Source organism: Protomyctophum bolini, assembly GCF_963924005.1.
Source record: "Protomyctophum bolini genome assembly, chromosome: 13".
Taxonomy (NCBI): domain Eukaryota; kingdom Metazoa; phylum Chordata; class Actinopteri; order Myctophiformes; family Myctophidae; genus Protomyctophum; species Protomyctophum bolini.
In genome coordinates, this window is record NC_137874.1 from 36,626,470 (window position 1) to 36,770,648 (window position 144,179).

Below are 144,179 nucleotides of genomic sequence, written 5' to 3' on the forward strand. Positions count from 1 at the left end.
GAGTCCTCTACCCATTATGCTAGGTCTGCTCCTCATTAACCCATTCTGACCTGAGATCAGATTCATACGAGGTTTCCACCGGACACACACTGGTCTGATGAACCCATTCTGACCTGAGATCAGATTCTAAAAATGTCAGTCGTTCTTCGATTTTTCAAAAATAGCAGACCTACAAGCTCGTAGCGCGCCACTCGGTGGCGCGCTATGAGCTTGTAGATCTGCTATTTTTCAATAGCTAAAGCATAACATGATGCTAACACCAAAATGGGTTCCCGTTCAGAATGGGTTAAATATCCGAAAACAGCCCATCAAATTTATAGAATCACAACACAATGCATTTTGAGCTCGTAGATGGGCTATTTTTGCTGAATGTTCAACGCAGAATAGGGGTTAAGGGTTCATGCTGTGGCTATATAACTGTAGTTATCAACTGTGATGCACTTTGTGCTTTATCACATTTAATGCCGATTACATTCTCAGTGCATCAAAATGGTGACTAGGATAGTTCTTATATTGGGTCATGATCAACAAGCATACTTAATTTGTTTGAGTCGATCATGCAGTATATAATCACTGCACACTAAACGTGATGGTTTTGGTTTTAGGGTATTATTTTGCTTTAGAGCACACAGCATGCTTTAAAGAGCAAATCACTTATTACATTACATAGAAGCTACAGCAAATTAGTATTCACGGCCGTATAACAGGTCCATTTTTTACCCCATGACTTAAAGTAACACCCCGGATTTTTGCAATGGATTTCACACACAATCCATATACCACAATTCAGGCTCATAGAAGCACAACACATGGTTTATTATAGAGAGAGCAGATGTAGCTTGAAGAGACATTGCGATTTGACAGTATTTAATTGGAGACTGCATTTCAAGGCAGCCAGCCCTGCCGCTGGTTTTATTCTAATTGCCAGCAGCAAAAGCACTTAATGAAGCAGAGCGCTGGAGAGTGTGGGTAAAAAGAGTGAGAGTGACCAGGTTTCCACGGCAACAGCCAGCAGTAGCCGAGTAGTATTTTCATCTTGGAGGAAAGGGCTACAGGAGAGCAGTGTTTCCCTGCAGAGCCTCCTGCAGCCTCGTGATGAATATCTATAATGTAATAGATATACTCCAAGAAATACAGCGCAACTAATCAAATATAGTTTTTTTTAAGTATCCACCTAGCACTAGATGAACATAATTATCTGCAAAGCCCTGGTTGAGAGTTGTATTGGTCTAGTACACGCCGTAATTAATGTTGCAGCAGCAGTTTAAGAATACACACAAAAGGAGATTTTTTTTTACACGTTCAAATCCTGAGGGTTAAGTTAACTCTGAGAGTGTACAAGTGAGTGCTTTATCTTTATCTGTGTACTTCTTTACTATGGGTTTGATTGATGTAAAATAATATTCCATATTACTTTTCTATATTTCTTTATTTTCTAGTTTCCCTGTCATTTGTCTCACTTTAGAGAACATCAATGCAATTTCCTTGGCATCCAGAAGAAGGTGTCAGTTCGCACTGTTCAACCATATTAGATTTATAGTGGGTTGTTTATATACTGCAGGTCATCGCTAGTTACTGACCTGACTGTTGAATATATGCAATGAATAATCATAGACCACATGTTCCACCAGTGTAGGAAGCAAACCATTTTGTAAAAGAAATATCACACTTCACAAATTGAATTATGGGTCTGACTGTACATGAGCTATGTATTGAGTTATTGATTCAATTTAACGTCTTCTCCAATTCATCATTTTCCTGGTCTCATCTTTATTGTGTTGTCAATTACTGCATGGTCATAGGTCGAGAGACAGCGAGATTAATTCGTGGCGGTGACGACTCGCCACGACGTATTTTTTTACGCCATGACGTATTCTTCATTATCCGCCATGGCAGAACAAAATCCGCCGTGGCGAGTACAGAATCCGCCATGGCGACGACTCGCCACGACCTATTTTTTTACGCCATGACGTATTCTTCATTATCCGCCATGGCGAGTACAGAATCCGCCATTGTTTATTTTTTTTTTGCGTGCCGTGGTGCAGGTTTTATTGTCCTAGTAATACTATTCTCGGAATTATTTCATCCTCTTGTAGCGTAACGGTTAGCGCTCTCGCCCCTATAGTCAAGGCACTGTGCCGGGCCAGGTTCGATTCAGGCAAAAAACAAACTTTTTTTTTTTAAAGTTATTTTTTTACCCGTACATACAGTGTGTGTGCGTGCGTGCGTATACAGTGTGCGTGCGTGTATGCGTGCGTGCGTATACAGTGTGTGTGTGTGTGTGTGTGTGCGTGCGTGCTTCATCGTATTTATTATTATTATTATTATTATTATTAATATGCAGGTAATAATAATAAATACGATGAAGCACGCACGCACGCATATACAGTGTGTGTGCGTGCGTGCGTATACAGTGTGCGTGCGTGTATGCGTGCGTATACAGTGTGTGTGTGTGTGCGTGCGTGCGTGCGTGCTTCATCGTATTTATTATTATTACCTGCATATTAATAATAATAATAATAATAATAAATACGATGAAGCACGCACGCACGCATATACAGTGTGTGTGCGTGCGTGCGTATACAGTGTGCGTGCGTGTATGCGTGCGTATACAGTGTGTGCGTGCGTGCGTGCGTGCGTGCTTCATCGTATTTATTATTATTACCTGCATATTAATAATAATAATAATAATAATAAATACGATGAAGCACGCACGCACGCATATACAGTGTGTGTGCGTGCGTGCGTATACAGTGTGCGTGCGTGTATGCGTGCGTATACAGTGTGTGCGTGCGTGCGTGCGTGCGTGCTTCATCGTATTTATTATTATTACCTGCATATTAATAATAATAATAATAATAATAATAAATACGATGAAGCACGCACGCACACACACTGTATACGCACGCACGCATACACGCACGCACACTGTATACGCACGCACGCACACACACTGTATGTACGGGTAAAAAAATAACTTTAAAAAAAAAAAGTTTGTTTTTTGCCTGAATCGAACCTGGCCCGGCACAGTGCCTTGACTATAGGGGCGAGAGCGCTAACCGTTACGCTACAAGAGGATGAAATAATTCCGAGAATAGTATTACTAGGACAATAAAACCTGCACCACGGCACGCAAAAAAAAAATAAACAATGGCGGATTCTGTACTCGCCATGGCGGATAATGAAGAATACGTCATGGCGTAAAAAAATAGGTCGTGGCGAGTCGTCGCCATGGCGGATTCTGTACTCGCCAAGGCGGATTTTGTTCTGCCATGGCGGATAATGAAGAATACGTCATGGCGTAAAAAAATACGTCGTGGCGAGCCGTCACCGCCACGAATTGATCTCGCTCCACCTGCATAGGTCTCTCTCTCCCCACTAAGTGACTCCCACGGAAAGCCATGTGAACACTTTCATAGGTCAAAAATCTGATAATAACCATAATACTGAGACAGCACATCCTTCAAGTGACTCGCCCGCTGAAAGTAGACACATTAATAATTGATAGATAGACAGTCAGCAGTACTAGTGCACTTCAGACAAAAATAATGCGCCTTCTGAAAAGCAATGGGCCCACGATAGCACAGGAGTCATTTCCAGCTGCAGATGAGTCTCACAGGTGTCAGTTAATGTCATCTCTCACTGCAATACTAAAGTGAAATGCTTAATAAGTCACACCGACTCAAATTATTAAATACAAGTACCCTGAGGTAAGGTTAATAGGAAAATACAAATGACAACTTAGAAATAATGAATGTACCTGTATATGGATATACACACACCTCCTGCCACAGTAGCAATAATTAATACCGGGCCATTTCTCTCCATTGTTCGGCTATATCAGTGATTTTCAGCAAGGACCCCTAATGCACACCAAACCCAGTTAGATATGCATATAGGTACCCAAAGACTACCCTACATTGTGTTATTTGAACTCCGATAGTGTACAAATGGAACTATTGGAGTTACAGACCCCATAAGGGTCCATTTGGTTCTTACGAAAACCTCAGCATCCGTATTCCGTATTCTGGGGAAATGAGCCCATCAACAAGCTCATCGCAAAGCAAGGCTATTTTTTGTGAACATGTGAGTATTTGTGTTTAGTTCATACAGTTAACATAACCATAACTAAAGGCATTTGAAAGGCATTTGAAATTAAATACAATTTTTTTCAGGATTCCAATAAAAAAATAGCATCAAAAGACAACCCTAGTTTTCAAGTCGTCCGGGGACCACCAGCGGACCTTGAATGGTTCCAGGTGGTCCCCAGCTAAATGGAAAGTTGGTAACTAGTACTACATTGGGTCCAGAAAGTAAGCGAGCCCAGTGTCCATGACATCAGAGGCTCACTGCTAAAATCTACAATATCCAAAACCACATATTACACACAAAGACCTCCAGGAAAGTGTTCTAAATCTTCTAAACGTCAGTAACGTATATGTTTTTGCAAAAAGGGTGAAGTTTCCCTTTAATTTACAAGAAATCTACACAATTAGAGAATGTAGAATTGTTATTTTGATCAACATTTGCCTATTATCTCTCCTATATTGGTATCACATCTATAAAGCACGTAATTGTGGACACAATAACAAAATAGTGTACGTTTTGGGTCTGAGAGTTTAAATCTCAACAAATGGTGGTGCGTGGCTCAAATGCCGAATAAATAATGGTATAGACTACTCGATGTGAAGGGTTGAAAACCTATCAATCATTTAAGTGGTAAGCCCGCGGGGTCGCTGTTCCCTATGTTGAGAAGCAGTGGTGACTATGGTGATAAAGACTACAAAGCAGCTATAGTTTGGGTTTGTAGAAAGTTAAGCTCAATTGCATCACATTTCATATTGTCTCTTTGCTAGGAAACCTCCCAGGTAGGAAATAAAGCTGCTTAGTTCTGTCTCATTACAGTAGGAAGCATAAAGGATTAAAGTTAGGTACAGTAGGCCTACCTTGATTTGGCAAACGTTCCATGAAGTGTGGTGGTCCTCAGCTGTGTAGGATGGCTTCCCCACCATGAGGCCTTGGTACTGTAGGTTTGTTGTAATGCTTTTAAATGTTAATTAGTCAATTCCCCAGAATGTCATCCATAAAAGTTTAAATTGTAACCAATGGCATGAATTGGTGAGTTAATTTGTCATGCAAGAGGCTTGTTGGGTGCCAGGGGGCACAAAAGCTTATGTTTACCAAGGAAACCAGAGAGGAACAAGCTGAAGCTGTGTCATGTGACATTAGTCACATGACATTATATTAGTCACATGATGCTACCAATCAGGTTGTCTGTCTCTGTTCATCAGTGGTGGAACATAACAAAGTGCTCAAAGTAGCCTACATATGTACTGTACACATACTTAAGTACAACTTTGAGTTTTTCTTTTTTCTACCTTAGTATTTTGTACTCCACTACATCTCAAAAGCTAATGTTGTACCTTTACCAGTTCCCATAAAACACTCATTTACCCAGAGTGCAACATGTGAGATACAGTGTTGCCACGTCTGCTTATTATAAGCGACTTTGGGCTTGTTTTTCTGTAAGTCGCTTGAAAATACTGGTAGTTGCAGGTTGTTGTGGTGGTGGTGGTGGTGTGTGTGTGTGTGTGTGTGTGTGTGTGTGTGTGTGTGTGTGTGTTTGTTTTGGTTGGTTTTGAAAATAACAGATCCACAAGCTTGCAGCGTTGTGAGGTTGTAGATTGGCTATTTTCAAATAGGCAATGAATTTAAAACTCCCACACAGCCACAGTTAAATTTGTTAAACCCACCCTCCAGCCAAACGTCACACTACAGCAACTTAGACAGACTTGGAAGTCTCCAAATCAATTCCGTATTGTTATATTATTTGTTTATTTTAGTTTTTCACAAATTAGTCATTGTGACAATTGCCCTTGGACAATGAATCAGTGGTTCTTAACCTTTTTAGGCCGCGGCCCCCCAAAATAATTGTGAGGCATTGTGAGCTTGTAGGTCAGCTCATGTATTTTCACAATGTTTGTCTCTTTCTTATATTATTTGGTCATTTTGCCAACGTTTGACCAGTTTTTGGTTAGTTTGTTGATTACTTTTGAAGCAGTAATGGACTTTTTTCATTTAATTTCTTATTTTTGTAGGTATTCAAATGGTCTTAATTCATTTAAATTGACACTTCACTGTAGTCAGGGGACCCCCTGGGGGTCCCGACCCACAGGTTGAGGACTACATGGTCCCTGCCGCTATCGGTGAAAACCCTCACAGTTGGCCTGGGGAGGGTGTGCCACATGTCTCCACCACATGCCTCCTCCAGTACACAATGGAGTCACCACTCACCAGCCACTTCTTTTCACCAGAAGACTCGGAAGAGGATAATGCATGTGGCCGGCTTCCACCCACGAACACCGCCAACTGTTAGTTAAAGCATCCAGCCAAGCCGGGGGCTCTGTGGAGGAACTTAGCTTCAGTCTCCAGTCTCCACGGTGGTAGGCAAGTGATTTTAATAAGCTGTGCCACCCGAACACAAGTATATTTTGACCACTGTTGCCAGATTTTCAGAGAGAAATAAGAAATAAGACTAATAGCTATTCATTTTGCTAAGCTCGAGATGCAAAGCTTGTAGACAAAAAGTGAAACATTTGGAATATTTTTTGGAAACATTTCAACAACACAAAGCAGATTCTGAACATTAAGGCTATCAGTTGAGTTGTGCAGTGTGGAATATAGTAGGCTAAATGTAGCAGTATATATGGCACTCCCTCAGCAGTTACTGTATTTCGCTTCAAAGCATCTTTTTGTTAAAGGTCAACAGATGCAGCTTCTGAACACCACAGTTTGCAGTGATCGTGTTGGGCAGAATTCTAATTAAGAAACTTGCTTTAAAATGAATCACTATTGTTTACTAGCCGGTAGCCACATGATAAATTGGCTACTGTGCAAAACATACCCTAATAAAATGTGTAATCTGCAACCTTTCAGTGGATGAAGACCAAACACACTAGCTTGGCAAATGGAACTTTGGACTGAATCCAATGGATAGTATACTGTAGGTCCTTGTACCAAGGAGTCAGCTTTATGTTAGACCACACACACACACACACACACACACACACACACACACACACACACACACACACACTCTTTGCATTGCCACTCTACTCCCTTGAAAGCTAATTATAGCTTAATGGTTTGGTTTGGTCAAATATTAGGCTACTCAACTGCAAGGGAATGTTACTGGAATACTTGCTTTGAAATGCTTACCTTAAAGGACCACTTCATCCATTTTATACCTTATGTTCATATAATAACGCGGTGCTCACTAATGCTCTTTGTACGGTAAAAGATACTTCACTTACAGTCCTCAATGTACTTATAGTTACTGTCCGCCACTGTTTAGGATTAACTTACATTATGTTACCTGCTGCATGATTGTTGCCAGTTGCGAGTTGTCACACCACTGAGAGCAGCGATGCTGATGCCAGCTCAAATGCTGCATTGCTGCTATATGCTTGTGACTGTATAAAAGACAGGAATCTAATTTAGGGGCCGGCTTTGCTACCTTAATTCTCCTCCTTTTCTTTCATGTATGAAAGACATGATAACTGCTCGGATGTGCTCAACCTTGAAGCCTTGACATTCGGAGTTGTGCACCTAAACTCATTATATCTACAGTTGTATATTACCCAGCAATTGGGATTGGTCATTGCGTAATTGAATAGTTTTTTTTAATTACGTTCATTTAAGTTAATGTATAATAAGCATTGTGCGCGCGCACACACACACACACACACACACACACACACACGCGCACACACACACACACACACACACACACACACACACACACACACACATATAATATGGGATATAGATGGGTTTTCCTTTTTAATGGCAATATAGTGCATGTTCTTTGAACATGCACTTTCCAAGGTGGTGATCATAAGTGTCCATTCTCCACCCAGAGGAGGGCCGTTTATGGACCCCCCCCCACCCACAGTCCAACTGCACTGTCTATTTACACCCCTGCCTGTAGCGTCAACTCAAATGCAAAACGACCAATTAGCCAGTAATAGCAAAACTATTCTCTGGATGATGGCAATGAATAATCATAAATCATACACTTTTATCCAAATACCATTTCTAGACGGGCTTCTTTTTGTTTATTCACACTCAAAATGCATTTGACAGAAACCGGGTCACATTGGTGGCTCGGGAATAAATGTAGGGTATGTCATTATACTGTAGGTTGTCAGTGGAAAACAAAAAATGCTAAATCTGCTGGAGGGAGGCATGGCTTTGTTTGTTTGTTTGTCTTTTCTGTTGCCCTTCAGTTGTATTGTCTGCCCCCTAGTTTAAATATCATATACCCTATATAAAACAACAAAATACTGGCTACACCACTGGTGTGTGAAATAATTATATTATTTCTGCATTTCTGGGGCTATTGGCTAAATCAATGAATAGGCATAACAGGATGCAATGTTTTACTATAATTTACTACCATTTTAACTACACCCTCAGTCACTTCATCCTGGCACCAGCCCTGGCTGGTTCAACCTAGATAGTTGCACTACAGTAGGTTTGCATGGTTCATAATCATATGCACTGTTTCATCCAGTGCTTTTATAATACCTGGGGGGCTGTGTCTCAAACAGAAGGCAACCTCATCATAGCTTCCATCCTTTGAATGCAACGTTTATGTGAACGTGTGTGAAGCCTGAAATGAATGAAATTGAGATGGGCAGTTCACATTTGTATAATCAAGCAACCTTCTTAACTCATTTACTGCCGAGTAAAGAAATAATTCAACCCCTGCTAGTGATCTTTCGGGGTTTTTTCCGCAATTCCGCAATTTCCGCTTCCGCAATTTCACAATTTCCGCAATTCCCTCAATTTCCTCAATTTCCAAAATTTCTGCAATTTCCATTTCCGCAATATCCGCAATTACCATTTCCGCAATTTCCGCGATTTCCACAATTTTCAATTTCCAAAATTTCCATTTACGCAATATCCGCAATTACCATTTCCGCAATTTCCATTTCCGCAATTTCAAAATAGTTTTCACTCTCTTTGTCCTGTAAAGTAGTGACTTTGAGTACCTTGAAAAGCGCCATGTCTTAATGTAGATCTCAGACATAAAGTAACCAGCTTGTAACACCAGCCACCATGACGTCTAGGAGGATGTATATATAATGTATGTCTCGCTACTGTATGTGGGCATGGTTTCAGCCTGATCAAAGCCCATCATTATCAAATGCAAGTTAAATATTTAAAAAAGTATAAAACATACAGTATGTGGGGGGAAAAAAATAAATAGTGGAGGTATACTTCTGTAGCCTACTGTTCACGAGAAATGTGGTGCGGTCCAGCAGGTTGTGAATTTGGCTCTAGACAGTCAGACAGACAGAAAGACCCTCTTCTAGATGGTTCACCTCTGAGGAGTCACGCCATAATAACATCACTTTGATATGCAAATTGAATTGCGGAATATGTTAGCCCGAGAAGGATACACCAATGCTACATTTGAAATCGGCCAAATGAAGGGACCTTAAGGCTGCAGCATACTACAAACGACATTGAACTTATTTCGGCTTGGGCAGGGCTTCCCGAACCGAAGAAAGTTTGGCGAAGATCAAAGTATTTTATACTCCCTGCAGCTCAGCTCTGAGTTCTGAATGTTAGACCCGCCCACTATACAGTACTGTGCAGTATACTATACTGTACTGTACAGTGAGCAGGAACGGAGATGTTTATAGGATCTCGCCGTTTGTTTTCATCAACCTCCGATGTGCTTTGACATTTTCTGGAGACAGACACGGTGGACCAAGTGTGTACTCTCTCTCCATTAAATAACTCCATCTGGTTGTGTTTGTAGTCCCTCAGAGAGGCCGAGGTTTGTAGCCAACCTTTTTCTTTAATTCTTGTGCATTAGTCTGACCCATTGGAAAGGAGATGTTCTCATCGCGTAATTGATCTGCCGAAGCAAGAAAAAATTTGTCTGAAGACTCCACCTCAAACCCTAACCTCGCGTCATGGTTTAGTACCTTGTAGGCCTATAGGCTATCGTTCTTTTAGCACTACACTATTCTCTGTGCATTCTGTATGTGATTATTTACCTTGCTAGTAAGGTGCTAAAGGTCAACAAAAACAGGTATTTATGACTAAAATGTTCCATGACATGGGAAGCATTCGTATTCACAAAAAGCTGTTTTAACTCACTCAAACTATTGAAACTATTGAAATACTATGAAATCCAAACTAGAACCAAAACTCTATGCTTTTCAGAAGTATTTGGTACGAAGGTAAAGCCTGTATGATGGAGATGTACTACTCTATGTCCCCCAAAATGCACACAATTGCATCTCAATTCGCTAGTACTCCCCGTTGTACAAATTAATCACTCTAACACATAACAAGAGGCTTAGTATAGGCTACATTTTAAGCACCTGGGCCCCATGGTGAGGCAGACTTTTGGTACAATGTTGTAAAAATGTAAACCTCCATAAAATATAACTACTCCACATAATTTAAGAATCCCTTTGCAACACTTACACACTATAGGCACTACTATTTTTTTTTCTTTTTTCCCTGAAGTGATTTTATTACAAACTTCTTGAGGACTTACAGTATTACAAGAGAATTTGTCAACATGCGGAAACGGAACGAAGCAGAACACAGGAATTGAACAAACTGTTAAGATAGGACAATCCACTGTTCACAACAAACATAAAATCTGATAAAGTCCTCGGGATTCGGGAGTCTGTGTGAATGACTACAGTGCAGGCATAGAACGGCCACATTCACACCGACTCAGCAAAGGTCAATAGGTCAATCCAACCAAGGCAAGATGTGCACATCTCAAGAAAACATGTTACAATTTTTATATGCCATCGGCTTTTATCAGAACTTTTAGAAAGCTTCACTTGTATGTACATAAAACTGTACAAAAACATGGCATCACAAGCATTTTGTCCTATATAAATATAACCAACAATTAGGATAACAACTGGGTTCTCTCCTGCAGACATATTTTCAAGGCAATCATCACTTTATTCTACATGAGCTGTGAAAAATATGAAATGTTCAGTTAATTTCAGTTCGTTAGGGAGAGGGCTCTCGAACAGGAACCAGCACTAACATTTCGGAAAAAACAGTAAACATTTTCTACCAATTATCTTTGGAATTCATGCTAAACTCATAGTCTGCTTGACAACAGGCATGGGGTTGTGGAGATCTATGTACACCATCAAGAGATATTCTTTTCACGACCAGTTAGCTAACAGTGTTAAATCTGTAATAAAAATTCCTTGACCATACTGTACCATTATGTCCATCTGTCCACAGCAATGATCACCATACAACACGCACTACAGAGAGGCAAAAGATACTCAAGTGAATTCAACATTAAATCAATGCTAAAATACAAATCTTTTTTTTATTCCATTTTTCTTCTTTTTGTTTTTTTTACATACTCTCGAGTGTACTTAAGTGCTTCATGATGTCCTCACCTTGATCAAGGAGAACCATGTTGTGTTGGAGAGAGAAGTAAACACAGTCAATTCAGCATGAGTTCAAAAGAGAGGTCGAACCATGTGGTACAGTGTTCCAGGCATAAGACCAAGTCCTATTGGCTGTAGTAAGAATCCAGTACATTGAGACAGGGGGATAATGGTCTGGAGGAAGGACTTGCGTCATAAGGGACTCAAGCCCAGCTGTTTTAGTCCCAGTCAGATCCGGTGATTGAGTCTAAGCTTCAAGGTCCCCCTGTGATTCATATCTACAGGGTATCAAAGACAGCGATCTGGAGGCGTCGTCCAGATTCGGTAAAGAAGAGAGAAAAAGTAGGCTGGAACCAGGTTAAGATTTAATCTCCATATAAAAAGGAGCCAAAATGAGTGAATCTGAATTGAGTCAGAGCAGAGGGACAAAAAGATTAAGTTGTTATTGAGGCTAATGTGACATTGACTTTATCACTCATTGCTATGTTTCACACTTATCATTAATTCCAGGTCAGTGATCTTCCCCGCTGCTTTCAGTTAGTGAAGCTGCTATCCTCAGCTCTGAGAATGGAGCTGGGGGCAATGGGGGCTTAATCACAGTGTAGTATGACTCTTACTTGGATTTTATTTCAGTTGCTAAATGGCTTTGAAAACAGCATAATGTGCTTTCTTTCCTCAAGGCAGGATAATCGCCCACCTTATTTAATCATGGCCATGTCCAGTAATTTCCATGTGTTTTCAGCTTAATTATTCTAAATGTGGTGTGCAATGGCAGCACGTATAAGTGCTGATAAAAAATAAATACATTTAAGAAGAAACGACCCATTTTAAATTATTGTGGTTGGGCGGGTGGATTCACATTATCTGGTGGGTCTGTTGTCCTGGGGGTGTGCTCACATATGCCCTGGCTCCGGACTCATTACTCACCCTAATTAGGAAATGTCCATTCTAGGCCCTTCCACACTTACTCCGGGCCCTATCTCTCTCTATGGGAATACTGTGCAGAGGTCAAAAGGAGAATGAAAGGTAGCCACAAATCTAATCAAATCAATGTTTAAATCAAAGATACTCTGCAATTCTATGGTGGTCTGAGACAGGGTAGTGGAGTCATCATTATCATCCAATTACGAACTAATACTCCATGTCCTTCAGATGTATCCTTTCCAATCACTGGGAAAATAAGTCTTAGTAAAGATAGATAAAGCCCACTGGCATGTCCATTCTTTCCAAACAGCAGAAACAGGAACAAAATGCTTAACAAGGTAATGTTTGTTCAGTGTAAAGACGTGTAAGAACTTAAGTGACAGGAGGAGAGGGGCCTAATTTAACTCACCTCCCTTATTTTACTGGGCCCATCTCAGCATTTGTCTGCTGATATAATTCACACTTATTTTTGAAATCCTTCATACCCTGGAAAACCATTTTCTAGATTGCTTTGCTTTTCTTTCTTTTTGTTGATAACTATTTGAGGTCGATGTGTGTTTTTTTTTTAATATAGGAAATATATTTATAGTATAATTAGTATCATTAGTTTCAGTGTGGTGTGAGCACACTGCACAGTAAAATCCTAACCGTTAAATTTACTCTAAGAGTGTACAAATTAAACCAAATTGTACAATTAACACTGGATTGTAGGCAGTGTACCCAATTCACCTCACAGGGAGTAAAAAATATGTCGATGCAGGTGGCACAACCACCCTGATGAACACGATACGGAGCTTCCACACACTACAATTTGTTTTAGAGACAGAAGCGTACGTTTTGATCTAAATGCCTGTGTAAATACAACACCTCCAGTGCATTCATCAGACCAAGCGAGATTTATTAAGGAGGAAACCCTCTAAGCCTAGCAAGGAATTGTTACTTCAGTGCTGCATACAAAGCGATTGGCTCAGAGGTACAGGCTGAGTAGGTCTGATTGTCGGAACAGAAAGGAGATGTTTCAAACTGCAACAAGTGTGATTTCATCAATCGCGCGGATCCACTGGCGTTTACTCTTGAGAAGCCAATCAGAATGCATCGTGGGGGATTAGGGGTGGTTCAATGTGACTCCGAGGGACTGTAGCTTTAGTGTGGGATGAACGATAGGTCACAGTGCTGAGAGTCAGTGAGTCACAACGTCAAATTAAACGTTGCCATTCGGTTACGCCCACCAATGCCAACAGAGCAAAGTTAAAGGCCATTCTATTGTGATTGCGGGGGTCAGAGCCTGGTGTATATTTGTGGGGAGATGCTGAGATTCCATCCGAATGCCTTCCACAATATCTAGCTCTACTTCTGGAGGTGGTTTCGATCAAGTCTAAACAGCAGCAGCAAAGGAAATCTCAAATATGCTAAAATTCTGAGGCAAGGGCTATTTTCTTCTTATCAGTTTTAGCCAGACAAAAATATAATGTAGAACACACCATTCAAATGTATTTACAGCACTATACATTAAGAAATACCATTTCATTTGATTGTTAATCAAACATGTTATGCCTACCCTTAGGGCCTCACTGGCACCCTATTGAAGTATATCTAATAATGGCACAGAAGCACTGATCACAACTTTAAAATTCAAGAGCTTGACCACAAAGTGGGACTTGGCTAACTAAATCAGTAGTAATCACATTAATTAGTCTGTAATATGTTTGACAAGTAACCTTCAATAATTTGTATAAATAAATTAATGTATCACCTAATTAGCAGAGTTCCACAATAAATAAGTTAAATAATAAATAAAAATGAATAAATTAATGAATAAAAAGAAAGTGTACATGCTAGTGATTAAATGAATCACAGCCTATTTTTTTTTTTACCTACAAAAAGGGCACTGATTTCAACATATGGACAACCTATGTTTCTTTATGAAGAATGTGTCTCTCGCGGGGGCGCTCCTTAAGCCGTGCACCAATCGGATGAGAGCATTCCTCACAGGTAGATTTCTCGTTTTGGAGTGTGGGCGGTGGGGGAGGTGGGCGGGAACTCTGAGGCTACACTCAGGGGCATCTCCTCGAGGGGGCTGTCCGCACTGGGGGCATGACCACTGTTGGAGTAGGCACTGCGGGAGGGTGGGAGCCGGGGGGCCCGGTGCTCCTCGCCACCCAGCCTGGCACTCCCGTTTGCCAGACGCCCCAGGCTCCCTCTTTCCTGGTAAGGCACGAAGGTGGAGAGTTTGGGGGGGATCCTGGCCTTGTGCACAGGGGACGGATGCCCGGGCATCCAGCAGGCATCTGAATGGCCCAATTCACTGCACTCCATGGTGCAGTTCCCAGTCATGGCCACATCGGGGAGGGAACGGATATCTGAGGGGCAAGAGGAGCAGAGAGAAAGAATGCCATGAGTGAAGTTCATACAACAAACAAACATCAGAGTGAATTTCATATCACTATTACATGTCGAAGGTTTGGAAGAAACAGAAAAAGGCTGCTTGTGAACAGCGATGGCTTCATGTGCAACACCCCATGAAAATCTTCCCCGTCTTCTGTGAGGTCTTTGCAGCTGTTGCTAAGCAATCATCAGCTGTTGCTATGTAGCAGTTGCTATGCACCGTGTAATGAGACCTACTGTGTGTGTTCGCCGCCCAATAGTTGATATGATGCAGTCAATGCCTTGGTTTGTTTGTGTACATGCTGTTTAGAGCTTCTACAGCCACTGCTAAGTACTCGGTAAGGATTATAATGGTATGTCTGGCATGTGTACATCGCCCTGTTCACTGCAGTCTAGTGACATATTTCCATTATATCGTCGCTGCCGAGTAGAAACCTTGTATCTCTACAATCTTTTTCTAATGTTTTTGTTAAATTACTGCCCTATTTTATACTTTATATTATATATATTATTATTCTACTTGATATAACTGCATGTAATGGAAAAGCAGAGTGAAAGTAGACAATCTACAAGCTCACAACACATATGATGATATATCTGCTATTCTTGTTCTTCTTTATATATAATTTGAATAACTTTGAAGACTCACATTCATAAGCTAATAAGTTGTTGACCAGCAGTGGTTCCCTGTGGAGACACAAAGAGTCTCTTTGTGAAAATATTCATGAATTAAAGTCACCATGGGGCGCGTAATCGATAGAAAAAACATTTTCATTTCATTTTTAACCAATCAAAGTATCAACAAGCGATTTGTGACTAAATAATAACTACATTGGATCCATTGAATTCACCTCCGGAAAAGTAACGGCTTTGCACATACAAGGTTTCCACCCAACAGAGGCATAATACAGTATACGCGCCCCGTCTCCGTGTTCGGTGGCTGTAATTGGTGATCTAAATGTGTGTCAGAGCCTGTCAACATGCAACATAAAAGAAAAACAAGCTTGAGCTCAGACACCCACATAACGAAAATACCATGTTTGGCAAAAGACAGAACCATGGATCCCCAGGGCAAAGCCAGTGTTGCACAGGTTATTGATTGACAGCGCTGAAATGAGCTCCATTCCCCTGATTATTATCCATTTTTCATTCAAGTGTTCCTAATTTAATAAATAGGTCTACTCTATGATCCAGTGACCTCATTTTCATGTGCAAGGCTGATAGCTCTCGAATGAGTGTAGTTAATATGCAGCTATAACAAAAGAAAAACTAAAGAAAACTTAGAATTGGTGGTTAATTCTGTGAATGCTTCTCTTCTGAAACCTCAACACAGATATTGTGGCACAAAAGAAAAAACAACCAGCAATGTGAATTCCGAATCCTCGGAATGTTTTGGTTCGGAAAACAATTCAGTACTGAGGAACCCTTCCATGTGCCACAAATGCACAGATGGCACGCCTATACCTGCTGAGACACACCTGTTGAGAATCTATAAACAGAGTCACTGAAGACGACCGCTCAATTTACTGTAATATATCTTCGCTGTGCAGAAACCTTGTATCTCCCATATGTCATCTTCAAGGTTCAAGGTTCATTTAATTGACATTTGCGTGTTCAAAAATTTTACTCAGTCAGGACCGACAGTGCACAATAATCTAAAATAAACCAAGACTAAATAAGTACGGTATCTACATAATATATGTACTGTACTGTATATGTATGTATGGGCAAAATATGGATGCTAGGTTGAAAGTGGTTAAGTCTGTCTGTGGCTTTTATAAACACAGTATTTAACCAATGAAGTATTAAGTATTAAGCGTTTGTAACTAAATAATAATACATTGCATCCTTTGGAACACATCACTTTATTTCATTTCCAGAAAAGTCATGGTTTTGAACAGCGACAATTTGTATGCCATTGCTGTTTAAAAAAACCTTCAGCCCACTCTCCTCCAAGGCCAGAAATCAGTGAACAAAGACAGACGTCAAAATTGTATGCGCTGTCTAACTGCAAAATTGCAACTTCACACACATTTAAAAGCAGCCCACATCACAACATCACTTTCTTAAGAGCGGTATCCGTATCACGGACTGCTTTTTTGCTGTGACAAATGCCGTCGTGATTTTGTTTGCACAGAAGACGGTGTACTCAATCAGAGCTACAGACATGACAGACAATGGTTGAACGAGGCAACCAGCAGACATGACGTACTGTACTGTGAGTGTTCACATCCAAGCCAGAAGGAAAAGACGCCTCTGAGATACACCATCAGCACTGTCCTCATGATCAATGGCCAGATAGTTATCACTAAATGTCAGACCCCTGACGCTGAATAAAAGACATCTGGCTATAGAGAGTTCATGTATTGGCTCAGATGTAATGGGAAGGGAATCTAAATACCCACCTTGTTATTTCAATGATTACCGTTATCCATGAGCAAGTCATACAGAATAATTTATTAGCACTTAATACTAAACAAAAGACAATGCCTAGCCTAATCTATTGTTGCAGTTAATCTCTCTTTTCAGTAATCCTGGATAGCAATATGTCGGGGCTATTGAATACATTAAATTCACAATATACAGTAGCTTGTCTTATTCATGCTTAATCGTGTCATTATGCCTAAGTGGCAAATTCTTCTCTCTGTTTACTAGACCTAATTAAAATCTCTTATTAGAAGTATGTCAATGAACTAAGACTCCTCTCAAATAAACTACACTTGTTATGGCTAATTGGGAAAGAATTGAATGTGGACAATGAAGAGAAGATAGGTAGATAGGTGACAGGGACAACTGTGAACTGGCTCCTGAATGAGTGTAGTTTCATTTACTCAACTGCACTCTAAGACTAGTTCCCCAACATCAGTGGTCAAAGGTGTTCATGGGAGGAGTGGTGGGCCATGTTGAGAAGCAAGCTTCCGAGCCATCAAATCCAAAAGGATTTCACACTTGATTAAAAACATCTAAAGAGCAGCCAAGAGGTTTACGACATACCAGGGGCCTCATAAACCTTTGTATAGATTCACCACTAAAAAGCAGTGCATGAAAAAGTGGAAACACGCACATTCCATGCATGTGCAGTATCATAATTATGAATGTTTTTTGTTGTTGTTTTTTTGTAACAATTACAAGTCTATAAGTACACAACACGTTAGGATGTTGTGAGCTTCATACTGTAGATTGGCTATTTTCGCCGTGCGACGCCATTGTACAAGGAAGTATAACATTGAGCTGTGTTTAATATCCACACTTCCACAATTAGCCATAGATAATGAAACTTCCCACATTGGTCTTATTTAATGTTCTAATTAACAGACAAACAGCTTCATCTTCAGGTGATTGCTGTGGACCATTGTTGCAATGCCTATGCGTCTGTAAAATGTATTTACTTGGCATTTGTTGCCGTGTTCCACATAAACCAAAAATCAGTAAAATAACTAGCAAAGAACAATGGCTTTATTGATGAAATAAATTGAGCGGAATTTCATCATTGGCATGGTGGCTAAACAACCCCTTTCTCTTGACAATCTCTGTTTTCCAATATGAACAAAGCACATAATTATTGACAATTTCAATAAGACTATCAGTACAACCATTAGAGCTTAATACACTAACCCTTATCTAACTTTGGTGTATATATGGTATATTAATTTAAGTTTAAGACACAATAGTCTACAATAGACCCTATTAGCAGCATTCCGCTTGTATCCAACATTTTCTGCAGAACTAGAGTAACACACACATAGCCACAGAGTTCTGCAAAGCCTATAATGATCATAAAACTACCATCTCCTGGCTGGAATGAACGTTGTCCAAATATACTGTGGACAACAGAGATGAATCAGATGAGTCAACGATAGGTTAGAAGACCAGTGAGAGAAAAAATGAGGTATTTTTTCACCCACCCAAACCTGCTTCCTCTTGGATGTATGCCTGGAATAAATCTGCTCAAGGTCTGGAAGAAACCCTTTAGAGTTCATAGTCTTGTGTATCATGGATGGAGAACGGAGGTGGCCCTTACAGAACAGATGGGTAAATCACTGCACTGTCAAAGCCAGTAGCTGTAACAGGGAGGTGACTGGATTTAGAGAGCAGGTGATTTGGTTTTGAAGAGCGGTGACTCAATGCCATTTTGCTACTTCTCACAGCAGCACACTGTGGCACAGCCTCTTGAGGTAGACAGATTGCGCTGGCCTGTGGTTTTCTCCGGCTATATACGTTCAAGTCTTTCCTGTTTAGGAAACCATACCATGAAACACAGAAATGTCTGCATATATAGAGAAGAGATCCATGCCACCACCTCCATCAATAACACATCTGAGGTTCACCACGGTGAACTTTGGCTGTTGGTTCTAAAGGCACCTCTTCTGCACCCAGCACAACACGCACTCTCGCAGAGCAGTAACAGAGTGGCGGTTCATGCAGAGCTTAACCCCCCGGCTGACAGATACATGTGAGGGGTGGGTTTGCATGCTGCTTGCATCAGGGCGCCAGTGGGAGGTGTTAAGTGTCTGAGGCAGGCTTCCTCATCGTCTGATCCCCTGCCCACGGGCATGATGAGGGAAGCTGCCTCTTCCTGAGATTTCACACTGCTCCTCTCTGTTTGATTGCAAATGCTGCCTCTCCCCACCGGCTGCCTTTTAGTGCGCGTGCCACACCGCTATGATCGATGGCGAGCAAATATGGAGACCCACGGCACAGAGAGAGACGTGGGAAATAAAGAAATACTAGGGTTTGGGATTATCTAGAGTGATTTCAACAATATGTTACATATATATGATCACCGCAAATGCTCTCATGAATTACGGTGCGAGGCACCGGGTAAATGGAGCACACGGCAAAAAAAATACAAGACAATTCACATCTGAGCACACTTCACATGCTCTCTTGACTCTCTACTGTTAGTGCTGCTTATCCGAACAGGGTGTGAATGTACACTGTGGCTGTCATGCAGGGTGAGAAAAAGAACAAGGAGTCAGGGTTCTGTGTTTGTTTAACTTTGACAGCCTGATTATTCAACAGCTTCCTTCTGTGTAAGTATAGACAACCAAAAGCACCCCTTTCTCTCGCCAGAGGAGAACGTGCATGTTCTATGAAACACAGCAACACGCAACACGAGAGATATTCTAACAGAACCATTGGTTTGCATTTACATGACATATGCATATGATCACTATAGTATATTACTGTATATCACATATGCAAAATTTGAATGCTTTAGGTTTGAGTTCTTGAGAACCACATTTATACAAACAGAATGAAGCGTATCATTTAAAAGAGCTTTAGATGTTCTTTAAGTTAGGATATTCCCTGACAGTGGATATACTGTATAGTTTGTTCTCAAAAGCTCTGTACATTACAACACAGCTACTGTAGGTTGCTTTGTTTGCTACTGTTCAGGTAGGCGCACTGTACCATCTCCTTGTGTGCTACTATTCAGGTATAGGGTCCCTTTGTTGTCTCCACCAGGCCGAACTGCCGAAGACTATGTTTTCGCTCCTGTGTAAGCTGCTAATCTCCAGCACCGTAGGAACAGGGAAGTTCATGTTTTGGTCTATAACTCTTGAGCTGTATAGGCTTCCACCTGACAAGATTTGATACTACTCCTACAGATTTTGTCGAATACTCACGCAAATCGGTACATATTATCGCTGTTGACCACGTGATCAAGAAAAATATGTGAGGGTGCCGCAATTTCTTGCTGGTGGAAGAGGAGTATCTACGGTAGGCCTACGTAATAGCCCATATAAATAGTAGTGTAGGTGGCAAATCACATGCTATGAAATGGCTATGCAAAAGGTTCTCACAATATCATCAAAAAAGGTGCATATTGTAAACTGAAATGTAAAGCACGTTTTTCATGACTGTATGGCACTCTGAATAAAAAGATTATAAAAAAAATATAAACATTGCTGACAAGCACACAATCTCTCTACCTGGAAGTCAGGGAGACCAGCAATGGTGCATAACAGTGGGAGGTCATGACTACGGTCGGTCAATAATGTCTATTTTAAATGTGCATGAATCTGCATCTCTATTAACTTTTGCCTGCTGTGTTTATCTTTCTTTCAATTCACTATTTTTCTTGAACACAAAATAATAACCCTGGGAGAGAGGGTGCTCTACCATCTTGCTGATATCTATGCTGATTATTCTGTGTTAAATGGATTGGCTAGGTCTCTAGCTAGGACACTCTGTAACACGATATGAGCTTTCAGATCAAATTCTATCTAGAGTATATTTGGCATCGGTGTGCAAGGTGTTAGTGGTGGGGTAAGCTGTTTCGGAGCAGACAAAGCCCTCGCTGTCAAGGCTTGAAGTGTGTGGACCATGTCCACCAGCAGTACTGTACGTCAGGATAATCCACTAGAAGGCTCTACTGTATCTCCTGTCAGTTCTCGCACGCACTGACCGTTTTGTTTTGGGCCTAATTTGTTTGTAGAACATCTTTCAAACTTCTTATGTTCAGCAAAGCTTTAGCGTCGTTGACATTATCACCTCACGCATCAGCAGTTGCTGCCATTGAGAAGTGATTCACGACATGGTATGTCAACCGACACTTAAGGCTTTGTCAAACATATACAATGGTGATGATAAAAACAGCTTCAGAGAAAATAGTCCAACATATACAGCAAGACTGCGAGAGAACAGCACTAAAATGGCAAAAGGTACCAACCAGTGGTTCTGATTGTATAGTTGTTTTGCTTGGTGCTAAATGTTTGAATATGGTACAATGTACAATGTGGCTTCATTCATCAGGTTTCCTATTCCCCATGTCAAGTTCTAACTTGAAGCTGCATCTTTATTCTTAACCAAAGAATACTAGCCAATGAGTAGAGTGGAAAAAAATAGTGGAACATTAAATCGATGCTATTACATAATTGCAATAGAAATGTTATTATATGCAATTAAAAAATGGATTCGTTTTCTTAACTATTAACAATTAAGCTCTGTTCGATCTTTAAAGGCTATTCTGCTTAGGACTGAACCCTGAGGAATCTAGAATGTATATTGGTTTATAATAACTCATTTATATGATTTTATGGCAACACAAGGCAGATAATTGTGTCTGTGTGGGATATAAGCCTAGAGCTATCACCTTTCTTGATATAAATGTACAGCTGTTTTTATATTAGGTCAATATTTCATCTGTGCAATCAATGCTGTGAAGACCTATGTGTTGGTTGTGTTCACAGTTTGAAAAACATTAGACATAAGACATTCTCGAGTCACGATTGGTATTCTATCAGAGCTGTCTTAAAAAAATAAAATAAAATACATAAGTCACATTTAATGTGACTATGTTATGATATCTGTGCTATACACTCCCCACATAATGGCATTTTTGTCTCTACCCCATCTTTAACCTGCTTTCCCATACACTTAAATGAAACGGGAAAGCATAACATTTACAACTCTCCATAATTTTATGATAGCTAGATCAGTCAATCTAAATGGCTGTAGCAACTGACAGGCGGGAAACTCCCCCCTGTCAGGTGAAAAGAAGCAGCTTGGACTCCTCATGCATAGAAGGATAGAAGGAAGCATGAGGTTTGTCCGCCCCCCCCCCCCCCCCCCCCCCCAGGTTGGCAGAGGAAGTGTAGCGCCCAGGATTACATTAGATAATGGACACTGGGTGAAAAAATGGGGTGCAAAAATCGTGGGATAAAAACATTTAAAGAAATAATAAAAAATAAAATGGCTGTAGCCTTTTGTGACTGGACACACAAATTGTTTTGTTTTGTTTTATCTGTATCTTTATTATTTTCAGCTGCTGTCATTTTTGAATTATTTTGTTTCAACATGCATGTTACCGTATGCGGTATGTATGTATGTTGGTATTCAGTTCTAATATACAATGGTTCGTTACATTACAGTAGCCTGGTAATCCACCCTGGTTGCGTGAATTCACATTAGCATGCGTCTTCTGCAGACCGTTCTGGCCCCAAGCGGGTGGGCATTTTGCAGAAAGAGTATGTCAATCACAGCCTAGGGCCCTCAGCGTGAATGCTGATTGGCTCTTCTACTTCTTGGTTTCTGCAAAACGCCCACCCAGCTGCAGAACAAGACACATGATCATGTGAATTCACGCGACCGGGATGGTTTACCAGTCTAACTTAGGAGCACACTTTTCACCCTTTATCCACACAATATCATTTTTATTTTACATGTCCCATGGATAGTAAATGGACTGCATTTACATAGGGCCTAGTCTTTGAACATTTTAAATTGAATACAACCAAAAGCTTGTTGCTGGACTTGATATCTGGAATTATGGATTCACAACACATATTGCAATGGGATACTATAGCATATCCCATGTGCTATACGTATAAAGAAGCCAAAGCATTCTGACCTCTCCTACTCTACATTCTTTATACACGCTTTTGTTTTCCTCCCAGGCAAGTGCCTCTTTCAAGCTCAATACTAATCATCGATTGATCCTACTGACCTGTTGTTAGAAAAATAGATGTCTTCCCTAAACCATTTGCTGTTTTCCCCCTTTTTTCAGCTACGTTGTTGTTATCACTTTGCTAACTCTTTGAACTCCAAGGCTTATGTATGCCAACTGTGCCCAGACAATACGTTTGTAGCCTATAGGCATCTGGCAGAGCACAACCTTTTCTACCCAGTAGCTACGGTACATGCCTTCTGAAAGGTTTTCATCGTCTTGTTTATATAGCATTTCTATAATCACCCTGAAGCGACAAAAGCTTCATTTGACCACAGTGAAAAATAAACGTTTCTGCATGTCTGACAATCGCGTGGTAAAGTAGCATTGTTCCCAGGTTCCCACAATGCCCTGAACCATACAGCTACGTTGCTTTGAGTCAGGCAATTCAAGTTTCTAACAGAGAGGGAATGTAAAACTTGTTCTTTGTGCATCAGAGTGACATCAGAAAGGCTCTGCCGGTCTCCTCCCGTATCTCTACTTATCTGCCAGTCTTTAACTTTTCCGACAAGACATTTATTAAGCATGGAAGGAAAGAAGTCACTGCTTTTCTTCTCCTTATCCCTTTTTTTTCTCAAGGTGGCAAGAACTCAACAGAAGATGTTAGAAATAAGAATATGATTAACCATGTCTGTGTCTGTCTATTTTCTTTCATTAACCACAGAAACCGACCAACACGCACGCGGCACTGTATACTGTCACCTTAGAATTGTTATTTTAAGGTTAGCAAAGTAGCTCTCTGTGATCCATTCTGATTAAATATTCCTTGTATATCTGACTGATGTTTTTGAAACACTTGAATAGAAATATTGTTTCACCAAGAAGAAATACCATCACAAAGGGTGCTTTGAATATCATCTTCATGACAAGGTGGTGACGGGTTGCGTGCGTGCGTGCGTGCGTGCGTGCGTGCGTGCGTGCGTGCGTCTAATCCAGATTGTGTCATTAGCACAACCTGGATGTCACGCGAGCATGCGCATGCACGGGACGCGTGCATGTGTGTGTGTGTGTGTTGGAACTGTTGCAGGTACAAAGTTACTTTCAATCCCTGATCCCACTCTGGGACATGTGGTAATTGTCACTGCGTTAGCGACTCCTACACACTGGGGGCAGCACCTATAGTCAGCAGGGGGGTGTTGAACGGGAGGTGCTACAGTACTACTGTACATCCTCCCAGTGGGGGCTCCTCACTGGCAGGTGAGCTAGTATGGTATAACAGTGATTCTCAATGGCCTCCCCAAAATAATCATTATTTGACTTGGACTTGTAGGAGTTGAGTTGATTACAATTAGTTTGACTCGGTTCCAGATAAATATCATGAAAATAGGCAGATCCATAAGCTCACAACACCTTGCAACGTGAGGCATTGTGAGATTGTACTAGTAGTTTGCCTCTTTCTTAGATTATTTGCAATTTGGCCCATGTTTGACCAGTTTTTATTGTTTCATTTACTATGAAATCCTGCGTCTCGTGTCCGTCACACCACCTTATATGGTTGCCAATCCATCATGCCTTGTAACGTCATGTGGCATTATGGAGATCCTTAGATCTCCATATATGGATCTGACCACGTGACATCATGGAGACTCTTAACGCCTCCATATATGGTCACGTCTCATGACATCATGCCTCGTGACACGTCACGCCACCATATATGGCCATCTCCATATATGAAGATCACGACATTGACCTCATCTAACCCTGGATAACCATAGATGGAGAAGACTGGACCATCACCTAGATCTACATATATGGAGCCGGCCAGCAACTCTTGTTGATCTGACCTCATCAAACCCTGTACACTCAAGACACGTATATGGCCAGTACATAATTCATTCCTATGTTGATCTGACCCCCCATGTCAAAGCGCCAGGGATCGCCCAGCAGTCTGCCGTCTGCCGTCACCCAGGTGGATGTGTGCTTCTCGTCTTACTGATTAGAAGACAAAGGTCTTCTCATTATCCCCGCCACTAAGCTGCGAACCAAAGGAGATCGAGCTTACGCATTTGTTGCACCTACGCTGTGGAATGACTTACCACTCTACTTGAGAAATGCTGTGTCTGTTGACATCTTTAAGAAGCTACTAAAAACTAAGTTGTACCGCAAACATTTTGGTTTGCTCCAGTGATTGCTTCAATCTTTTGTTGATTTCTATGTACTGTTCTATTTTTATCTATTTCTAGGTACTGTCTTTGCTGCTCTGTTCTTATTTCATTGTTGGTTTATTTTTTATTTTGTTCTTGTTTTATTCCTATAATTTTATTGTACAGCACCTTGTAACAACTGTTTGTTTTCTTTTTAGGTATTAAAAAATCCTTAAATTGTCATCTGGGGACCCCCCAAAAATTATGTGGGGATCCCCCTGGGGGTCCCGACCCACAGGTTGAGAACCAACGTGCTATAACGTCAATGACAAACACAGAAATACTGTATGTGTGGAGGGTTAATTGGCGAGGGCGTCAGGGCGCGCGTGTAGCGTGTACAGTATGAAGCGGAAAGTGTCGGGTAAAAATGTTCCCATACAATATGGGAAGGGAAACAGCGGAGGAACTTTTCAGTTTCACCGCACCGCTGCTGTTCTCTTCATTGAGTTGCTAGGGGTCCTTGAACCATATGAATTCCAAGATATCCTCAACTGGCTGTGCAAAAGCCTTAAAGCCTGAGCAACTCAATTCCTCCGTGGCTCGCTGGGAAATAAGGAAGTACATGTCAGAGACCCACACAATTCCAGTCCCTCAAGTGCTATCCATCATCGAAGGGCAGCTGCACTAGTTAGAAAGACGTTCAGCGCCTGGCCGTCCCCATCGCACTATGATGGAGAGGCGACCCCCTGGGCCTTTCTCTGATGGCAACTTGAACAGTCAGACCGACGGAGGTTGAAGTGGTTCTGGCCCACAGCCAGCAGCCCCTCCCAAAAGCACAGAGCTATATACCATGCCTACCCTGCGAACCCCATCTGAGGTGATATTGGGTAAGGCCCGACGAGGCCACCTTAGAACCACTGTACCTCTTTCTATTTCTGATGCCATAATTATCCTGCTACAGTAGTTCCCCACCCAGGCTTCCATGGAGCTGCGGCTGAACACCCAGCTGTAGAGAGCCTGTTCTGTAGCAAAGAGCCCATGGCTAATGAAGAAATTATTCTTCATTTACTTATTTTTTTCTCTCTCTATAACCTCATCCACTGTAGGTTATGCTTGCACATATCCTGCCAACTTCAATTTTGCAGCATCCACTTGCCTTTTGCTCAGTCCTACATGGTATGGTAAAGCAGGGCCATGCCCTCCTATTGAAGATTTCTGTGTTTCTATTAGCATAGTTATCTACATTTATTAGAGAAATAATATGTACAGTGCATCCATATTACTCAAGGATACTGGCTCAGAGATGCTAGATATTATGCAGGCTTATAATGTTAAGCCTGACATAATGACATTTCCAGTGATAGCGTGGAATTAGAAGCACTATTTATGGAATAATGTAGATGTGCTGTGATCTACTGTACTCTTATCTACTTCTACCGATAATACAGAATGATCCGTTGTGGTTTATAGTTAAAAAAAAAGTAAAAAACTATAATAACTATAATAATAATTATTAACTTTAAACAGTGATCTTTGCCTCCCTCCTTCCTCTTATGAAGTCTGAAACATGATGCTTTCATAATAAATGATGAAAAATGAGCGCCCGCGCGTTCCATTTTCCTCACTTTCCCGGACGGTTATAAATAAAATAATAATAATAAAATAAATTATAATGACATGGATTCCAACAGCTTCAAGTCACGCCAACCAAAATACATTAAAAATGTACAAAAGAAACCAGACAAAGAGGAAGAATAATCAGTTATAAAAATATTCCAGCCAGTTGGACAGACATCACTGACTGTAGATGATGAAACTAAAGAGAAATCACTTTCTTGTGGGAACAGAAGGTAATGTGAAATCAGATGCAAGGGGTACACTTTGGACACGGGCATAATGGGGCTCACATTCAAGTTCAAACTGCATTTAACCCATTCTGACCTGAGATCAGATTCATACGAGGTTTCCACTGGACACACACTGGTCTGATTAACCCATTCTGACCTGAGATCAGATTCTAAAATTGTCAGTCGTTCTTCGATTTTTCAAAAATAGCAGACCTACAAGCTCGTAGCGCGCCACTCGGTGGCGCGCTATGAGCTTGTAGATCTGCTATTTTTCAATAGCTAAAGCATAACATGATGCTAACACCAAAATGGGTTCCCGGTCAGAATGGGTTAACAATAGGCTGTAATCTGTGACACAAATGCCGTCGCCAATTCATTATAAATGGCAATAAGGTACAATGCTATATTAGTCAGAGAGTTGGCTTGTGACACAGTCATAAAGGCAGCCAAATTCACAATCACGGACCATCTAATGGCCCGTCTTGTGTCTTGTGTGTCATTGGACGGCCAGTAGAGTCCATGTGGTCTGGGATGAACAAAGTCACTGCTAATAGGAGATGCAAACTCAGATCTTCACATTTCTATATGAGAAGAGGACACCATCGGAACATTCATCATTGCAACACATCACGTGGCACAATTCTCCATCGGACTGCATTGTCTCATGACCCCGCACTGACTGACTGCTCACATAGTGCAATAGTAAATCATTGTCCATGGTGTCAAAGCCTGATCCAGGTTAGAGAGTTTAATTCTGCCCCAGTTAAGCTGTTCAACGACCTACTTGCTCTGAAATGAAATTAAAGTTACAAAACAAATGGTGTGGGGCGAGGGTAATAAACATTAGCACATGATTTGACAAGAACACAATGCTTGTGCTAGAGGCCTCAAGGGACCCCAACCGCCCCCAGCACGCACAGGCACAGGCGCGCGCACACACACACACACACACACACACACACACACACACACACACACACACACACACACACACACACACACACACACACACACACACACACACACACACACACACACACACACACACACACACACACACACACACACACACACACACACACACACACACACACACACACACACACACACACACACACACACACACACACACACACACACACACACACACACACACACACACACGTGACACACCAAGAAAAAAGGCCACATGGTGACCTGTACCCTCACAAGGGGTTTGCAGTCCCACTGCAGTTAGGGCCTTTGCACTGGGCGAAGTTGGCACCTGCTGCTGAACTCAATTGTACTAACAGGCAGGGACTCTGACAAGGAACAGCGACATCTGTCTGAGGAAATCCATACCCCTGCATCACCACCCCACACACTGGCATCGGGAAGCAGCCCAGGCTGGCATCCACAAGATAAACAAGCCCCATTAGGCTCAGGCTCTGTCTCTCAGTCTGTCGTTTCCTCTCTCTCTCTCTCTCTCTCTCTGCTCTCTGTTTCTGTTGCTATCACATTCTGAGTCTGTTATAGAAGGGTTCCATGCAGCTCATTGTTTAGGTCACGCAGATGAACATGTCCATGTGCATTATTAGTAAGGCAAAGGGGGGGAAATGCATTAAAGCCTATTTTGAGGGGGGGGGGGGGGGGGGGGAATCTATTAAAGGAGTTCAAAAGGGAAAATGTACGAGAATACATGCATCATCTGACACATCTAAGGGAGGGAAATCAGACGGCATTACTAAAGAACCTCATTATGATGCAAATGATATTTATTCCATTTTATCTCCCCCCTCTGAATGGCCCATATGGCACAGAGTCCACACAGAGCAAGACACTGCGAGACCCCGTGCTGGGCATCCAGCCACATGGAAAGACCTCCATCTGTGTTTAACCCATTCTGACCTGAGATCAGATTCATACGAGGTTTCCACTGGACACACACTGGTCTGATTAACCCATTCTGACCTGAGATCAGATTCTAAAAATGTCAGTCGTTCTTCGAATTTTTCAAAAATAGCAGACCTACAAGCTCGTATCGCGCCACTCGGTGGCGCGATATGAGCTTGTAGATCTGCTATTTTTCAATAGGTAAAGCATAACATGATGCTAACACCAAAATGGGTGCCCGGTCAGAATGGGTTAAACTGTGTTTATGTGTACACACCCTGATACCTGTCTCCAGCCCACTGGGGTCCCATCGGTGATAACCCCCCCCCCCCCGCCCAAACATAGCGACAACGCCTGTCTGCTGATCCCACTAAGAGTCATTAGTGGCACAGAGTCAGAGGCCATGACTGCAGTGACAAAACCGCTGTTCCGGGGAGACGAGTGTCGCGTCCCGTCGAGGATCCACAATGACTCTGGACAAAATGTATGGTCAAAGCGACTGAGGTCAAGAGTAAAGCTGTGTCCAAGTACACACTGTCAAATTGGTAACTCGGAGAGTTACCAATTGATACATTATAGGGCCACTTCACCCCTTTTTGGACACAAGAAGCACTTTATGTGTGTCATTTTGTATTTGCTTCTAGATAATTTAGTCATGGCTGCATATTCATGACCAAAATTCGTCATGAAAATGTGGTCTCACTTCCTTCCTGGACTACATGTTGTCTCAGTAAGACAGCCCACATGGGGTGTCTCCCCAACCACAAGTGCACCAAAGCACTATGGTCATTGTAGGAATTCAACAATACAGTCAAACACACAGACTTCATTATTTTTCTGAGAGTGCAAATCATAGAGTGCAAATTTCAAATTGTGCTACTTTCTATCTACTACAAATACTATTAACATTGAGTGATTGCAGTTTCTTCCAGTGGTGAAATGGCCCTTTAACACAGAGGATTTTTACTGTGTATGTGCTAAAAAATTATTAACCGCCGTGATTATGGCATAGTTGACCCGTGCCAGTGACAAATACAGTAGGTATTACAGAACAAAAGCATAATGATTACTTCTGCTCGTCATAAATCGTGACAAGTGCAAGCAAATTACGACAAAGGATAAAACAGAGAAAAACTAATTAGGGAAAATAAAAGTCGGGCAAATGCTATTTAAAGAGTGAGATGACACGGTGCTTAAGCTCTGATCATGTATTGTTAAAGAAGATGTGTCTGCTGCACTGATTAACAAAGCATTACAGTAAAACATAGTATTATACTTTCTGTAGCTTTGGAATGTTATTTCAACTACCGTACTCTATCGGCAAAATGCTGCTTTGACACAACATTTGAATATAATAATTTTATAATTTATAATTTTAAATACCTACTGTACAACCTCACACAGGCTGAAACATTGGTTGCCAAGTAATTTATTTGTATTCATCTTCTAACACACACACACACACACACACACACACACACACACACACACACCACTAGAAATTGATACGTGTTCTGAAAATATTTTTTTATGAGCCAGTTTATCCTACAGTATTTGCCCTATAGTCAAGTAATTAGTTAATACCTTTACTAGGGTTCTCATAGTGTGATGGCTAAAGTACAATAAGCCTACAAAATGATGGAAAGAAATATATATATTGACATCAAAAGTTAAAGTACTCATTGTAAGTAGCCTTGCCGAGCCATGAGGCCCATAGGGCAGGAGCCTATCTCCTGTTTCTGTAGCGTGAGGCAGCTTGATGTACAAGACAAGTACACCTCCTGGACATGACGCTAATATGTCGCAGGGACTGACCCCCAATCCAACCCTTGATGCTGTGTGCCAAGCAGGGAGGCACTGGGTCCCATTTCTTAGAGTCTTTGGTATGACCCGGCTGGGGATCGAACCCCAGCCTCCAGCCCAGACCCAGGGCGGACACTCAACCACAAGGCCACTGATCTGGTACTCATTGTGCGGAAGTGTACATTTGTACGTCTCTAAATGTTCTGATGAATTGAAAATGGTGGACCCTGTTGTAAACAAGTGTAATGCCTTATCGTGGTTTTGTCCACAGTAACAGTTTTTGTATTGACCTGTGCAATGGCCCAAATGTATATGGGGCTGAAGTGGTTAATGTATGTTTTGTAATAATAATCAAAATCTAAAAATAAAGTAACTAGTAACTAAAGTTTTCAAATAATGGTAATAATATTTAGAGTAGAAGTAAAAGTATTGGAAATTGGAAATACTCGAGTAAAGTACTACAAATACCTCAAAATTCTACTTAAGTACAGTACTTAAGTAAATGTACTTAGTTACTTAGTTACACCACTGTATTAATTGGCTATATTAATATAACATAAAAGTGTAATTAAAATGATTTAGTAACATACAATACCATATAATACACTCCATTACACAACAATGCACACGTCATTGCAGTGCACATGTGCACACACACACGCATGGCCGCACGCAGATGTGTGCGCAACTGCGCTGGCACACACAACTAAGTGGTAAATAACTAAATATTGTGAATGAGATCGAAGCAACATCATCAAAAAGGGCCGGTAGGCAAAAATTAGTATAAAGGGTATGAGCATGCATAATTGGTTAGACCAGTCATTAGTCCTACAACTACAACCTATCTCAAACCCTCACCCTAAACCTAACCTCCCACAGGCCCAGGCAGCACACCTATAAACCTAACCTTAACCCATGTCTAACCTTAATGACTAGTCTAAACTAGCCTGGATCCAGGCCAAAGACCCCACCCACTCTCTTAGTGGAGCTACAGTCTGATAATCAGGCTAAGTCTAAACTAAGTATGCACCCCAAATTGAGTGGCAAAGTGAGTGGAAAAGTGAGTTACATGTTGTTTAACCCATTCTGACCGGGCACCCATTTTGGTGTTAGCATCATGTTATGCTTTAGCTATTGAAAAATAGCAGGTCTGCTATTTTTGAAAAATCGAAGAACGACTGACATTTTTTTAGAATCTGATCTCAGGTCAGATATGGGTTCATCAGACCAGTGTGTTGTCCAGTGGAAACCTCGTATGAATCTGATCTCAGGTCAGAATGGGTTAACGCCCTCATGGCCAGAAAGTCGTTTTTCTGACACTCAGTAGGCGTTCCCGTATAACTTGATGATGATGATGTGACGTGCATACCCTCTATAAGGAGGAGGGGGTGGGGGGGTAAAAGTATAATTACTGTAATGTAAATGTGCTCTGTTACAAGTAGAAGTCCTATATTCAAAAGTATCTGCATCAAAATCTACTTTAAGTACTCATATTGCAGAATGTCCCATTGCACAAGTTCAAGATGTGTGCAAAATCTTTTGAAAATAGCGGATCTACAAGCTCACAATGCGTCGCGTCTCGACCCATTGTGAGCTTGTAGATCGGCTATTTTCAAATGGCCAAAATGTACATAGGGGTTGAAGTGGTTAATGTATGTTTTGTAATCAAAATTAAAATCTCCAAAGTAACGAAAGTTTTCCAAAAAAAAATTGTAGAGTAAAAGTACTACATTTGCCTCTGAGATGTAGTGGAGTACAAGTAAAAGTATTGGAAATGTGGGGCGCCCGCTGGCCTAGTCTAGTGGTCCAGGCACATGCCACATATGGGCTCTGGCCTGACAGCACGTCACGTCCTGTCTGTCTTCACTAATAACATATATCAACTAATATCAATAAAGGCAAAAAGCCAAAAACAAATCTTAAAAAGCCAAAAACGTAAAAAAAGTATTGGAAATTTGAAATACTTGAGTAAAGTACAAATAACTCAAAATTGTACTTAAGTAAATGTACTTAGTTACTTTCCACCACTGGCAGCATGTAAGTCAACTACCACAAATCGTACGTTGACACTTAACCGTGTCTCTCTAAAGACAAGAGCCTAGCACCATGAGATAATATGTTCAGGTCTGTTGCATTGAACTCAATATGCAGTCAAAGACCATACAATCATTCACCTTGCCAGACAGGCCTAAAACACTGCACAGCCACATGCATGGCTGCTACAGCTCAAAAAACTAAAAGTTAAAAAAGGAACAGATTAAACAAAGATTTCACAAGCCAATGCTCATTAGGCAACACTCACTTAAAAAGTAATTTACAACTTATTAACAATACATATAAATTCTAATTTCACTAACAAGTGCAGAGAGTCTCATCCTAAGTACTAGAAAAAGGCATAGTTGCAATTTGCCTCTCCAGTACTACTAATATTTAACATTAGCACATTGCATTGTTCTCCAAGAGGGCAATTGTGTAGATGGGAATACAATTACACACTCACTTCCATGGAAAGGCTGAATTTAATTACCTTATTTTCAGTTTCATTTAAGATAAATATTATTCATTCTAAAATGCTCTACTTGTCCTTGGTAAATCACAGCCTGGGATCAGATCAGACCAAAAACATAGTACAGCTCTAACTGGAATATGTAAAATAATTTACATACAACACAGCAAAGTCTTGAGTGTTAACCCATTCTGAACGGGAACCCATTTTGGTGTTAGCACTATGTTATGCTTTAGGTATTGAAAAATAGCAGATCTACAAGCTCATAGCGCGCCACCGAGTGGCGCGCTACGAGCTTGTAGGTCTGCTATTTTAGAAAAATCGAACAACAACTGACATTTTTAGAATCTGATCTCAGGTCAGAATGGGTTCATCAGACCATTGTGTGTCCAGTGGAAACCTTGTATGAATCTGATCTCAGGTCAGAATGGGTTAAAGCTACAATAAGATGTATGTCCTAACCAGGATTCAAACCTGTGGCTCCCACGTCGTAGGGCAACTTTCTACTGGTCTTCCAAGAGTGAATCCCCAAGATATTGTGCTTATGAGGTGTCCTATACGGAGTCCTATACGGTCTACACTGTAAACGTGTCATTGGAAGAGTAGGTAGACCACACCACCTACACTGCAGATGTGCTAATTATATCCTATATTAATAATTGGCTAATGGGAGGACCAGCAGTCACCTGATGTCGCTGACTCAGCCATAACCATATATGGAGTTCCCAAAGCAGCTACCCAAATAATTATATGTGTGCTGTCTAACCTCAAAGTAGACTGGAACTCACCTATGCTTTCCATGGCATAGGCAGCTCCCGGCAGGATCCGCCGGGAGAAACTAGACAGCTGCAGGACATGAGACAAATTAATTAGAGCGACAGAGAGAGAGAGGAGTATGTGTGTACGTTAATTTAACAAACGTGCAGACGAACAGAAATCAGCAGAGAGAGACCGACGTTTGCGCTACTGTATGCCGAATTGAAGTGGACTTGGCCCCTCTCCCTGGAAATAAAAACGTCTGGGTTTCCGAGGCTAATGGCATGGAACTTGCAAGGGGGGCTTTGATAACATTAAACAGAGGTACATTTGTCAACACTGCGTCACCCACGCTGTTTATTGCCGTATCGATACAGCAGCCTCTCGATCAATTCACCTATCATCCGGATGTTCTATCGATATATTGCCAATTTTCCATATCGATTAATTGAATGCACCACTAGCAGGAACGGCTACGGAGTGGCAAAAAACTACTTTCTGGCCTTGACGGCCCATACATCCAAACAGAAAAGTCCTATCTGATTGCGTTAAACAACGTTAAACTCACTTTTCCACTGGATTTGCCACTCACTTTATGCATATGCATACCCTCTATATGGAGCTGACTGATTTGTTTGCAGCATATACTAATGACATATCAGCGATCTACCATTATATGGGCATAAAAGGAACAAGGACTGACGGATACAGAGACCCGGTTGTCCAGAGCTACAGACCATTACGTACACTCTCAGAGTTACAGACCAGCTTCAAGGAACGCCCATAGTGACCACTGTATACAGTACACCAGGGATAGCTCTTTATGTGTTCCTGGTCATAATTATATTATTGTCCGCTCATTTGTATGTCCGTGGCAAAAATATAATTTTTACAGAATCGTTCACCAGCATGACCCCTGATAATGGTCATGTGCATATATGGGACCGACCCACTTCAAACTCGGCAAGTAGCGCCACGTAGTGGCCCAAACCTCTAGTTGTATGAACATACTCAGCCATACATATTGGTTAAAATAACATTTTATTCATTCAAATACGTTCCGGAGTGCAACTTTCATCCAACTCTGTGAATTAAACACGGTGTAAAAATGTGTGTAAAATAAAAATGGTAGCATCCACACTGTGTACACTACTGTCATAATATTCAAAAACAAGGAGACATCACAGCTAATGTAGATCCCCCACATCGAAAAATCATCCTGTAAAAAAAAGAAACGTGGCCACATCCATGTCAGCAATGCATGTCAACATGCCAGGAAATCTGGAGTTCACATAATGCTTTTTATCCAGCTTAAATAGAGTGACACACCTCGGCACTTTTTAACCTGCCAATCATTTCCCTCCACAACGAATAAAGCACTGTGCCCTAGCCTATACAGCCTGTCACCCCGTCACTCAAAATTCTAAGGGAAAAAAAAAAGAAGAAAAAAAAAAAAAGAAAAGAAAAAAAGCTGTCACCGTCACGGTGTCGTGCAGGTGGAGTCAGGGGAGGAAGTTCTCCATCTTTCACAAGTTCTATCCAATCCATCATTTTATTTGGGCTTACTGTTATCTCCCTGAAGTGAGAATCACATTTTAATTAGGTCTCTCCTTGGTTAGTGGTTCACATTCCCGTCTCCCAGCACTAGGTAGTAGGTACTCATCCTATGGGGGGGGGGGGGCTTTGCTTCCCTGTCATGGCACTCGGTCCCCACATCCTGTCACAATGTAACATCTCTCTCATCCTTTGTCATCTTTCCACTTTCTTTAACTGCACCTTCTCCACTCACAATTTCCCGTTCTGCTGCCAACAAAGAGAAGCCTGCCTGTCAAATGCCTGTGTTCTTGGGATGGGATAAAACTTAAAAAAAAAAGGGGGGGGGGGGGGGGGGGGGAAGAAAGAACATAATAAACAGCAACAACAATGTCACTAGAAAAGCCATATATTACATATTGCAAGTTTGTGAGAGTGCATGAGATAGCATAAACAAGAGCACGACCCATTACTTGTAGCACATCACTCATTTTCTCCTTCTGTATTTCTATTTTGAGCGGTTTTAGTCACTATACACCATCCAGGTTTTGACTCTCTCCTTCTTTCTGGTGTTAACAGCTTCTTACAGCTCCCAGACCAGCGACACTGCCAAATGCCTGGATTCATAGGAGCCCACAGGCTACTCAAACAAAAGAAGCAGAACAGTGCTGAAATGAGATGTAAAATTCTAACAAATTGAGAACGGTAATCATGGTAATCACGCTAGAAAGCAGGGAGCTAGGCAACAATGTGAGCGATAAAGTATCACAGTATGAAAGAACCTGGGTGGATGCAATGCCTATTGCTGAGAGGAAATGCACCACGTGATTCTCTTATTTAAAGACTAGTTATGTACAGCAGCTAAGGGTCACATAATTGTTCAGTCACGGTGCATGGGTGATAATAATGGAGGTTAGAGCTCTTACCATGTGTAAAATCATTATGTTATCTTTTTGTGGATTGATCGCAGCAGTCAGGAAATGTGGATGCTACTGCACACCTATGCTGCAGTTTAAGTTGGCTCCAGAGGGGTGATGGTGGGGATGTTTATAGGAAACACTGTGTTGTGTGCACAGATGTCAGGGTCTAGATTTATTTAGAGGGCAAATGCTCCATTAGTTGGGCTTTTTAATTAGCACACTCGTGAGAGAGGGTCATTAAGTGTGTCTGACGGAGGACCTGCTGATGGAGAGACACTGCTAACCCTAGCTCTGGCACCACACGCACGCACACACACACACACACACCCTCTTACAATTACACACCGATAACATGTCTAGAAACCATCTGCAGACTCAGCATGTCATGGACGCCATGCACAACATTTAAACTTTTAAAGCGGCAAAGCAACGGCACGGAAACAAGAAAAGAAAAGAGAATGTCAAAACCGGCACTACAAAACACAAAGCTATTGGAGGCATTTTACATTTGCATGCATATTCATGTCGGAGAACACAGAGAGAGAAAACAAAAAGGAGAATTGCCATGGTACCATTTTCAGGGTGCTCGGTCTCTCCGATGCTGCCATCTGGAGTGGTCCTCTCGTAGTGATCCTCGGGCAGGGTCAGGGGGCCCATGCGGGGACCAGACGATGACTTACTGCTGGGCGTCTCAGACTCCTCCAAGCCGCTGTCATAGTAATTGTGTTGAGAGGCATCCTGCAGGTCCTGCACTGGGTTGGTTGTGGAGAAGGTTACGCGCCGATGGGGATGCTGGAAAGGAGAAAGAAAAAAAAGACATTTGTGTCATCTCCTCTGTTTTTAAAAACGTGCATTTCACTGAATACTTGCTATTACTGTTTTTCTTTTAATGCCGTGGTCACTGGTGGTCATGTTTTCTGTACTGGCTTTGTGTGGTATTCTAAATCCCTTTTACAAAATTCCTTTTAAATCTGCTATTTTCAGCATTCAACACCTCCGTGAGGTACAATGGAGAATCAATGAGGAATAATATATTAGTTTTAACCACTTGAACCCTAGCAACCCTATTCTAGCATTATCCCAAACATCTACAGGCTCACAACGCATGGCAGAATGGCGTGTTGGGAGATTGTAGACCTTCCAGAGAAGTATAGAGATATTTAGTACAGAGCTAATACATTCACAAAAATAACATGGCCTAGTTGCGGATTTGAACCACGTACACTACAGTATATACAGTATAATGCAGGTCTTACAGGGTTAAGTGGTTAATCTGTGGGTAATTATTGGAGTATTTAATGTACTTTCATGGATTGTATCTATGTAGTATCTAAGTTGTGTTGTTATTTGAATACTTATATATATATACACTATGATCCTTTGCCTCAGTTGACCCCACTTTGAAACTGTGTCAGGTGCTGGCTGTACAGATATTTCTTCTTCCAATACACTTGTATTTGTTGTATTACATTGTTTACCACTCTTTTGATATGGACCTTCTGAGCATACCAGGAACGATTTACACAATATAACTGCTGCACCGCTTCCGTGGCTTTTGATACGGAACTTCCAGGAATGATTCACACAATTTAACTAAATTGTAAAAAAAAGAAAAAAAAACCTTCATGCAAGTAAATTAAATGAAATATTCATTTGACTGAGAATAATGGTTGTGGCAAGCAATACTCAAATGTCTTAGCAAGCAACAGAGTGCTCCACCGCAGCTGATTTCATTGCGATATACTGTACTGATAAGAACGCTCTATATATAGCAGCCAGGAAAGAGGAGCCCATAATAAATCATTCAAGATCACACTCTATATGAAACTGAATGGATAGTAAACAAAGTTAGACGAAGAAGATGGGACTCCTCCTTGCTCAGATCAGTTTACTAATGGCTACTTACCACCAATGACCAACCGAAAGATGACTCCGTACGGACGGTGCACACACACACACACAATCACACTCTCTCCCCCCCCCCCCCCACCCCCACCTCTCGTAAAAGTCAAGAAACCACTGATACAGCAGAACGCGGCTGATTCTGCTGCAGGAGTCAGCCCAGATCAATAATATGGCCCCTGCACTTTCCCCCCCCCCCCCAGCCCCCTCAACCCCCCACGCCCCCCATCATCCACTCTTCTGGCAAACAGATCCATTCTGGCAATGATTGGAACGGTCGGTCGTCATTTCAGTGCGTCTACACTAGCTATAGAGAGATGCTTTTAGCGTGTACATAGGTGCTATCAAAACGGTGTCATTAATCTGATTCATTGGGCTTCCAACGTTTTCATGACGCCTCCTCATCTCTTCTCATAACTGTTCATATTCCTTTACAGCTCTGAATTTCTACAATTCACTCATCCACCATACTATCAATAAATATTAGCCATCTGCATGTCCTTTTTACCTAGCGAACGCAATTTGCCACAGTTATATGAATATAATGTACTAAAAACATTAATATAGTGGGAAATGTATTTAGTCATACTGTACCAATTACCTAAAATATTAAAAGCAGATAACAGCCACCAATAAAAACATTTCAAAGATCTTTTTTCACCCTCCCTTTTTTGGATATGTCAAGATACACAAAACTTTCTCCCCCAATATAAACAATTTCTAAAGTTTTCTAAAATTTCCCAAAATAGCCGATCTACTTGTAGATTGGCTATTTATTGTATGACAAAGTAAGGCTTCAGCAGACCTGGATAATGCCTGTAATAGGATGGATTTATTTGGACAATGGTTAACAGACACATGGCCATTTTTCAATTAAACATAAAATTGCTTCACATGGCTGAAGAAGAATGATATTCACAAGGCGAGTTCTCAGAATATGATTAGAGGTCTCAGAGGCTCCGAGACTATTTAAATGGAGGAAGGCCATTTAGTTGTTTAAATATGGATCCTTGCTTAAACTGCTCCTCCAGGCATCGCTCCAGAGAGTCAGCATGTTCTCTGGGTATGAGAACCAGCTAAGGCTGCTGAGATGGGAAACAGATTCTCCTTCTAGTCGGAGCACAAATCCCTTCGCCAGGCCTGGGGGGGCTACAGGAATGCAGCAAGACGGAGACGAGGAAGTGGTCAGGCAGGCAGGGACAAAGCCTTGGACTGGAGGGGGGAGCAGTAGGATTAGATTCTAGGAGCCTGGAGGAGGGTGGACAGTTTGTTTGGCCATTGAGGTACAGTATATAGAGATTGAGGATGAGTAAGAGTCTGGAGGGCTGAGGATGGAGAGCGGATGAGAGAGAGTGTGCACTGATCACAGGCCAGAGTTCTGAAATCCGCCCACAACATTACTACTTGTAGTAGTCACGCTTACTAAAAAGTGTAAATGCGAATTCTCTCTGCTAGACAAAAAAAATGCTTAATGATTTGTGAAAATAAGACAGAAAATGTACTGTAAACCTACAGTAGTAATATGTTAAGTGTATTACATATTGCTATGTAAAAACAACAAGTCTAAAAGCGCGCGCACACACACACACACACACACACACACACACACACACACACACACACACACACACACACACACACACACACACTATATTGGATCATTGCATCATCACTGAAGGATGCTTTAGTCTAGAGGAAAGGCCATGGGCAATGACAATCTTCCCATTAAATTATGACATACTGTGTCTTGTGTAAAAGTGGACATTTTGAACTAAAAGTGGCACTAGAGGAAAGGCCATTGGGTCATCAAAATCAGTAGGGCTCATCATCTGCAGAGCATGAAGGTGCACAGCAAACTCCATGGACACTTCTTGCTTGGGAGAAAAGTGTTGGATGCAAAATCAGACTGGAAGTGGGGCTAAAAAAGGCTATATCAAATCAACAATTATGGTAGTTTAACATTTGACATTTATATGGTACAAAATGTAAGTTTGTCATATGTGTTTGTGCCACATTATGGAGCTCTGTTATGCAATAAAAGTTAAGTGCATGCATAGGTTTTATTCATATGCAAAGATAGCATGATGAGTCAACCTGATCTTGTGAAAAATTTCATAAAGGAGGGCCATATTCCCAAAAGCTGTAATGTGGGTGAATCAGCTCTCTTTCAGCTGTATCCCCACAGTGCTCATTCAGCAAGCTATAGCTGTAGCGCATGGCATGCTCTTTTGTTCTCCAGGTACGTAAGTGCTTTTCCATATATAAAGTTTAATGACCAACAAAAAATGTAAAGTTGCCTCTCCCTAATTCCCTTATCTAAGCTATTCAGTACTAGTCTATACTCCCATATACATGTCCATACCGCCCTGAACTTCACATTGTGTTTCTATAATCTCTACCGCATTGGTTTTCAACCTTTTTCATATCAAGGTCCATTATTTAGAGCCACGGACCACCATTTGATGACATTTAGCCTCTCAGACCCAGAATGAAAGAATATTGTTGTACCCACAAATCCATGCTGTGTTGATGTTGGTACCATTAGGAGAGATACAGGCAAACATTGATCAAAATTACAATTATTTTACATTCTGTAATTGTGTTGACTTCTTGTAAATTAAGTAATGTTAACAATAATTTAACTCTTGAGAGCATAGAATGAAACCAATAAAATGGGTCATTTTACACTCTCAAGAATTAAAGATTTACAAGGGTCCATTGATTCCATTTGGTTACCCACTCTCCATTTAGCTGGGACCGCCTGGAACACCCTCAAGGACCACTGGTGGTCCCCAGACCACTGGTTGAAAACCACTGCTCTACCGCCTTGAACATAATTTATTCGAAACGCAACAAAAAACGCATATACCTTTTTTGAAAGATGGACTGGGCTTTTATCTACATTCTGCAACCTGATAGTTAGTGCCTTAAATCTTGGGTCTGCATGTCCCTGAACCTGTCACCCTTGAGTGAGCACTATCTTTTATTTTACCATCAGCTGCTTGTTATGAATTTCATTTCCATAAATGCTTTGCACAGACAGTCACCTTTTGCATACTTGATACTGCGCAACTATCCTCTCACCACTCATAATAGTACTTAACCAAAGGAGGGGAGAGAGAAATTAATCTTCATATGTGAGACTGAGATACATGTATTACCTGACCTAGAGCGAAAGCTTAAAGGAAATTTGATTAATTTGTTCACCTATGCGAAACCTTCTGCAATTACATTCAATTTTGAAAGAATTAAATTATTTAATTTTGCATGTCCTCGAGTTTGGGGTTTCCGTGAACCGTCAGAAAAGATAGTGGTAGAAGAAGATGGAGCCCATTTTCAAATAATTGTAGCACTTTACAACAATATGGAAATCACATGAATGCAGTGAGAAGCAGGCTATTATAAGCAACCGCAATAATAAGAACAGGAGTTGAACCTCACCATGTCTGAGCACAGTGCAGCTACCGATTAAACAGGATATATTTTTTTCCTAGACCAAGGTTTTCTTGTGGACTGGTAATCAGAAGGGAGGGCCTACGCTCACAGAACAAGGGTTCACTTGTGTCAGACATGATAATGATTATGTTGTTTTCACCCCATATCCCAAATCCTAAATGTCATCTTGTCAAAAGCTGTCAGTCATCCGACATTTCTATTTTTCCTTGTTCCTTTGTTGTCACAGTTGCACTTCAATCCTAACAGATTTGAATAAAATTTAAATACTCAGTCAAAAAGATGCATACAGGATTACTGTAGCAGCCCATCTTGAATGAACATTTTAATTAAGTCTATTTGGGCCCTTAGTGCAGATGCAATCTGCATTCATGCTGAGGACAACAATCACTGAACACTCATTTAATGTATTTGTACTCATATACAAGTTGAACTGGCTCTGCTGCTGGGGTGTATGGAGCTGCATTCGTTCCTCTATCTCATTTTATATATAGCCTACTGTTTTTATTAGGCATTTTGTATTTTGAAAATAACTTCAAAATATAATCGACCGATAAGCAGTATAAAACGGAGAATAAAAAAATAACAGTGACAGATAAATTATGTAAATGTTCCAGATGAATACAAATAAAAAAGGTATATAAATCTGATAAACAAGAAAGAAAAACAGTTAAACAAACAGTGACAACAGGACAGACACTCTTGCTCTCAAACTCTCCCAGCTCAAATTGTGCCCTCTTCTCTTAATTCCTGTTTCAACAACCACATTTATCTCTTTTGACTGAGATCAGATAAATCGGATAAATCAATTAATGTGGATCCAGATAGGAACGGAGGGGATCCTATAGGTGGCTCTCGGACTTCAAGTGATGCCTGTGATGTTGTCTTTGACCTTTGACTCCAAATCTGGGCAAGATTTCAGCCTGAACAGAGTCTGGTTTACTTTCATTAAACTAAAACTAGAATAGTGGAGGCGTGCACACGGCTAGCCTCCTGCACAGCCACACTATAAAAAGATGGGAAGTCAAGTGATTTCGACAGGCTTAGCTGGGTTTCACTATAGAGCCAAGCAAACAAGATAAGAGAGACTGTACGGTTGTGCCGTTTGTAAATGAGCTTAGAGAGACCCTACAAGTGTGCTTTGTGTGTGGAACGAGCTTCTACATTTTCATTATTACCTTGATCTCTTAACCCTCCCTCTCTCTCTCTCACACGATGGGAACTATGCACAAAAACAAATTACACCCACTTTTTTACTTGTGACAATAAAGATGATTCTGAGCTAAATGGCAATTAAAAAACACAAAAAAACACAGGGAATTTCCTACTGAATATAGCCAGACAGAAGTGAAAAGCATATTATTTCAGAGTCAGTCTAGACCGTCGAATGTCTCTTGGCATATAGCTGATTTGCACCACTGATCCCTGATGAGAAGGCAGACACCGCCGCCGTGATGTTTCCCCATCACACACTGTACAGCCCATCCCAAATGCCCTGGAGCCATCCAGCACCACCTTGCTGTCAGGAACCCTGTCGTCTTACTAAAGTCTCAGTGATTGCCAGCATGCGAAGGCTACCAGTACTTGTGCAGGGAGTTGAGAGATTTGCCGTCAGCAGCTACACTTTCTCAGAGAACGAACAGGCATTTAACAAAACGGCAGGTTTAGGGAAGTTCACATTTTAGTCTTTTAAGTCAGTCTCTTGTGCCCTCTGGCCTTCTTGAATCCTGGGATACATGTGCAGGTTGACTAATCAGGATGTACTGTATAAGGTCTGGGAACAAGTTGCCACCTTCATTTTCTGTCAGTGTCACTCAAAAGTAGCGAAAGCAGCCAATTTATAAGCTCACAAAGCACTGTCTGCATCACGTGTTGTGAGCTTGTAGAATGTTTTCACCTATAATCACAATGACACCAGTTTGAATGATATGCTCTTGACATGCATTATGGAAGAAACACCCCAGTGGTATTGTGCCAATCAGCCAGAAGCTACATATCTATATGCTTGGATTACACTCAGTATAATTCATACATTGCAGTTGCTCACAAGGTAGTAGAGCGTGGCTTCACGTCAAAGTGTCCTTGAGCAAGACACGGAACCGCGAACTGCTCGCAATGACTAGGTTGCTGCCTTGCATGGTCTTGTGTGTGAATGGGTGAATTTAAATGCACATTGTAAAGTGCTTTGAATAAAAGGCACTATAGAAATATACAGACTACTTATCATTTACGAAATATCGACTGAGACAAGGTCATGTGGCAGTGGCAATGCCAGTGACTGTAGCATTTGATATGCAGTTTCATATCCCAGAAGTAAATACAGATGTCCATTATGATGTCCTGTATACAGTATGCAGTGCTAGTCGCCAACCACAGTGGCATTAATGTTTAAAGTACCTCATAAATGTAATGGCTCATTATGTAAAAAAATACTTACTCCACCGCAAAATATAGTGTGCTAGAGTATTCTTTGTAATTACACAGCAACATCGTTTAGGCTGGTTCTTAATATCCAGAGCAGCATGCTGATTATTCAGAATTTCTCTTGGGGGAGTAATGCACAACCATGCAAGTTTCATTTCAACTTTTGGGAGGCAAATAGCTAGAATAGCCGACCTGAACTCAGATAATGGCTATATTGCCAACAATTTGGAAGTGGAACAAGAAGCTTCCATGAGGCAGCAGAGGTATTCTTGCCTTAGGAAAGGTAAACGGATAAAATGTGATGCTACAATTAACAGCTGCGGCTCCCAGGTCATTTCACAGTGGAGGCAATTACGGCAGAGCTGGGAAGAATGAAATGAAAAATCCTTGCTAAAGGCACAATACGCACAAAACACACACATGTATACACACATCCCATGTACACACACAAAAACACAAAGCCAGCATTCCACCAATTCAGTCCAGGCTCACAATCTATTTAGGTTACAAGCATGTGGTCTCAGATCTTTAAGCCTGATTCATACTGCGTTGTGTGTCGGTGTGTGTGATAGCTGATTTACAAGCTCACAACATGTTGCGTCGTGATGCATTGTGAGCTTGTAGATCTGCTACTTCTATGATCTATGTTAGACCATAATTATGCTAGCACTACAGCATGGTACCAGTGCCACTGTAAAATACTTCATGAATGTCCATGGGAAATTCTACACTTCATGAGCAATAAAATAAGCAGCTTGCAAAACTTTTCATGACTGAAATCTAGCAAAACGAATGGGTTCTTGGAGTAACAGACCGTTTCTGATTGCATGACAAAAGCATGACAGGGCTACAGTATAGCTGTGATGGCTCAAGCTATTTTCTGTCAAAGTCCAGTCAAAATGACAGTCACTCCCAGCTGTTTGATTCTATTACCAAAAGGGAACTTCACTAAGCCGTTTGTAAACTCCAAATTGCCAGCAAAAGCTGAAGCTAAACAGTGTTTCTAAATGGTAATCTGTAAAAAAATTATACTGCAATATTGGTTGCTGGTATATACAGTACCAACTAGGATAACCCCCTTGAGATGCGTCATCTCATTTTAGAGGGGGTTCTGGTTAGTATGATCTTTTTTTTTATTTTTATCAGGGTCCCTGAATAACGTCTATAACTTAGCTAGTCAGTACTGCTTATGCACTACATGACACCTGCTCCATTTTATTCCTGAAGACGGGGAGCAGTAGGGCATTGTGTCAGTGACAAAACAAACCAATTAGCCCCAATATTTGTCACTTTCCAAAGATGCTTAACACATTCTGACCTGAGATCAGATTCATACGAGGTTTCCACTGGACACACACTGGTCTGATTAACCCATTCTGACCTGAGATCAGATTCTAAAAATGTCAGTCGCTCTAAAAAAGTAGCAGACCTACAAGCTCGTAGCGCGCCACTCGGTGGCGCGCTATGAGCTTGTAGATCTGCTATTTTTCAATAGCTAAAGCATAGCATGATGCCAGCACCAAAATGGGTTCCCGTTCAGAATGGGTTAAAAAAAAGAAAAAGAAAAACGTGTAAACTACTGTACATGTTCGCAGGCAGAAATAATCATACATAATTCGTTCATCTCCGTCACCCTTGTCTGGCCTCAAGGCAATGCCTATGATGCACAATACAAACTAGCCCTTTGTGAGTGCAACACAAAGGCACAAAAGAAATGACATGCCCCAGGGAGAAGAAAGACAGAGCAGGAGATGAGTGGGGGTCAGTAGAAAGACGTTCAATTTCATTTAGGTTACAGTGAAGTGCTTTAAATTGGTTGCGAAACCAAACAAATACAGCACATTTTATTGGAATACTTTCAACTTTTCATGCTGCAGGAAACCCATGTGGCACCATTTATCATTCCATGTTGAGGTACGTATACAGTACACTGCAGCTGTACTGTAAGTCAAGACTTTTCCCATTGAATCACAGTTATGTGCCTTTCCAATGTTATGAAATGGGTTTTCTGCACATGTTATAGGAAGCGGCTGGTGTCTCCGTGCCCCTGTGATATGAAAAATTCAATTTAAAAGGATGAGAGAAAGAATGGTGCACGGCCTATTTTCATTCCCCCCACACTGAGAGATATGAGAATGATGTTCTATTGTGTGGGGGAAATGATGCCAATCGTGCTGCGGAGAAATTCCTTCATAATTCAATTCAATTTCCTCTAAATCCCAGTGGCAAGCCCCTCTGCCAACTAGAGGCAGAGTGACAGAGACAGAACGGGAGGAAGAGAGAGCAACATGGAAGAATGCAGAGCAAAGATTGAGCCTGAAACAATGAAGACACGGAAAGGCATGGGGAGAGAGATTTGTGGGAAGGTGAAAAGAAATAACGGCAGAATTACAGCGAGTAGGAGAGGGAAATTAATGCAAAAATGCTCATAGTTTTTTTGCAATTATAATTTTTCATTAGTGAGACAATTTAGGTTTCGCTAATTATTTTGCGTCTCTCTCTGCAACTCCTGCACAAAGACAGTAGCTCAGAAAATCTAAGAACTAAAGAATAGAATATGCAAACAATATACAAAAGAAAACCAAAACTGTTATCTCAGGAAAGAAAAGGGGAAGTTACGCTCTGCTGCACTGTCATAATGGATCCAAAGCTTACTGTACTTGGTGTTATGCTAGTTTTGTTAAAGCTGTAGGACTTGGTTCAAAACTGCATAGAAACGCTTTCAATTGACACCTTGTCTGACTTCTCCAAATGTAAGACCTGGCTCTCTCCGTTAGTTTCAGCATTTCTGAATATGTTCTTGCTGTGGCTGGCACACTGGGTGTGTATGGGTGGGTGTGAATCAATGAACTGCTGCCTCTGAAGGCATAGGAGAAATGAGCTGCACCAACAAATATGACAATGAAGGAGTGCACCTCTCAGATATGCAGCTAGCATAAAATCATTGAGGGCAAAGCGGAAGCAAAGGAACTGCACATGGAACTGTTTTTATTTTCCATTCCACTATTATGTCCGTTATTCTCGTCCCATCTACTGCTCTCTTCTCTCCCTCTCTCTCTCTCTCCCCCTCTCTCTCTCTCACTCAAACTCCCTCTTTCGCTCTAATGTGTGCACGCGCACACACACGCACAGTTGTTTTTGTAGGTGCAATTGCTTGAAGGCAAGCAGCGTGGAATTGGAGTCTTCAAAGAGTCTTGGATTATCAAAGAGACACAGCTACCACAAAACCAGGGAACACGATGGGGAGGGGGATGGAGGGACATTGTCGGGTGGGGGTGGGGCTGCCGAGGAGTCAGCACTGGTTTGAGTGGACGATAAAGCGATCAGACAGCGGAGGGATCGGATGAGGAACAGGGGTCTCTTTATTCACGTGCAATTTGTGAGTGGAAATTGAGAAAGACAACATTTCAGATGAACACATTGGAAACCAATTTACATCGCCCCCTAATGGTACTGACCAGTGACTTCACCGAAACCTCACGGTCGTTGTTGCCGCATATTTACGTCTATCCCCCAAACATAATGGGAAATGGATGCACTTGACAGTGGGTAGCTACAGTACATTGGCCCTGAATACCACAATGTTTTCACAGTAGAAACCAAGTATTACTGCAGCAGGACCCACCGAGTGTGAATGTAAGTGCCACATCTAATGACAAATCTGACTGTTCACGCCAGTCCGTATGACAGGATGTGGAGGAGCTGGTGTGAATGTATCACCCTCGGACAAAAAGCTCTCTGTCAGCCCTCTGTCCAACACTGAGCTATGGATCTCTCTCTCTCTCTCTCTCTCTCTCTCTCTCTCTCCCCCCCACCCCCCCTTCTCTCTCTCGCTGCCCCTCTGCCCTTCTCTCTCTTCCATGAAAGCACTTCTCACCATAGAACACACCTCAAGTGGGAGGCAGGAGGAACAGGCTCTGGTCAGCTCACTGCTTCGGGGCATTATTCAGAATGAACCGAGCCTCGCCAGACATCCATCCATTCAACCCACTGCCTTTTATTTGACCCGCAGTTTAAACTCAAACGAACTTAAAGAATCTCTGGCAAGAGTTGGAACATTAACGCCCACTGCAATTCTAGGCTACTGCTAATGTGTATATAGACTAAAGTATATACGAATGTTGGTCTCTCTCTCTCTCTCTTGGAAAAAGAAAAGGATTTTTGTAATATATGTGTCTAATATAAGTGTCTAGAGGGTATATCAATTCTCAAAAAAGAGAAAAGTTGATAATTGGAACGGAGGATTCTATTCAATATTATTCTTTATCATTTTATAATGTTATAATGCAGTCCATACTGCAAAATGGTGATTGGATAAAAACCTTTCCATCTGAACAAATCCCACAGCACTTTGCTTTGTGCAGGGTGAAAGCTACCAAGTGACACTGATAGGATTTGATTGTTACCAGCTGATAGCTCGCTGGCTAGCCTTCTGCCACACCTCACATTTAACTATGCTGCCATTTGATTGGCCATAATCAAATAGTTGTTTGTAGCTTATTACACCTGCTTCATTTTAGATCAGAAGCACATTTTATGGGCATTGTGGCAGGAGATACTTTGGTGTTGCACACTGATCAATCTACAAGTTGCGATGCAAAGTTGTAGTTGTGTTGTTGTACAACTTAATATATAAGTGTACACTGTATAACTTACTATATAAGTCTACTGTATAACTTACTATATAAGTGTAGTAGTGTACTGTACGCCTACTAGACAAGATAATTCTTCTCAGGGTGATTCTGGCTCAGAGAACCTTTTTGCATTTTGTTGCTTCCACTAATTAGTGACCCTGCAAAATAAGCAGATGGTCATCCTGCTGCAGTCCACTTGACAAAATATACCGTCTAATCAGATTTTGGCCAAAAATGGGTTAAATACAGATTTTTAATCATCAAATGCTTACTGAACCTAAAAGTCAGAACGGAATGGTTCAAAGTTTCTTTATTATTACATCTTGTGTATGGCATATAGAAACACTTTGTTCTGGTTTCCTCAGACATTGTAACAGTACTATTGATGGGCTTGTAAATGTGAAAATAATGCATAAATATTAACTATAAACAGGTTAAGTCCTCCATTATTTCACAGGGGAGACTCACCACTGTTAAATCACATCAGCTGAATGTGTAAAGGCCATCATTCACATGATCGCACAGTAATGTTACTCTATTCTACTCTACTCGTATTGTCATGTTTATTATTACAGTCTGTGCAAAACTATGCAAGTTGTTGTGTTTGGTTATTCACAAACTATTTGTTCAAAATGACTAGTTCTTAAATGGACTAAATCACTTTCTAAGCAGACAGTTGAGCTCTCAGTCAAGCTGCAAACATTTTAGCAATTCAGATTTCTGAGACTAACCTTTGATTGATTGATTGATTAATCCAATTAATTGTCGCCAATGCCATGAGTGGTACTTACACTTTCATAATGAAAAAACACAAAAACAACAAAAACAAACAAAAATGGTCAATCTACTGTAGTTAATGATGCGTAGCTTGCGGGCTAGTTCAGGCAGATACACTTGAGAGGTTTCCACAATGTGGCCGATGTATGCGACATGTCAAGCAGCTGAACAAATTGCCGGTCTTGTAAATGAAATTCCCTATCTAACCACCCGGGACATTACAATATGATTAAGTTTAGGTATCGGTGGTTTAGGTAAGGGTAAGAACTTGCTATAGGACTCAGCTGGAAATGGGTGCGATGCACATTATTCAAGGAAATCAGTGTCACAACTGCAGAAGTTGGTTAGTATGCTTCCATCCCATGTCAAAATAATGCTTACACGTCATTTCCTTACAAGGGGTGAAATCGCCATGGCTGACTTACTGTCAGAGACAGTCAGTCACTTTCACTCAGCAGTAATCAAACAACATCCAAACGATGTTAGAAAGGACCATTTATTGAATTTGTGTTCAAATTTTCAAGTAAACATTTTCTCAAGTCGATGGTCGGTGCCAACATAATGTTTGGGAGAGGGCCTCACGCCGAAATGAGAATGGCTTGGCTTGCAGTATGACAGTCAGTCTGTACAAGAAGGAGCCATTTGAAGATCTTTTCAATTCAAGTTCAGCGGAATCAATCAATATTTACAATGTTCTGGAGCCCAGAGTAGAAGTTGAGCAGCCACTAAACAGTGCCAGTTGTCTATGAGACAGTACAGCCTTTGTCAACATACTCATGTCAGCCAGGAAGGATAAATTAATTAGAGCAAGGTTAACCCATTCTGACCGGGCACCCATTTTGGTGTTAGCATCATGTTATGCTTTAGCTATTGAAAAATAGCAGATCTACAAGCTCATATCGCGCCACCGAGTGGCGCGATACGAGCTTGTAGGTCTGCTATTTTTGAAAAATTCGAAGAACGACTGACATTTTTAGAATCTGATCTCAGGTCAGAATGGGTTCATCAGACCAGTGTGTGTCCAGTGGAAAACCTCGTATGAATCTGATCTCAGGTCAGAATGGGTTAACGTTGAGCATCAAATTGTAACTGTTTTGATACAGATTGTCTTTCTGAAAGTCATAGCGGGAGTTTTAGTAATACAGACAACGAAGGGGGGAGAAGGAGAAAGGGGTGGGCTGACGGGCGGGGAGAAGAAGGGTTAAGAGCCAGACGCCAGAGAAATTAATCCTCAATATCCACTCCCTGCTGGGCACCTTACTCCCGCTCAAACTTCCCATCTTCAGAGTTAATACCTCTATCCCCACAGCATCTGGCTGGGAAGCATGCGTTAGACTTCCAGCTGTATGAACTGGAACGTAATTGGATTGGGGAGAAGGATGACAAAGCCTTCAACCATACTTAAAACTTTATTTCTGGGCATCCACTGCTCTTGCGTCTTTGTGTGTGTGTGTGTGTGTGTGTGTGTGTGTGTGTGCGCGTGTGTGTGTGTGTGTGTGTGTGTGTGTGTGTGTGTGTGTGTGTGTGTGTGTGTGTGTGTGTGTGTGTGTGTGTGTGTGTGTGTGTGTGTGTGTGTGTTTTGCTCCTCGTGTGCACATGTGTGCGCACGTGCGTGCGTACAGTATGTGATCATGCGCACATATGATGCTATTAATAACATCTCCCATGGTCTCGCCTGTCTTCATTTGTTAGCGCATCCAAGATGCCCTGATTGGCAATACATTCAGAGAGCTGGAGGCTTTTGGAAATGTGTGTGCATCTCATTCCTTTACTCGAAGTAATCCTTTTGATGTAACTGTATGTGCAGCCCCATGCGTCCTTTCATCTTATCAGGCAACCAAAAGATCATCCTTAATTAGATTCACAGCGACCTTTTTCCTTTTCTTTTTTTCCCTCTCCTGTCGCTGGCTACAAGTGCCCAGCCACAACCACCGGAGCATGCTTTCACCATTGATCCATCTGCAGAGAGACGAGACCCAACGAGGCAGACAAAAACAGCTCACCAAAAATCATCGGATCAAGAGATCACATTGATTTGAGGGAAATGCTCCATGTGTCGAGGACTCCAGGAGTTAGCCATGTGTCGAAGACTCCAGGAGTTAGCGCATGCACGGCAGAGAGGAGAGTGCTGTTTAATTCATTGGCCAACTGCACGCCAATTGTAGCCGTCCCACCCAGTCTCATCACCCATTTGGCTGACAAGACAAACCTCATCCATCTCCATTTCTCTCTCTCTCCACTCATATTGCCTCAATTACCCATCTAATATAATATGCGGGTGGGCAGGGGGTATCATGTACGATGCTGGTCAGCAACCGAGGGCTGACATCTGTGTGAGTGCGCGGGCCAAAGATGTCATCGTTTGCATCCACAGCACTAACATTCCCTTTCACTTTCTCTCCTCCTGTCTGCACACTCAATTGAGGTAGAAGGAGCTTGAAATGGTGATCAATCACACGGCAGGGCAGCCTAGAATCTTGACGTGAAAATATCAAATCAATATTATCAGAGCCAACAATTGAAACGGGTTCTCCCTGTGTTCTTCAAACCCAAATAGCAGCTGATCTGAAATGGACCCGCTGCTTAGATGTCCACAGTTCCAAGTTCCAACTTAATCCAACATCAAAGTAGATTCTTTTTTACTATGCATAGAAGCAGAGATGGCAGTGTAATAATTTACATAACTACAAAGAAAACTATGAATTGAATTGTCCCAACTCAAGTGAACGGCGCCATGGAGGAATCCACTCCACAACTATAACGACGACAACGATAGGAACAATATCACCTTCAGAGCTATTTCATGAACAACATTGTCTTTCAACAGTGTGAATGCTGATGGCATCAAAGGTGAAGACCTACCATGCGGTCAATGGACCCCGCTACCTGACCTGCCAAGGTACTGGAAACGGCCGCTTCAAATCATCTGTGAAGAAGTGAGGCTTTGGCAAACAGAGTCTCAGCAGACTGCTGAATATATAATTACCACCTGCTAGTCCCTATACAGACTACCTTCAGAACCCTGCCTCTTTGGCGCAGGACCTGAGACGAGGACATGGCCACACAGCGTTGAGCTGGCCATCTGACGATACACCAAAGTGTGGGTACTCACATCATTATCTTTATAGTTATAGTCTTGGTATTGTCGTTATCTCTAAAGTCCTAAAAGCCCTGCTAGATGCAAAGCACAAACTATATCTTTCAACGCCGTAAAGTATTGATTTGCCATTTCCAGTTACAGTATATGGGCATGCATGTCAAGGTGAAGTAGTGTAAACAAACCCTTTATGTACAGGTGCAACTCAGTTCAATCATCTGAGATGTTAGAGCACACTACCACACTAGATTAATTTAAGATGGGGGCTGTGTGGTTGTTAGAGCACACTACCACACTAGATTCATTTAAGATGGGGGCTGTGTGGTTGTTAGAGCACACCGCCACACTAGATTAATTTAAGATGGGGGCTGTGTGGTTGTTAGAGCCCACCGCCACACTAGATTAATTTAAGATGGGGGCTGTGTGGTTGTTAGAGCCCACCGCCACACTAGATTCATGTAGCATTTGGCATGATTGACATTCTGTAAGTGTATCACAAGAAATCATCTTGACATCAAAAAAACAAATATGGCCATAAGGACCTAATAGAGAATTACTCATTATGACATGTTGGAGAATATGCGTGGATTTGTGTTAGTCATAATCTCCCTGAAGCTTTGCTAATGCTGTGAGCTATACAGTAAACACTGTTGATACAGATATAGCATGATATTGACGACAGATCTGATTAAACAGCTGATTAAATTTAGTTGAATAGCGACACAATGGGCTTTTGACAGCAGCGAACCCCAAAGCAGAATATCAAGCATGAATATTCTATTGCCATATCCTTTCAGAGCTCATTTGAATCATATCTGGCATATTTATGGCTCATCATGTCATATCGTAGCTATCAGAGGACAAGCGCCATGAACCTTTAAATACTGTGGGCCATGCTGTCACCTCGTGTTAGCAGCATACAGCTGATAGATGCGTCAACTTGACTCTATGATACTCTAAGCATAGATGCTTGAGTCTTGGGTTGGTGTGTTTAAGAGCTGTATCTAAAAGAATGCTGGATCTTATTTCTGAGTATACAAAATAATGGTTCCATGGCAAGATTGGACAAACACAAACGTATCTGTACGTACATACGAACAATGTCTTCTTAAAGGAGTGCCAAATTAGCACTATGCAGCTGAGGAATCTATACAGATTCACTGTGTTGCTTGGCAACAATAGAGACGGAGCTTTGCAGTAAATAAATGTGTCAAACTAAATAAATTTGTAATCCACAGGGACATGAATTAAACTGTAGATACCAAGAGTTCTTTCTACTTTAAACTTTGTACCTGAAGTGGGGGAGTACAATATTGTAAAGGTAAATTATTTTATTCTGTGTGTTAATAGCACCTTTATTAACACAAGCCGTTTGGCTGAATGCAGTGGACAGACATCCTGCATTATGACAAACTAGTCACGGCATTTTGAATGACGTACACCTGTAGATGGATGTTCAGCTCCCTTCAAATGAGATCCACGATATACTGTAAGAGCTGGTGAAACATGACCGTACAGTATATGGATCACACGTACGTGTCATACATTCCATGCTGTTGAATTATTGATTAACTAATACACAAAGCTCCGCTTTCATCTGTGTCCACTTACAGTGTAATTACTTCATAGATATCGCGTCAATTCCAGGCAACATAGAATTCAGAGCCTATAATAAATATAATAACAAGGACAATAAAATGAAGAGACACCGGACTCTCATACCCAGCACCCACCCACACGCATGCACGCACATGCACGCACGATATACACGCATGTGCGTGCACACACTCACGCATTCACAAATGCACCCGTTTTAAAAAGCTCCACTTATTTTTTTAACTGAACACTGTTCGGCACTCTCACAAAGGGACCTAAATGAGACCCTGATTGAAGATGGTTTCAGTGCTCACCCAACCCATCAGAGCATGCAGCCCTCAATCACATATATGCATGATTAATACATCAAACACCCCCAATTCCCCACACTCTTTCCCTTGTCTGAGTGTGCGCACGCACACACACACACACACACACACACACACACACACACACACACACACACACACACACACACACACACACACACACACACACACACACACACACACACACACACACACACACACACACACACACACACACACACACACACACACACACACACACACACACACACGACTATGGAATAAAGATGGAGAGAGAGAGAGAGAGAGAGAGAGAGAGAGAGACTGCCCCCTCCTTCATGGTTAATACATCAGACAGCATTAGCTTCCTGTATTCCTGAAGCTTAGACAGACATGGTTGTGACAGTCTATGATTCCACCCTGCATCCCCCTACAGTCCACACCCCCCCCCCCACCCCCCACTCCCTTTATTCCCTATGAAGTCTGTTTGTGTCGTTACAGAACAGACTGCCAAAATAGATTCCGTTACATATTACATTCGCTTTCTGTGCGCTTGTATAATGTCATGTTAGAAAGCAATCCTTACAATGAGGTGACAGTGGTGAGGAGCTTTATGTAGGCTCAGGAGCCATAAGAATAATGAGCACAAGCAATGATCAACAAGCTTCCCTGAGATCTCAATGTTCTCTCGGCATCAGCATGGTATTTTTAGCAATGAATACATGCACAACTTGCTTCGAACTGTCAGTTCATCGAGATGAAATGAAAATCCCAGATCAGTATCAAAGCCGACCAGGCCGTCAAACTTATTCAAATCTGCCCTTTACAATCCACAACACAGTATTGTTTGTCAATGGCACTGTAGCATCGATTCATATGCACTCACATGGCCAAATGGAGGGAGCAGGTGGCGCTTCGGATCCTGCTCTCATAAAATGGACAGTCATTAGTTTATCTATAGGGATGAAACGTTCCATAATTACTAAGAACACTCGGAGGGCTGATTCCCTACAATGGAGCCAACAATGCTCTCCTCTCAATATCACAATGCTTTGAGTGGGCTATTGATTTGAACAAGAACTAGATTGTGGACTGTGCATTTCATGCTTATCGTGGCAAGCATGAATTAGTAAACAAATGCATAACATCGATGCATAGCAACCACAGGATGTGCTTTAGACCCCCTAATCTGTTAACAAAATATCAATGTCCATGAGACACTTTTCCACATGAAGGCGCATCTCTTCCACGTCTCCATCTGTCTCTATTTCCATGTGCATGTGTGCACGGCACGGCACGGGAACGGGACGTGTGTGTGTGTGCGTACGCGTGCGCTAATAAGTCCTAAATGTGCCTATAGATTCTGGGGCCCAATAATTATGCAATCTTAATATGAGCAGTGACATGTTATTATCTGGAAATTGAATTGGTGTTATCTTCAACTACCTGATCATTTTTCAGAGTGAACAGGTAACCTGTGAATTAAGTTGTTGGGCGCCAAAGACAGATGCTGCACTATAGCGACATAAGGAACGGTGGGTGGTGGGTAAGTTTATTGTACGCCCACCTTCCCACATGAGAGAAAATAAAAAAGGAAACCGGGAGGGTCATGGGTATTACAGACAGCCCACTGGGCTGTTGAGACTCTGGCTTAAGCGTGGAGAGATGCATGTGATCTCCTACCTTGTAAAGCTGGAAAAAAAGAGGATAAAGAGGCTTTAAATTCACATTTACAGCACCAGAGCAGCAGCCCACAGATAAATACAGATCATGTTGTGTGACCCCGTCCATCTACACGTTGCAAGGGTCTGACCTCTAGTCTGCTATACGTCGTGGCCATGTGGACATGCAGCAGACGTACCTCACTGCAAACTAACTGAGCCATATGCATACAAGGCTACACCGAAAGAGAGAGAGAATCAGCGAGAGGAATGCTCCAATTCCAATGATACAATACTTTGTATTTTCAATTTAGTGTTGTCCCGTATTGTGATTCCTGTCGTTCCCCTCTATTGGTCTTTTTCATTCAATTGGCCTTTTTCATTTTTTTCCTTTAATTGTTTTAACTCTTGGCTGCGCACGTTGACATTGTGTTGTTAAAAGTAATCAAAATATATCCACTTAAGGTCAGCTTAACAAAGAATGAGAGGCTACATGCTGATTTAAAAGGTACACTGTTCTATCACATGTACACACAACATTTAAAATATGATTTAAGCTGACTGCTTACGGTATGGGTGACAACTTTGAGAAGCAGGAAATGATCAGATTTATCTGGATGGGATTTACTGCCATTGAAATTCAAACAGTGTAGATTATCAGATATATGCTTGGGTTGCGAGCATTGCTATTTGATGGAGATTATGAGCAACCACTCAAGGAATTCAGTCATGTTTTTCTCTTCAAACATTGGCAGAGTATGAAAGAATGCCTCCCCCCCCCCCCCCCCCCCCCCCCCTGCTGGCGTTTTACGGACATTTTGATGTGAACTATGCAGTATGTTGTAGGCTGAGCAGAAAGACAGTATACTTGTAATAAATTCAGGTGCCCATCGTGAATCAATAGCAGGAAATTAAACGTGTGATTTAATATTCCCTATATCTGCATCTCATTTCTGATATAAGCAAAGTGTTTCTTCTCATCCCTGCACGGTGTTAGCCGCTAGCCGGAGAATACCGCTGGGTAATATAGGAACGAGGCTTACTTTAGACTGAACACAGTAGTGGCAGGTTCTCTCTAGTCTCTGTGGTAGGTTTGTCAGGCTTTTTTCCCCCATTCCCCAAACTGAATCAGAACAGAGCTGGGTGAGTCAGTGGCAGACGCTAGTAGGTTCCTGCTTTATTTATGAGAGCTGGTGGTTTTCTCCTGCTCGTCTCCCAGCTCTGGTGATTCATGAATGGACCAGACAGCTTGAGCCTGCAATAGTGAAGGTGCAGTCAGTGGGCGCAGTGGAGATTGAGGATTAATTTCTTTCGTGTCAAGCTTTTATTCTCAACCCCCACCAGGCCATCTCTCCATCTCTATCTTTTCTCCAATTAATTCCCCATTTGTAAGTTTTACAGTATACCATTTATTTGTCCATTGATTTACAAATTACCAAAGGGCTCTAACACTGAAATTATATGGCACTGTTATTCTTTTTGCTTTGTGTGTAAGGCAGAGCGTAACTTGAAAGTGATTTGCACCCATCTGGTGTTTCATTTCGAGGCACACAGTATTACCCTGCAGGGAGATGAAATCGGAAGATGGAAGGAAGAATAAAACAGTGCTATTGTTGCTAGTGAAGCATGCAGTATAGCTCATTTGGGTCTTGGTCATAGGAATGTCTGGGTGGTGCCACAAAACAAGACAAAGGAAAGACATGAGCACATACTGTACCTAGTGGAAACCCCACTCATACTATCATACTACTGTACAAATGGCTCCCATAATGTATATTGCATAATATGCAATATATACGCATACATGCATGTATGCAATGTGTAGTGATAGACTTGAGTTTCAGCATTAGTCAATTAACTATAATCCATCTAATTCTTCTCTGTACATTCGGACACCACTATTGTATTTTACTTCACTTTCAACTGCAAAATTGAGAGCGTGCACAAACAAGAATTTCACCCACTTTTACCTGTAACTATGTTGTGAATATTGATTGATTGAAGTAGATAAATATGGCCCTGTTCCAGCAGTAAGTCCTTATGAATACTCAATTATTGATGAAGATGGATGAATGAATGAATGAATGAATGAATAAAAAAAACAAAAAAAATAAAATAAAAAAAGAAAGAATGTTGAGAACTCATTCAGCTGTAGACGAGTAGTCAAACAACAATAATAATAGCATGATGTGTTGTCATGACAGTTACGCTGGAAAACAACTGCTGCCTCAGTGAAACGAGAGCTATTGTTTTGGACTCACTGTTTGCTAGCCATAAACAAGGTGATAGTATTACAAACAATGAGAACTAGAGACAGTGGAATACTTGCTTATGATCATAGAGGACAATGAGTGAAACTGTATCCACTAAAGACAACAAGCAGTTGTTGGGCAATCGGGCCAGACCTTAGAGTACTGCATATACAGTATTAATAGAGACGCCACCGGATTTCTCCTCTCATCCACTTGCATTAAGTTGCTCAAAAGCGCATGAGGCGATTTCACTCCTCCTTCCGGGTATAGGAACAGAGTGCATTCTGGGAAGAATTGGGCCAAATCGTGAACGCGCTGTGCCGTTGACTATCATTGCACGCGTTCACGTATGAAACAGCGTTCATACGTGTCAACATGAACGTGCACAATGACAGTCAATGGACCAGAATTGGCCCAGCGCTGCAATACCAAATTCGGCCACTATTTCGCCTCAGGGTTTCCTCCGGGTGCCGTCTCTAATCTCTATACATATATACTCTAAGGGCCAGACTCACTCCCAATATTCCACCATAGTCTGAAAACTCACCTCTTCAAAGTATGGTATTAAGAAACTAGTTGACTATTCAACTAGTCGACTAGTAAATCCACTAGTCGACCTTGTTGGTACTAGTTGATAAGAAAAAAGAAAAAAAAAAGGGGGGGGTTCCCGATTTTGTAGGCCTCAAGATCAGGTAGATTATAGTTATAGTCACCAATGTACACAGTTTTTCTTTTCTTACTTAACCCATTCTGACCGGGAACCCGTTTTGGTGTTTAGCATCATGTTATGCTTTAGCTATTGAAAAACAGCAGATCTACAAGCTCATAGCGCGCCACCGAGTGGCGCGCTACGAGCTTGTAGGTCTGCTATTTTTGAAAAATCGAAGAGCGACTGACATTTTTAGAATCTGATCTCAGGTCAGAATGGGTTCATCAGACCAGTGTGTGTCCAGTGGAAACCTCGTATGAATCTGATCTCAGGTCAGAATGGGTTAATACGTAGTTAAACAACTAGTAAACTAGGCAACTAGTAAAAATGACTAGAAGTGAATGCCCTAAAGTCAGACTCCATCCTACATAGCACTTGCCGTAGAACTTGCCTCAACGACCTTACAGGCGTATGCAAAGGCTAAACTTGTGTAATTTAGATAGCATTTGTTATGTAGACATAGCACTCCACAGTGTATACTCATAGTTTGATTGTACAGATATTCTGCTGTTAGACAGATTCTGTTAGCTGGCTCATGATCCTTGATGACTATTTCCATGTATTTGATGTATTACCATGTGTTGTTCTTGCTTACTGTAAGTCGTTCTGGATTAAGAGCGTACAATTGTAAATTGTATTGCTATCGCACTGTGGTGGTGGTGGTAGCCAGGCATTAGCGGGACCAGACCACATGATTAAGCATGTTGAATCTGTGGTGGGACGTGCTGGGAAGGGACAGCATTTCACAAGGATTTCCCCCCCACTGCAAACTGGGGGGGAAAATAATTTGGACAGAACAAGCCGTGAGAGGTGATGAGGCAGAGAGCGAGTGTGTGAAAATGAAAGAGAGAGTGAGAGAGAGACTAGCTGTGACTAAGTGACTGAGTGGGAAAGAGGTATAGAAAGTGAGAGAGCGAGAGAGAGAGAGAGAGAGAGAGAGAGAGAGAGAGATAACTCGCCGATCAATGGCACTTCACGGATGCAAATTGTATGGAACACATTCATTTCTGGCAAAAGAGTGTTGATAAGATGACAGATATGGTTGAATTTGTAACGGTGAATAATATACTGTAGCTCCTGTAGCGAATTTTGAAGTTCACAGACCAGACCACCATCGTTGTTTCTGCAGTTTATATCAAAGGCTGTGTGCGAATTAAATCACTTACTCATTCACTATTCCCCATACTGCCTGTATAGTGTAGGGGACTATATAAGTGAACTAATTTTCTTTCAGTGCATGTTCTAGTCATCATCGGCGACGGGGCCTTCTGCTCAGCGGTGGAGCTCTTTCCCTGACCACCTGAGAGCTCTACTACAGACCGTAGATGTTTTCAGCAAACGCATTCCTTTAGCTATTCTGGTTTTGCCTCATAGGTCTTATGCCCCCCATGCAATTTTAAAAATGTCTTGTTTTATGCGATTGTTTTAATTCTGTTCTGTAGCACTTTGAGATTTTATTTCAAGTGTAAAGGGCATTTGAAATAAATTGTATCATTATTCAAATGTATTAGTTGTCTACTTATATAGGCCATATAGGGGCAATGTTAGAGGAACAACCTCACTTTAAAAGCCCAAACACTGCAGGAGTGTGCTCAATAAGGAAAAGAGACACATTCATTACAGAGTCACTGGACATTTTCCAAGGGGAAGGCTATTAGCGTTATTCATTCATGTACCTTCCTCTCACACAGGTGCACAACAGGGCCATCAGCTGTCAGCTGTAATAACTTTTAACATTGAGATATCATCATATCACCCAACGTCACCCAAATTGTTCTCCTGACGTATGGTAGTCACAGTTAGTCAGGACAAAAGACAGCTTTGTCTGTAGAGGCCTCAATACCTCAAGTACTCTATGAACAGAGGTGGTAAAAAGTAGATTTAAAAAGTCAGTGTTCGCATGGTTCTCATTTTTGACCACAAGACTGGAGGAGAAGTCTTCTAAAAAACATAGACAAAGGTTAGAAGTAAGTAGGTGAAAATATTTAGTGTACTGTATGTTGTTTACTGTACTGTATCCTATCATATAAGTGAGAAGTAGCGAGGAAGTGGCGCCATTATCATGCAGCCGTTATCGTGCAACGATTATTATCACTGCCGCCCCTTTGCATTGCTATGTTTGCGCCCATTACATCTCTAATTATCACATGCCACTAGCCACCAGCTGCACAATGCAAGTCAGTCAATAAAGCTATGGGCACTGGGGGCGTGTTCTCTCCTCCGCGTCATCAGTGCCCATACCCGGTTGGCGGGGTTGGCGAAAGGGCCTTTCTGTGTGGAGTTTGCATGTTCTCCCCATGTCCCCTAGGGTAGGTACCCTCACAAAAAACATGCAGTAGTCCTGGTCCTGGCCAGCCGAGGCGCCTGATGGAGGGGAAAGGAATAATGTGTTCCTTCCACACACTACGGTCGGCCGGGGAAACTCCCCCCTGTCAGGTGAAAAGAAGCAGCTCGGGGTGCTTTAATTTAATATCCAAAAACAACAAACTGGGATTTATTTTGTTTTGTATTGGAAGTATTCTATTTTGTCTCTTAAGGCCTGTTTTTATTCTTTACAGTGGATCATGTCACATGTAATCACCTTGAAACATTTAATCTAGATTTTGCACATTGAAATAATTCCTATAGAGTTTGGCCTTGTATAAAATCAGGTTTAGGCACAGTGGAAGAAAATATGATGCAAGATGAAGCTGGCTGTGACTATAGCGCTGTACTGCATGTCTAGGCCAGGGTCAGTCAACACTTCTGTAAACTTTGTAAACCAAAACACCGCATCACATACGGTTTGAAACTTACTATCACAAAACGAATACCAAATTGGGCAAACATTCATATATCTTTAAATGGAGAATTGCCTCTCTATGGAAGCAGGCTCCCACAGGGAGAACGCGAAGCTCTCCTCACACTGCATTCAATCCTAACTCAATAGCCAGGAGGGGTGGGTGATGAAAAGACAATAGTAGACCGGCCTGGAGCTAACAGTGGGTTTATCATAAGATAAATATTAGAGGAAAGAGATGGAATAATTCCAAGCAGCTCAATGGCAGCAGAACAACATGACCCAGCCACTCTTTCACTTCATGACATCTTCTTCTCCACAGCCAAGCAAATAATAAGACAGCATTTCCTTTCTTTTTGCTCCACGTATTCCATTCTCTCTGCCTGGTCTTGCTGTCACTCACTGTCTGCGGTCTGCTGGGTGGAAGAACATGTCCGACACATTTCCATTAGTGGAGAGACTGTTCAATTACCTCAGCTCAAGATATTTAAACCTTGCCAATTACGGAACATCTTCCCTTTAAATTATGCATACATAGAGCTGATAAGGTTGTGTGTAATGATTTCTCCTTTTGACACGTTGCCGTAAGTTCTGCTGTGTCAGGTTCAATTCTTCTAAGAGGGAAAGCTTGTGGATATCTGTTTCGACTTCGGTCGCTGCCCTAGTGCTACACCCCTCTGTGCCCCTGGACTTTACAGCTACGTTTGACATCCCTTCTCCACTTTACAGCCCTAGTAAAACTGTGATCAGGCATGAACGGCTTCCTGCAGAAGCGGTATGGTCAAATTGGTCAAAATTGCAAGCCCGCAATATCTGTAGGAGGAATGCTGATTCGGCAAAAAAAGTGTTATGATCACAAAATTGCAAATTCCTGGTTGCTTTCTCATAAGAATCGACAATCAGTGGCTCTCGTTTGCTTGACATGAAATTCAGTTGGCACATTCTCTGTGCATGCTCTCCAGAAGCATACCGTCTCCTGCTCCCTGGTATCCTAGCAACTCCCTCCATTACAGACTACACAGAAACATCATCCCTCCTGCATCCCTCCTACTCAACAATCCTGAGCACCTCTCACTGCCCTCTGCCTCTGCGCCCAGCGCCTGACCTCAATCCCCAGGTGACGAGCCAGAGCTCCAATTCTCCTACAAGACTTTTTGTGCACCTTCACCTCCAACCCACTCATTGTTGCTTCTTTTCTGCTGAGGCACATTTATAAAATAATAAACATGAACCTTTATGCTCCTCAGATTTACACGCACCGGTCTCTGAAGCCGGGGGAAAAGCCACGGCGGATACTCTGTGTACTTCGTCAATAAATAAACTTTGAGATGTGTTATGCCATAACACCTAAAAATAAACAGACCACAAGTGCAAATATGCCATTCTTATTGGCCATTAATCCTCTAACACTATACTAATGATAACAGATGGAAGTGTAGAATGCTCCTGAGATGGAGGCGTAGAATTTGTTCATAGCAAAAAAGGAAATGTCAATACCCACACACTATAGTAGTACAATGTGCTTTTAAATCTTAAAAGTACTCTACTTTGTAAATTAGCAACAGCTGGCTTCAAAAAATACGCTTATAGGCTTATAGCTACACTTCATTCATTAAAACCGGGAAAGCACTGTATCATTTTAACTAAAAAGCATTGTTTTATACTTTGGCTATTCAAAAATAGCAGATATACAAGGTCATAACGTGTCACTTTGTGCCTTGCTATGAGCTTGTAGATCCGTTATTCTTTTCAAAATCTAGATTTTTTTTGCAAATATTTGATTAGAAATCTTTGCTCCTGGGGGTCCTTGGAACAAAATATTTTGACATGAGAGTCCGCGGCCAAATGCATAATGTTGGGGGACCTTGACACTAAAGGGTTTTTCAGAAAACTGTCAGGATTTAGAAGTTTGTAGAGTCGGCCTCAGGTCTTAATGAGTATACTTTTCGAACGTAACGTTTAATGTTTTTTTCTATAGCACCCCCTGATCGTGTGGTGCGGTGGTCATTTTCTCAAAATTGACTGGGTCCCATTATCCTTTACCCAATACCTACATATTCCTCTGGGAAAACCATCATCTCTTTCAACAATGGAATAAAGCAAGTAAAAGGAAGATGGTAGAAGGGAGGTGTATAAATGATATGAAAGATTTAGCAGATACCGGCAGAAATGACAGCTTCACCTCCCTGAATAATGTGATGACTTTCAACACATTTTTATAAATTAAACTGGCTCCACCCACTGTTGTCTGTTGAAATCCCACATCTTCTCCTGAGGGTATAGACCTGAACCTTGGCCCGATCTGTGTGTGTGAAACCATCAGGGAAGCCATTAAATCTCAGAGAAATACTCAGAGACTGGGAAATAATAGGGTCAGCCCTGAAAGGTTCCATTCGCAAGAACAATTAACACTAAGAATTCTCTACAGGATCCTTTGAGATGTCTGGGATAGAGAGGAAATACCACCTGAAACCTGAAAACCATCAGCATTATCAAATTACTGTAAAAGGGATAGTTTTACAACTGTAATAACGGCAGGAACATCATATTGAAACCTCCCAACCACTCAAATCTTTACTGGGAGATTGTCCTTCAGGGAATAACATCAGTCATGGATCATTTCTTCAGGATAACAGGATCATTTCAGGGAAGGAGCACATAAACATACCAAAGCAATGCCATATATCCCAGTTCATGATCTAAAAAACAACAGTTTACAGTACATGCACTAAGATTATAGATATAGTGCTGCACTTTAGTGAATCCATAAAATAGTAATGAGAGTGGAAACGTTGTATGTCCGAAAAAAAGACTTTTCAGGAAATGTTAGTAATATATATAGATTAGTCAATTTAAAATCCACACACACAAAATGTATCAGCTATATATCGAAAACAGCAGATTTACAAGATTTGCAACACGTTGTGAGGTTATAGATCGGCTATTTTCATTACTTTTGAGCGTCGTGTTTGTACGATGATGTTTCTGCCCGACAATGACAATATAATAAAGTTAATTGTGAAATTCATGTCAAATTTAAATTAGTTGAGTTTGTAGGCTCTAAGACGACACTTACAGTATAAGCCTTTTTGGAATAGAACATTGTAAAATGAGATGCAATCCCTCTCATACCCTACTCAAGCACAGTATATAGTGACTGGCCAAAAAGAAAATCCTTAAAATGAGATACTGTAGAAGCCGATACTACGGATTGTGCTCAAGTCTTCACCAAGCCAAAGTCAAATGTCAAATCAAATTAACTGAATAACAGATGATGGAATCTTGGTAGAAAACACAGCCAACTCTCAATATTGACATCACAAAACTATTACGCCTTGTACAGCCTTATAATGTAGGAAAGTAACATCTGAGCCAAAGTATAAACATTTCATAACAGGCTGTTAAAGATAACGGTAGTGGGTCGCACACACCAAGACTTCAGTTCAAAATATTTATTGCATTTTTGAACAGGGACAAACGTTTGCCTTCATCAGTGAAAGCCGAAAACGTTTGTCCCTGTTCAAAAATGCAATAAATATTTTGAACTGAAGTCTTGGTGTGTGCGACCCACTACCGTTATTTTTTTATATGTTTTGAACGGGTAGCGCACCTACAGTCAGAGCGCGGTGGTCACATGAAGAATAACAGGCTGTTGTCCAAGACATTCTTGTCAAATAAAATCTCAAACATTGTGGTTAAAAAAATAATAAAAATAGAAGTGAACTGACTTTAACAAGAATCTTAATAAGACTATGAATTGATGACAGGAATGGAAAGCGGATTTTTAATACCAAATCCGGTCAACAAAACATATTAAAGATGGACAGAACATGGGGGGGGGGGGGGGGGGGGGGGGTGTGTTCCACCAAAGGAAGAACAAAGTGTATCAATTTAGAAGATGAATGACAATGAATTTGCCATGGAACGGTATCTCCAAGAAAGCAGATACCAACAGAGCAGCCCGTTCTCACTGAAGTCCTAAATTCCACATAGGAATACAGAGGACTACATAAGTCTGGCAAGCGTTATAACCACCAAAATACCCGAAAATTAATTTAATTATGTTCCAAGTCTTAAGCTTCCCCCCACACCCGCCAACCTCCCCTTAAGTAATTGTTTCTGAGTCAGTGACTGTTTCCGACAGCCAGGCGTACATGCTGAAAGACACAAACAAGCCTCAGCTTGTTGAAGAAATACATAAACAGATGTTTATATAAACAGATGATGAAAGGCTCTTTCTGTTTCTACTGTGCACACATCTGCCCCTGTATACAGTATATAAGAGAGAGAGAGAGAGAGAGAGAGAGAGAGAGAGAGAGGTAAGGACTGTATACTGTATATGGATTACCTTGTCTGTGTGACAAGTCAACAATTGCCTAATAAAAGTGCATTAAAAAAGGTTATGCCCTTAATCTCTAACTCAGAAAAGGATTTACAGTAAGATGTAAAGCCATTGGAATCATTCATGCAAGAATTGAAAACCCCGTTTCAACTGCATCTGCAAGTCCAATAAAGCGCCAGGCACTCTCTTGTAAAATACTTTTTGCTTATCAAGTTTCAACTCTGGTTTATTTTCATACCGTGTTGATTTCGTCAACGTCACGTCGACGAAAACGAAATGGAAACTAAATGAAAACTAAGCTATGATGAGACTAAGCTAAGACTAAATATATTGACAATTTCGTCAACAAATAAAAACGAGACTAAAATGTTAGGAAGGGACTAGTGGACAAGAGATCCAGTGTAAGTCATTTTACACTTTGCATGCTGAAGATAGCAGATCTACCAACTCGTCGCGCTGCATTGATCGGCTATTTTCAGCAAGTGTAAAATCAGCCAAAATACATTTTAGTCGAGTAAATAAACTGTTTAGTCGATAGACGATATGGGTACCTCACGATACGATATATATCGCGATATTAGGCCCTTGATAACAATATCATCAAGATATTCGATATATTGAATTTTTTTTTCGATATATCAATATATTGTATGAAATGCCTGACAAACACCACCAACTGACCATTATCACAGGTATCATCATAATACCTCACAAACACCACCAACTGACCATTATCACTGGTATCATCATAATACCTCACAAACACCACCAACTGACCATTATCACAGGTATCATCATAATACCTCACAAACACCACCAACTGACCATTATCACTGGTATCATCATAATACCTCACAAACACCACCAACTGACCATTATCACAGGTGTCATCATAATACCTCACAAACACCAACAACTGACCATTATCACAGGTATCATCATGATACCTCACAAACACCACCAACTGACCATTATCACAGGTATCATCATAATACCTCACAAACACCACCAACTGACCATTATCACAGGTATCATCATGATACCTCACAAACACCACCAACTGACCATTATCACAGGTATCATTATAATACCTCACAAACACCACCAACTGACCATTATCACAGGTATCATCATAATACCTCACAAACACCACCAACTGACCATTATCACAGGTATCATCATGATACCTCACAAACACCACCAACTGACCATTATCACAGGTGTCAGTGGACTTGTCCACTGCTGGGGAAATGCATTCTGCATTTTGTATTCGCACAACGCTGTTTGGACAAATCACCATCCAGTAATTCAGTACTTCTGGTTGTTGTGGAATCTGAGAGTGGGATTTGCTTTATTTTAGCTGTAATTTCCTCCTTTTCTAAACATGTTGTTAATCACTTCATTATGAACTAGACACCAGTAAGAAGCCTACACAGATCTGCCTAGGTGACAGCAGACTGCTGGGCGAGCACTGGCGCTTTGGCATGGGGGGGGGTTAGATATGTGGATACATATGGAATGAATTCTGTACTGGCTAAATATGGAGCGTGTCTTGAGTGTACAGGGTTTGATGTGGTCAGATCAACGTTCAGAACAGGTCAGCTCCATATATGGAGATCTAAGGGTGGCAGTGTGGGCAGTGTCTTGAGTATACCGGGTTTGATGATGGCCCAGTTACGGCCGGGCCTTAATTTTTTGGGCCCAATGAGATGTGAATTACCAACCAAGCGTCCATGTAGGCACGGGCCTGCTTGGAACAATGCAGGTTGAAAATGAATGCCCCACCCAGTAAATATATCTGTATCCCTTCTATGCCCATATATGGAGTTCTTTGTCAGGCATGCCCAAATATAGTCTATGCAGATGTCAGAACAATCGTCGTGATGTCAGAACAGGCCAGCTCCATATATGGAGATATAGGGGTGATCAGGTCCAGAGCCCGGGCAGAGGCTTTTGTGCTGGTTCTGGACAACTGGCTATCCGACGGACTTGACACCAGGCACTGCACTCCCTGTGGTGGTGTGGAAGGCGTATGTGAAGTCGGTGGGGGCGAACGGGTCTTCAGTTACGTGGATTACAGATTACAGACATACAGAGACGTGGGATTTATATACATATACAGTCACACCCCTAAAGCAGCTCCACACTTGAGCAAGATAAACTAGATCACTTTTCTCTCCACTGACATTATAGCGTGTGCCACATTTAGGGTCTTTATAAAGCCTAAACCCCATGTACGACATGTCACAAAGAACACATACGACTTGCTTTACATGCACAGTTACAGGCATGACTTAAAAAGGGATTTTTAACAGTGGGACTAATATGAGTAATCTCCATAGCTATGAGATGTACCGACGTGTTCTAATCTGAAAAAGAACCAAAAGCCATGGCCTATTCGGCACAGCAGTAGCGCCATGATAAGATGCACCCTCCCCGTTATAGGCAATAATCCATATGCTTAAAGGAAGTTACTCAGCGTGAGGATCAAATACATAGTGTTAAACAAATTCACAGAGAGCACCGATCAAAGCCACAGGCTTTAAGGAGAGCAATAATCAAACGATGGGCTTATCATAGCACTCACAGTGCATTGATTTAAGACATGAGCTTATCAAACACACACAGAAACATCATCAAACACACATTCTTGGGCTTGCGTCTCAGACCCCCAAAAATCCTGGTATCTCAGACGTTGCCTTTGGTTTAGGCCATTTTATAACAATTTTCTCTAAGTCAATTCAGGTGAAAGTAATCATAAGAGAGCTGACACAGCACATTAAGGAGTTTCTATCCGACAACCCCATAATAATAGTGAATATACTGTACGCCTATATATCCATATAGTATACTATACAGTATAATTCTTAGGCATTATATGCTCTCACCGGGTAAGTAATGAGCTGTACATTTTTCTTTTCCACCTTACACCTCAACATCAAATTTAATCTACACATTGCAGTTAAACTACTGTGTATTTTACCGTTTATCATCCACATCTATTGCTACTGCACTTCTTGGCTTATCAATAATGTCAGTCAAAACATGAGATGGTGGCAGAGGAGAGTTCCTCCTGAAAGTGATGGGAAAAAAATATAATTTTCTATTCAGTCAAATTTGTGAAACTGCCCTCCTCAGCTTTATGTATGATGAAGTCAGGTTTCCCTTGAGTGCTCCGTTTAAATTCAGCTTTCAAACATGATTGATTATCTGAGAAGAGGAGTCAAGCTGATCTCTGGAATAATTGTCAACTGTCAAGCAAATAGACATAAGGTATACTATACAGCACTGTATACGGTATATTATGGTATTAAAATTATGTTTAATAAGATAATCATTGTGTCTCTCGTGGACCACAGACAAGTGTTTTAGTGACTGAGACTGATTTAGGAGATTATAATTTATTTACCTGGGACAATGCACATTAACACATTACTGCCCAGCCTTCTAGGCGAGATCCTGGCGCTAGTGTCAGGTCAGAGAAATCTGTGAAATAAGCAGAAGGGTCACTTCCGCCCGAGCCGGAAGTGATGTAGTCCGGATCTGTAGTGTAGGCATAGGGAACGGAGAGCTGATGATAGCACGGCTCGGATTCATCTTTTAATAGGCCATAAACATGGCATTTTATGCCATTCTGAGCATAAATACCACTAATGTCCACAGATTATCATCTGGAGGCTGTTTCTACAATAAGAGGCCTATGGATACTAGCGCCGGAAGCTAAACATAAAAATATATTCATATTTTTTAAGATTTTTTAATTAAATCTCGTGATATTGTGTTTAAACGCCACTGATCCTAATTTTAATATCCTACTACAGCAGGGTTCCAGGCTGGGGGGCCGAGTCCGCACGCGCGAGGTCGAGGTCTTGCCCTGAAAATTGTCGAGGTCTTGCCCTGAAAATTCATTTTCAGGGCAAGACCCCATTTGAAAAGGATGCCCAGTTTGACATGCATAGGCTACTGACCCCCATTAAATTTAACGCCATTTATATCTGGCAGCAGTCAGTCAGTCAGTGCATGCATGCTGTCTGAACTGACGGGGAAGCTGATGCAGCTGCAGTCAATGCATGCTGTCTGAACTGACGTGGAAGCTGGACAGTCATCCTACTGTGTAAGATGCCTCGGAGCTCAAGAAGTGCAGCCATGAAAATAGCAATGTGTTGGACAAGATTCACTTAGATCCACTCCAGCTGTGCCACTAAACCTCCCGACAGCTGGAACCCAGGACAGAAGGGGGTATATGCAGTATGTATGTGCATGGCGCTATTTGATCACTGTCTCTTCTCCTGTAGTGGTAAGTTTGTTTCAGACAGACCAAGGTGAGATGATTTGCGAAATGGTCGGATTGAACAACGGCAGTGATGGTTTAAACAGTGATGCATTGAAATGTCAAAGGAAACAAGGTCAGCGGATCCCTGAACTGAGAAGTACCATACGCACCCAGTTAGTTACCATAGAAACCAGCGAGCCAACTCACTGAGTGAATCAACTTCGGAAGTTATGTGGAAACACACAACTGCTCATGAATTATTATTTTCTTGGTTCATTTCTGTTAATTCCCTCTGAATAAACACAGCTGAGCAGGAGAAAACACATACAATTTAGTCTTGTATTGTGCTTTAAGGAGAATAACTTAAGTTATCATACAAACCAAACATCAATTTGAATTTATAATGAAATATCAGCTCAGTTCATTATTCTTGGCAGCTTGGGAGTATAAAAAGGCCTGCAGTCCTTCTGTAATAGTAAACGCCCACGATCATCCAATGGCTAATAACTTTTAAATCTCTGCCACACAATGACAACGGTCACCCACAGACCCTTGATTGTAGGAGAGCGATAGCAAACAAGTTCAGCGGCATTCTCTGGAGGGGAATAGATACTTGTCAAATTCCTAATGACATTTCATATGACTGCAATAAGAGGCATTCCTTTCCTGTTGAGAGATTTCCACAGTACAACGCCTCAAGTATTCATTCATTCTTCAGTGCTACTGCTACTGTATGTTTATACAAACTTGTAGAGGAAGCAAGAGTTCAGATTTGTGTTTAATCTGTGCCATTGGATAAAGTATTTCAGCATAACTCTAGCCTGCATAGACACAGACAAAACTATTTAAATTGTATACAGTAATGCATTAAGTGTGAAGTTAATGTTATTAATCTTGAACAGCGTACCAATATGTATGCGAGATTGTATTATTCATCATACCTCCCATTACCTTTAGTCAAATATTCTATTCTCTTAATGACATTGCAAATTGGTCCTGCCCAGAGGAAATGGTCTGGCAAACAATCACTTTCCCCCCCCTGGTCTCTAGTCTAATCTTCTGTGCTATTGACCATATGCTGAATAATATACTATTTGTTATTCCAATTACATTCAGTACATAATACTTATTTTTTTTTACCACTGCCTGATGGATTTGCACTCATGGAGCACGTGCACTGTGCACCGTTCCTTTACAGGCTTACAATTTACATTAGAATGATTCAGGACACCAATGCATTTTTAATGCCCATGAACAACAATGGATATTCTAGCTTTAGTATGAAAAATGTTTTAACTCCACACCATGTAACTGCATAGTGTGATGACGTCTGTACTCTGTAGCAATGCTTTTGTATGAACTGCTGAATGCTGTTGTAGAAGAGTACTAAGTGCAATAGAATGTTGCATTAGCATAGCATGACTTAAAACTTTAAAAGCCTGAGGGGTGAGTGGTATACTAGTGTAGTAGTGTTAAAATGATTATGGCATCCTCGGCCACTGCTCTGCTATATAACTGTGGTAGTGGATAGATCTAACGTGGCAGTATGAAACACAATGTCTTATCCTAGTGTTGGAGATCTTGATGTGTTGATGCATGGAATGTGAGTTACAACTCAATTCATGGTCAAAAGACCATGTAATCCAACAATTGTGGCACAACAAGTTATACATTATATATGCTTCCTTGGTGTTGTCATTGTATGCTGTGGAATTGCTCGTCTGTTTATAATAGAAACCTTGGCAGATAAGAAATATATGTCATGCAGATGTACAATAAATATTTTGTATCTAGCCTGAAATTGTGCAAGTGTGCATACCGTACATTGTGCCATGTACCCATTATAATCCTCTCTGCCACACAGTACCATTTCACCCCGTCTAGGACAGGTGGTTTATTATGGAATAAAGAGAAGATTATTTTTGTGAGTTTCCTATAGCAACACAATGCTAAAACTCATGTCATGCCTTTCAGCGCAAGAAATACCAAACATTGTCAGACAGTACCTTGGGCCATCACGGGTGCCCTAAACCTTTAACTTATCAGGTTTCAGTCTAGTACACATAATAATAGACGTCATGGGGGTGCACAGAGGGATGCAGAGGGGGGGCTAAGGAAGCCAAGCAATTAATTGTCTTTTCTGTTTGGCATCTCATTTATGCACCCAAGTAAATAAAGTCTATTTCAGGGGCAAAGGCACTCATTAAAAAACAAAACAATAATCAAAGCAAAGGTGCCCCCTTCATTTTCCTTTTCCTTATAAGCCCTTAGCAACAATAACACTCCTGAAAAGCAGCAGTGCAATTTTGACACGGCTACGTAATTTTACTTCATTTAGATAGTGGCATGTTCGGGGCACCAGCAACATCAGGTAACATCAGGTGAGAGCAGGGGCTAAAATGAATGTCTGCTGTGTAACAGCAGGCAGAGAAACTTCTTCAGAGGAAAAATTCAAACTTATTATACAGTGGAGTACTCCTAAAACAAAAGAACAAAAAGAGAGAGGGAGAGAGAGTGAGAGAGAGAGAGAGAGAATATAGAAGAAGATAACGTTTGGAAGACAAGGGAGCGAGAAAAGCATGGGGAGGAAAGCGAAAAGAGGAGAAGAATGTAGGACAGGAAATGATGAGGCTGAGAAAGAGCTTGGGAGGTGAGAATAAGGGAGCTTGGGGGGTTTGGAAGAGGATGAGAGACGGAGAGTGAGAGAGGAATTGGAGAGGGATAAAGCCAGCAGTTGCGGGAGAGGAGATGGTTCATTTGTCACTGTCAAATCAGTTTGTTTCTCCTTCATAACTGCAAGGACGGTGCTCTAGTCTACACGCCACAGCCCCCATATACTCCCCTTTCTTTAACCAAACCACCCATGCTCTGATCTAACCCCCCCCCCCCCACCCCCCACCGCGGCAAGCACCTGCCCTTTCCTCTTCCGCCACTGGATATGCACCCCATGCACACACACACACACACACACACACACACACACACACACACACACACACACACACACACACACACACACACACACACACACACACACACACACACACACACACACACACACACACACACACACACACACACACACACACACACACACACACACACACACACACACACACACACACACACACACACACACACACACACACACACACACACACACACACACACACACACACACACACACACACACACACACACACACACACACACTTTTGTCTGCCTGCATGGGCATGCTCACTGAGCTTAACTGATTGTATGTCCCACTAACAGTAGCACTAACTATAGCCTGGAGTAAAAATCATCTAACCGAAGATATGGTTGAATGCAATTAGAATCTCTTTCACAAGCAGATTTTCAATTGCCGAGTTGTTGTTGTGTGTGTTGGTGAATAGTAAGAATGAAGCCAGCGTGCCATAACCATGATAGCCATGTCGTCCTGATATTTTACCCTGAATAAAACGAATAAAAAGGTTTGAACAAGTGTGATTTTTGGGGGTCTGAAATGAGTACCGGTTCACTTCCTTCCACAGCCCCCTCTCATTGTTCTCTGTATAGGATCTGTCGTAGTATCTCTTGTAATGGCTGCTGAGGTTGCACTCCTGGATGCATCACAGGCAGAATTCTGCACACTTTCATTGGCTCTACAGCCACGTCAACCCCATCCTATGCTGCGTAATGAACACTGTAGTGCTTCCTCAGTGAAAACCTCTCTGATCGAGCAGAATTTTATTTATTTTTTTGGCTCGGGAAGTACAGTGTTGTGTCAAAACAGACAGCAGGCTCGAGTCCTTATGCAGTTGGAGAGGGTTAGTGCGGATTACAATGGATAATAATCTCGAATTGCCTGTAATGTGTAGTATATTTGAACTATGCAATTATGTACAACTGTGAGCTATCTACAGTACACCGCTCGTGCAATTATCAGACAAGCATTTCAACATGTTTTCACTGAAAAGAGTTGTCATGACATTTTGATAAGGACACCGTTCCTTACTCAGTCTTTTTTCTTATCAATTAGAGCTGGTTTTCTGATAGACAAGGCTAGGCTCCGTCATTAATAAAGGAAGCAATAGATTTGTCCTCAGAATACACCGTTCTTTCTTTACTCCACAGAATGTCATTGAACCATTTCTAAATTTGCAGTTTCTCAAATTTGTATGCTGTTTAAAAAACAGCCTTTTTCTTTTTCATCATCCAGATAAGAATGGGAATAATGATCACTGGTGCCCTCTCTTTTTTTTGCCTTAATTAAATGCCATTAGAATCAGACACAATTAAACCACTACAAACAGTGGACATTAATATGGCCACAAGTGGCAATTCAAGGATTCAATATGGACATTTTGAAGATCTATGGTTGCACTGCTGTGGTTAAGGGGTGTATGGTGAAGGCCAAAGGACACACACACACACACACACACACACACACACACGCACAAGCACGCACGCACACGCATGCACGTGAGAAGAATGTCAATATATGCAATAGGCCTTATCTGTTAAACCAACAGCTTAGCTGTATTTAACAACTGCCTAAATGACAGTGTTGGATGACAGAACCTTAACCACATTAATTAAGACTGGCCTAAATTGGCTTGATAAATGTCACAAATGTGATTAATGATCAACTCAATTGAGTTAAATTACTTTTTAATTACCTTTCACAAGAAATTGTGGACTAACTTAATTCATATTCAAGTAGTGCAGGTAAACAAATCAAAATGATTGGTCACTGCTGCATTGTCTTAACTTTAACTTTTGTTGATCTAGTGAAATCAACTTAGATAAATAGTAATGATTACCTTGTCTTTATTTGACTATAGCCAAAACATCCTTGACTTGGCTAAAAGGCTTTTCCATGCAAAAAAACAGAATGAACCACTTCAACCCTATACTTTGTAGACCCCAGGGACCCATACTTGGCTCCTTCCAACTACCTTCACAGAAAATAGCAAGCGTGTACGTCTGTCCCTCGCATATTTCGAGAACCATCTGACTGAGTGACTGATGTGCGGAGTCAAGTCCATTGGATTGGCGATTGTGAATACATATGCATCCACCAATCCCTCTGTCTGTCTGTCTGTCTGTCCCTTTTATGCCCATAGGAGATCCCTGATGACATCATAGTATCGACCAGTGGAACATAGACATGCTTTTCCTCTCACACATTTCGCTTATGCTGTCAAAATCCAACCACAAATCCAGGACTGCATACACGTCTACGATGTGGAAGTGCATATTTTTCAAGTTTTTCCCATTAAATTACTGCACATTCACTATTGCACCTCTGCAACATCATGGCATGTGGGTTAGGACAATCATTAGAATGGGCATGCACATTAGGTCAATCATTTTCAACAGGGTTGCACATCTATTTAGAACAAGGCTCAAAAGTGGATACAAAGGCACTTTTTTTTAACCACAAAAATGTGTCAGTCATGGTCAAAAATAAGGATTGAGCTTTGGCGTTATTATGAATTCCCCACTCACTGTCAAAAGTGCCCGTCTCTGGGATATCAGGGTCAAACAAATCAAACGTAGTGCAAGCAGTGTTCTAATGACATGAGGCAGTACTGTATCCGAACCCTCGCCTACTGTACATGCGGATCCAATGATGATCAGTGGTAGGCAAAGTGATATTGCTGTTAGTTTGTATGCAGGGAAATTAGAAGTTCATCATCATTATGTAGCAAGGTTAAATTAACCAGTCCATTTACAAATCGGCCACCATGCACTCCTGGCTGTTATATGTCAAGGTTTCTAACGTGACACCTTAAACTAAGAAATGATGAATAAATGCCAATTTTATCAAAAGAATAAAATGGGCAAATTAGTTTTATGCCATTTGTAACTGTGCACCTTTGTATAGCTGCCTGGACTTAAAGGTGTCTGTGTTCCAGAGTGCCTCCCTAATGGATCTTAATGGGTTTTATGGTGCACTGCAGGGCTTCTAATGGGGTTATATGTCTGATGGGGATGCTGCTCTCTGGCTCTCTAGAGCCCAGGCTTGGTTCCTAATCTAACCTGTAGAGGAGAGCACATATGTATGTCTCTCTCTCTCTCTCTCTCTCTCTCTCTCTCTCTCTCCGTCTGTCTCTCGCCTCTTCTCTATCCGTCTACCAAGTCAAAGGTTAATGCTCAGAGTTAAAGAAAGTGAGGAACTTTGATGGCGAAAACAGCGAGATATGAGAGTGGAAGGGTTCTGCCTTCTATGAGAGCAATAAATGGTGAAAGAGAAGCCTAGTAGTTCAAGCAGAAGAAGAGGAAATACCGTGGCACATTATTGAGGGACACTTTGGTGCTAAGCTGCTTATTGATAAAAGCACTAATCTGCCTGGCAGAAGGTAAGGAGGCTGGGATGTGTGGTGATAAAATATCTGAGCTAAAGGCATGAGGGAGCTGAGCCTCCACACAGCTTTACCTAAAGGAGTTACTCCTTTTATGTATATGTTGTTGTTTGTTTTTTTTTTACATAAAAGAGGGAATATGACCACCGGCCACAAAAAGCATACATATACTTTATGTGCCAGTAGAAAATGACAACAGAGGTTTGAGCACCAAATGCTTGACATGCTCAATGGTGGTAGAACATTGCATTTTAATACTGCTCTTCCATCATTTGTTATCCTGAATTAACTAGGATCTATCGGCAAATCCAGAAATTGCTTTCAGAAATGTATTTCAGAAATCTTGGCAGGAGTATGCACATTGGTATGCCGTCATAATATTTTCCTTTATGAAAGCTATGAGGCACACGTCTATACAATTATAATCTTAAACTCTTGCTTAAACATTATATTTATCTTAAAGGAGTAGGCGTACTGCATTCAACCTTATATCTCCATGTCTTTAATGATCAATGCTGTTGCTACAAGTCCATCAATGCTCTCTGTATCACTGAAGCAGGAAATTGAAAGCAACACAAATTTGTCCATCATCATATATACTGTAACGCTTGCTCAAACACACCTACACACACAAAGCTGTGCATAGGAGGGGCTAGCGCCCCTCAAAAACTGAAGTGAATTCTGGGTATTGTAGTTTAGTTTAGTTTATTTAGGATCCCCATTAGCTGTTACACCTGGCAACAGCTATTCTTCCTGGGGTCCTCACAGAATAATATACAGGATCAGGCAGCTACGGTAAGTGCCATGCTGAGAATGGCACCGAAATGTTTCATTTACTTAGCCGGTTTTGCATGTACGTAATTTGCCTGTAATTAAAGGTGGTAGGTAAACGGAATAGACTTATATCACTGTCCTCGGCATGAGGGTTTGATGTCATCCAATGTATCGAAATACTTTTCAGCCAGTGTGTTCCAAGTCAAATCTGACATCTTAGTTAAAAAAATATTGCATTGTTATTTTAGTAAAGGGAATCTGAGAATAAACATTTGATGGAAGAAAATAAATCCTTTGCCATAATCACTGTTGATGTTCAACTCTCTATTTCTCTGTGGACATTGATTCCAGCGTTTAGTGTATGTTGACAAACTTTGTCTTACACAAACATTAAATTCCCATTGACAATGAATGGAGAATCTTACGTCATAGTGTCTGAGCAAATCGGCATAGTGTCTATTTTACGACATGATGATGTATGTGTGTGATTTTTATATATATTCAATTATTGACATGGACAACTTTCCCATTGCCTTCAAGGACAAAGGGCATCAATTCCTGTCTGGAGCTCTGTCCATGCAAGCATGCAATCGAAACTTTTTTACCTCGATCGATAGAAACGACACAAATTGGCGTGGCGTGGATGAACCTCAATTTCCTTCAATTAAACAGCTCCATAACCGAAGTCATCCTTAATGGCACCCCCCCAACAGATCCAATCATGTCCCATAACCAGCTTCTCGTTTTCCAGTCAAAATATTCCCCTCTCATCCACAGTCACCAACCTGGGTGTGAGAATGGACCCATATTTCCAAACTCCGCTCTACACTCACCCTGCCAGATGCAGAGAAACTTGTCCACGCCTTCATGTCCTCCAGGCTGGATTACTGCCATGCACTACTCATTGGGATCCCTAGCAAGATCAGCCTCCAGACTCCAGAGGCTCCAATACATTCAAAACAGCGCAGCTAGGATCCTGATGAGAGTCCGGAAATATGACCATATTACACCCACCCTCCGTTCTCTCCACTGGGTCGCCGTCACCTTCAGGACTGAATACAAGATTTCACTTCTCACTCACCAGTGCATTTATGGCAATGCTCCCCCCTCCCCTACCTTAAAGAACTCATCACCCCTAAACCCGCCACCCGAAGCCTCTGCTCTTCCAACACCCATCGTCTCCCCGTCCCTCACATCAATCTGTACACCATGGGCGAGCGGGCCTTCTGCTACACAGCCCCATGTCTCTGGAACTCTCTTCCCTTGCACCTGAGAGCGCACAGTCTACTGATGCCTTTAAAAATGGACTAAAAACCTACCTTTTTACCAAAGCATTCGCTTGAAGCTTTGTCCTCTTACTTAGTTTTAACCCGACGATTTAGTTTAGGGTACCACGAAATTCATTGTTGCATAATTATGCTGTTTTTACTTTTTATTTCTTGCCATGCTTTCAACTCTGTAAGCACTTTGAGATTCAAGAGAATGTAAATAAATAAAATGCATTATTATTAAATTGACTAAACAGACACTAAATAGTGTTCCTCTAATAATAAACATCTTTCACACACACCTCTCATTCTCAAAGTAACTTCTTGACATTTGAGGAGCTGAAGTAAGTGCAGTCAGCAGGGAGACTCACGTGAACTATGACTTCAATCTCTCTTAAGAGGTAATCAGAGTAATGTTATCCATAATTTGTTCTTTTCACTTCAACAGCAGTGGGAAAGCGCCTTGGGTTTCCTTCCAATATACATGCAGTATATTGTGACTGCTTCATTCCACATAAAATCTAGGCCCACTTCAGCACTGAAAGAGGAAACCCCAGAGAGTTTGTCTGCAATCGTTAATCCCTTAACACTAGGCTAGGCCACCCATCGGAGAACATTCAGTCCAAGAATGTGGGGCAAACAAAAAATCGATCGCTGGATGTCCTGGTTAAAAGAGCAGCTTCCTCATTAGGGCAGGCTTTGCTAATTGAAGTAATCTCCCTCACCATGTTGACCGTCAACTCAGTGGCAGGTCCAGATGTATTTGAATTGTTGAAAGACAACACCTACTGTACGTAGTTCTAGACAGTATAGGAAAAGGATCTATAGTAACCTTCTAACCACATTATTTGCCAATTAGTTGCACTGAATTGATCAGTGCAACTGTAAACCTTTCCCTGGCACCAACAGCTGGCATTTCAAGTCATTGCTAATTTGTTGGCGTCCATAAAATAAAATAAAGTTTATGAGCGTGATTAGATTAGCTGCCGAATGCCGGTTAGGCCGAAACGTTGCTCCGTTATTAATACATTGTTTTGGGAGCTTTTAAAACTGTGTGAGGATATCCTGTTCCTTTTCAACGTGGCCACCCTCAAAGCCAGAGACATACCAACAGATACAATGTGTTGGACATTTTGAAGTTGCCCATAAACATTGTTGAGGGGCACTAGCTCCTCCTATGTCCAGCTTTTAGTGTGTGCACAAACTTTGTCCTACACAAAAATTAAATTCCCATTGACAATGAATGGACAATTTTACATAATAGTGTAAACACTATTACATTGCGTAACACAAACATTGATACGTTATAAGATGCTTTCAACTCTCAACAGTCAGTAAGAAGTCGGCGATGATGATGTATACGATGATAAGAGTGCCCTTCACTTCACATGGGTGTGATTTTTGTTTGTACTACAGTATAGCGCTGTTGCTTTAAATATTTCAATATTTGTCAGGAACCTTTAACAGGTCTGGCTCTGGCAGCGTGCTGTTACTTCACCATCTGATCTGATAATGACTTGCTGCTTCACGGTAGTTACCTGCAACCTTCCAGCAGGTTCATTAAAGCATGTAACTGTAATGTTGTTGCCAGCGAGGAGAGTTTTGTTTCCTCACCTTGGACTGGAGGGCAGATGCTACGACACCAACTGCTCGTCTACCCCACTCTGCAGCCAGCCAACCATGAGTGATGCGCTCACTCTTATCCCATCTCGTCACGGTCCGGTAGAAAGCTTGTATGTCCAAAACCGTGACTTTTCAGTAAATGGAAAAACAACCTGTGCCCAATGGATTCGGTTCAGTCACACGCTGGTGCTTGTTAATACGTTTCATTGGTTCAATATGTATGAAACCCCACATTCACTTGCACTTAACACATTTTGACCTGGGAACGATTCTGCGAATGTCTTCTGAATCCTGACTGTTTTCTTGAAAAAGCAGTTTTTCTATGTCAGTCGTGCTCAAACACTTTCATGTCACTTTTCTTCAAAAATAGCAGACCTACAAGCTTTTGTAAATGAATGCCTTATTTCGTCATGCTACAATTTCACAGTAACAGTAGCAAATGTAGCCGTTCTAACGGCTCACAGCGCGTCGTGATGTGACACGTGAGCTTGTAGATCTGCTAAAGCATTACATAATGCAACACCAAAAGGGGTTCCCGCTAAAAATGGGTTAAGGAATATTTAAAAAATTGCTAAAATAGCTGATCTACAAGCTCACGTCTTGTCACATCGCGACACGCTGTGAGCTGTTAGAGCTACTTTTGCTACCGTTACTGTGACATTGTAGCATGACGAAATAGGGCATTCATTTACAAAACATACAAAGTTGTATGTTTGAAATATGGAGATATGAGGTTTTCCGCCTGACAGCAACGATCTGCAGAGCCAGTGACCGAGCTTCATGCTTCAAATGTTCTGGTTGAGTTACAGCCTGCAAAGATTCTCTTTTTTTCCTCTCACTGTCCCTTTTCAACTACAGCCATTAGTCTTCATCGGAAGTGAGTTTTGGCAAGTCAATGGGCATACTATCTATGTCTGTGAAAATAGCATTAAGATAGGATGGGGGTAAAGGCAGCAATATTGATAACTGAAAATTGCATTTTTCAGTGCTCAGCATCAGCAATGGCAGCACAAACTAACTTTCCCATGATTGCGTAACATTCCCAATGCGTTATTGGACTATAAAACAAAAATCACGTAAATTATTCTCTATAATGCTCTTATACTCAGTTTCCATACCTTCATTCTCTGTCAAATCAACCGCAGCAAGTACTTTGTGCACAAAGAACCAACCGTGTGTGTGTGAGTGAGTGAGTGAGTGAGAAAGTGAGTGAGTGAGGCAGTGAGTGAGTCAGAAAACTCTGTGTGTTGCTAAAACTATTGAAATTCTGCCATATGGATAGCAAGACAGGGATAAATAACTCAATTGCAACCATATTGTGTGTGTGTGTGTGTGTGTGTGTGTGTGTGTGTGTGTGTGTGTGTGTGTGTGTGTGTGTCCCCACAAAAAGAGAGATTTCCAGACGGCACAATTCCAATAATGTATAGTACTGGTCCTGCTAGAAAGTAAGAAAATTCTATGTCATGCTTTCTACCGGGAGAGCACATTTCTGCCTTGGGCCTTGTCTCTAAAATATACATCTGCTGATTTCAGATAGCAGCATTGGTGCTAAACTGGGCTAATCCCAGCTCAAAGGGATGCCTAAAGTTCACAAAGTGTACACCCTGTCTAATAATTATGCGGGTTAATTAAGACTAGCCCCGATTCTTATCCCCACCCCACCCCTCTGCAACTCTCCACGCTCTTGTCATCCATCTGATTGGCTGTAAATAGCTGCAGCCTTGGGATGAAGATGAAGGAGCAGACCACAGGGGGATAACACTCACTTATCTATGACAATTACAGCCTTTTAATTGTGTGAATTTATATTAAGGCTCACAATCTGTCATCACAGACGTTTAAAAATGAACAGAGCCCTTTTCCCTTGATCCCGTTCTCCGTGTTGATATATCTCAGACTGTGTTTAGTCCAAAAGGAGCAGGGATATGCGATTAACCCATTCTGACCTGAGATCAGATTCATACGAGGTTTCCCACTGGACACACACTGGTCTGATTAACCCATTCTGACCTGAGATCAGATTCTAAAAATGTCAGTCGCTCTTCGATTTTTCAAAAATAGCAGACCTACAAGCTCGTAGCGCGCCACTCGGTGGCGCGCTATGAGCTTGTAGATCTGCTATTTTTAAAAAGCTAAAGCATAACATGATGCTGAACACCATAATGGGTTCCCGGTCTGAATGGGTTAAATGCCCGCCGTACGTGCAAAAGGAAAGGTGTTAGATGTTGGGCCCAACTGGACCAATTATCAACCTTGGGCTGACTGAAAGCCACTGGTTTCCCCCAGCAACCATCACGCAACATCACACATTCGAAAGGTGGAGACAAATTAGAGAGGCCCTAGATCCTTGCAATTGCAAAAGTCTCCCAGTCTGGCATCTCTTTTGCCAGTAGTGCAAGATAGTCCAATTAATTCCTCTTAAAACTTGGCACAGTGGTGGAGTAGCAGTGTAGCAAGCGGTTCCATAATGTCAACTTCTGTAGATTTAGCTGAACACAGCAAACAAATGCTAACCACTGGCAATGTACTCTCTTACACACACACACACACACACACACACACACACACACACACAAGGAAATGTTAAATGAGTGAGTGGGTGTAAGGGCATTGTGTGCATGCACGTATAAATCATGGGCGTGTGTTGGTGCGTACATCATGAACTCACTTGTGTATAGCGCATTTTTGTGACAGTGTGTCTGCGCATGTGTGTGTATGTGTCTGTATTTACTGGGTGTCACTGCACACAATCTATAGGTTACAGAGCACATGGGTGTTTGTCAATTGTGCATTGACCATTTATCTGACCTATTCATAGATCAAAGCCAATAAGAAGCACAGTGGCTTTAATTAGGACAAGAGGGAGAAGGGGAAAAAAGCAAGCAAATAGCAAATAACTGCAGTTACATAATGTTTACTGTGGCGCTAAACTGTATTCATAAAATCCATCAAGGTCCTGTGGCTGATAAAAAAAGTTCCAGGCTGTCTGTGTCATGAACGGTAGTGGTTAATCACAATTTTACCAGTGCGGTTTCTATAGCTACTCTAACTCAGTAAGACAGTAAAGTTGTCATTGCGGATGCAAGAATTTAAATACTTCCACAGCAAGGATGCAAAAGCAACAGAGCCAAGAAACCAAGGGCACCACAAGTCACAACACATCTGTCACATCACTTGGCAATTGCTTTCATTATTTATTTTGGTCAATCTGTTCTTCCTGATGTGGGAGGGGATACCATACATGAGGCAACATCTGCTGAGGTACGTCGCAGGAGTTCCAGCATCTGCCCGTGCTTTCTCACAGCCCGTCAATCACCTGAATCATGTCTCAAATCCTTTACACTGTCATGCTGAGGAGTACGAATGTGGTCATGTGACCGAGAGCAGCTGGTTTACAACTTAACATGCAGCTAACGGAATTAAAACCCAGCTAAAGACCGAACATAACACACCTGCAAACACCAGCACGGGGACTTACTACATGGCACACATTTTGCAAACACACCCCAAGGCGCGCAGTCACTTTGTTCCCATATGCTGTCCATCAAGGAGACAGTGGTGGCTTTGGGTGACTGTTCCCCAAACTGACTCCACCCACCAAAGCTTGTGATCGCCCGCAATGTCGGACACCATCTGCTGAAAACTACCCACTAGCCAAGTGCAGCCGACTAGCTCTGAAGGAACACGCTCCCCTCCCAAAATGTGTCACATATACACATGTCTTCGCATAGCATGTCTTCCACCTCCATTTCCATCAGTTTATTTGGGTGAAAGTGATTCACTCCTGTGAATTTATGATGTTTTTCCATGTCATGTTTTGTGATGGTGAAGTTTACCTCTAATTATGAACGAAAGACTTATAATGCAAGTATTCTATAGAAAAGGTATATTCTGCATTGCACACTATAATTTGCAAAGTGAGTAAAAATGGCAGCCGATTATAAATGTATTATGGGCATAGTACCTGAAGGAATATTCCACTGTGACATTTGTCGATATTATCAATTTGTGACATTAACTGTTCTCATTGATGGAAATACGTTCTGATAGCATGCACTATCAACCCCCCCCCCCCCCCCACACACACACACACACACACACACACACACAGATATGATATTCACTTCCCATTACAAACATGACACTGTGCCATCTGTTCCTACAATACCCAGGATTCACTGTGAATTCTTGTTTCTTAGACCCCTCTCTAGGTGACTCAAGAGGTGTCCCTACTGGCAGAAGGGAGAATAGCTGTAGTTTGTGTCCACACAACTACATTGCCGTGCCTTCGATGTGTTGCTTTGGCAGTGCTTGTACCAATAAAATAAAGACATAGATTTGTGATTGAAAATCAGGAATATTCAGAAATTTTCTGAGGGAGGTTTATTGTTCTTATATTTATAAAGGATGTGATGCCTAGACATGCATTGTTACTCCAAGTGAGCTGTATTGTGAAGAGTGCACACTATAATAAATAATCATTAAAAAATATCAATAATTTCCAACATTTGTCTTTCCAATACAATGGTCATACTCTTGAATGTTACAAATGATAAAATAATGTTTTAAACTTTTCTCATAGGACACTTTGAGAGGACACAGAAACCAACAGACAAGCTAGCATTCTGTCCCTAGACTATGGGTTTTCCATTTATAATCCCCTCTGAGCCTATTAATATTTTGGTTTCTATGGCAATTGTGGCTGTGCTAAAAGCAGTAAAGATAAGGAGATAAGCGCAGAAGGAGTGGGGAGATAAGTGCAAGTGACCTGCTGAGATCAGAGCACTGTAGGTCAGGCAGGACTTTCCCCTGTCTGCTCACCTCTGCTGTTCACTGGCTGAATTCATAAACATGGGCCCTCATGCTGCATTACTTAAGTATTCATAACTTTATTTGCTGATCGTGTGTGTGTGTGTGTGTATGTGTATGTGTATGTGTATGTGTATGTGTATGTGTGTGTGTGTGTGTGTGTGTGTGTGTGTGCGTGCGTGTAATTGTGTTTTTGTGCATCTGAAAGGCTTTAGTTCTAAACAACACATTCCAACGTTTTCTTGGAATAAAAAGAGTGGGGCCCTCTGGATTCCTGATGTGAAGTGGATTTCAAGTGCCCATCTCATCAGCATACTCGACAGTCGTAATCTATGAGACTGCCAGCCCTTTCGTACCCGCTGCACCTCCAAATGAGAAACTTCCCTCTGATCAAGAACAACCAGAAGAAAGCTGCATGCTGGAGACTTGGATACAAATGTTGGCGTTTGATCACATGAAGTCAGATTCAAACAATGGGTCTCAGTTTATCTAATAATATACTTTTTTGTGCACTACCTTCGTATCAAGCTGTTACCAACGTTGTATAAATGTGACAGGACTGTATTCAAACATGAGACCACCTATGTGTGTATATTTTGTTCTCAATTATTACAGTAATACTACTACTACTACTACAACAACTAGTAACTACTACAGGTTTTGAATTGTGTATGTTGTTCTCAATTGCCAAAATATTATTAAAGGAGAATTGAACCAACAGACAGCTATACTGTACATATATAAATATACTGTAGGCAAAGCACAAGGCAAACAAGACCTTGTGTCATTCTAACAAAAGTACAGCACTTGACTTTTTCTCACCACTGACACTGACACTTTCCAAAGGTAGATTGGTGACCACTGTGAAATGTCCCAGCCCTCCACGCTACATACTGCACAGTGTGGGGTATCCAGTTGTTAAATGAGCCCTGGAATATATTCAATTTCCCTGCAGTCACACAGCCACATCGGTGTCAAAGCTGGCCTCTCTCTCTCGGACCGGCCAGGCTTCCTAATACTGTATCATTGGTGCAATATTGCATTTGTGAGAATAAAAGGACCGTTTTTCTACTGGAATAGGACACTATGCCATTCTATCAACATGAAATTGATATGATACAGGGTGTCTTCTCTTCACTGTTGTTGCTCCTAGGCATGCAGGAACATTATTCATTCAGCAAACAAACAAATCAACTAACTAAATTTGATGAAGAGCTTGGCATATAGAGCTATTATTGATGAAGTCACGTTGATGACTGGTCATCAACATGACCAGTCTTGCAAGATATGTTGCAATGACAAGCATTCATTATGACAAACACACATGTTTGTGCATTTATAAAAGTACTCTTAGTTTACACCATAAGCCAAACCGATAGAGAATGAGGCATAATCTTTTATTGCTCGTTATTGGAAAGTTGCCAGTTCTAATCTCTGGTACTGGCTGGGAAATCTGGGTGTGGAATGTGAATAAGTAGAGCACCCCGTTCCCTGAATAAATTCTATCACATTGTCCAGCGAAAATGCTCAGTGGTCAGCAGTAAACAATTGTGTACAGCTGTACATGGGGTATGGATCCAAAGTATAGTGCTTTGCAGAACGTGTGCTCAGCAAAAATCCCCCCTAGCATACCCTAAAGGTTGACTCATGCTGCTACTTACACCCCTTGTTACCTCGAGCAGTGGTTCCAAAACTTTTTAGCCTGTGACCCAAAAGAGAAGTGTAATGTCTCCCTGAGCCCCTGTGACCCAAACGATGTAGGAAATGTAGGAACAAAGTACTAAAGGGACCCATATACAAATGTGTCTGTGACCTACCAAGAGCAGCATGAAGGTACACATCAATAAATAAAGCCAGTGGTTTTAGCTTTATCTTATTTTGGTGATCAAAATGTGGGATGGGCAAGTTGCATTGCATTACACCCAAAATGGACGTGCCATACTGAGATACAGTATCTTGTTTGGGACTAATGTTGGATGTGCTGACATTGCTTGCTAGCAAGGTTACACAAAACATGGAGGGGTTTAAGAGTAAGACTGTAACAAATAATAACATAAAATGCTTCTCAACCATAGTAATGGGAATAATTTTTAATATGAATAGAATTATGCTCATTTTGCAGCTTCTCCATGCAATGAATGATGACGACATGGTCAGGTTGTTTTGTTTACAAAGCTAGAACTTAACTCAAAAGTAAGATTGCTATAAATGCAACATTTTTCCTGTATAGGAAAAACAATTTCATGCAAGGGTGGCAGAATCTCAAAGCAAGTTGCAGGATGTATTGGATGTTTCGACACACAATAGTGTCTGTCTCAGTCCTAAACACTATACGCTCATATTCGAGTTCATTTTCAGGTATACTGTAGACATAGCGTCAACACAAAGCCAAAAGTGATTTCTTTATTTTGCAATTCTTTTGCAATTGCTTACAAGTGAATAACTGGTAAGCTAGACTGACAATAATCCATTGGGTCTTATTATTATTATGTTTTATATAGACACGGAGCTACGTTGCCATGGGTTAAGAAAGTCAATTTTGGAAAGAAAGAAAGAAAGAAAGAATCAACAATCCTTCCGTCATGTGCCTAACCACTTAAATCCTATCCAGACCAGAGTCCCCCAGGGGTCTATACTTGGTCCTCATTCTCTCTCTCTCTACACCAAATCTCTTCACCAAAAATAGCAGTTCTATAGAAGCTCAGAACACATCGCAATTCTGAGCTTGTAGATTCGATTTTTTTATAACTGTTCACCTATTATGACATGCATGGAACAGTTTTTAGGTCGGTTTTGGGTCTATGACTTCATCATTGAAAGCCTATTAATGGTTTGTGATCGTCCTCCTGTAAATGGAAAATGGTGTATTTATATATAGCGCCTTTATCCAAGGCGCTTTGCAGAGATTCCGCTCATTCACACACTGATGCCAGAGGAAACCATGCAACCTGCACAACGGGAGTAATTTGGGGTTCAGTGTCTTGCTCAAGGACACTTCGACACTAACTCTGGGGGAGCCCGGGTTCGAACTGGGAACCTTGCAGTTCCCATCTGGTCACTCTACCCCTGAGCCACTGCCGCCCTGTGATACTCCTGTGATAGTCTAAACCTGAATAAAAAGGCATCACAGATCAATAGTTTTATTATTCACTCGATGTGAAAAAGCCATTTATTTTGTTATTTAATTCACAGCAATGACATTTGCTGTTTGTTTTCATGTAGCTCCGAAAGGTGTAACCAAATCAAATAGATGAGTCCTCCGGCTCCTCAGAATTTAATTAGCTGACTAGCACTGGTTAAAGACATTAAAGTAAAGTTTCCTGACTTTCTATTCAAGGGTCATTCAAGCTCATATGCCTACTCTATGTTAGAGTATAGGTTAAGTTACAAGTTCGAACCTGCGCTCGCCCAAAGTTAGTGTCGAAGTGTCCTTGAGCAAGACTCTGAACCCCTTAATTGCTCCTGATGTGCAGGTTGGTGCCGTGCATGGTTTCCGCCGCCATCGGTGTATGAATGCGTGTGTGAATGGGTGAATGTAATGCACAAACTATGTAAAGGCGCTATATAAATGCACCATTTACCATTTTTTACATGAAACATTGGATTAAGGGACATCACTCGTCCGAAATGAACTAATAAATGATATATTTATACAGTATAGGCCTACACAGAGCTCTTCACGGGTTCAAAACGATGGACCAAAACCATAATGGACCCCTGAAATTGCTTCTTCAATCCGAGTTCAGTGGAGCAGAGTAGACATAAAAGAAAAATCACACACGTGTGAACTGAGTGGTGCAATTCCCCCTCCCCCCCTCTCTCTCTCTCTCACTCTCACTCTCTCATTAGAGACACAGCACTACCCCTCTCTCTGTTTCTGGCACCCCCTACTGGTATAAATAAGTCACATACTCGTGCTCATTCAGGTACACAAACAAACAGGTACACGGACATTGCTGGTTGTAGGAGCATTGACAATTAAGCATGTTTTCACCTCGTCCACGATGAATAAATGTAATCCATGATCATGCAGTCATAGTTGAGTTCACGGAGGTTCGATGTGTTTTTGTGCGTGCATGCATGCTCTCTTTTCACACTTTAACTGACGGAGAAACAGTCAGAAACTTTGTTCCCCCATATATTGCACTGCAGTAATGGCCACAGCAGCCCAACACCTACTAGCCTACAGCCAGCATACAAACAAAGAATGATGATTGGTGTGGATTAGCTTGTCTGGCACCTTGAGAGAGCATGCAGAATGGTAGTTGCAGAGAGGCAATACAATACAATGACGATTGCGCTGCGTAACAAAATGGGAGCACCGGGTCGGGAAAAATAAATAAATGAATAGACCAGTCATCTCCCAAAAGTGGGGGGACATTTTGACCCAAATGACCCCCACTCCGTGTGTGTATGTATGTGTACAGTATGTGTGTGTGTGTGTGTGTGTGTGTGTGTGTGTGTGTGTGTGTGTGTGCAATTCATTGTGATACTTAAACAAACATGCCTTGTATTATACATGTTTACAACCAGTCAGCCACTATCATTTATGCAGGTATTTATGCCTTCATTCTCAGCTGTGGATGAACAAGCATAATTGCCTGAAATTTGCAATCTTCCGTTATGTTTCACTGCTTAACCAAATTATTCTCATAATGAAATTATTAGGTTTGCGCATGGGAAAACAGTCACTCTTGATTATTTTCCCAGCTGAAATCAAAACCTTTAAGTTTAATACTACAGCATATATAATGTAAGAATGTAATTTAATATCTAGTATACAGTCAAACCAGACTGATCTCTAGTGCCATATTTATTATACAGCTTCCTAGAGAATGACTAGGAAAAGCTTAGGCTTCCGGCTAACAGTTTCCATTTTGGTAAAATGGGAATGAATAATGGCACAAATCTATTATAATGTTTACTTACACATAAACGTTTTAAGAAATACTTTAGAAGTTGATCCTTTCTGGAGTACATGAGGACACCATAGCTCTCAGTCCTGGACTTGCTAAGGATTCTTCATTTTCACAAACTGAACGGACTGCAGCGTAATATAACATTTGCATATGCAAATTCCTAAACAGTAACAGTGTTGTATTCTCACGCACACAGCACGCACGCGCACACACACACACACACACACACACACACACACACACACACACACACACACACACACACACACACACACACACACACACACACACACACACACACACACACACACACACACACACACACACACACACACACACACACACACACACACACACACACACACACACACACACACACACACACACACACACACACACACACACACACACACACACACAGGGAGGAATTTCATAGCCTTATAAAAAGCTGGCTCTTACCTGTTTGTTGTACTTGGACTGGCTGGCCTTGTAGCTGTAGTCAGAATACTGGTCTGAGCCGGTGGAGTTGTCATCTCCCCCTGTTCCTACGAAGGTGTTTGTGGCAGGAAGATCCTGGACTGCCTGGTGCTTCTGGGAGGCCGAGGGGGACTGAGCCTGCAGCTGGATGGATGGCAGGGGAGAGTTGGAGCGGTAGTGCCTTCCTATGTCAGGGCTTCCTGGAGAATATGTAAGTGGCAAGTGAATCCTTGGGCTGTCGTTGACTCCATCCAGGTTAAACTTGAGACTCTTTTGAAGGCTGACTTCTTCCTCTTCGCCGAGAGGTTTTGATGACTTTTGGGATTTACCTTTCCGTCCTCTTTTGCCTTTACTGCTCTTTGGGCCCTGTTTAGGGGCATACAGGTCCTTTGACTCTTTCTTGCCAGCCTGGTAGCCGCTCTTGGCCTCACTCTGCATGCGGTGACGAATAAACACCACCACCACAATCAACAGGACGACGCCCGTCACGCCGGCAAGGCTGCCATAAACAATGTTGCTGCGTTGAGCAGCCAGACCGTTGTCGGGGTCGCCGGCGATGTCTCTGTCCAGCGGCGTGTAGAGACTGTGCCCCACCAGTGCCTCCACTAGACTGACATTTGAAATAGTCTCATTGACATAAATGTGAACTAGGACGGTGGTGTGACGTGACGGCTTGCCCCGGTCATTCACCCGCACAACCAGGCGATGCAGCCCGCCATGTTTTCTGGACATTTCCTTGGCGAGAGTGATCTCGCCGTTGGTGGGGGAGATGCGGAATAACTGGTAAGGATTTCCACCTGTGATGCTAAAGGCCAGCTCTGCGTTCGGCCCGCTGTCCAGGTCCTCCGCCTCCACTAACTCCACATGGCTATCTGGTGTCGCCAGAGGAGACAGGCGCCTGAAGGATGAATTGGACGGCTTGGTGACCACAGGGTCATTGTCATTCTCATCCAACACGTTGATGGTTACACCTACATACGAAGACCTGGGGGGCTCCCCTGCGTCCACTGCTTTTAGGCGGAAGGTATAGCTGCTTTCCTTCTCCCTGTCAAACGATATGCTGGAGAGAATGGTGCCCGTTCCATTCTGAACCACAAATTTCCCCCCATCGTTCTCCACAGAGAGGTGAATAAAAGCATTCTCACCCTCGTCCATGTCCATGACTGTCACCATACCGACAGGGCTAAGGGGGGGCATGTTCTCCAAGACCGAGAAGCTATAGCCACTTAGCATGAACTTGGGGTCATTGTCGTTGCGGTCAAGAACCTTTATCACAACAGTTGCTGTTCCTTTATGGCTTGGTGAACCTTTATCTGCTGCACTCACCCGGAACTCATAGTGCTCCTTATGCTCTCGATCTAGTGGGGTTCGGGCTCTCACTTCTCCTGAATTTGGGTCAATCTCGAACAGGCCCTTGATGGACGAGTCCCCCACAATGCTATAGACGAGTTCCGCGTTAGTGCCACTGTCCGCGTCCAGAGCCGTCACATCAACCACCCTCTCCCCTGGCTGATTCTCTTCTGGAAATTCTACTTCAAAAAGGGTTGGGGAAAATATGGGAGAGTTATCATTCACGTCAGTCACCTGCACCTTTAATGAGTTGGTGCTGGAAAGCGCCGGGTTGCCAGAATCAACAGCCACAATTTCCACACGGTAATCCCTCACCCTTTCATAATCCAGAGGGGTTGTGGTCTGCAGGAAGTACTTCCTCTTGCTGTCAGTGGAGGAGTCACTAGCGGGCCGCAGCTGGAAGGGCACGTCCCCTGCCACCACACAGGTGACAACGGCGTTCTCTCCCTCGTCCCTGTCAGAGACCTGCACCAGAGCTACAGCCGTACCCACGGGCATGTCCTCCGATATGTTAGCCACTCCTTCGCTGTGAGTCACGAGACCGATCCCTCGGATTTCCACTGCCGGAGCATTGTCGTTTTGGTCAGTCACCTCGATAGTTACGAAGGTTTTAGAGCTTTTAGGTTGTGGGCCCTTATCCCGTGCCACCACATAGAAAGACATGCTGCTGATTTCCTCCCTGTCCAGTGATCCTTTGACGTATATAACGCCAGAGGACCGGTCGATTCGAAGGAGCTTTGGCACTGGGTCTAATGCTTGGTGAAGTGTGTACTCAATTTCTCCATTAGGGCCCAGGTCGGAGTCATTTGCTTTGACCTACAATGAAAAAGAATGTCTGTGGTTAAAGGTTTGAATCAAGGGGAACAATTCAGGGAATGTGTGCAGATCTTTGTCAAATAAATTGTCATAATGATTATACACCGTGTGTGCGTGCGTGCGTGCGTGCATGCGTACGTGCGCACCATTTTACTTCCCCTCCCCACTGCATTCACTATTGAACTTTTTTTCAACAAAAAAATGGAGGGAGTTGGGCTAGAGAAATCAAAATATTGACTTAATCAATGCATATCCTACTGCTATTAGATGACAGGTTACATCACATACATTTCAGAGCACTATGTGGCTATGTTATTAGTTCACTAACAGTGATGATGAATTTTAACTTTGTGTTTCACTCAAGCTAAGTGAATTTCTTCCAGTGGCCACCACAAATCAATAGAACACATATCAAATTAACATCAAGATTTAATTACACGTGACATTTAGTCATGGTAAAATACTTGCAGGACTGCAGTAGCATAAATAAATGAAACAAATAATCAAATAACCAGTGAATCAGGAAACAGAGAAAATGGGACATCCCTTAAGGACTAACTGTGGCCTGTATTACATAACAGTTTCATATCAGAGAGAGATCTCTAGCCCTCAATTTAGAGCAAGCACTTTTCCACTGAATATAAACTAATATCCAGAGAGAATTCATTTTATTTTCTATAAAGGGAGATTTTCTTGGATTTGGAAATAGAAACGCAATCTATGCATCTCAAGGAGAGAATTATGCGAAAAGGCTATTATTATTTTGTACTACTAGCTGAGTAATACTTCGCTTGTCAGTTGCAGACAACACTACAAGATAATTTGCTTGCGATTAAAGTTTCAAACCACACTATTGCAAGTTGGTCCAAAAAGGAATTGAGCAAATGAAAATGAAAAAAATAAATGATAATAAGCAGCATGCAGCACATGACAGAAGTCAATGAAACACAGCCTTACCTGCAACACAGAATGCCCCACAGGACTGTTCTCGGACACTTCCGCCTCATACGTGGACTTCTCGAACTTGGGGGAGTTGTCGTTTGCATCGGTGACTACCACTCTCAGCAAAGCACTACTGTAGCGCTGAGGATTTCCTCCATCAACCGCTTTAATGGTCAGGTCATAGGAATCCTTTTGCTCACGGTCCAAGCTGCCCAGGACGATGAGCTGGGGCAGCTTCTCGCCCCTGTCCTCAGCCACCTGCAAGCCAAACAAGGTCGCTGCATCTGGCCCTGCTGTGAGAGCATAGTCAGCAACCCCATTCCTCTCAGAGTCCCTGTCCGTAGCGACGGGTATGGAGAACAACGCCCCCATGTGAGTGTTCTCGGGGACAGATATGGTGAGCACGGAGGAGGGGAACTGGGGTGTGTTATCGTTAATGTCCTGCACCTCGAAGCGTCCCTCGATGAGCCGTGGACTCTGGTTCTGGATGAGATCCGTCACAGACACTTCAAATTCAAGGTAGCATGGCTTACCCTTAGGTAGCATACGGCAGTCCCTCAAGGTTTCCCTGTCCATAGGGACTTCCGTGGTGAAGATGTCTCCCGTCTTCCCGTCGACGCGGAGGTAAGGCGCCCCGACCTCCAGCTTGTAGAGATGGCCTGAATCTGGCAGCCCTTGGTCTGCTGCTAGGCTGCCTATGAGACTGTTGGGAGGCTGTTCCTCTTGGACGCGATACAGGATACTGGCTTCAGTCCAACCGCAGTCCAACACCAGCACCCACAGAAGCACTGCTCCAAAATTCAGATCCATTTCGCCCTCAGATGGTCTGCCTGTAAATGATAAACAAATCCACATTTAACTACTGCATTTCCTTCTGAAAAACCACATTGTGACTGCAACATTTAATAGAAAGCACTTGCTCTATTACTAAATGACATCTTCAATGCTGACAAATCACTCACTTGCATTACATTGGATGTCACGCAAAGAGAGTGACAAAGACATTCAGCGATGGTTGAGAACCTTTCACCTCTCAGACAAGAAAACATTTCGGCTGCATGATCAAAACACAGTAGCAACTTATATACTACAGGACAACAACAACAACAAAATGAAGAGGACTACTGTATGTACCCAGACAGCATCACATAAGCTTAACACTGCATTTCATACACCAGACCAGGAGTTGGTAACAATGTAAGTCCGGAACGATGCAAGTTGGGAATGCATGCACGCCCCACCCAGTGGGGACTACCTATTGTACCTGTTGTCAGAGTACTCCGTGTTCCTCTTATGCCAATATACAGAGTTCTGTGTAAGGCATGCCCAATTATAGTTGTGTTGTGAGTGTGGCCATTACACCCCACACAATTAGTAGTCTAAATGCATCCTTTTAACTCAAAAATAGCTTTGCTTTACTATGTACTATGTTTCCTGTCTTTTCTGCATCCTACACTAGCAGTGTTTTCATCTCTGAAATAAAAGTGATATAATTTGTTATATCACTTGTTACTACAGAAAAGTTGTCATTTTTTCATTACTTTACTCTCATTATTTTCCCACACTGCACACAAGTGTAAAACAGGCATAATATACAGTACTTGTCAATAAATAAAACTCCAAAATGCAGACGCCCTGCAAGCACAGTGCAACAGTTAGCAAAGAAAACTATTGCAGCCATTTATTTCATTTGTTTCAACAGAAGCGTTTCCAAATGTTATAACAATAGGTCAGCATGTTCTTTTTTTCTCTTTTTGTCTTGGAGCTGTAATGAATACGTCTTTAATACAAATTTCATTTTGTGGAAATATCTAGAGCGTTCAAGACAGAAAACAAGCTGGAGGGCTAGTATGCATTATGGCAGCAGAACAATAAAATGTAGATCTGATACAAGGACTTCATACAGCCTAAGAGACTCAATATTACAGAACATTCCTCGACATCATTAAATGTCTGAGGAAAGCAGGAAACAAAATCCAACAGAATAGCATATCCTCGAACACAAACCTATACGGATTTGTCAAGGCACTGGTTCTCAATGTGGCGTCTGGAGACACAACACAGGTCCCTGAGGGTGTTCCAGGGAGCCTCCAGCTAAATGATTAGTTTGGAACCAAATGGACCATTACAGGGTTCCATTTGTACACTCTCAGAGTGGGATTTTATTTTCTTTATATATTGTAGATTGGGGTCTCAGCGAAAAACTGTTATTACATTTGTCATTAGTCATTCGTCGCCTAATGCATATGAAACTGAGTCCTTTAAATTAAAAATGATAAGGCCTAAACACCTACTGAATGACTACATACACTGGTCAATGGTTCCCAAAGTGGGGTCCGGGGACCCCCAGGAGTCCTTGAGGGAGTTCCAGGGGTCCCCAGCTAAATGATAGTTAGGAACCAATTAGGAACCAACAAATGGACCCTAACAGGTCCATTTGTACACTCTGAGTTACATTAACATTGATTTTACAATATAAATTGGGGTCCCAGAGATAGAAATGCCATTAAATGGGGGTCTGTAGATTAATATGCATGTCAAACTGGGGTTCCTTGAAATTAAACGGGTTGAGAATCACTGCTAGAGCCGTAAACATCTTCTCTTATGGGGGGCCCTGGAATATATTTTTCAAATGGGGGTCCGCGGGCTAATTACTGTCAATTTGGGGGTCCTTCACAATTGAAAAGTTTGGGAACCACTGCTGTAAGTCCCTTGGATTGGACTGGATTTGAATGACCAATATCGGTTAGAGCATAAGCCTTTTGGGATCCGCTCGTAATTCCAACTGCGTGGCTTCGCATGCGGTTTGGGTTAGGGACAGAGTTAGTAATGGGGTGAGTCGGAACAACGCACGGTCGGAATAATGCGCCGTCGGAATAATGACAGTATGACACAGACCCAAGCCATTCATGCGGAAGGTCGTGGGTTGACGACGTCAGCAAGGGCATGCAGTGGGTTCAGATCTGAGCGCCCGTTTCGCATGCCATCAATGCATTGAAAGGGACAAAATCATGTTTAATCAGAGCATTCAATGCTCCAGTAGACCCGTCTACTGAACTACCAGATCTCAGTATGCATTCTGTGCGGTTGATCACTGCTACGAGCGATGACGTGCGTTGTCTACGTGGCCGGTTAAAACTGATATGAGGTTAGGGGACTGAGGTTAGGGTTAGATTTAGAGTTAGGGGTAGATTTAGTTTTGGGGTTATAATGTCAGACGACGCACGTCGCCACTGTCAAAGCAGTAACCGTGATCAACGCAGAACGCAAGTACTGAATTCCTCCAAAACATCACAATATAACGTTGGAGATGGTTGCGATAGGTCAGTAGACGACGTGTCTACTGGAGCATTGAATGCTCTGATTAAACGTGATTGTCACTTTCAATACATTGATTCGGATCCGCTAATCTGAGCCAAGTCTGAAGCCTGTCCTGACCTGGATGGGAGTCTCCAGAACGGATGAATGACGTGTACACTCTGGTGTTAACTGAACACTGAGGATTTCACAGTTCATAAATGTCATGAACATCCAAGATCTGTCGATGGAAGACCCAAAAATAAATAAAGGCATTCCTCTTCCCGGAGGACATTAACTGGGGGCCTATCCTTTATCATTATCACCTCTCTAACAGGGGGGGGGGGGGGGGGGGGGGGTATCCCTTATCACCTCATGCAGCTTACATCAATGCGCAATGCAGGGATTTCCATCTCTGCTCCGTTGTTATTGGCCAATTTAAACACTGTAATGATCATGTTTGATTCTTATGCTGCCATGTTTCCCCATTAATTACTACCCACCATTTTAGCATATTCTTTGATTCATATTCCCCGCAGCTAAAGAATTCTGACTTTTTCACGCTGCAACAGATTTTTGACTGTAATTATCTCCTATGCGTGAAGAGTTCTATGGGTAACTTGAAATAGAAGCATATTTCAGATAGTTTATTGAGGTGAAGTTTCTTATAACAACCTTTGCACAGCGTGCGTGCGTGCGTGTGGTGTGCGTGCGCACACAAAAGGTAGAAAGTACAGTACGTCTGTACATACAGAGTAAAGTCCATGTACATTTAACTGAAGAATGCAGAAATGGTACCATACCATACCACATGGACCTGCACACCCGTTGGAGTTAAACAAACACTGGGTATTTTGCGGTGTATAATGAGGTGATTCTAAATTCTGCGTAAGCTCTCTGTACAGACTGCAGGCTGGAAGCCCCTTCTGTGTATTGTGCGTGAGAGAAAAACAAGTCTAAGAGAATGTATGAGCGGACAGTGCATAATTTAAAACTTGAATCAATGTATTTTGCTCTGCTCCTTGCATGAAACAATGTTCAAAAAGAAGGACAAAGCAAATGTGTTACCCTAGACAGTAAAATAAATATATAGAAATCCAATCACAAATCCAACTCCTCTGAATTCGTTAAAATTGGAAGTGCAGGTTATTGATGTACTAATTGCTTGGTTATTGATGTGTCCCCTTTACATTTGTAGGGGAGCCACTCGTCGATTTGGCTTGAACAGTGTGCGAGCGTGTGTGTGTGTTTGTGTGGTCGAGAGAGAGAGAGAGAGACTGCAATGAGCAGAACAGAACCAAGTTTCTGAGAGCTGCCTGACATAGAAACATGGGACTGTAATTTGGCAGCCATCAAAATGCCGCAAGTCACAATCCTGAATTAGGTCAAAGGCATTAACCAAGATTATGCTAAACTAAATCAATGTTCATTTAAGACAAAAAATAACACTATGTACTGTACATATATACAAGCATGCATGCAGTCACAATTATATTGATATAAAATGACTGAATGCCATTTACATCTATTAAACATATTACTTAGTGAGTATTGTTTATTATTATCCACATTGCTTCCTTTATGAAAAGTATTGCATTGCTAGCATTAGTGACATGATCGTTATGGTTGACACGCTCATGTCTTACAATTGGCACTGTGCCCGTCTTCCAGATGGCAGTGTGCCTTGCAGCAACCATGAAGCGGTGATCTTTGTTTACATTAACAATTGTGTTCAATTTCAAAACAGACCTGACTAAACATTGAAAGCATATGTTATGGCCTTCAGAATCATTTCTGATCAGTCCAGTAGACCATTTAATAAAACACTAAACAGCCGGAGGGAAATCTTGCACACAACGAACGTACGTACTGTAGTGCATTTTGTGTTGAAGGGGAAAGTCTCCCCTGGGGATGTAAGGGTTCCTTGCGGCACTTCCTAGAATATGACTTTGCAATGTTCACTCCCTGGGCAACAACATGAATGAATCACAACCACCAAAATAGTCCAACAATGGCCCATATCTGAGCAAGCTTGTTCTGCAAAACTTCACTGTAAACTCCTTGGTGTTTGTTAATTTATCTTGGAGAATATAAAATGGGTCCAACATTCTCAAGAGTTAATTTAGCCCTGAGGATTTTTGTCTTGGTTTAACTGTGGAGCTGGTGGACTTTAACACAGGTCTTACCGGACAACCCATTTAGGACTGAAGGCAGATTCTAAAAGATTCTAAGTTTTCTGAAAAACTTCTTACATTGCTATTACTGTACATAGCAGGGATCTCTGATAACATACTGTACAGTAGCTAATGCAATTCACTCAAATGGTTCTGGGTGATATACATGGATTTAACCCATTTTGGGCGGGAACCCCTTTTGGTTAGCATTATGTTATGTTTTAGCTATTGAAAAATAGCAGATCTACAAGCTCATAGCGCGCCACCGAGTGGTGCGCTACGAGCTTGTAGGATTTTAGAAAAATCAAAGAACGACTGACATAGAAACATAGCTTTTTCAGAAAACATTTTTAGAATCTGATCTCATGGTCAGAATGGTTTAAAAAGGATGATAACATACTGTAGAGATGAACACCACCTGGCCAAAAGCCAACTCAACAAGGCAGTCAAAGTTTCTAAGTCCCTGTGCAAGAGCAGACTGTCAACATTGTCTCAGGGACGCTGTGATCATTGCTCAGCACAAAACTCTTCACAGCCCAACGCCCAGAGCTGAGCTGCTCATCACACAAGTGAAGGAACGGAAACTTTCCTGTCTTACCTGGGACCCTCACCTGGGACCCTCAGGTATGGCGCAGACCAGCTGGCCCAAGCATTCAATCAGAATCGTGAACAACTTCCAAGAACAAAGCGGCTACAACGTTAAGCACCAGGTACAGTGCAACTTTAGAAGTGTCACACTCATTCCTCAACCCCCGGGCAGTTTGCCTGCCAAGCAACTCAGTCAGTAAGAAGATGAAGTCACCAAGTGCCAAGACTTTGTCCGGGAACGTTAGAACACCTCCAGGCCAGGAGCCCATTTGTTGACTTTAACTCTGCACTGAACACCAGCATTCTGGAATTACTTTACAATAAATGCTTGAAATTGCCACCTCGATTTCCTGGTGGATCTTGAGCTTGGCCCAGACATAAGGCAGTTCATATGGTGGAGACATCGATATCTGTCTGAACAGAACCCCTCCCTGTGTGTACTGCATATGGGGGGGGGGGGATTCTCTACGTAAACTACTGATTACACATCCAGCCATATGTCTAGTATCAAACTACTCAAATTTGAGGAAGACAGTACTCTGGTGGTACATAGGCCTACATAAAATATGCAATGTATTCTACACATAGGTCACAATCATTATTCCAAAATTAATAAACCTGGTCATTATACAGTGCATCATCGCTTTAGCATTAAAAAAGTCCCTGGATTTTATAGCAGTTACAACCTTTTCGTAAATGAGCAGCGTAGCAAAAATAGTCTGTTTACAGTCATGTTCAAGGCAATGACCTTTAATCAGCCCTGATATGAGGGGCCTGATTCTGAAAGGAAATACTTTTAACACCTTGAAACGAACGGGCCGTGAATAATAAATTGTTTTAGGTCTGACTTTCCGTTCTGTTATGCATGGTGGAACATGCATTACATTATTTATAAGCGAACAATCTGCAATTTATGCTCATCATACTTATTGGTCATAAGTAATAAGAGTGCAGACCTAAAGATCAATGTGTCACTGTCCATGCAATTATGGATATGGGATAAGTGTAATCCAAGCACAATATTTTACTTTCCAAAACAGATCTCTTCCCATCATGATGTTGGCATGTCAAGGTGACCAGTATGTTACAAGAGGGTAACAAGACAAATGTAATTGAATGAGCTATTACCAATTTCCCTTGTAACATATTTCCGATTTAATTGTATTTATAAAGCCACCAACCAGACTGTCCTTCAGTAAAGACTCTCCAACACTCATTAAAGGTAACAACATTACAGTATTTTGCAAGGAGATAATTATTATGATCTATTTATCATTGAAGCCTGAGCAAAACTCTACTGCCATCTTTAAATTAATGGCACATTCCACCCCATCATCATGCTTTGAGTCTTTTCCACACTTTAAACTCCCAATGAAATGTATTCAGGTCAGTCAGCTTGGTGTGAATTATAATGATTTGGAATGCAGAATATTGCTCACAAGTCGTTTTTAACAAATTGCAATGATAGTAGTTTTGTTAACTTCTACAACACCAAATCAAAGATGGCTATAGCTATACATACTGTATATACATTTTCCCTGATAATGCAATACAATTGACTATATAAACTGGTGTGTATGCTTTTATTACACAAATATACTACCAACCAAGCTTTGTGTAAAACTATAGGCCTATTAAATTGAATCATATGTATTTTGTGATAAAATGTTACATAGAACAGTATGCCAGTTGTTCAAAAATGTCATAGCCTAGTTCTAGTAAAATTACTGCATTCAACAATTGTAAGATACTGTATTTTGTAATAGTTAATATAATGCAAGCTCTATAATTTATCAAATAGTACATCAGATTTCAGAATATTTCTGAGCATACTGAAAAGAATATTATGACATTTAATCCAGACTGCAAATTGATGTTTTGGTCGAGAGGTCAGCTAAAAACTACAACTCAGTTTTTAGAAGTTTGATGTGCAAAGTTGCCCACAATGTAGAATGAACTAAGTGTATTCTGTATTCAACATTTTAACCTTGGCATCCCAATGTTAAAGGACCATTTTCAATCCATCTTCATATAATTGGTCCTCACTAATGCTCATCATAAGATGGCACCATTTCTGTCTTTTCACTCTGTGTCTCAGAGCAGGGCTTTGGACAGCTCGGGTCTGTTCATTTGAAACAAGATATCAAACTTATTTCTTATTAATGCAAGAACAATGGCTTCTATTTCAGCATGCTAACTTTGCAGGAAGAGAAAGGCTGTAGTTTCCATTAGCTTGGAATCCCCATCCATGATGTCATTGGTAGTTTCTAAACTGCTCATAGCCTACCAATAACATGCATAATTGCGAATTCAGTGAGCACTTACTATGAGACCTAGCAGATCATGTCTGTCTGTCTGTCTGTCTGTCTGTCTGTCTGTCTGTCTGTCCCGCTTTTGTGCCCATATATGGAGCTGAGTGATTTGTTTGTGATTGATGCAAGTGTCTGTCCCACTGTTACGTCACCATGACTCAGCCATAACCATATAAGGAGTCCCCAAAGCAGCTATACGTCCAAAACCCAAATATGTACGAGCTGCGTTCGCTTCCCGCGTTTGCGCGTCTTACTGGTGAGTAGAAAGAAATTGTGCCATCTTATATTGACCATTAGTGAGGCCAATTCTACTAGAATAAGGTTGAAAATGGGTAAATTGCGCCTTTAAACAATACTATATATATTACACAACAACAATATAACATTGTATAAACCAGCGGTTCTGAACATAATCTAATTCTAAGGCCTGATTAGTTCAGCGTGGAAAATAGCTGATCTAGATCGGCTATGTTTGGCTTGTGACACCATCATACGATACGACCAGAATGCAATAGCCTAAGCCTATACATGTCATTGCTTACTGATCACTTGAACCCCATCAACTGAATCACATTAAGATCACATTACGCATGTAGGAAAAAGAGGCTAGAAATAAAAAATGATATAGAATTCTGAAGGGTGAAATCGTAGCAGAGATTAATATTGAATCAATAATTTATTCTATAAGTATTAATAAGTACTATAGCTGTCAACTTTTCAGCGATGGAAGCTGAGGACTAAACTAAAATGTGTCCTGTTTTGCAAGCAGACTATAAAATTTGCATTCAAAGTAAATGATGCGTGCCTGGCCTGGTTACTATAGAAACAGACAAGATGCTAAGTGAGGAAACAGTGAGTGACTGCACGACATTCAGTCTGTAGACTAGTCCCTTTCGACAGCTCTAGCAATATGTCAAAAATATTGTATGCATATACCGTCAACTCATTGATTCGAACCGCATGTTTTGTTTTCACAAGAGAAAAGGTATCCGTTGTGCTCCTTTCGTCCAAATTGAGCCGATTACAGGTGAGATATAATCTTCTCCTTATTGTTACTGACTCATTGCCGTTTAAGCACCATTATACTAACCAGATCTTCCATATCTCCTCTGAGATGCTCTGATAAACTCAGATTACAGCTTCTTGTATATAATGCAAGCCGATTATTGATGTCCAGCTTTGACACATAATGGAATGCATAGATCTATTGATTGCCTCAATATCCAGACATGTAATCAACAGTCAACACTGCAACACTGCCCTCCCACCACCATCATCATGCAACAGGTTATGCAGTATCAGTTTTGCCTTGTGTATTAAAGTGTACAATTAAGTAGGCCTACAAAGGCATGGTGCAGTGAAATAATGCCTAATTTATTCTTTGTTGACAATATCATGTGACGTGACATCATGCAACCAAATTAACATATCTAATTATGATTAAGTGTTGTCTTGTGTCTATGTGGCACCTTTGTCGAGCTATACATCAAATATTGTATCACCAAAGTTCAAATCAGGCTTTAGTCGGCCTACGGATCATCCATCGACCTAAATACATAATTTACAACCGACAATCAAATGAAGTGTTCTTGGTCAAGTTTTGTCTACATTACATTACATTTGTCTGCATTAAAAAAACAACCCAACTATTAGTAGCCTATATACATTTTCAGACAGGCACAACACATTTTCTGGAATCAAAGGCTATACAGGCCTACATTCTGCTTTGATGGCCTGGTGTGGGAGCACTGGCAGACGTCACAAATGAAATGCAGAATAAACTAGAGCGCTGTAAAATGTTACCGTTGAAGAGTGCCCACATTCAGTGCGTCCCAACCTCTCACCAAAGGAGAGAATAGATTGTGTGGATGTGATGGTATAGTAGGCTACATCATGTATGTACAGAATAACATACGAATTTTAACAAATGTATTTCTGATCAGTCTACAAAACTAGGTGGTTAATTTTTTTTTCTTAACTGTCATTTGAACAAATGCTCAAATCTTTTAATGCAGCGTTTATGATTAGTCAAAGAATGTAATGCAACCATGCAACACGGTGGTGGATATATAGGCTACGAGATGAGGCAAATGGTTCACATTTTCTGCTTCACGAAATCAGATTGGAATAATTAAATTAACAGATCCCTTAGTAGGCCGGCGGGCAAATGATGATTGCGAAGCGCATATACACTTAAATGAACAGACATGAAGTGATTCCACATACACCTTTATGTCGGTTGTATTTAGCTACTCGTCTCTTGATGTGCTTTTAATGCAGCGTGTCTTATCACTTATGCCATCACTCTCTCCCATATGGGTCTGCCGGTCTAGCTTAGGCTACTTAATTGTCCTACATCACAACCTGTAACATGTCGAAGAAACAGGATAGGCTATAGCCTGCCGGCTTGCACACAAGCTCATCATAATACCGAGGAAGTTGTTTGGGGAACATTGCTGTAGGTCTACAGGTATATTATAAGCCATATATAGACTTTAGAAAATATTTTCCAAATGGAACTTGGTGGTCCATCTGTCCACCTTACAGTTTAAACGTTCCAAAAACAAAATAACCATCTAAACCAGTTTTAATTGATATTGCCATCATTTCAATACCTGAGCCAAAGACTTGTCAGAGAGCGCTCTTGTCGCGTAATCCGTCCGTAAAGTGATATTTCTCCCGGTGATCTCCGTGTCCAACCCTCCAATCGTCACCTCAGTTGTAGGCTACGGTATTATCAAAATAACTTCAGCAGGGAGCAAATCCATTAAAAACGATTTATAACTTCCCCATCAAAATTGTGCAATCCATTCGTGGAGTCGTTTGGCAGCCATCCATATATCGTTCAAAATAAAATATTTGTCCATAAAAAAAAATATTTGCAGGCAATGACCGGTTGTGTCAGATTCGTTTATGATATCGTTGCAAAAATAAACGCGTTATTCCATCGAATAACCTATTGCAAGCCATTTTCAATTCTTGGCGGATCGTTGCCAAGATATGCACTCTGGCACATCCCCCGCGGTCCAAGTTTATCAAGCGTTTCGTGTCTTATAAGGAAAGCGCACTCTAAGGACGCACTGACTCCTCTAAGAACATTTTAAATGCAGCTTGTGTTTTTTCTCTCTCTCTCGCAAAATAAAGACCCCGGGTCTGAACGCGAAGCCCAACTGTAGCGTTCGCTGGGAGCAACTGATGAGAAACTGTCGGTAGGTTACTTGCCCCCTCTCTACAGTCCGCTCATCGGAGCGTGGGAGGAGGTGGGGCTCCCCGGCCGTCACCGCAGCACAGAACAACTTCACTCGCATTCCTTATACGTCCAGAAAAATCACTGGAGAATGACATTTAAAACTTGTCACCATTCCAGACCTGTGCATTAAAAGACAGTCGCACTGAGTCTGACACTGACATAAGGTCAACAACAAAGGTTTAGTATATTATATAATTTATGGTCAGCAACACTTCCGAATGTTTCTTAAATGGATATTGTGCGAGATCGGTAAAAACAGAGAGCCTATATATGTAATGTATGTAGTAGACAGATACCTATAGAAAGTAAGATGTACGAATACATTACTTTGGTGTTTGGTTGGTTTGGAGGATTCCATTTATCATCGTGGAATCTGGGTCTGAGAGTGAGTAGCCTATGTGAGCGCTACTTACTCATTTGGCGCCACCCTCCGGCAATTACTATGAGTGGGGGAAATAATTTGGTTGTCTCAGCCATCTCGGGAAATTAGGAGAATTGATTGTTAACGTTGTTTGATGTTGGAGGAGCAGTGCATTTTCAGTTTGGTCTCTTGCCAGTGAGGAGATTGGCCTCTAATCCTACAAAACAAAGGCTGCACCGTGCAGGCTCCTCGGATACAATCAGTGAAAATATCAGTTCAAACTGCAGTGTACTGTATAATGCATATGCATTGTTCACTGCAATAAATCAGCTTTGTCATTAGTCAATCGTCGTCAGTGAACAAAGGCCACCATACACAACCATTATCCTCATAGTTTCCACCTGACAGACACTGACACTAGTGTGATAATAAGCATTAGAAACAAACCAGAAGCAATACGTCAAAACTTACAAGGTTTATCACAAAAAAGAGCCTTCGGTAATGTTCTCTGGAGAAAACATGATACCCTGTCATTCCATGGCCATTCTAAAGGAACAGTTTATCAGAGAGTTTCTTCTTATGTGATCTTCGCTACTCCTCCTGTCTCTCATTAGCTGCAGACTCACAGCTGTTGGGTTACCTCTCCAGGGCTCCTATTAAGGGCTGCCACTCAAACTGACGGTATCCCCGATCCAATCATGTCAGAGGAGCTCCCGCCCACACACAGCCACATACATATTCGAGTTTTGGTGATGAGCACCTGTTATAGAGTTCAAATATAATACAGCAGTTATGGCTATCTCTATAAGGATGGAATGGAATATCAACATATCCTCTGGTTTAAGTCAAAGTCATTACATTCCCCCTTACTAAACATGGATTGTTCTTATCTTAAACCAATTAAATAAAAGCTCCTTGACGACATTTTAAATTACATTCATTCTCTACAATATGGACCACTTACTGTAGCATAGGCTAATAGAAAATGTAATTCATTCAATTTCAAGTGTGGTGTGTTTGGGGAGCAGAAACTTTCAAGTGCCTATCTTCCAAAAGCACAAGTGGTCGATTATGGTTATTTTTCAAAGTTAAACTCATCATTGCAGCTACCTGACAAATGAGTGCTGGGAGAATAATGGTTTGCATAGCATGAAACAAAGTGTCCTTTTAGTTCACAAGCCACTATTATTTTTGTTCAGGCACTGCAGGCTGTATACATAGTAGGCTACTGTAGGTTCATTATTATAATTTTCAGGATATCTCATTATATCCTAAATGTATTTTTTTTTTTTTCTTTATCCCACAATTTTTGTAACCCAATTTTTCTCCCAGTGCCAATGCCTATAAGCTGTAATGCTGGGCGCTACTCTCCCTCTGCCAACCTTGAACTGAGCTCATGCTTCCTTCAACACATGAGAAGTGAGCAGGCCACTTATCACCTGACAGGGGGGTTCCCTGGTAGGACAGCGAGTGGGAGATTATTCCAACCAGTTCTTTTCCCCTCCGCCACCCATACCCACCTAGGGTATGGGTGCTGATGACACAGAGGGGAGAACACGCCCCCAGCATCCACGGCATGCAGGAATCAAACCCGGACCTTCTAGCTGTGAGGTGGCAGTGCTACCAACTGTGCCACCGTGCCTCCTTCATATCCTGTCTGTTTGTGAAATGGTCAAGTGCTATACCACAATGTGCAAACTAGAAATTGTTCTCTGCCAGCCAGCCAGGCCTGGTTGCCTATAGACAAATCCACAGAGGGGTGCCCTGGGTGCGGCCATTACTGAGGTGAATAACACTCATTTTCAACATTTTACTATGTCATTAATATACTGTTAGATTACACTGAGCTTATACTGAGCTGTTGTGTGGAAATAATAAAAAAGTCCCCCCCCATTATGTGTTTCCTAGAACTGGAGGTCTGAAAAAAACCATTAACATTGTGAAGTACATCTTGATGACATCATCCATTTCTATCTTTGGAACCCCAGTATATTGTAAAATCAAAGTAAATTGAACTCTTACACTCTCTGAGTTACAGAACCATAAGGGTCAATTTGGTTCCTTGCTATAATTTATCTGGGGACCACCTGGAACTCCCTCAAGAACCCACTTTGGGAACCCCTGCTGTAGAGGCCCCTCAACATCACAGACGTGTGGGTACGATTGAATGATGACCTGTTCGACCGTTATTGTCACATGACTCACAAGACTTTCCAATTCAGAGGGGAAAAAACCCCATTTCTAAAACTAACAGTGATTATACCTTATTACCTTAGAAATAGGCCAAAATGTGAAGTGGCCTGTATAGGGCCACCATGAGGCTGATGTGAAAAAAAGATAGAGTGAAGTTTATTCCTTGGCCTACTGAGAGTGCAGTACACTCCCAGGAGGCAAAGGTCATTTCTGCAACGAACAGTGACATTTGTAGCTCTACATTGTTTAGAGTTGCTTGATTCAAATTTGGGGAATATCAGGGGAGAGACAATTGTAGCCAGTTGGAATGGAATTTGAAAGAAATAGTCAGACAGAAATGGCCGTATCCTATATGGGGAGATGCATCATATAGAATCCAGTTATAGGCCAAAATGTGGAGCAGGCTGTTATAGGACCACCATGAGGCCAGTTTGAAAAGAAAAACGCCTCTTTCTTCCATGGTCTTATGGGAGTGTGCTTGCAAAGTTTCACGCCGAGTGAAGATTCAAGTCTGAGATTACCTGTGCACAGCCGCACACACACACACACGCACACGCACAAGCGCGCGCACACACACACACACACACACACACACACACACACACACACACACACACACACACACACACACTGTATGTGCACAGCAAACTACTTGCTGTGCAATTACAAATTAGAATTATTTTCAACCTTATATATTCTGAAATTAATCTTGTTTTGTGCAGGCTACGGACAGGACATGCAGGATGAGATACTGTCTTGTTTCATCTTTTGATTAGTTAGTTGAAAGCGTACAGTTCTGTTTGATTCCAGCCCGCCTGTCCTGGTGGTCATACCGTATCTGAATGAGTGATGAAACGGGAAAAGGTAAGGCCAATGAATAAAGAGAGATGTGACGTCTTCATCTGCACACAGTACTGTATCTGACTTAATACTTTGTTCCATGAATATTAAATTAGATGAAAAAATATTAGACCAATCAGAATGTCTCACATTGTTATTTAATATGGAGATATCACACCTCCATATATGGTCACGCCTCGTGACATCACGCCTCCAAATATGGTCACGCCTCGTGACATCACGCCTCCATATATGGTCACGCCTCGTGACATCACGCCTCCATATATGGTCACGCCTCGTGACACGTCACGCCACTATATATGGCCGTCTCTATATATGAAGATCACGACACTGACCTCATCTAACCCTGGATAACCATAGATGGAGAAGACTGGATCATCACCTAGAACTTGATATATGGAGCCGGCCAGCAACCCTTAGATCTCCATATATGGAGCTGCACTGTTCTGACATTCCATATGTTGATGTTACATCATCAAACCATGTACACTCAAGACACACTCCATATATGGCCAGTACAGAATTCATTCCATATGTTGATGGGGTCAGATCTAGATTGCTAGATTTTTACTTGAAAAAGATAAGCGCCAGCCCTCGCCCAGCAGTCTGCTGTCACCCAGGTGGATGCAAGTGTTCTCGCCCTCAGGGCGTCTTACTGGTAATAAAGTAGTAATTTAGCAATACTAAATAATAATAATCATTTAATCATAATAATTAAATAATTAATAATAATAATAATATAATAATACTTGACAACGTATACTCCTACTACTACTATAATACTTCATAGTACGTCAAAATAACAAAAATAGTCGCTCAAAACGCATCACAGTTGTAAGAGACTTTCTGCTGAGGAAATGGATCTGCTCATGTGTAAAGTGAGAGCAACATTAATAATGTGATATAGCCTAATGTCAGGAGACGTACTGTAGGGGAAACAAAAGCTCTCTTAGTTATCACTGAAACATCTAATGGAAACAAGAGGTGGACTACCTGCAGTGGCCTTGCCCCTGTTCCTCCAGTAATGTAGAGGTGGCCTACCCACATGGCCTTGCCCCTGTTCCTCCAGTAATGTAGAGGTGGACTACCCGCAGTGGCCTTGCCCCTGTTCCTCCAGTAATGTAAAGGTGGACTACCTGCAGTGGCCTTGCCCCTATTCCAGTAATGTAGAGGTGGACTACCCGCAGTGGCCTTGCCCCTGTTCCTCACCCTGTTCCTACCCGCAGTGGCCTTGCCCCTGTTCCTTCAGTAATGTCTCCTCGTGTATGTCGAGAGACATCTGTGTTCTTGACATAACTTAATAATCCCATGTTCGTCCTCTTAGCTCTGTATTTAAACCACCAAAAAGTCAGACAATTCATAACAGTGTGCTATTGTGTAAGCAGGCTGTCAGGCTCAGTACCAATTTAGTGTTAATCAAAGTCCCTCAAACAAGAAAAAAAGCAGCAAAGATATTCAAAATGAACAATATCTCCATGTTGCCCTAAACCATCAAATGAACTAAATGACAGTACAATTGGTTTCCTTATGGTAGCTCGACTGAGGAGACTTAGAGATAATATGTTTATAATGCTGTCAGATGGTGCTACAGAAAAATGAATTCAATTCCCCAGCATGTGTGTGTGTGTGTGTGTGTGTGTGTGTGTGTGTGTGTGTGCATGCGTACGTGAGAGAGTGTGACTGACAGCTACAAATCTTAAAGATGGAGTGCCACAACTTTTGTATTTTTCCAGTTTTTCATGTCTCTATGAGGTGACAGTACTTCATTAGACACCCTGGAGTTGTTTTTATGTGCAATGGTGTATTAACTTTGTATTTAGGGTTTCATCCTGGAGGCTGAACCCTTGACAGTCAAACGGGCCAATGAAGTAAACAGTAATATAGTGACACCACACTATCAGCCCCTCCCCTAACCCCTCCCCCTTTATCATACAACTACAGCTGTGGGTGCGGCTTCAGTTCAGGTGGATCACCACCCACCAGACAAACCAGGCATACCTAATGAACTGGTGGGCGTGTCCACATAAAAGCATGATTTTAACAAATACTCTACTCTTTTTGGAAAAAGTTCTTCCCCCTTATATTGTAATAATACCTGATGATCATGTTTTAGGGTGGAAAAAAATGGTGGCACTCCATCTTTAACAACAAATATATAAGTGAGTAGGTTAATTGTCATTGATAAGAGCATGTTATTGTTAGCAAAGTGGCTAAGAATAACATCAATCAAATGAAATGATATGTAGGCATGGATGACTGGCAGAGGCACATGAAGAAGTGTGTGTGAATTCTATGATTCAAACTATGTTTTAATTACTTTCTTTGGTAAAGACATAAAAGTATATCACATCAAGCATGAATTAAAAAAATACACAAAATCTGTCTGTCTGTCTGTCTTTTTTAGTTTTTCTATTTTAGATTAGATTAGATTAGATTCAATTTATTGTCACTGCACATAGTATACAAATACTTTGACAATGAAATGAATGGTGGCGTCCAACCAGAGTGCAATACAGTAATGCAGTAATGGAATAAATATACTAGTAGTTGAATGTACAGAATGTACAGTATGTACAGTAATAAATAGTAAATAAATAGAAAAATAGATAATGAAGTATAAATAGAAATGAGGAGTATGCATGTATATACACACCCACACAAGCCATAAGCCATGACATGCTAGTGTATGTATATGGTGTGAGCATGAGAGTTCAGTGTCATTCAGTGTATTTTTCATAAATCAAAATGTTAAAGTGATGAAGGTGCTACCAGCATGACAGAAATCACCCCCGGGGGGTCCCCAGAACTTCCAGACCTGCAGGAACGCTATATATAACGCTTTTTAAAATGTTTTAAAAACACGCGGCCAGGGTGCCGGCCCGGTTTCAGCTAGCCTCCCCGCGTCCGAAACGGTCGAGAAATGACAGAGTTACCGCGTGGGGGTCCCCAGGGGTCCCCGGAGCATCCAGACCCCCAGGAATGTGCCCGGGGGGGGTGGGGCGGTTCTGGCGAGCCACCCTGCATTCGAAACGGTTGAGATATGACAAAGTGTGGGGGTCCCTAGCTCTACTGTACTGTACTGTACTGTACTGTACTGTACTGTACTGTACTGTACTGTACTGTACTGTACTGTACTGTACTGTTACACCTGAAATCATACAGTATATACAGTTAATTTGTATGTGTGTGTTAGGCTGCACAACAGTGACACTTGGATTTGAAAACCAACCAGATGCTATTTTCATGCTCAGACCCAGGAAGCCAGTGGTTGCACAATTTAAGAAAGAATGTATGCTATGGGACCAATTTATAATTCACTGACAGACATAATTCATCTCAATACATAATTAAATAGTGGGCAAATCCAGTAATTGAATTAATAAACTAGACTTTGAAATAAATTCATAAATTATTTTCTTTATATAATATACTAAAATACATGCAATAGTAATTCATGAAGATTGTTTTTGTTTGCCAAACTATTCAGTAATGTCTTTAAGTGGGGGGAAATATGTTATACACCTTACACAATAGCAAATTATATACATTACCTCATATCAATTTAAATTGCTATGACACTTATCTATTCAGTCCTATATATAAATATGCAAAGACAAATATAACGATTGAAATGATACTGTATATGCTCATTAACAGCCTCTAGCACAGTCTAATTAGCACTATTAATTTATTTGGTAAAGTGTTACAGTAAGTACATAATAATAGATCACACCAAGCATAAATTATCTTTCCAAAGATGTAGCCTATTTAGAGGTGAGGGTGTCTGTCTGTCTGTCTGTCTGTCTGTCATTATGTATTCTTGAGCCTTTTGTGATTTAGGAAACATTGTACAGGGAAAGGTATGCATCTGCTGAATGTAAATGTTGTACTAACAATGTATACAATAACAATAAAAGACTCGCTCACCGTATAAACAAAGAAGTAAAACTCCTTAGACTTGAGACTTTCCTTTTTAGTCTAAGGAGTTTTACTTCTTTGTTTATACGGTGAGCGAGTCTTTTCCTGTCAAAGTTCCCTTATGTTTTTGAGACCACCGCTACCGTAGTCAAGTTTAAAGAGAAAAAAAGGACGAAGAAAGGCGCAACTGTTTTCTCAGTGCTACAATAACAATAACAAATAACAATAAGAACTATAAAATTGTATGTCTGTGTTATATTAAATAACTACAATAAATACTGTATTGCAGACCTAAAAGAGATCCCAAAAGTAAACCAAAAGTAATCAAACCAAATATTGTATATCTTCTATTTTCCAAAAATGAAGTAATCCATGAAGTCATCAGATAAGGCAATTTGAAAAAATATATGTCAGTTGTTGAAACTACTTATTTGTACTATAAAGAAAATGAATAAACGTATAAGGCATTGCTCAAAAACGAGGGGACAAATCCTCACCCAGCTTTCAAGTCAGGAGGCCACAGCAGGTTTCCCTTTGTCCAAAAGCTTTGAAGCGATTGAAACACTCAGAAATGTTCCTTGACCAAACCTTTCATCTTCCAGATCTAAGTTTTCCAGCTACTCTGTGGTTTATCAATTTCAGATTATGATTTAATATTGGCCTTAAAAGAGTCTCTTTGACAAACCACCACCAAACACTCTTTTTGATGCAACAGTTTTCCACCTCACGAAGGGAGGGACCTTTGCACAAAGGAGCGTATTTTGCACGAAGGGAGGGACCTTCACCCACAGCGTCCCGAGCGGGAATCGAACCCAGGACCTTGTACGAACTGTGCCACCGTTTTTTCAGAAAACCGACTGGAAAACGCTGTTAAAAATCAGAAAACGCGTCCAGTGTGCAGGGACCTTTACCGTGTTGCAGTTGTCTGTGCTCGGACGTAGAGACACAAAGACAGACAGACAGACACACATAGCTGCGTATTGGAGCAGAGGCACCGCTCAAAAAATAATGGCTCACTAAAAAAAGATTTTATTTAGTGAATGGTTCTTCAAATTCCCCATGAAAAAGCTTTTTTGTGTCAATATTTTGAAATGGTTGTATGGTTCTTTGAGGCACCGTAAACCACTGAAATCTTAGCATCCCAATTTGGTTGCTGTCTTAATAGGCGAACATTCAGCAAAAATAGCCGATATACAGTACAATCTCGATTAGCTATTTTTGCCGAAGAGATTTGGTGTAGTGGAGAAAAAAGAGAGAACAAAGCATATTGGTAAGGTTTAAAAGGTGTTCTTTAGGGAACCATAAATAAATGGTTCTTTAAAGAACCTTGGTCTGAAGGGTTCTTTGTGGAATCAAAAATAGTTCTATAGGCCCTAAAAAAATAGCTGATTCTTCAGAGTGATGCCCTAGAATCTAGGCCAGGGCATCACTCTGAAGAATCAGTTTTGGTTCAAGCACATGCACATTTCTGTAGGCTGATCGGTTGCAATGGGATTTATTGTTGCCAGGGCACGTGAATATTGTGTGGAAGGTTCAAGAATCATCTTTTATTTTGTTACTGTCGGGAGGAAACCACCTACCACCACCTTAGATTTTTGTGCATAAATCAGTGCTCTTGAACACCCTTTAAGTCTGTGTGTAAATATTGAACCAATGGAAAGTATTAAAAAGCGCTTCGGACAAAACCTCTTAACTCCATTGGACCCTCAAACTGTCCTCCGCCAACTCTCCCCCTCTCATGGAAGTAATTGACAATTATATAAAGTCACAACATGTACTGTATGTTTTCAAAACATAAAAAAATGTATATTTTTCAATTACTGAAAAGTGATTGGAGGTGGTTTCTTCCCGACAGCAGAGATTTCTAATTACAGTATTGCGTGACTTGCTTAATGTATAGGCTTCACTTGATTATTACTTGAATCTCTAAGCCCGTCTTCTAGACAGTACTATCGACGTGTCAAATGTTGCTGTCATCTCCACCATTTAATATATTCTGGCTGAGAAATTCCTTACAAAACTGACACCAGTGTAAACTGCCATTCAAACTGCTTAATATTTCTACAGTGGTCATAGGGGGTGCCCCTTCTACCACTGTAAGAAGTTTGGAGAAATTGGGCACGACCGTTAGGCCTAGAGTGTTTCTTATGGGCCACTGCCAGTATTAGAGGATCAACCTCTTTGTATGCTTACAGTATCTGCTGATAGCATACAAAGTGTTGTGGTGCTCTATGAAAACATTTGAGTTATTTGCCTTTTTGTAGAAATCCACACTTTCTGCAATATTCATTGGCTCACGTACAGTAGGCTTCATTTTTTTAAACTTCAAACTTGAATTCTATATATTGGTCCACAGATTGTGCATAGACAGTTTCATGCATATTGTTGCAAAAACAAAGGAGTCTTTCAATGGACTGCTATAGTGCCCCTCTTTGGTGAACAGGAGTGAGATTATTTTCGTTGCAAGGTATTATTCAAATTGAATGGGAAAAAAACTGGCAGAAGCATACAATAGGGTGCTTATATGGTGCCCTCCTAATGATCCTATTGTAATCATGTTTTGTAACAGAAATTCCATTTAAACCTCGTCAGTCCGTCATTCGAACTTTGAAGGACCAAGCATAGCACACTATTGTTAACATCGTTCTCATTTTATCCATTTATTGATGTGTACTGTATTAATATACGTGGGAGGTCTGATGAATGCATGGTGCTGGAATAAAGTGGGCTGCTTCACTGAGGTGCAAAGGCTTAAACAAACAAACCAGATGTTAGTAGTAGAGTATTGACACATGCAACTAATGGTTCCTTCCTTTCAATGCATGATAATGGTTCATCTCATTTGGGTTCACACTCAGATCAATTTGAGGGGGTGGGAGGGGACTTGAGAAAGAACATGTTTCATTCCATTGTCACTTGATATAAACAAACCAACAAACAACTCTGTCATATATGTCAGATTAATTTAGTCACTCTTGTATCTTTGTGACTCCATGGCCTCATAGTGCCCCCAAAGTGCAAAAAATGTCCATTTGCAAGAGATTTCTCAAAATCGAAAGGGTGCATTAAGCACATCTAAGCAGGCACATGCATTCTTAGATGATCCCAACTATATAAATAAGACCATGACGTTTACTAATCAAACGAGCAAATGGTGCTGCAACACAAAAAAATTAAGAAAATACTTGCAATTCAAAATATATCTTCGTTCTAAATCCATGCTTATTCACAGCATACTGGTACTGTACATACTGGTACAGATCGAACAGAGTGCCCTAACATGCCCAGTATAAATTCCTTAACATTGTTTGTATGGAATGATGAAAATGCAGCTGCATTTGCATTTTGTTGATTCACAGTTTGTTTGTTATTCAGGAACGACGTCTCCGATCCACTTGAGGTAGGGCGGATTGCCCTGGTCGATTGGCAGGCTAATGACCTCGGCCACTTCATATGGGTGGTTAGAGCGGACATATTCAGTAAGAGCAGGCACCTTAGAACTTCTGGTCTTGATCATCATCAGCACTTCACTGTCCTCCTCAATCTTACCCTGCCATTCATATACAGATGTGATGGCAGGGACGATGTTGACACAAGCAGCCAGCTTTTTCTCCACGATAACTCTGGCCAGGTCTCTTGCCACCGTGTCATTGGGACAGGTGACAAATGCTACAGAATACATACCGGAGGTATATGTCTCAACTGTGATGCCATGGAAAATTAAATTCCATAGAAAATGACATAAGTCCAACAATTCAAGCACAGTCATGATCAATGATCATATACCACCTTGCAATGTCTCTGCACTGGACAGTCCAAAATAGTGCAGCTTTATGAATTAAAATGCCAGCTCGCTTTAATGTGCCTGCCGTAAAGTCCCAAGACACACAACAACTACGACCTGAGGTGATGCAGGAGCAGCAAGACCTCTTGGGCGGCGATCGGGGCTTTTATAGAACATGCGTCTCATCATGAATCGTGGAACAATGTGTTTGGCTTTTGGTACCCAGCACTGTAAGAGGTCAGTCCGCTATGATGTCGGTATTGCGACATCAGGCATGTCCATATTCGGGCATTTAAAACTGTGACATATTTGGGCTGACAATGCAGTGCTTAAACCTATACCCTTTTTGTCCCTGGCGTTGACAGGCTGTGCATGTCCAGTCCATATACACTGAAATGAACAGCATGGGCATGTCCGTATGGGCATGTCCAGGGAATTGAACCGGCAGCCTTCCAGTAACAACTGCCCTCTGACCTTTATGCCACCCAATGCAGTAGTATCGCATCCACCGCTTCCTGTCTGGCAACCAAATCCAGCGATACCTCTATAGACAGCAACGAGACCTGCCGCTTTTTAGATCATCGAAAAGAAAGTAATTAGAAAACAGCCTGTGATATATGACAACGGTTCATAAATAGTGTTGAGCTGGCCCAGCCGTCTCCATCCACTGCCATGTATTTTATCGAAACTTCCATTTGCCACTCATGAAAGCGCCCATGAAAGCATGATGGCCCATTTGACGTGAATCATTCCTTGAGCTCTGTACCCTAACTAGATTCAGCCATACATGCCACAAACATCATACCCGTTCGTAAGGCACACTACAACCTGATTGTACATTGCCACTACTGTAAGTGTACTGTATACGCACACGCGCGCACACCCACCCACCCACCGATAATTGTTGAGCTTTTCATTGGTAGCATCTAGGTGGGGAACAAAGTTACCTAACTATGGCCGCCTTAAACCACTGCTGATGGGCCGAGACCTTCTCCTGGTGTTTTGAGTGCCGATTTGGGGGAGAAGCATTGAGAAGAGCTACTGCCTGGTCAAACTCAATATCCTTCTTTTTGAACTGTAGTTGCTCTGCCGGGTGCATCGTTGGCCAGATCCCACTGTTATGATGTGTCAGGACAATAGGACCCTGCAGGTGCATACAACTGAAGGTAGAGCTGGTTCAATAGCAAGGGACAATACTTCTACAGCTTAGTGAGGCAGGCAGGGGCTCAAAACCAGGCAGACAGTCTGACCCTGCATGCAAATGTCCAAAGGAGCAGGAAATAATCAAAAATCCCAATGACACACTGGAGCAGGTAGATGATAATCTGAGATGGGACTCAAAAAAGAAATCCCATAACTGGCAAGGGAGCCAATACAGAACACATGGCAACATATCCCTTGCAGAGAATGATTGCAAGATGATCAGGGAAAGTGGTGAAGGAAAATGCAGGGTTTGATGAAGGGAGTGGAAACGGGTATGTAGAGCTTGGGTTTACATCACAATGTGCTCTGAAATCAGTGTACGGACAGATAACTAACTGTAAACATACTCATTAGCTAATGTTGCCATTTTCATCTTTTGAATTCAAACAAACATTAATTCCTCACATGTATTTGGGTGATTATTACCTGCTTTGTTACACATTCAGACAATTGGATAAAGTGGATTTTCACTCAGATGGGCACTCTGAGTGCTGTCAGAGTGTAGTGCCTAGAGGTTTTGAACGGCGGTACTCCGAGCACTCTAAATATCCGAACGGCCATAATGCTCTCAGAGGGTATTTACAAATGCAGACGAGACAGAGAGTGAGACAGAGACAGACTGTGACATTACTGATATAATCCCATGCTACTGTCAGCCATTTTAGAAAAGTCGCCAAATGATGCCTGTCAGAGAACTGACTGGCTGAAAATGAAAGGACATTGCTGCTTTATTGTGCATCCAAATAACTTCTTGAGCTAACAGAGGCAGGAAGCTGCCAATAGAATACATTAGGGGAAAGACAAGAGGATGCAAAAACATCTGGCCTCCAAATTTTAATTAGATTTACCATTGGGATGTTGTTGATGTTTTTCGCCCTTTTTTTAAGGTACTGGGGAATTTCCTATCTCTGAGGACCACCTGATAGCATGTGAAAACATCTCACTCACTTAAAGTAGAATACCACTCCATTCATGTAGAGTTCCTAATTGCGTACTGCAGCACACTCCAATGAACCATTCTGTTATAAATCTCTATTTACTGTCTACAGTATGTAATGTTGTCCAGTGCTGTTTCATGCGAGGAATAAATTGGATTTTGTTCCCACAATATGTTGTTGTCCCCCACCTCTCTCCACACCTAGCAATGTGTGTTATCTGTCCTGAACAAGACAATGCACCCTTATTCACAGGAAATGTATATTGCTTAGGTATCATAGGTTCAAGTCTGACTTATGGTTCAGAGTTAGATAACGGTTATCATTGTGTGTAGAGATATATTGCAAACTATAATCATTGTAAGTGGTATCTCAGGGCCAGATTTTGCTGATCTTTTCAGCCTACTCTATGCTGCTCAGGAAGGCCATAAGCTAGGAAGACAAAAGCCCAGTCACTCTTGTAGACTTTGACAGCAAAGCCTTGCCTGAGGATCTTGAGATATAATAAGGGGTTAAAAGAGCTCAGCCATTGGCTAGGGGCTTGAAATTAATCTGTAAAATCTTGCAATCAAACACTAACAGTTTGCTGTAGCCTAGTAGAGAAGCTAAAAAGGGGGTAATGTGTCCCTGCAGGGTGCATTTAGTCTTTTTTCCCCTTCTTCTTTGGTAACTTATAAACAGAATACTGGAGTGATGCCATGAGCAAGCCGTTACTTTTGCTTACTGCTTTGTGATTTCTCTTTGTAAAGTTGATTTCTCTTGACAAAGAGAAATCACAGAGCAGCATGTAGAATCTCCTCTAGCCTAACCGTTAGGCTATAGGAGATTCTACATAATAAGCAAATGTAATATTGAGTTTGAGAGTTCTTACAGGTACATGATGGCACTTACATTCTTGAATCGGTATTAGATAGATCTTTATTATCAATGTACTCAAAGAACAATGGTAAGTTGATAACTCTTTGGCAGTATGCTGCATATAAAAGAAAAATCTGTCTGTCATCATGGTTATTGTTCACAGCAATCAGTCTATTTCACAGCAATCAGTCTATTTCACAGCAATCAGTCTATTCCATAGCAATCAGTCTTTTTCAGTCTTAGGCAGTGGGGGCCCAGGTCTTGGAAATAAGCAGTTTTTCCCAGTATGTTTCTTCGCATCCTGTACCTTCTTCCAGAGGAGAGGATGGGGAAACAGACAGTGTCCTGGGTGTGATGTATCTTTTATAACACAGCTGGACTTCTTTTTGTAGTCGGTCAGTGGAATGTCCTTCAGAGGTAGCCCTGAATGAATGAGTGAATAGCGGGGTGTTTTGGGAGGCATGCTACATAAACAAACGATGCCAACAATTCATTATTGTGGTGTGTAGCCGTATTTTGTAATCCACTGCAGACACCAATTGTAATGTGTAAAGCTTCAAATGGTCATATTGAGAAAGCGGCTCACACAGAGGTGGTTACTTATATTGGCCTTGTTTATGTTTCAAAACACGATATTGAGGCTTAAACAGATGGGTTGTCTCTTCCTCCCCATTCTTGTATATCCATGTGAATGTTAAAGCATGATATCACTAGTTTTTTGATGCATTTGTACCTCTGCCTTTGTGCGAGCTGTCATTCACTGCTGTTTCGAGGCAGACACCATCATGGAGGGGAAATGAGAAGCTTTTCATGTTTAATTAATAATGCTAATGAAACTTAATTAGAACAGCTTATGAAAAATGCATTCAAATGAGAGATGAGCTTTATCCTTAACCCATTCTGACCTGAGATCAGATTCATACGAGGTTTCCACTGGACACACACTGGTCTGATGAACCCATTCTGACCTGAGATCAGATTCTAAAAATGTCAGTCGTTCAGTCGATTTTTCAAAAATAGCAGACCTACAAGCTCGTATCGCGCCACTCGGTGGCGCGATATGAGCTTGTAGATCTGCTATTTTTCAATAGCTAAAGCATAACATGATGCCAACACCAAAATGGGTGCCCGGTCAGAATGGGTTAAATAACAAGGCTCCTGTGCTGGATTCAGTGTCCTATTCCATGCTAATTAGACGGCACGAGGGGCTGTTAATGAGCATAGATCATTTCAATCTTCTGCACAGCAGGGTCTCCCTCAACCTGTATGTGGACGTTATATTCCTCTTTGCATATTTATATGTAGAATGAATAGATAATTGTCATAGCAATTTAAATTGATATGAGGGAACTTATTCCAAACCCCGCGTATAATTTGCTATTGTGTCGATGGTGTAGAAGATATAAGTACGGGAGACATTATTGAATACTTTGGCAAACAAAAAAATTACTATCGCATGTATGAAAATAAATTATGGATTTATTTCAAAGTCTGGTTTATTAATTCAATTACTACTGAATTTACCCACTATTTAATTATGTATGGAGATTAAATATGTCTGTCAGTGAATGATAAAAAAAAGAATTGGTCCCATAGCATGAATTAGATTTTTCATTTTTCATAATGGTACGTTATTAGATTACAAACGTTATGAACGTGGCTATGATTCAGGATGCTTATCTGCTTAATGTTATTTTTTTATATGAACGTCATATAAAAGCATATAATACGTATTCTGACGTCTCTGACGTTTGTAACAAACCAAACCGTTTGAAAATAGTTTGAAAGTTTTGCAAGTTATGGTTATTTTAAAAGTACATGCCCCATAGACAATGTTATGAGTGGTTATTTAAAAAGTACATGCCCCATAGACAATGTTATGAGTGAGCGAGCTGGACTGAAGTAAGATGGCCACCACGTAGCGACATCGCTCTCCATTGGCCAGCATTGTGGGTGAGCCTCTAGCCTGTGTTTTTGTCACGCCTCCATATATGTGTGACATCACACCTCCATATATGGTCACACCTCGTGACATCATGCCTTGGTCACGCCTTGTGACATCACACCTCCATTTATGGTCACGCCTCGTGACATGTCACGCCACCATATATGGCCATCTCCACATATGAAGATCATTGACACTGACCTCATCTAACCCTGGATAACCATTCATGGCAAGACTGGATCATTACCTAGATCTGCATATATGGAGCCGGCCAGCAACTCTATATCTGACCTCAAACCCATATATGGACTGACCTGTTTTGACATTCCATATGTTGATCTGACCATATCAAACCCTGTACACTCAAGAGTCAAGACACGCTCCATATACAGTATGGCCAGTACATAATTCATTCCATATGTTGATCTGACCCCGCATGCCAAAGTGCCAGCGCTCGCCCAGCAGTCTGCCGTCACGACCTTGCCCTTTAGGGCGTCTTATATATGTCTATGTTTAACGAGGGCAGTATTTATATCAGCCAGATGACGTTGTAATTTACTGCCACCAAACAAACATTAGTCATCATAACTGCCCTAAACAAACTGGGGATAAGGAATTCATAACAAACATAAAAAATCCATAGACTTGGCTGGCCTATGACGTATTTCTTTTAGGGGCTAGCGCGGTCTACCGCTTAAAAATCACACTCATGTGAAGTGAGGGACGCTTTTATCATCAAACATTCAGTCACATTCCGTGCTCAGCCAATCATATCATCACATTCCGTGGTACACACAGACACACAAAGCTGGGTATAGGAGGCGCTAGCGCCCCCCTCAAACATAAATAAATAAATAAAATAAGAAAAAACAAACCAAGAAAAAGGGGGAAGATTATCTTATGTAACACAGATAATTTGTAGGCATACATATTATCCAAGTAAAGACAATCTAAATGTGTACAATGTCTTCTTCTTCTTCTTCTACTTTTTCTTCTGTCAAGATGCCCACACTGCCCACTCACTGTCAATAAAGGTCCCCGCCAGGCCAGCTTGCCTACCCAGGGACCTCAAACTGTGGTCAATCATAGCCACTCATAGGAATAATCATAGGAATATTAAAGACGCACGCACGCACGCACATTATATGGATATATAGCAGTGTTGACAAATAATGATGCATGATGACTATAATGAATGAACTCTCTAACCACTGTCAGTGTGCTTAAGAAACAGAGGGGGTGGATGAATGGATGGATGTGTGTGTGCTCCGTCTTACACTGTCAGTTTGGCAGCCGCCTGCAGGGGTTGGTGTGTTGCCATGGTGACATGAGCAAGGCATGAAAGAGCAGCGAGGTTTGCTTAACCCATTCTGACCTGAGATCAGATTCATACGAGGTTTCCACTGGACACACACTGGTCTGATTAACCCATTCTGACCTGAGATCAGATTAAAAAAATGTCAGTCGTTCTTCGATTTTTCGAAAAATAGCAGACCTACAAGCTCGTAGCTCGCCACTCGGTGGCGCGCTATGAGCTTGTAGATCTGCTATTTTTCAATAGCTAAAGCATAACATGATGCCAACACCAAAATGGGTTCCCGTTCAGAATGGGTTAACAGGACCGGTCTCATATACGGATGAAATGAGACACATACTTTAAGACGCTCCCATTTTCCACATGCCTGTCCGATATGACGCATTTATATAGCGAAGCTGAACCGAAGGTACATGCATAGATGTACAGTAGATACAAGCATAGACTAGAAGATCTGACTTACTGCCAAAACGATCGGGGCTTCAGACGTTCGAAAATACTATAGAACTAGTCTAATATGGGAAGGAAAAAAAGGCCACAAATGTAATAATATGAATTATTAATGTCTGTCTTGTGTCAGCCTAAAGGCCATTGTTGTGCCTTCAAGACCTTTTGTGGATACCAATATATTCAATATAAGTGGCAACTTTGTGACATAATTTCCATGCCACCTACTTTAAGCTGGTTTAAAGGCACAAGACAATATTATTAGCACACACAAGTAGCAGGAACATTTTCATATAATCAATCCATAACCAAATCAGACCAATGAGGGAGACACAAGACACAAGCCACAGTGTTGAACAAAGCCCTCGACAATTGAGGGCACAGCCAAAGCGCACCCATCCAATATGGCCGAGTTTGAATAGGAACAGCTTAAACATAATTACCTCAGTCTGTCAAAGAGACAGGTGGTGGATAGCGTGATACCTAATGCCACGGGCCTATTGCTGTAGCTAGTCTAGCTCCTGAATGCAAGTAGAAAAAAATATGTCTACGCAAGGAAGACAATAGCACTCGCAAGGATCAGATAACAGCATGTGCATTCATGGCACCATTATCAACTTGCTTAAGCCCGATTTATACTATATTTATACCCCCAGATAATAGGCAGTATTTCCGGTCTATTGAAGTTAAATATTTTCAAATGTATCTCTCAGATATATCAACAAGTGATGAACCCGTTTGTTAGGAGCCACTATACTAAACCACTACTACTAGACAATCGTTTTCACTCAAATTATTCTGCTGATGAAAGTCTGAATAGTTTCACCTCACAGAAACACAGGTCCTATGCTAGGGTTAGGAGGAGGAGGATAAACCAATCACAAGAACAATTCAAAACACAGAAACTATAAAGAAAAAGAAGGAAAATAAAGATCCTCTACAAAACACAGAATTGCATTGTAGAAATTACTCTTTTTTTCTGCTTGTTTCCTTTAGTCCAACTACACTTTTGACTTTGCTGTTAACAGAGCCTCCTCTGTCAGAGACCAGGGCAATGAAGTCTTGGCAGGACCCCATGTTCGTAACACAAGGTCTTAAACTTAACTTGCTAAGCCACCATGATACCATAGTCAAATCCACAGTTAAATGTTAACAGGTATCTTTTGTTTTGTCCAGCATTTTCTTCTCTCTTTCTTTCTTTCGTTCTTTGTAGTTTTTTATGTCGCAGGGCCTGTCTGCCCTGTAGCATTTTACAAGTACTTTTCTTCTCGGACTTTCCCTGCAGCCTTGAATTGGAACGTGCCCTGCACTCGTCTCCTTTTTAAGGACTCAAATTGTGTTTCCTTTCTCTCTTAAAGGAGAATTCCATGCTAGAATGCTTTCTTATCTTTCTTAGCTTTCTTTGTAGTTGTTACGTCCCCACCAAAGAGGTCCAGGTGTTTAAAAACTCCTTATTGGCTATTTTCCCTACTATAAGCCCTCAATGAATTGCATTGAATGGGAATTGAATGGGGCTATGGGGTGTTATGCTAGTTCGCTTATTTCCATCGAAAGAAGTAGTAAAGTGTGCCGCTTGGGATATTATTTACATTATGAAGAGAGGATATATACAAAGAAATAATAAATAAACTGTATGGACTAAACCTAAAATGTGTGTGTGTGTGTGTGTGTGTGTGTGTGTGTGTGTGTGTGTGTGTGGGGTCACCTGGGCGACAGAGGTGGACATGCTGGTCTTCGTCATCTGAGTTCCCACCCAGACACCAGGCATGGTAGGCCAGGGCGAACAGGTCCTCCAGCCGCGACGGGGAGGCTATGGCTCGGTTCAGGCGCTTCGCCCACTCCTGGCACTGCTTGAACGTGGCAAAGTGACATCTTTGGGGGGGAAACGGACACGCACACGTTAGGACATGAGATATTTTTAAAAGATAGAGCGTCGCAGTCCCGCCCCCGACGAGAGGCCCGGAAAATAATGCCCCGTTCACTTTCCCCATAGACTTAAAAAAGTATGTATATATAAATGTTAAAAGAACCACCGCTCATCCGCTGAAAAGAGTTATGTTAAAGGAGAATTCCATGCTATAAGGCTTTCTTACCTTTCTTTGTAGTTGTTACATCCCCACCAAAGAGGTCCAGGTGTTTTTTTGTGCAAAGACTCCTTATTGGCTATTTCCCCTACCATAAGCCCTCAATGAATTGCATTTAATTGAATGGGAATTGAATGGGGCTATGGGGTGTTGTGCTAATTTGCTTATTTCCATCTAAATAAGTAGTAAAGTGTGCCGCTTGGGATATTATTTACATTTTGAAGAGAGGATATATACAAAAAATATATAATTTTGAGCGATGGAAATAAGCGAATTAGCACAACACCCCATAGCCCCATTCAATTCCCATTGAATTCAATGCAATTCATTTAGGGCTTATGGTAGGGGAAATAGCCAATAAGGAGCTTTTGCACAAAAAAACACCTGGACCTCTTTGGTGGGGACGTAACTACAAACTACAAAGAAAGGTAAGAAAGCCTTTTAGTATGGAATTCTCCTTTAACCCTGCAAGCCCCAGTGTAGCTTTTGGTCAACATTTATATTTTAATTAATTAATTACATTTTTTTCATATTTCATATTTTCACTTCATCCTTGCTGGCAAGATAATCGGAAACAATTCATCCTAGAACATTAAACATATGTTTTGTCACACCATCACTAAACACGGACGTTTTACCCAATGTAAAATATTCCATATATATTTTTTCTCATCTAAATAATTATATTGAACTAACAGCAATACATGGCAACTTGAGGTACTCTTCTTTATATTTCATCATGACTTTTTTTTATCACGGTTGCATCTGATTTGAGTCTCTTTATGGCTGTACAGCAAATCTCCTTGCCCAAAATACCAAATCTACAAGCTTGAACGTGAGCTTGTAGATTTGCAAATTTAGCTGAATGTTTTCCCAGAATAGGGACACTAGGGTTCATGTGGTAAATCAATGAAGGTCTGGACACTTTCTTCTGCGTAGACGATTTTTTATTCTGGTGAAACAGAATCTCTCTCTGGTCAGTCTTTTTGTTGGGCTAACAGATGCCGCAAGCCTCAGCACTTCTTAGGCGTATGTCATATGACTCATGTCAACTGGCACTGTTCTAAATACTGAGTCGTACAGTAATGTACCATATGCACCTGGTGAAACAGAATCTCTGGTCAGACTATGTTGTGGTAACACACATCTTCCAAACCACAGCACTTCTGCAAAATAATTAGCAACGTCAGAAAAAGTACTTTGCTGGGGCCACTGCTGTTGTATCCTACTGGCTCACCTGCCAGTGAGGATTCCCCACCGGGAGGACGTAGACTAGAGCCTTTCATCCTACTCTTCCTGCATGACAGGTGCATGCCCCAGCACGTAGGAGTATGTGTAGTGACAAATATCATCTTCCCTCCCCCTGTGTTGGTATAGCCGCTCGACATGGATACCAGTATTTACCAAAGAGTTAATGCCCACTAACCAAAGAGAATTGCCGTTACTCAGGGAGCAAGTGGAACCCGATAAAACGCTGATACACCAGAACAAGAAAAGTCAGCTTCTTAACCAGATATTCTCAACTCCTCCGTGTCAAGGAGGTTTGGCAGAATGTCCATGGAGTCTTCTGCCTGCATCAGCAACCAGCTAGCAAGAAAGTTTCTCCCCCATGCTACTGTTAAAAGTTCCCACAGTTTTCATAGCATTTCTGAACATGATGCCTTTTTGGTCCCTGTGGTGATCTTGCTCGGGTCCTTCTCAGAGCTCATTTGAGAAGGAATGCCAAGACAATGGCTACGTATCAAAGGGATTTATCGGTGCCACTGCCTTCCCTTTGAATGCTTTCCTTCCTAGCTACAGTGCCTCCTCACATCTGGAATAACAGCAGATTCCCTGGAAGTAGTCCTCCACCTCCTCCTATGTCGCCTACAGCTTTCCTGGTCTCTCGCTCCTGAAGAGTTTGTTGACAAACTTGAATGGAGTCATGTGGTGATGTCTATTCTCTCCAGATTTCAGTTATGATTGGAGTATTGCTGCAGATGCCATCGAATAACAATATTATTCAGGTCATTGAAATATGCTACATGCGTGTATAGAAAAATAAACTGCAACTGTAGGTTTGCATTTTAAAAATTTAATTAACGTTTGAATTGAATGTTGTTGAGCGCGTTTAAACATTCAAAGGGTGCTTCATTTGCATTTTCAATTTGTTTGAGAATGTGCATAGAACAGGAGCAGAGGTCTTCACTGGCATTCTCTTAAGCATACTGTATGCTTTAATAAAAGATGTATACTGTATGCTCTAAACAATTCCAAAAATATTTCCTCATTTATTTCAGTAATTGCACATTGGTTATCACAGACACCTCCATTAGAGGTGGACGATAATTTACCAAGGCAGCTCAGTAAATGGACTTTGTTTGGTAGACTGCTTGCTTACTATATAAATTACTTCAGCTCCCAACCATCCAACTTTGGACTGGAGCGCTGGAATGAGGTGGTCATCATTCTACTTTAGTGTGCAGACTGTGCACACAGACCTTACAATATTATTAGTGGCATATACAGCACGGTGAGGCATTCACCCCCTCCTCTCCTCATAATAATATTCAATCCACGTGCCTTTGGACAGCTACTGTGAGCCGTGAGCTGAAATACAGCCAGCCAATCAACTGATCCACAGCAGCACAACCATGGTCCAAACAAGTCCCCCAATCACCAGGAACCCATTAAAGGTGGTGTACATGTAAGTGATATTTATATCTATTTTTAAACAAAACATAATTTTTGTGTGTGTGTGTGTGTGAAAAGGTTAATGCTCTATTCTGATAGTAATTATTGCTTCTTCTTTCATGTATCGTCAGATGACTAAGTGATGTACAACCGTACAACCGATAACCACAATTTATGCCCTTGTATCTTCTGAAAGTGGTCTGTAGGGGGAAGGTGGTAATTATAATGTTCGGCAGTCTGCTCTCAGACTGCACCACACTCGCATGCCGCGCTGTCTGACAAGCCCCACTATACTTCACAGATGATTTGAAGCGGCTGGCCGGCAGTACGTAGGCGGTTCAGCTGGGTCCCCATTGCAGCGTGGTGGGTTTTCACCTTTGGCGCCATCTCGCCAGGTCCCAGATGTAGCGATGGATTTGTGTGGGCCCAGCTGCCTCCCACTCCTGCCTCCAGCCATGTGTTAATAGTAGAGCTGCACCCGACCGCGGTCTGGGATTCAGTACTTTAACAATCAAACTTGTGGAACTCGTGTTTAGCAGTGTATGTGAAAATACAAATATTCGACTATTCGTTTTTATACAAAATAAATCACACTTGTGTGACGCGAGGGGCACACTTATCATCATACATCAGCCAAACAAATAATCACATTCCGTGCTACAGACACACAAAGCTGTGCATAGGAGGGGCTAGCAACCCTCAAAAATAGGTCGTTATGATCAAATAGGAGGCTACAATTGCAAGTCTTTCAGTGCTGATTTAGTGCGCACATTACATAGTCAAGTGCAACAGTGCCATATGAATATATTTGAACATTTAAAAGCAATGTATATATATATATATATATATACATACATGATTTCATTATATAGATATTCCACTGTTACGTTCTTAGCTTACGCATGTTTCATGATAACTACTTTGTATGTGATGTATTGCCATGCTTGTTGTTCTTGCTTAATGTAAATCGCTCTGGATTAAGAGCGTCTGCTAAATGCCTAAATTGTAAATTGAAATTGTAAATTGCAATGAATCTGTTAGGTCAGTTACTCAGTTTCATATCAAAATTATTGGGTACGTATAATACACGTGCGTTCTTGTTTACATCCCGTCATGATGGCTTGGCATTAATGGCAGCATCAACAGAAATCATATTTCCTCTAAAAATGGCATTAAAACTGAGTCTCTTAATATTATTAGCCTGCACTGGTTATATTTGATATCTACTTACAAGAAGTAGATCAACTAAATTAAATTGACGCTATAAAAGGAAGATACTGTACGGTTAAAAAAACCCAAGAATGCTCGATTTAAATTATTTGCGTCGACTGAGCGAGTCTCAACTGACTTTCAGGGGGCAGGCCTAGTTAATGCATGTTAATGTCCTCAGGGATAGAACGGAGCATATTGCAGGGGTGATGGGACTTGAGTCTGCTTGGATGCAGGATGTGCCAGTCATGTTTCTGGGCTTTCCTTGCCAGGACGAGGGTAGACGGGAGGCTGGCTGGGGCAGTTCCCTCTAGGACTGGCAGGTGGAACACAGGGGTGGCCTTCAGGCAGCCAGCTACACTTCCAGTTCCCTTTTTGCTTTATTAAGATGGTATGCCGCTGACACGGCCTTGCCATTGTTGGCGGACTCATTGCTATAGAGATTTTGTAATAAATAACAGTCTCGCTGTCTCTCCAACTCTTAAATAAACAGAAAATAAACTTTCCGTTGGGTTCCCAATTTCATCCAATCAGGACAGGAGAGAGTACCAATTTATAAGCTTCAATGTCATAGTCTTCCAGATCCAATTTTGCCTTCTCAATTATATTTTTGTTTCATCACGTTTATCCGTTTTGAGTTCTCTCTCCTGATTGGGTATCCCGAACTGAAAACTTATTTTCTGAGTGATCAGAATATAGAGCAGTAACAGTTATTTTTCAACAAAAATAATAATATAATATACTACCTTTAAAGCAATGCGAATGGAATTGGATAAAAGGATCATACCCATCCAATTGTGTAACCTAAGGACCTTATCATCCTTTTAGCTGCATGAAGCCAATATACTTTAAAGGCATTTTATCCATTTACACTACATCACTTATGATTATATTTGAAGAACAAAAGCTAAGATAACCAAGACTAGAGACTTTAATTATGTGTAACTTTTATGAAAACAAAACTACAACGCAAGTACTAAATTCTAATGCAAGTTATCTTTCATCTACTCATATACTCATCTATCCTGAGTAGTCAAGTCCCAAGAGAACATTGCTGGATGTGCTGTCATTTTCCCTTTGCAGTCTTTAACTGTCGTGAGGTCATGAAATTGTAATTATATTTTGATCTATTGTCTTGTCCAATATATTTTTTAACCTTTTGAGCCTGGCAGGCTCCACAGCATCAACATTAAAGTAATATTAACTCATGTAGCTCTTGGGTGGGGTGGGGGGTGGGGTAGGGAGAGATGGGAAGAAAGGGAGAAAGAGGGGGAGCACGAGAGAGGGAGGGGGGAAGGCAGGGTGAGGGAGAGGGAGAAAGGCAGCGAAAGAGCTTATTTCACCCACGCAATAACCTGGCCAATGTTGGGTGCCGGAACCTGAGCATGAAGATGATGCGTGAACGCAATAACCCTGGCAACACTGTGAAAGCTGATAACTTTCTGATATATCACCTGGCTGATGGAGGACAACCTTTGTCAGAAACCTTGTTATGTACTGGTTGTTGTGCGGATTCCTCTCATTTTGTTAAGTTATACGACCAACAGGATATATATATGCAGTGCACTAATTTCACTTTTGAAGTTGCTGATATAATACTACTTGGACTCAGTAACAGACTCGTGTTCTGTCTCTGTTCACATTGCTATGGAAGCGGAAGCTTTTAATCTAACAAGAACAAAAATATTTAATTTATATATTTTTGTGCACAGTAATAAGCAGGATAATGTACAGTATAGTGAGGTGGACAGTAGTAGTGAAACCTGTCAGGGTTTATTCACTGCACTATCCTTTACTTGGTATAATTAAATGTAAATATGTATAACCCACCAGGGAATTTGTGCCAGTGGGGTGTTGTTAAGGTATATCAGCTGCAGACAGAGACCCATATCTGGCAGATTGGCAGCCTCCGCTGATTGAAGTGCAGCAAGTCAGGTGTGTTCTACTGGCACCGCACTCCGAGCAACACGACGACTAGACACAAAGGCTGTTTAAGTTAACAACCTGACAATTCTAACTTGCTTTGGTCATGTCTGTTGTAAATAAATCATGCCTGTACAGTGACATTTAGGAAAGAAAATGTTACGCAGGCATATACACAATTATTTTATATAGCTACATTTTGCTGAAAATAGTTAACAACACAAGTAAAATATGTCTAGTGAGTCATGGCAACTGAGCATTCTCCACAAAGACATATCATTATATGCAGTGACCAAAAATCTGAGAAAAATAATGCTTAGTAGAGCAGTGGGGATAAGCCATTCAAGTGGTCTTAGATTTGTTAGTACAGTGCAGTTTCTAAACTGATGTGTTCCATCCTCAGTCAGTGTCAGCCATTTCCACCCCATCTGGTTGAGATTATTTGGGATATAGGAAATGGCCCGTTACGATGTGGGCTAAGCGTGTCAGTGTGGTCAGATCAGTACTTAAGGGGGATCGAGAGGACGGTGCTTCTGTCATACCTTGAATTTAGTATCAAGCCATCAAGAGGTGCATTGGAGTTATAGGGATGGAACGCAGGCTCCTATTTGTTACTGCACACATCATACCCACCCACTCACGCCCATTCCCTTAAAAGCAGTGTTTTCCACGTGAAAACATGCACATATTTCAACATATTTTCATTTTCAGCTAGCTCACTGCATCATTTTTGTCCTGGCGACCTGGCCTGAGCTCATGTTCAAATATTAATTCAAGTCATAATCACAAGAAAGAAAGACAGAACGACCAAAAAATGTACTGAATAGTCTAACAACATTGTTTTGGGGGTATGCTTATAATGAAAGTTTTAGAACCACTGCTTTCATCTATTCAGTCATAAATTGTACATAAAAAGAGATAACTAGATTTCATTTAAAGTGTACCTGAAAAATTAAATAAGTCATGGATGTTTGAATTTAATTTGTCAATCAAATCTTTTCTACAGGCACAATTTTCGGCTTGAGCCATAAATCAATCCACACTTTAAAGACCTGGTGAAATGAAAAATATTTTTCACACTTCTAGACCACATCCATTGGTCATAATGGGCATACCTAGTCTCGAGTAGCCAGACAACTACTCCACAATCTCCGAATGCTATATAGAGTCTGGAACTACACCTCCTGAATTCAGAATAAGGAAGCTGCCATTTCCGTTCACGAAAATATATTTTAAGTTATCTTTACATTTTATTTCCTTTTCTTCTAAACAGCAAGCTATATAATTATGCTTAGATGAATTCTATTTATATTAGGATAAAAATGGGGAGGAGGCTCCACTTCCGCTTTATATTTTACTTCCGTTGCTTGTATGATGGAAGCATTTGGAAATTGCGGAGGCAACAGTCTGTTAACGCGAGACTAGGGCATACCTACTGTAACAATGGATGCCAAAAAAATGGGAAATGTTCTGTTTTTTTGTGTATTTTTATATAAAAATTCCATAAAATCGAATTTTAATTACTTCCTTAAAACGAAAACGTGCTGCGTGATGACGTGAAGGCTCACATCAATGAAAGCCAATAAAAATGAAGCTCACCCGTTAATCATCACGCTAAAATATGTATCTGAAAACATTATAGGTTAGAACTAAGCCATGAGCTTTGCTGCACGTCTCTCTGTCACTTTGTAAACAAACACACTGCATGTGCGTGCGTGTGTCCATGCATGAGATGGAGCTACATGTCCCATAGCCTGAAGGGATGCAACACTCTGATATATTTTCATAATACTGAAATGAACTAAATCGAGTAGCTTCCTCTGAAAAAAGGAAACCATGATGCATGCTGGAAAGGACACCACGTGAGTCAGACATGCCAGACCAAAGTACTACAAAGACATCTACCAGAAGATTCCAAAATCATAAATGGGAATCAAGGCGGGATCTACCATATGGGCACGTGCAAAAAACACAGAACTTTCCCCACTAATCAGAATGAAATAAATGGTGTCCAAATTTGTTTTGTTTTATTGTTCCTGAGAATGCGGCTGAAAAGTGCAATTGTGTGTAAGCAACAATGCGCTAGATTGGCTGTTCAAGGTGGGCCCACTGGGCTGTATGAGGGCAGGTGGAGAGGTGATTCTATGGTGGAATGAAAGACGTGATGTCGCGTCAGGTGGCTCCACAAAAAAAAGGTAAAAACACTGAAATACACTGGCACTGGCGGATTCTCTCACTCATTTGCTTACTATGTGGGTAAAATAAAAATAATGTGCTTGTTACTGCCTGACTGTCACTCTGGGGGGCGGTGGAGGCGGACGGGAATAGGAGAAGATAACGGCATAAAACTGCCCCAAAACGGCCCAAATTAAAAGGTTCACACGTGCATGTGTACTAGGGGACCCTTCAAGCTTCAGTGCCCAGGGGCCCTCAGAGTTGTTAATCCGGCCCTGTTGGGAATAGTCTCTGTCATAAGAGAGTAAAAAGAAAATGGGTGTGGGAGAGCGCTTTGATTCTTTAATGAGTTTTCTAATCTAGCTTAAGTAAGTTTGTGTTTTCACTCTTACTGTATGTAAATCAACACACACACACACACACACACACAGCCCAGTAGCGTAGATATATTTTTTTATATACAAATTAGATAGAGCCTTAATGACATTTAATGAGCACCAAGCAAAGCCCTAACAATAATGTGTGCACCAGGGACAGACAGCCGAATTAGTAGAGGAAACATAGTGGGTAAGCACGGACATCTGAAAAAAATACTGTGTTTTTGTAGATATTTTGTCTATTAGCGTTGCCTCAGAAGCTTCACCTTCCAGACATGCACAAACATAATCTCCCCTCTTGTTGACTTTTGTCGTGTGACTTTTCACCTGTAAGATCAGCCACACAGCCATTCCAATATCCGGTGTTATAAATAGAAGGAAATGTGTCGCTCCGTGATTAAAGATCATGCTTGTCAGAATACAATGATGTGCGTTCACAGATCATCCTGTGGGAGTCAGGATCAGGATAGGGTCACACATTTTGAATATTTGCACAGCTCTGTGTTGTGATGTGTGTTTTCACTGCTGTGCGACATGTCTGTCACTACCTGTCATGAGTCCAGATCATGAGAGAGGACCATCTGTTCATTTTGGCCTGGTGGCAACACCTCCTACGTACTCAAGCCCCATTCATACTTTATCGTATGATGGTGTCGCCTGGTGGAAACAAAATTTGTATATCTGTCAGAAGTCCAAGGCTACTTGTAGATCTACCATTTTTACTGCACGATACCTAAATACAATTTACAAAGTCAGGGAGGTTATTTCGTAGATCGGCAATTTGTGTTGAGTGTCTGAGCGATACCATCATACATTAGTATGAATTAAGCATTCCTGCAGTCCTTAACTCCTTGCCTATGAGAAGTGGATATGTTCATTTATTTGCAGGTAGCCTAGATCACAAACACTCATTTATGCATGTAGGTTAGTGAGCGCTGCAGGTACTGTTGGGCATAAGGAGTCCAGGGCACCAGATTATTTTCCTCTCTTCCATTCCAGTGTGTCACCGTGCATGCTATCACTTTCCTTTGATGCTGTGTTTACCCTGCAGTTTGAAAGAATGAAGCTACCGTACATTACAATCTTGACCCCCCCCCCCCCCCCCTCTGAGACGCAATCATAGATTTTTTTTCTCCCAGTTTTCTTTTTATGTTGAATACTTTATTAGTCATAAATGTTAACAGTAAAGTAAAAAAAAAAAATTAGCAGCGTTTTTGTGCCGTTTTTCCAAAAAAACGCAAGGACCGTAAGACATCGAAACTAAAAGGATAACACAAAAAAGTCCTGGGGACTATGTGGGTGTCACTCACTTTGGAGAAGAAGATGTTGTATACTTTTTGACTCCGCCAGGCCGAAGGCGTGGTGGCTGAGAAGACTACATGTTTTCGCCACTCTGTGTGTCAGTGTGTGTCTGTCTGTAAGCAGCTAATCTCCAGCACCATTGGACCAATCGCATGAAACTGTGCATGCATGCATGTACTACATAATGTACTATGTACTATTTATTTATTTGTATTTCCTTTCGTTTTTCACCGACTTTTCTCCCCAATTTAGTTGTTATGCCAATTAATTAATCCCCACACACATTTCTGTGTTGTCCCTGCTGTTCTATCCTACTGACTCACCTGCTGCCAGTGAGGAGCCCCCACCGGGAGGACATAGACTAGAGCCTTCATTCTACTCCTCACGCCCAACACTCCCTGCTGACAGGTGCCGAATACATGCAGAGACACCCTCTGACACATGCAGAGACCCCCCCACTCGCTTCCCTCCAGTGAAAGTAAAAATCACACCTGTGTGAACTGAGTGGTGCAACTCCCCTCTCTCTCTCTCTCTCTCTCTCTCTCTCTCTCTCTCATTAGCAGGCAACAGTCTGTCAGCACTGTCTCTCTCTCTCCGTTTCTGCATGGCACAACAGCTACTGGTACTCATACTGGTGCTCATTAACACATACATACGTGAGCACATACGTGAACACATACATACATAGGTGTACACGGACAGTGCTGGTTGTAGGTGTGGTTGCACCACTAAAAAAACCTCTGCCCCACATTTCTCATATCAGACTGTTATAGCACCACCAGGATGCCAATTTTAGCTGAACCTATTGTTTTATCATTCTCCTACAGATTTTGTCCAAACATCACTCAACATTGTTGGTACATCATCGTGGTAATGTCATTAGGACTTTCTTTCATACTTTTCATATTACATCCCGATTTGGCTTCAAAAGTTTACAGGAGTGGCCCGTTTTGAACAAAGACCTGTGCTCCGAGAAGCATATTTTTCCAGTTTAAGTATCAATTTTTAATTTTATAATGGAAAAATGTTCAATAGCCTATTCAGCATACATTTATCTTTTCTTATCAGGATGTAATATTTGTGGGTTCCTCGCTGCTGACTTTTGGTCACAGACATGTATAGACATCAGCTGAAGTTTTTGTTTGGTTATTTAACAGCTTAAATCATAAAATGTGGGTCATACTATTTACAGTAGAGTATAAACACATACCTAACTTCAGCATTAGCAGAGCAAATAAGTCTCGATTCACTCTAACTTCTGGTATAGGGCATTAGCCTATTTCCCTGTGTGCATTATGCCAGGAACATTATCCTTGTAACTCATTCCAAATGTTGAATTGACCGAATGAGCTGCGTTAAATGCTAGTTTACCTAGAGCCTGTGCATGTTCACATTTTGCAGTTTCACATGCAAAATGTAAAAGGCTGAAATGCTTATCACTGAACAAAGTTGACTTGCCTTAAACTTTAACATTTTAGGTTAAACTAATTACTATTAGGAAGCAGTTAGTACAGTCCTGGTGGTGGTCCAGACACAACAACACTCTCACTTGAATTATCTCTTATTATTATTATTCCTCAACTCTGACACTGGGAAAGGAATTCGACCATGAAATCTCTGCTCAACAGAATAGGCATATTCACACTCACACAGCACTCTCACCTCCACTGCAAGCACTCTCTATTGCCCATAAACTGTTATCTTGCAGGCTACACCATAGTGTTGAGCTCATGCATTATGATTTATGGTGCACGTAACTACAAATACAGCATCAATCACAACATTAAAAATCACAGACAATTTTACCGCAGTATGAATGTTCAACGGAAAATAATTTAACCGATACAGCAGCCACATTATGCAAAACACTGCCTCTGGCCTGGGGCAATGCTTTGCCTCCCAGCGGCTGGAATTCCTATTCCTCTTGCTCTATGGTAAAATAGTTCAATCTACGACAATGGAATCTGTAAACACCCAAGCTAATGTTCCTGTGTAATCTTTGCTGGATTTATTGTCAGTGGCAGTACTATTACCACTGACTTCAAAGGAGGACAAAGGCTGGACACAATTGAAGCTTAAATAATTTCCCAATGGCCAATATTATTCTCATTCCAACGCTTATTAGTCCATGAGCATGGTGCGTCTTGCTCTAAAATATCAATTTACAGCACCATGGTTTCAAATAACGTTGCTTTAAACAAAAATCTGGTGAGTGCATGCAATTTCAATTGTAACAATGCAATCTATTTTCCCCCACATGGAGCACATTATTTTACTTCACACATTCTGCTCAGGTTTCAGTACACATTATATTAGTCCAATATCACGCACCAATACTCTAGCCCTAATAATAACAACTGATGGAGTGCTACCTGTGGCACGATAAGCACACACAGGAAAACATTTCTTTGAACATGGCACATCTTATCCAGAACCAGTCCTAATTCTATTTCTCACACACAGAAGAAGTAAATCTTATGGCATATATTCTATATTTTCCATATTGAATGTAAATCGCTATCTATCCAGAAAATATGACAAGCTGAACGATAGGTGTTGGTTAAGCAGGAATTGTTTCGGTTTCTTTCACTCACCAAGGTGATCCATTGTCATTGTACAACACAAGTGGTTATTTTCAATCTGAAATTGGTGATGTCTGTTCTTTTGGAGGACCTCTATTAGATTGGTAAAAAAGTGCGGAGATTGCCTCAGATGACGGAAAATGAATATCAAGTGCAATACATCATTCTTGTCAGGGTACTGAGATGGCAATCTTGGTTGAGAAATTAATTTGATCCCAGCCCAGCCTGACATTGTGAAATGAGCAGCAGTAACATTTATTTTATTTTCTGTCAATATTCATGATCTTAATGATACAACCTCGATCCTTGAATCTTTACAGAGAAGCTGTATTTTTTTATCATAACGCCACCTACTCATTACTGAAAGTTATCCCTATACAAACTACCCCTATATCTGGATTCATGTCACTCAGCAGTAACAGCATGATGTAGGCCAGTGGTTCCCAAACCTTTTCATGTCAAGGACCCCCAAATTAACACTAATTAGCCTGTGGACCCCCATTTGAAAAGATATGCCAGGGACTCCCATAAGAGAAGATTTTTTACGGGTCTAGAAATGATTCTCAACCCGTTTAATTTCAAAGACCCCCAGTTTGACATGCATATTAGTCTACAGACCCCCATTTAATGGCATTTCTGTCTCTGAGACCCCAATTTATATTGTAAAATCAATGTTAATTTAAGTTTGAGAGTACAAACGGAACCAAATGGACCCTTTTGGTTCTGTTTGTACACTCTCAGAGTTACAGACCCATACATTTGGTTACAAACTAGCATTTAGCTGGGGACATCTTGGAACTCCCTCATCAAGGACCCCTGGGGATCCCCAGACCCCACTGATGTAGGCCTCTCTACTCATTCCGCAAGGCCATATAGCTGTCCCACAATATGGGAAACCAGAATACTTGAGACTTCCACTTGGATTTAAGACTCAAAAATCTGGGTATGCACTCGACTTGAACTCCTTTGCTTTGAGACTTTTGCTTAAACCCTATATACACTTTTTTAGTCTATGACTCAATTTGAAATATGATACATGGCTTAGACTCAGACTTAATTCACTTGGACATGCATTGAATGATTTTAAAATAGCTCTTTGGGAAGCATCTAATATTATGCATTGAAAGACATTACAAAACATTGGGGAATTGATTGATTGATTGAATAATTTTAGACAGAAAAATGTAAACATCATGAGATACAGTCAGACATTTGAGCTAAAACGATAAAGGAAAAGTTAATTTCGTGAAATGTACCTTTCTAGGTGAACTCACAAAGTAGTATTCTCTGAAGTTGTTCAATTCAATTCCAAAATTATTAATTAAAGTGGAAAAAGGGGATTAACCCATTCTGAACGGGAACCCATTTTGGTGTCAGCATCATGTCGTGCTTTAGCTATTGAAAAATAGCAGATCTACAAGCTCGTAGCGCGCCACCGAGTGGCGCGCTAAGAGCTTGTAGGTCTGCTATTTTTGAAAAATCGAAGAACGACTGACATTCTTAGAATCTGATCTCAGGTCAGAATGGGTTAATCAGACCAGTGTGTGTCCAGTGGAAACCTCGTATGAATCTGATCTCAGGTCAGAATGGGTTAAAGACATTTTCTGTTTTTACATAACCGACAGGTCGAACGTGCATTTGTATAATTAGTGTGCTGAATAGAAGTGACAGACATAATGCATGACGTGCCTGGATTCTTCTCCAATCATTTCTGAGTATGAAGAATGCTCAGCTGGTGAAAGGACATCCAACCATCCCAGGAATGCCTTGAGGGAATTTGATTACATCTGGCACAAAATGTCCTCTTGGACACGATCATTAGAATCTACACTACACTAAGTATATCATGTGAGTCTGGACAAACATGGCTATAAAGAATACCAACACATTCGCCTCTACACACAAAGCCGCCCAGCCCGGGCGTACATCCGGCGTAACTGCTGGTATTCCTAAACGTAACCTAAGTAAACTATGCTTAAACTATGGTTAAACCGAACCTATAATTCCTAACCTTAACCTCAGTAAAACGGTGCCAAAAGCTAACCCTATTCCTAAACTTAACCAAAGTAAAACTATGCATAACCCTATACTTTATGGGAAACCTTATTCTCAGTAAAAACAGATACAAGAATACAAGAACTGCCCCACTGAGTGGTCGGTGTGAGGTCGGCGGAACAAAACGAGGGAGTTTTAAGGCGAGCACCAAATCCGGATAACGATATAAACTGCAAATGGTGGATGAATACAAACACAATGTGGTATTTCTGGTTTGTTGTAATAGCAGATGTGATTTGTTGTGGCATTTCAATTTCTGTTGAAAATCTGTTGTATAGACTCGATTGTTCCTGCTGGAAACTTGATCACTAATAATGATCATTAACCACTAGACCGTGGCACTGATACTGGGGAACGATGCAAGTCGGGAACAATGCAAATTGTGTATGCATGCTCCACCCGGTTTTGTAATACCTGTTGATGTTGAAACTTGTAACTGCACATCTGTCTGCCTGTCTGTGTCACATCTATGCCCATATGGAGATCTCTGTATCTGTCTGCCTGTGTCCCTTTTACGCCCATATATGGATATCCCTGATGTCACACATGGGCATCGGGTTGGATCTGCGGTTCTGGACAACCGGATCTCCAAATGCCTATATATGGGCATATTGGTTGGATAGTCGATGCAATTTGGGTTGCATCACCATTGCATCATCATTGTAACTTAGAAGCATGATTCATCAGAACTTCAGTTCTACCTCATGTTGTAGCTCTGATCCTCTACTTTCATTCATGAGAAAAAGAAAAAGAAAATCACTGTGTCAGATCACATAAAATATGGGGTCTTCACCTGGCAACTGGTTGAAAACTGTCATAATGTCAGCACAGTTTACAGTTTATAGTTTGCTACAACAATGGATTGTAATCCAATTATTTCCAACCAAGGCTTAATTTATGCTTCGTTGCTCGCATTGACACTTTTCCTTCCAGTTTATAATATGTAATTTTTTGTTCGTTCATTATTGTCATGCGGCTGCGGCAAAGTATTAAGCCTAAGCCTTCACTATACTGTCTCCGTTTATCTATTGTCTCCCGAGAAAATGCTTTGGCACGTTATGCTGCCGCCTCCTGGCAGTGTGTTGGCTCCACTAACAACACTCCACTTTTCTGACTGACTTTGTTCTCTCCAGGTTTGCTTGTGCCAAGTCCAGGATTCCAGCAACACTGTTGCTCCTGTTCTACACTATTCCTATATCTTACCGTTCCATTTGGTTCCATTCGTACACTCAGGATAGGTCTTTTACTTTGTAGGTGCCATTTGCGCTTTCCTAAGGGTCAATTTCTTCCCACGTCCTACTCCTATAGGATAGATTTGACCTTTACACATTGGCTAGGTAAAGCTGACTTCAGCTCCTACTGTACAACTGCATTATTGATATTTTTCCATTCGATCACGACATGACCTCAAACTATGAGGGGTGTACTCCATTTACTTGAGGAAGCTATACTCTTGCTGCCTTACCTACACATTTGGAACACAGTGGACCTTGAAAATGTTAATTATTGTTTACTAAGATTAGTATTATCTATCTATCTTTCTATCTATCCATCTATAAATGTACCAAGTCTCTGTACGTCTGTCTGTGTGTAATCCACGCAACTCGAGAACCGTTCGCCCCACCGACTTCAAATTCGACGCACGCGTTCCACCTCACCGCAGGGGGTGCAGTGGCCAGCGTCGAGTCGGTCGGACCAACGGTTGTCCAGAACCACCCCAAAAAGGCCTCTGCCCGTGCTCTGCACAGGGCCCCTGCCCAGGGCTCATATATGGAGCTGGCCTGTTCTGACATAAAGAACTAGAGGCTCCAACGCATAATATCTGGGTGGGGCATTAATTTCCAACTTGCATCGTTCCAAGTAGGCCAGTGCCAAAGGGGCACCGCTGTAGAGGCCCCACGGGCACCGCTAGTTATTATAATAAAATAATAATACTTGCTTTGTATAGTACTTTTCAGCCTTAAAAAACACAGTATAAATAAAAACTATTATGTTAGCCAATGTTTTTCCCCTCGTTATTATCAATGTTGAATGGCACTTTAATTTCCTTTTATAAATGTTATTAAAGTCTATCTATGACGCACATAATAAATCCTTCTTTTCTCCCGTACGGCCAAGAGCTTAAATAGGCTGTGGTTGTGTCCTTTGTGGTAAGCTGATTTGAGGTGTTGACATTGGACTGCAGTGAAAAGGCACTGATGACCACCATTCTGTTGAAAGCCGAGGAAATAATGAGCCAAGTTGAGGGAGGACAGATGAGGAGGTGGACAAGAAATACCTCTGTGTGGGAGGGAGGTTAGTTGGAAGCAAGCATGCTGGTAGCGTGAGATGAGTTGACTATGTCTCTCTTATCCATGACCTGACCACACGAATTATGACGGGAAGCTGAGTTTTTAGTGTTAGTGTAACACCAGCACAGAGCACAGTGCAGTACAGAGTAGACTACGGTGTAGCACATGCACAGGTGCATGAATCATGATAGTGCACATAGTCCGACAGCCAATAGTCCGACAACAATAGTCCGACAACCAATTGTCCGACACCCAATAGTCAGACAACCAATAGTCAGACAACCAATAGTCAGACACCCCAACAATCAGCGGCAGCTAGAGGTGGGATCAAGGCATACACAGTCCTGCCTTGATCCCGCCTCTAGCTGCCGCTGATTGGCCAGGCCGTTTGGTGGCCAGAGCATCGAGTCTGCCTGAGAGTTCCCAGATGGGAGCAGGGGGGGGGGGGGAACCCAGTGTACTCTCTGCTGCCCCATCTGGCGGAGTCAGGTTATAGTGACCACCAGCTCAGTGAACTTGTGGTCAGAGTGTATGGAGGTCTATATGTTCAATCCATAGGGGGTTCAAGCTCTGGTCGAGTCATACCAAATGGTACTCTAAATGCCGCCCTGTATGGAGCTCAGCATCAAGGGTTAAGTACCTATATGACATACAAGCGTGATCCACAGGGTATACTTGTACATCAAGCCACCTCACACTACAGAAACAGCAGATTCCATGGGTCAACTGACTGTTGGTTTCCATGGTTACTTGCTTACTACTTCATTGACTGCATGGAGATCCTCAGGAGGGGTCTATACTTGGCACCTTCATTCTCACACCAAATGTCTTCACCAAAAATAGCCAATCTACAAGCTCTCAACGGGTTGCGATGCAACAGGACATGAGCTTGTGGAGCTGCTATTTTTGGTGACTGTTTGTTTGCCTATTTCACAGATTGTTCACCTAATATGTAGAACTAGAATAAGGAGACTAGGGTTCAAGTGGTTAAAGTCAATTCCAGAAGGTGACAGTTGTCTAGTCTCAGTATATCAATTATTATTGTGGGCTTGAGTAGTGATTTATTATTATTAAATTCCCATTCAAGTCAATGGCAAAATGTAGTGCGTGCTCACCCCTTGAGTGCAGCAGATCAACTCATCAAAGGCACCGCTCATTTCACACAAGAGTGATCTTTTGGCCCCTATGTGAGATCATGTGGGTACAGTACCGTGGGTGGAGGTCCAACCGTCTATACATCATCATCATCGTACTGTACTTAGCGGGTGAACTGCATAACAGAATGCGATGGCCCACAGCACTTGAGTGCATAAGAAAACAGTCTCTTGCATTGATTTAAAAAAACATCTAACAAACCAGTAAACATAAAGAATAAATTAACATTAGTTCGCGAGAAACATCAGGTCAACACAAGATCAAGACACAAAGATATTTATGTTCTACCAAAAATAAAAACTAGTATGGGAAGCCGATCTTTTATTATTAGGGCAGTTAAATTATGGAACTCATCATTATAGCTGGGATTGCTTTTATTGATGCACTATTATGTTGTGATTTCTGTTAAGCTTTGTTTTTTATTAGTTCTAGTTTCCGTATTGGTATGCGGTCAGGTTTTCAGCTGGCTCAGGGAAGAGGACGACCACAGATAGGTGGTCGGGGGGGTAGGACCAAGGGATTTGGGATTTGTTTATAAACATTTTGGTATTTGTTTATAAACATTTGTGATTTGTTTATAAACATTTGTGATTTATTTATAAACATTTTGGGATTTGTATATAAACATTTGGGATTTGTTTACAAACATTTGGGATTTGTTTATAAACATTTGGGATTTGTAAGTCTCATGGGGGGGGTAGGACCACTACCAGTTGACCTGTAGTAAGTCTCATGGTCGGGGGGGTAGGACCAAGGGATTTGGGATTTGTTTATAAACATTTTGGTATTTGTTTATAAACATTTGTGATTTGTTTATAAACATTTGTGATTTGTTTATA

General features: G+C 41.4%; 1 protein-coding gene across 1 annotated transcript; it reads right to left on the bottom strand.

Moving 5' to 3' along the window:
• Window positions 1-14,366: 14,366 nt before the first annotated feature.
• Window positions 14,367-94,883, bottom strand: pcdh1a (protocadherin 1a; the record flags this gene model as incomplete). The annotated part of the gene is made up of 4 exons (XM_080779812.1): window positions 14,367-14,740; window positions 37,111-37,330; window positions 90,948-93,131; window positions 94,089-94,883. 4 exons carry the CDS (start codon window positions 94,881-94,883, stop codon window positions 14,367-14,369), a joined length of 3,573 nt encoding a protein of 1,190 aa, XP_080635938.1.
• Window positions 94,884-144,179: the final 49,296 nt, after the last annotated feature.